Here is a 144,179-nt window from a genome sequence, read left to right as displayed (position 1 = left end):
TCCAACAAAGATGCATACAGATTGAAAGTGAAAGGCTGGAAAAAGTTATACCATGCCAACAGAAATGAAAAAAGAGCGGGCGTAGCCATCTTAATATCAGACAACATAAACTTTACCACAAAAACTGTTAAGAGAGACAAAGAGAGACACTACATAATGATTAAGGGATCAATTCAACAGGAAGATATAACGATTATCAATGTATATACACCTAACTACAGGGCACCAGTTTATCTAAAAGATTTCTTTTTGTTTGTTTGTTTGTTTGTTTGTTTGTTTTGGACAGGCAGAGTGGACAGTGATAGAGAGAGAGACAGAGAGAAAGGTCTTCCTTTGCCGTTGCTTCACCCTCCAAGGGCCGCTGCGGCCGGTGCGCTGCGGCCAGTGCCCTGCGGCCGGCGCACCGCGCTGATCCGATGACAGGAGCCAGGTGCTTCTCCTGGTCTCCCATGGGGTGCAGGGCCCAAGTACTTGGGCCATCCTCCACTGCACTCCTGGGCCACAGCAGAGAGCTGGCCTGGAGGAGGGGCAACCGGGACAGAATCCAGGGCCCGACCGGGACTAGAACCGGGTGTGCGGGGCCGCAAGGCGGAGGATTAGCCTATTGAGCTGCGGCACTGGCCAATAAATGCAACAGCAGCCGTCCCTGCTAAAAGATTTCTTAAGGGACTTAAAGGGAGACTAAGACCCCAATACAATAGTACTGGGGGACTCACTAGGCTAATCCTCCGCCTTGCGGCGCCGGCACACCGGGTTCTAGTCCCGGTCGGGGTGTCGGATTCTGTCCCTGTTGCCCCTCTTCCAGGCCTGCTCTCTGTTGTGGCCAGGGAGTGCAGTGGAGGACGGCCCAGGTGCTTGGGCCCTGCACCCCATGGGAGACCAGGAAAACCACCTGGCTCCTGGCTCTTGCCATCGGATCAGCGCTCTCTGCCGGCCACAGTGCGCCGGCCGTGGCGGCCATTGGAGGGTGAACCAACGGCAAAGGAAGACCTTTCTCTCTGTCTCTCTCACTGTCCACTCTGCCTGTGAAAAATAAAAAATAAATAAATAAATAAATAAAATTTACATTCTTCTCAGCAGTACATGGAACCTTCTCTAGGATTGACCACATACTAGGCCATAAAGCAAGTCTCAGCAAATTCAAAAGAATTTGAATCATACCATGCAGCTTCTCAGACCATAAAGGAATGAAGTTGGAAATTAGCAACTCAGGAATCACTAGAGCATATGCAAAGAACAACATGCTCCTGAATGAACAATGGGTCATAGAAGAAATCAAAAGAGAAATCAAAAATTTTCTGGAAGTAAATGAGGATAACAGCACAACATACCAAAACTTATGGGACGCAGCAAAAGCAGTGTTAAGAGGAAAGTTTATATCAATAGGTGCCTACATCAAGAAATTGGAAAGGCACCAAATAGATGAGCTTTCAATTCACCTCAAGGATCTAGAAAACCTACAGCAAACCAGACCCAAATCTAGTAGGAGAAGAGAAATAATTAAAATCAGAGAAGAAATCAACAGGATTGAATCCAAAAAAACATTCCAAAAAATCAGCCAAACGAGAAGCTGGTTTTTTGAAAAAATAAACAAAATTGACACCCCATTGGCCCAACTAACTAAAAAAGAAGAGAAAAGACCCAAATCAATAAAATCAGAGATGAAAAGGGAAACATAATAACAGACACCACAGAAATAAAAAGAATCATCAGAAATTACTACAAGGACTTGTATGCCAGCAAACAGGGAAACCTATCAGAAATGGATAGATTCCAGGACACATGCAACCTACCTAAATTGAACCAGAAAGACATAGAAAACCAAAAGAGACCCATAACTGAGGCAGAAATTTTAAACAGTAATAAAGGCCCTCCCAACAAAGAAAAGCCCAGGACCAGATGGATTCACTGCTGAATTCTACCAGACGTTTAAAGAAGAACTAACTCCAATTCTTCTCAAACTATTCAGAACAATCGAAGAAGAGGGAGTCCTCCCAAATTCTTTCTATGAAGCCAGCATCACCTTAATTCCTAAGCCAGAAAAAGATGCAGCACTGAAAGAGAATTACAGACCAATATCCCTGATGAACATAGATGCAAAAATCCTCAATAAAATTCTCGCCAATAGAATGCAACAACACATCAGAAAGATCATCCACCCAGACCAAGTGGGATTTATCCCTGGTATGCAGGGATGGTTTAATGTGTGCAAAACAATCAATATGATACACCACATTAACACACTGCAGAAGAAAAACCATATGATTATCTCAATAGACGCCGAGAAAGCATTTGATAAAATACAACACCCGTTCATGATGAAAACTCTAAGCAAACTGGGTTTGGAAGGAACTTTCCTCAATACAATCAAAGCAAGCTATGAAAAACCCACGGCCAACATCCTATTGAATGGGGAAAAGTTGGAAGCATTTCCACTGAGATCTGGTACTAGACAGGGATGCCCACTCTCACCACTGCTATTCAAGATAGTTCTGGAAGTTCTAGCCAGAGATATTAGGCAAGAAAAGGAAATTAAAGGAATACAAATTGGGAAGGAAGTACTCAAGCTATCACTCTTTGCAGATGATATGATTCTTTATTTAGGGGACCCAAAGAACTCTACTAAGAGACTATTGCAACTCATAGAAGAGTTTGGCAAAGTATCAGGGTATAAAATCAATGCACAAAAATCAACAGCCTTTGCATATACAGGCAATGCTATGACTGAGGAAGAACTTCTAAGATCAATCCCATTCACAATAGCTATAAAAACAATCAAATACCTTGGAATAAACTTAACCAAGGACGTTAAGGATCTCTACAATGAAAATTACAAAACCTTAAAGGAAGAAATAGAAGAGGATACCAAAAAATGGAAAAATCTTCCATGCTCATGGATTGGAAGAATCAATATCATCAAAATGTCCATTCCCCCATAAGCGATTTATAGATTCAATGCAATCCCAATCAAGATACCAAAGACCTTCTTCTCAGATCTAGAAAATATGATGCTGAAATTTATGTGGAGACAAAGGAGACCTCGAATAGCTAAAGCAATCTTGTACAACAAAAACAAAGCCGGAGGCATCACAATACCAGATTTCAGGACATACTACAGGGCAGCTGTAATCAAAACAGCATGGTACTGGTACAGAAACAGATGGATAGGCCAGTGGAACAGAATTGAAGCACCAGAAATCAATCCAACCATCTACAGCCAACTCATATTTGATCAAGGGTCCAAAACCAATCCCTGGAGTAAGGACAGTCTATTCAATAAATGGTGCTGGGAAAACTGGATTTCCACATGCAGAATCATGAAGCAAGACCCCTACCTTTCACCTTACACAAAAATCCACTCAACATGGATTAAAGACTTAAATCTATGACCTGACACCATCAAATTATTAGAGAGCATTGGAAAAACCCTGCAAGATATAGGTACCGGCAATGACTTCTTGGAAAACACCCCAGAAGCACAGGCAGTCAAACCAAAATTAACATTTGGGATTGCATCAAATTGAGAAGTTTCTGTACTGCAAAAGAAACAGCCAGGAAAGTGAAGAGACAACCGACAGAATGGGAAAATATATTTGCAAACTGTGCAACTGATAAAGGGTTGATAACCAGAATCTACAAAGAAATCAAGAAACTCCACAAGATCAAAACAAACAGCCCACTTAAGAGATGGGCCAAGGACCTCAATAGACATTTTTCAAAAGAGGAAATACAAATGGCCAACAGACACATGAAAAAATGTTCAAGAGCACTAGCAATTAGGGAAATGCAAATCAAAACCACAATGAGGTTCCACCTCACCCCGGTTAGAATGGCTCACATGCAGAAATCTACCAACAACAGATGCTGGAGAGGATGTGGGGAAAAAGGGACACTAACCCACTGTTGGTGGGAATGCAAACTGGTTAAGCCACTGTGGAAGTCAGTCTGGAGATTCCTCAGAAACCTGAATATAACCCTACCATTCAACACAGCCATCCCACTCCTTGGAATTTACCCAAAGGAATTTAAATTGGCAAACAAACAAGCTGTCTGCACCTTAATGTTTATTGCAGCTCAAATCTCAATAGCTAAGACCTGGAACCAACCCAGATGCCCATCAACAGTAGTCTGGATAAAGAAATTATGGGACATGTACTCTATGGAATACTATACAGCAGCCAAAAACAACGAAACCCAGTCATTTGCAACAAGATGGAGGAATTTGGAAAACATCATGCTGAGGGAATTAAGCCAGTCCCAAAGGGACAAATATCATATGTTCTCCCTGATTGGCGACAACTAACTGAGCACCAAAGGGGAAACTTGTTGAAGTGAAATGGACACTATGAGAAACAGTGACTTGATCAGCTCTTGTCCTGACGGTTGATGTACCATGTAATACTTTATCCATTTTAGTATTTTTTTTTTGTTCTAGTACGATTGGTTGTACTCTGTAATTAACACACAATTATTCTTAGGTGTTTAAATTTTAACTGAAAAGTGATCCCTGTTAGGAATTTGGAAAACATTATGTTGAGTGAAATAAGCCAATCCCAAAGGGACAAATACCACTTGTTCTCCTTGATAGGTGACAACTAACTGAGCACCAAAAAGGAAACCTGTTAAAGTGAAATGAACACTATGAGAAACGGTGACTTGATCAGCCCTCACTTTGACCATGGCCTTGTCTAAATATGATCAGAGTCAGTGAACTCAGGGGGCTTCCATAGCCTTGGCAGCTCATGACAAGAGCCTAGGGTGATTACTGAGGCCATAAACAAGAGTGTCAATTTGTTAAGTCAACAACAGGAGTCACTGTGCACTTACTCCTCATGTGGGATCTTTGTCCTTAGTGTGCTGTACATTGAGATTTAATGCTATAACTAGTACTCAAACAGTATTTTTCACTTTATATTTCTGTGTGGGAGCAAACTGTTGAAATCTTTACTTAATGTATGCTAAACTGATCTTCTGTATATAAAGAGAATCGAAAATGAATCATGATGTGAATCGAAGGGGAGAGGGAGTGGGAGAGGGGAGGGTTGTGGGTGGGAGGGACGTTATGGGGGGGAGCCATTGTAATCCATATTCTGTACTTTGGAAATTTATATTCATTAAATAAAAGTTTAAAAAAAGAATAAAGGATAGATGAAATATCATGTTTCACTTGTCTGGTAAGCAAAAGTCAAGATTATTAACAGGAAATTGGCAGTCTCATATACAGCTGGTGTGAGTATGTCAGTAAGTTTGTATCAAGTTTTTAAATTTATGTATCCCTTCGAGAGAACAATCCAACATGGGAAGTGAGATATACAGCAGACCCATAAAATGGCAGATGTCCTAAACAGCAGTCTGGCCTCAGAATCAGCCCTTTAGGCATGTGGATCTGGCTGAGGTGCCCATGAGAGTATTTCAGGCATGGAAAGCCAAGACACTGTGGCAAATATAAAAAATGACCTAAATGAAAGATCGCTGCGAATGTGATCCCAGTGGAAAGAACAGATCATCAAAGAAGGAGGTACCTTTCTCTGAAGGGAGGAGAGAACGCCCACTTTGACTACGACCTTGTCTAAATATAATCAGAGTTGGTGAACTGAAAAGGCTTCCATAGTCTTGGCAACTCATGACAAGAGCCTAGGGGGATTACTGATGCCAAAAACAAGAGTGTCAATTTGTTAAGTCAACAACAGGAGTCACTGTGCACTTACTCTTCATGTAGGATCTCTGTCCTTAAAGTGCTGTACATTGAGATTTAATGCTATAACTAGTACTCAAACAGTATTTTTCACTTTGTGTTTCTGTGTGGGTGCAAACTGTTGAAATCTTTACTTAATATATGCTAAACTGATCTTCTGTATATAAAGAGAATTGAAAATGAATCATGATGTGAATGGAAGGGGAGAGGGAGCAGGAAAGGGGAGGGTTGCAGGTGGGAGGGAAGTTATGGGGGGCGGGGTTGGCATTGTAATCCATAAGCTGTACATTGGAAATTTATATTCATTAAATAAAAGTTAAAAAAAGAAAATTCAAAAAAAAAAATAAATCCTTTAAAAAAAAAAAACAGGATCTGATGATTCCACTGCTGGATTTTATAAAATTTTTAAAGAACTAATATGACACATTCTCAAGGCAAGGACACAACAAAGCCAAAGAAAAATATGGGCCAAAATTTCAGATAACTACAGATTCAAAATTCCAAACATAAATGCTAGTAAATTGAACTCAACAACACGTCAAGAAGATCATTCTCCATGATCAGGTGGTATTTTTCTAGGGATGAAAGGATGTATTAATTACCATAATTCAATAAATTTGAAACAGCACATTAACAGAATGAAGAACACAAGCCATTTGAATGTACCCCGAGATAGCATTTGCGAACATTCCAAAATCGTCCACAATGACAACTTTCAACAAATTAGAGCTAGAAGGCATATCTCTCAAGATACTAAAGGGTATATGTAACAAATGTGTAAGCCTTGAAATCCTTTCTTGCAAACCCGGGAAGAAAAGCATGCCCATTGTCACCAAGTATGTTCAATACAGTACTGGTAGTCTTAGGCAGTGCAATTCGGCAACACAAAGTTATAAAGGGCATTAAATTAGAAAGTAAGTAGTTAAATTAATGTGGGTGAGAGAAGATATTATCTTAAATACAGAAAACTCTATATATAAAGTTTTCACCAATAATCTGTTCTAACTAGTAACTACTCTCAGAAAATTTTCTGGATAAAAGTTGGACTACAAAATAAATAACACTTCTATACACTGACAGCAATCTAAATAAAATGGAAATTATAAAATGAAATCATTTGCAAAAGCTTCCCAAAATTAAGTAGGAATAAAATAACCATGTATGTGAAAGGCTGGTAGACTGAAAACTATTAAACATTGATGAAGACACCAAACAGGGAACGGTGTTCTATGTTAATGGGTTGGAAGAAATGCTAGTGTTTGTGTCTGCTTGCTACCTGACAGAGACTGTTTTGTGTTTCCATCAGTAATTCCACAAACAGGGTAATTTATAAAGAAAATGGGTTGATTTTTAATTTGGACTTTGGAGACTACTGAATTCTTTTTCTAGCAAGCACCACATAGCTGATAGCATCACATGTTGGAAGAACTCATATGGTGAGGGAGAAATCAGGGGAGTGAACTAAGAAAGGAGACTGAACCAAGAAAGCAGGCTTCGCTTTAATAACAACCTTTTATTTTGAAAACTAACCAAATCCGATGAGACATAATCCACTTCTGTAAAACAGGCATTAATCCAGACAAAGGTGGTGCCCACAAGCTCTAATTATCTCCCTTAAAGGTGACACTACCTTTATCCAATTATCTGGGGGAATTAAGCCTCAACATGATCTTTGTTGGAGATAAATTACATTCAAACCACAGCAAGACTCAAATAATTGTATAAAATCAATGTAATCCCTATAAAAATTTAAACACAATTTTTGCAGCAATAGAAATAAGTGTGCAAATCCAAGTGGAATCACAAAAGTCCCAAAGACACAAAGCAGTCTTTAGAAAAAGTGCAAAACTGGAGGCACCACAAACAATGACTTTGAAATCTACTACCAAACTATGGTTATAAAAACAACATTGTGCTAGCATACAGATAAATACATCACCCAGTGGAAGGAAATAGGGAATCCAGAAATATATCCACTGATTTTCGGCAGCACTGTAAATATCACAGAACATGGAACTACAAGATGTTGGGAAAATTGTGGATCCACGTGCTATACAATGACATCACAATCTATTCTCACATGAAATGCAAAAATCAACTCAAAACCAGTGATAAACTTAAATGTCACACAGGAAACTCTAAAGCTACTGTGATCAAACATAGGGGGAATGCTCCACAACATTGCACTCTAGCGATTTCTATGATAGGAATCCAATACACCAAAAACAAAGGCGAACATTGACAAAAGGGATAATACCGAACAAAACTGATTTGTCATAAAAGAGAAACCATTAGCAGAGTGAACACAATCAGAGACTGACAGGTAAATACACAAATGTTACATCTCATAATGCTAAATATCCAAAATATAAAAGTAACTCCAGGGGCCGGCTCAGTGACATAGTAGGTTAGGCCTCTGCCTGCAGACTTGGAGTCCTATATAGGCATCGGTTCATTTCCCGGCTATTCCTCTTCTGATCCAGCTCTCTGTCTATGCCGTAGGACAGCACTGGAAGACGGCCCATGTGCTTGGGCCCTGGCACCCATGAGGGAGACCGGGAAGAAGCTCCTGGCTCCTGGCTTTGGATTGGCCCAGCTCTGGCCATTGCGGCTATATGGGGAGTCACCCAGTGAATGGAAGACCTCTCTCTCTGTCTCTCCCTTTCTGTGTCTGTAACTCTGCCTCTTGAATAACTAAATAAATCTAAAAGAAATTAACTGGAGAGACTCTAAAGCAAGAAAACAAGCAAAAAAATAATTATTTAAAGGGTGAAGGATTTGACTATGACCGTGTCTAAACAAGATAAGAGTCGGAGAACTCAAGGGGCTTCCATAGCCTTGGAAACTCATGACTAGTGCATAGGGAGATTACTGATGCCATTAACAGGAGTGTCAATTGGTAAAGTCAACAACAGGAGTCACTGTGCACTTACTCCTCATGTAGGATCTCTGTCCTTAATGTGCTGTACACTGAGGCTTAATGCTATAACGAGTACTCAAACAGTATATTTCACTTTGTGTTTCTATGGGGGTGCAAACTATTGAAATCTTTACTTAATGTACACTAAACTGATCTTCTGTAAAAAAAAAAAAAGAAATTATCAATTCCCAACTTGACTCTCACTGGGATTAAACATGACAATAGGTCTGATCTGATTTCATCATCATTTAAAAAAAATCATCTATTATTTTTCACTTTATGTTTCTGTGTGGGAGCAAACTGTTGAAATCCTTACTTAAGGTATACTAAGCTGATCTTCTGTATATTAAGATAATCGAAAATGAATCTTGATGTGAATGGAAGGGGAGAGGGAGTGGGAAAGGGGAGGGTTGTGGGTGGGAGGGACGGTATGGGGGGGAAGCCATTGTAACCCATGAGTCGTACTTTGGAAATTTATATTCATTAAATAAAAGATAAAAAAAAATTAAAAAAAAATAAAGGGTGAAGGATTTGAAAAGGCATTTCCCGGAAGAACGAATGATGAATTTTGAACATCAGTCAGTGGAACCCAAACCACAATGAGATATCGCCTCAAATCTGTTCCTGTGACAATGATCAAAAGACAAGAAATAACAAATTTTGGTGAGCTTATGAAGAAAAGATACCTTTTCTTTCCATTTTCAGAAAAGGTTAAATATAAAAATCCATCCAATTTTGGCAGTCATGTAGATTGATGCAGCATCGTTGGAAAACAGTATGCACACTCCTCAAAATACTTACACTATTACTAACCACATAATCTTACAACCACACTGCCAGGTATATATTCAAGGGAAATGAAACGACTATGTCCAAGAGCTTGGTATCTGTACCTGTGTTTATTTCAGCATGTTTATAATAGTCAACACAGAGAAACAACCTAAGTGTCCATCAGTAGTTGAATGAATATGGAATGTGTGTGTGTGTGTGTGTGTGTATACTAACCAGGCAAATAAAGACAAACTCCTGTCATTTGCGGAAACATGCGTGGACCTGAAAAACATCATGTTAAGGGACATAAGCCAGGCACAGGAAGACAAGAACCACATAATCTCAATCATATGGGGAAACTAAAGAAGTTGATCTCATGAGCTTAGATTGCAGAGTGTTAGATACCACAGGAATTGAGGGTCCAGGGAGACAGAAGTATGGGGAGATGTTTATCACTGAGTATATAATATCTAGAATAGAAACATCTATAGAGACATAAAATAGGTAAGTGATTTTCTAGGGCTTGGATGGTGGATGTTGGACGTGGTGGGAGTCTGGGGGTGTGGGAAATGGGGAATCACTACTAATGCTAATGGAATTTCCATTCTTACATTGCTTGTGATGATGATTTCACAAGTGTGAATACACTAAGAATATTGGATTGTACAGTTTAAATGGGTGAATTGCATATGTGAATTCATCTCAATCAACAATAAATAACCAAACGACTTGGAGGTGTGAGAAGGGACCCTTGTGCACTTTTGGTGTGAAATCAAATTAGCACTGCCATTTTGGAAAGCGTTATGGAAGTTATGCTGACCAGTAAACATAGAATTTACATATGGGCCAGAAATCCTGCTTGTGGGTTTGTATCCAAAAGAATTGAAACATGTACGCTGAGGAGATATCTGCACCTCCATGTTCATTTCAACATTATTCAGAAGAGCCAAAATACGGAGGTAAACTAAGAATCTATGAACTGATGAATGGATAAACAAAAGCTACTATGCGTATCAAATGGAATACTGTACAGCCTTGAAAGCAAGGACATTTTGGAGCTACCATTGTGACACAGTGGTTTAAGCTATCACATGCAATGTGGGCATCTCATATGGGCACCAGCCAGTGCCCTGGCTGCTTTCGGATCAAACTCTCTGCTAGTGGCCTGAAACAAGCAACAGAAGATAGCTGAAGTGCTCTGACCACTTTCACCCTCATGAGGAGACCTGGATGAAGCTTCTGGATCCAGGCTTGGGCCTGACCCAGGCCTGGCCCAGGCCTGGCCTTTGGAGCCATCTGGGAATGTAAGCCGTGGGTGGAAGATTCTCTCTCTCTCTCTCTCTCTCTCTCTGCCCTCTCTTCCTTTCAAATAAGTAAATGAATCTCTAGAAAAACAAAGATATTTTGTCATTCGCCACAGTGGGAATGGAATTGGAGGACACAATCTAAATGAAACAAGCCAATGAAAAGAATGACTCATGTTGTATGACCACACCTACATGTGAAATATTTTAAAAGCAGATCTCACAGAATCAAGGATTAGAAATTTGGTTATCTGAGAATGGTGAATGCGGGAGATAGGTGAAGAAAGGAGATGCATTGATCAAAGGGTACAATTTTTTAGTGATTCGCTGCTGAATGCTGATCATAGTTAATGAAAATGTATAGTTCAAAATTGGTAGAAGAATAAATTTTTCACATCCCCCTCATCTGTAGAAATTATAAGTTCATGATATGATGGATATTTTATCAGTTTTATTGACCCTCTCTACAACATAATGCCCACATAAAAGCATCACATTTTACCCCATAAATAAATACAAGTACTGTTTGTCAATTAAGATTCAATCAATTTCCTAGCAACTTTTTTTAAAGATTTATTTATTTGAAAGCCAGAGTTATAGAGAGGCAGAGAGGAGAGAGAGAGAGAGAGAGAGACAGACAGACAGACAGACAGACAGAGGGGTCTTCCATCTGCTGGTTCACTCTCCAAATGGCCACAGTGGCTGGAGCTGGGCCAATCCAAAGCCAGGAGCCTAGAGCTTCTTTCAGGTCTTCCACGTGGGCGCAAAGGCCAAGCACTTGGGCTATCTTCTACTTCTTTCCCAGGCTATAGCAGAGAGCTGGATCAGAAGTGAAGCAGCTGGGACCAAACCAGTGCCCATATGGGAGGTCAGCACTGCAGGCAGCAGCTTACCTGCTATGCCACAGTGCCGACCCCCAAGGAACGTTTTAAAATTTGCCTCCTCGTATGGCAGAAAGTATTTAACACTTGTCGGGGTTTGAGTTATTTCACTTTAGCAGGATATTGTCCAGTGCCATCCATTTTATGGGAATTATAGGAATCTTATTTTTTAAAATGGTTGAATAGATTCCCATTATGTCTATATCAAACTTTTTTTCTTTTTGTAAATTTTAAAGGTTTTTTATTAATATACAGAGGACAGATTTCTTGTGTTTCATAGATACAATTCTAAGAAGATAACCATGCTTCACTACTTCTCTGAATTCCCCTCCTTCCTTTGTTTTTTTTTTCCTTTAATTTTTTTCAAGAATCTACTTTCAACATCATTTATAATCACAGATTTTTAATGTGCATCCAGTTTAAGCCCGTGTCTTAGGTATTATGAAGAGAGTAGCAATAAACAAGGAAGTATAGATATTGTTTTGATATCCTGCAGTCATTTGTGTTGCATATATATTCAGAAGTGTGGTAGGTCAATTTGGATTTTGCGGGAAATACTCATAGTGTTCTCCATGACGGCTGTAATAATTTTCCTTCCCAACAAGAATGTATAGGGGTTTCCTTTACTTTATGTCCTTGCCAGTATTTGTCATTTTTTTCTAGTTGCAGTGAAATGGTATCTTATTTCTCAGTTGGCTAATGACATTGATCGCTATTTCAATAAATTTGTTAGTCAGTTGAATTTCTTCTTTTGATTAGGGCCTCTTCATATCATTTATCCATTTTTATTGGCATATTTCTGTTTGTTATTTTGTTTTCTATTGAGTTTTCCGAATTCTTTATATATTCAAAGTTGGAGTGAGTAGAAGGAGGTTGAATAATTGGAAGTATGTGGTGACTATAGTTCAAAATACCCTATTTTCTGAGCAGATAGATGAGAGGAGCCAAAAGTCCCCAAGCATAGAGCAAAGGTGAGGAGGTACTGATGACTTTGATTTGATTACTACACATTATACATACCTGTTCAAATGTCAAAATATATCCCATGAATATCTTCAAATGTTGTATTAACACGATTGTCAATATATTTCAAATGATTAAGGAGATGGAAATGTTAACTAACCTGACTTGTTCACCACCCATTGAGTACGCATATTCACTTGTTACATTGTACTACGCACACATGTACAGCTAATATAATTAAAATTAACAAAATATAAATGGCAAAATTAAAATAAAATCAAAAATTAAATGGGCAAAGGACCTGAACAGATGTTTCTCAAAAGAAGATTCACAGATGCCAAACTAGCATAGGAAAAATAATACTGAACACCCAAAATCATCTGGGAAATGCTAACTAAACCACAGTGAGACACCACCTCACAAGGGTTAGACTGTATTTTGTAAAACAGATAGAAAATAAGAGGAGTTGGCAAGGATGTGGAGAAAGAGACCCCTTGTGTATTATTGGTGGATATAAAAATTAATAACAGTCATGTGATCCAGCAATCTCACTATTGGGCATAGATGGAATGGGAATTCATTTGATATGTCAAAGAAACATGTGCACTCCCATGTGCATTTCAGCATTATTCACTATAGCCAATAAACAAAATCAAACTCAGTGCCCATCAATGGATGAATGGAAAAAGAAAAAGTGGGGCACACACACACAGACAGACACACACACAAACATACTGGAGTACTATTCAGCCTTTCAAAAATAAAGTGAAATGAAAATAGATCTTTGTAAAAATTTACATTGGGGATAGGAGAGGGAGGAGGAAGACAGGTGGAAGCATGAGTGGAAGGGAGGATAACGTGGGAAATATCACTATGTTCTTGAATCTGTATATAGAAAATACACGAAATTTGTATGTATATCTTAAATAAAATTTTAAAAGGACAAAAAAAGACAGAAATGCAGTTACTGTGAATATCAGGATGAACATGAAGACCATTAGCTAAGTGAAATAATCCAGAAAGATATATGCAAACAATACATGGGTCTTATAGGAGAAAACTGAATAAGTGGATCTCACACAAAAGTGTATTGGAATGGTTTTTACAGGTGTGTATGTATGTGTGTGTGTGCATGTGTGTGTATCTGTGTATGTGTGTGTGTTGTGGAGATATTGGTCAAAATATATAAAAATTCAATTAAAAAGGAGGTATAAGTCAAAGACATGCATTGTATAACTAATAACTACAGTTAATAATAGTGTAGTATAGTCTAGAAATTTGCTGAGAGTAGATTTTAAATACTTTCACTCCCCAAATGATAAACGGATGAAGTAATGCATATGTTAGCCAGATTAAGATGTTCCACAATGCATATACAAAACATCATGATATATACACATATATACATATATGAACATATATGATTTTTATTTTTCAATTAAACTGTTAAAGTAAATATCTAACATTAGAATAAATGATATAAAATTGTTACTGTGGAAATCAGATCTCTCCCTCTAGGATTTTCTCATTGCTCTTGCTCCTCATATAGTTTTAGTTTTTGCGTTGATTTCTTAAACTAGTTAAGTATAGTCTTTATTTTTTTCCGCATGTGTCGACTGAAATCTCTCCTAGGTTATCTAGCAGGATAGGGATTTCACAATTTGCCTGGAACAATTCAGTCTCCCAGTCTGCCCAGTAGCGTGTATGTGTTGAGATATTCCTTCCACCCTTAGCCAGTGTGGGCAACACTGACTTAGCCTCTGATTCTACGTTGCACAGGAGTTCATGGTCAGCCTGAATAGAAAGTGTAAAGTCTTCTCAGGTCTTTCCTCAGCGTGGAAACAGCCCTATGCGTGCACTGGGCCTTCCAGATTCCCAGGAATACATAGGAGCTTATCAGAGCCCCTGTGGACACTTCAATTCCTAGACGTCCCGTTTAGTCTTTTGGCTACTCCATTGTTTTCCCAACTGTTTATGCCGCTACAGGAGGGTGCATTCATAAAGATTACCTCTCATGGTTTTCTAACATCACCTAGTCAAATAAAGACAACCTTGTAAATTGGATCTCTCCGGGGACCACCAGAAAGATCAAGTGTTAATAATTCTCATGGAATTGTTTCTGACAGAACTCCAACGTTTTTCTGTGCCATCCAGTGGCTACCAGGCTGCTAGCTTTCTCTGTGATTGCAGGTTGTTGGTTTTCAAGGCTATTACGAAGTTGGTGGAAGAATATAAACAGGGAAAATTAAAACACCAGAAAATTTTATCTTCTTACAAATTTCAGTCATTTTTCTTAAATAAAAGTTCCTTAGACTGCTCCAAGGATTTGATTGTTTTCCAGAGTAATGAAAATGTTCATGCTGACAATTAATTGCCAATTTTTTATGACTTTTAACGAAGCGGCGATTTCCCACGGATTGTTACTTCTCCCTCTTCTGTGATGTCATCATTGATGGAAGAGTAAGGATTCAGCAAGAAAACAAGGGGAATGGAAATTATTCTAAATACGGTGAGATACTTTTGAAAGGAAAAATTGGTGTCCAGGAAAACCGGAGGGAGGTGTAATATTATGCGAATTAAAAGACAAGTACGTCACAATGCTGAATTGAGGAGGCTACATTAAACATCAGACTTATTCCACACTCTTCTTTCTGCGAACTTCCCGCTATATCGTCCTGGTATTGTACCTCTTCATAGATTTCTTTTGTAAGAGACACCAGCTAACAGTCCTGTGTTTTTGGTGCACGTGAGGGTTGAGAGTTAAGTGAAAAGAGAATTTCTCCTCTTGGACATGGTGTCAGCTGCACATTCTAAAACAAATGGTAACTTTTGCAACTCAAAAATTATGATGATGATGCTGATGATGATGCTGATGATGACATCAGCAGTTATTTTTGCCATAATGAAATAGTTGTTAAAACTTTATGAGTATTTCCTGTTTTCCACAGACTGTTTAGTATTTTGGACTCCATGCATCTTTTTTATCTCTTTATTTTTTAACTTTTATTTAATGAATGTAAGTTTCCAGAGTACAGCTTATGGATTACAATGGCTTCCTCCCATAACTTCCCTCCCACCTGCAGCCCTCGCCTCTCCCGCTCCCTCTCCCCTTCCAGTCACATCAAGAATCATTTTCAATTCTCTTTATATACAGAAGATCAGTTTAGCATATCTTAAGTAAAGATTTCAACAGTTTGCACCCACACAGAAACACAAAGTGAAAAATACTGTTTGAGTACTAGTTATAGCATTAAATCACAATGTACAGCACAATAAGGATAGAGATCCTACATGAGGAGTAAGTGCACAGTGACTCCTGTTGTTGACTTAACAAATAGATACTCTTGTTTTTGGCATCAGTAGTCACCCTAGGCTCTTGTCATGAGTTGCCAAGGCTATGGAAGCCTTTTGAGTTCGCTGACTCTGATCATATTTAGACAAGGTCATAGTCAAAGTGGAAGTTCTCTCCTCCCTTCAGAGAAAGGTACCTCCTTCTTTGATGATCTGTTCTTTCCACTGGGATCACATTCGCAGCAATCTTTCATTTAGGTCATTTTTTTCCCCCAGAGTGTCTTGGCTTTCCATGCCTGAAATACTCTCATGGGCTTTTCAGCCGGATCTGAATGCCTTAAGGGCTGATTTTGAGGCCAGAGTGCTGTTTAGGACATCCGCCGTTTTATGGCACTCCATGCATCTTTACAAGGAAGCTAGGAAGTAGGTACAGTTATTAACACAATTTGAAATTAGGTAAAACTGTGTGTATCCATTCACTGTGAATTCCAAAAGAACATATTCAATATTGGTCACTCAAATACCACACATTGTAGTTGCTGTCAGTGATGGGATTTTTTCCTGAAAGAGTGAAAATTATTAGGTAATCTGTTGATGGAAATTTAAATACAATTTCCCATTATTTCCATAATCATTCCGTATATAATATAGGAATGTCAAGCCATAAGAAAACCGTAAAATAGATAGTTTGACTTTATTTGTAACATGCAGTACGGTTCTACCTTTAGACTATTTTATATGGCTTTTTCACCCCCGTGAATGCTGATAGATTACCTGACAATAATGTGATCTGGGACAACCTCTCGTGCATGAGGGTGTCCTGCATATCCTTGACCTTGGCCCGTCAAATGCCTCTAATGCCTACCGCCACTGATTCTTTTGACATCCAACATTGCTCAGCTGAATTCTCAAAGCATACCACAGGGATTGGAAATATCCTCCTATTGAGAATTATCGCCCCAGATTGTGTTGTTCACAATCACTAAAATTTCTCAATCAACACAGGTTCAAGTATTACAGTCTGCCAATAGATAGTTCTTGTCACCAGCCAGTTCCCAGAGGCACCCTGATCCTGTGAGATTTACCACTCCCTTGGGACCTATTTATTCAGTGACTTGACACATTTTACACTGACTCCAGACATTCTCATACCCTCACGTTGCTCCTGCCCACTTCAAAGTTTGAGATCAATTATTACAATAACTTTCCTCTTTGCTTATACCTCAAATATATTCTTGCTCTCTGTGTTTCTCTCATCCTCCCTTTATCTCCCTTCATCCTTCCCCAGCCATTATATTGCTCTAGCCATACCTACTTCAATGGGGAAGTACATAACCATGATGAATGATTACATCTTAAATCCATGATCATGAGCCTCAGGGGGGTCTTTAAAGTGTCAATGATACTACATTTCCCTAGTCCAGTTATTTTTAAACCTGGCTACATATTCAAATGATCCACATATACCTCTTAGAAAATCTAATGTAGCTGGTTTGTGTTGGTGCTCTCATTTGCTAAATGATAAGAGTTCTCCAGATGATTTTAAAGTGAAATTATAGTTAAGAACCTGTGTCCCAGCCCATTCATTCTCCCATGCCCTTAAATGTCTACACCTTGTCTCCCTCCCCCTCATACTTCCTTCATCTTCCCTCCAATCCTTATTCGCAGATTGTATAACACTAATAGCATAGAGACAATTAGGAGGGAATGTTCACAGGTAAGCACTGCCGTCTGATCCAACCTACGTGCATCTGAGCTCATAAAACTCTGAGTTTCCTGCTGTTTTCAGATCAGCTCTGAGGGTCCTACCTGAAGCCATTCCACACCACTCAGGCACCTGATCCCATACACACCTAACAATTATCCAATGGAATTGCTCCAGATTTTCTCCTTCCCCTCTCTTATATCATTATTTCCTCCCCCCCAACACTTCTAGTTTTATTACTCTAACATTTATTTATTTATTTGAAAGGCAGAGCTACAAATGAGGGATGGGGGAAGCGAAAAGATGAGATGAGGAGAGGAGAGGAGAGGAGAAGGGAGGAGAGGAGAGGAGAGTGTTAGGGGATGGGAAAGGGAAGGGGAAGGATCCGATTTTCTGGTGTACTCCTTAAATAGTGGTAACAGCCAGGGCTGATCTAGGACGAAGCCAGATGCCTGGAACTCCATTCCAGTCTTCCACATAGGTGACAGAGGCCTAAGTATATGAACTACCCTCAGCTGCCTTCCCAGGCACATCATCAGGGAGCTGGATCAGAAGTGGAGCAGCCAGGACTCGAACTAACAACCCTAGGGAAAGCTGGCATCGCAGATGACGGCTTAACTGGTGGTGCCCCTGGGCAGGCCCCCATTCTCACTACTAAAAGATATGTTGTACTTTCTCCTACTTTCTCCGCTTCTACCCTCCCTGCACCGTGTGTCTCCTTTTGTGGCAGATACCTTCAAACACTAGTCTATATGCACAGCCTCCAAATCCTTCCCCTCATTCTCACTGAAACACATTCCATTTATACTCTCTCCCTAATACGCCATTGAAACCACTTGTATCAAGTTGTTCGATTAACTGCAGGTTGCTAAATACAAAGGCTATTTTCCTCCTCCTGCTTGACTCCCTCAGCTGCATTTAAGGCAACAGATTACTCATTCGTCTTTGAAACTTTATCTTCATTTGTATTCTAGGAAATTGCCTTTTCCTGATATTCCTCCCACCCTCCTGACTATTCCCTCTCAGATTTTTCTGATCCTCTCTCTCTTTGAAATTTAAAACATGGTGGACTCCAAGCTGCACATTTGGACCTCTCCAATTCTATATCCACCCTCATGCCTTTTCAGAGCTCATTCTATATGGTGACTTTGAACACCATCTGGAGCAGGGACTCTGCATAGTGCCAAAGTTCTGGCCAGACCCTGCTATCTGAGTAAAAAGGCAAATGCTCATAATGTGAAACAAACAAGCCAACACCGTTGCCTTTTGTCCTTTCCCACATTCCTGCTCCAGTTAAGGCACTGACACCTGCCACTACAACACATTATTACATTATACTATATAGTTTTGAATTTTCCTGCATGGCTTTAATTTTATGGGTCCTAACTTTACTTTGCTACATTGCAATATAGCTGGCGTTTTGTTCTAGGATTTTCTTACCACAATCTCATGATTTGTAAGAAACTCATGCTACTATTGATGTGTTTAGCATAGTAGTTTTCAAAGCACAGTTCATTCCTGAGCCAAAAGCATTGGCATCACCTGGGGAATTGTTAGGAGCTTAAATGTGCAGTTCCCATCCATCCAAACTCATGAATCAGAAATTGTAAAACATCACAACCTCTTTCAACATAGCCCTCCCAGGTATTATTAATGTATGCACAATTGGCAAACTTCTGCTGATGTCTATAGCTTTCAAATGATCTCAGAAACAAAACAGTATCTACTGGTTTCTATGCTTGAATGTTGAAAGTGTAGTGCTTGTATAATTCTTATTATATCTGTCACATCCCATCCTTTCTTTAAATGTTTTTGATTGTTATCCTTTCAGGCCAAGGTACCTATTTTCAACTTGTTAAATTACTCCTACAGCATGCTTTCCCTGCCCTAATCCTATATACATCATGTTATTTAACACTTGGCTCACTCCGTAATATCAGTATTGCTGAGAATGCATGTCTGGGTGTATATTTTTAAACAGCTTAATTCACTCCATTTTTCTTGTATAAAACCTATGCTGTAGCCACAACTGGAGCCTGGGTTCTCTGCACACACTCTGGTAGGTTTCTTTACCTCGAAATCCTGTTAGGGAGGCCTGGTTTATACAGTCTCTTTCCACAGTTCTGGCGTCAGATAGCTGTAGGGATTGAGATGACATCAAAGGTGACCTTGGTAAAGTTGCCCATAGTGGCAGTGTAACCCCTGGTTGAGGTGTAGCTGTCATCAAAGGTAGCAGGGACGGGGTCTTTACAATTCCAGTGCCTCTTGGAGTGAGGATGAGGCACCCCAGCACAGAGCCACAGCTATGCAGTCACCTTTCAAGGCCGGTGTGAGGTTTTCTGATCTTGTTTCTCCAATAGGCTTTCTCAATAGGCACAATGGAGAGTTCGGTCAAGGTACTGGATCCTCAGACGGCGGTGGCTACTTCCTTGGAGCACCTCACACTCAGGCCACCATGACCATTGCAGTCCAGATGGTGACACATGCCTGGAACGTGATCCACTGACCAGTTTGCCTCTGCTTCTTACTGGCAAAATCTTCAAAGCCTCAGCCTCCAGAGATGCCCCAAGTTAACACGTCAATGATTCATGTCAATTCATGTGATTCATGTCAATGATCTTCCTGTCCTTGATCAGGTGGCATCATGCTCAGCCAAAATAGTTCATTTTCATCACTGGTTCACACTAAGGTAAAAGTTTCCAACTTAAATAGGTCCTAGGCCTTTGAAAGGAAAAAGGCCCCTACCAAATCTGAAGCTTGCTTAGCATGCGCAATGGCAGTACCAGTAAAAGTTAGGAAAGAAACCCCATTATTCTCATAGCATCATAGAGTCATGAGATGCTCCAAAGATGTATCTGATGTGATGTTTGTCACCCCTTTTATCCCTTGCTGAATGAGAGGCTTAAGTTAGGTCTCTCAGTTTGGCTAATTGTGCTAATTTGACTTCATGAAAGTCATTGGATACTATAAGGCTTGGGAGTTAATAAATACATAACAGGTTTGAGAATATCCTTGTCCCATCTGAAGGTCTGACTTGCCTGCACAAAACTCCTATGTCCAGCTCTTGTAAAAAGGAAATGAAAGTGAGCCAGGAAAAGTTCTCTCAACTCCCGTTTCCACAATCATGAGTTTATGTGCTGGATAAGGCTGTTGGAACAAAGTACCACAGAATGGATGGCATAAACAACAGAAATGTGTCTGCTAGTGGATGGGAATGCTAGAAGTTCAACATCAAATGGTCAGCAGGGTGGATTTCCTCTGAGGGTTGTGAAGGGATGGCCTGTTGTCACTTGCAGAAGACTGGCTTCTCCCTGTGCCTTCACATCATCTCCTTTATGTATGCATCTGTCTCCAGATTTACTCTTCTTGTAATGACATTGGCCACGCTGCACTAGAGATTGTCCTAATGACTTCAGTTTAGACATATTACTTCTGTAAAGACAACATCTCCAGTTGCAGTCACATTCAAAGGTACTGAGGGCTTAGGCTCCAAACCATGGTTTTTGGAGTTGGGAGAATAATTAGACTGATAATAATGAGGTTCTCCCTCCTTGAAAGAGTGGGTATGGCAGTCAGAATAGGGATATGACAACGTTGACCCAATATTCTCTAGGGAAATTAGCTGTAACTCATAGAAATTGAGTCTGGCAGTGGATGGATGTTGTATGTTTTCAGGGAGGCGGGATGCCATCAACCAGAAAGGTCAACCACATACTAAGTCACAATTTCCTACTTTGCAGCTGTGACTATTTACCTTAAGCAAATGGGATATGGCAAATCTACTGGGTCAAGAGAGACACACTCTGAAGGAGGAGGCAAGATGGCGGAATAGGAAGGGAGCACACTGATAGTCTGGGGAGAGATAGTTTAATAAAAGTGGAGATACTGCAGGTTCAAGGAAGAGTAGGGGAGGAAACAGCAGAAGAAACTCTTCCGGAATGCGTGATTCACAGTGGACCTGAGTGGAGAGCGTGGGAGCCCACAGTTCGGGACACCAGCGGCAGACTCTACACACCAGCGCTGGAACGCGAGGTGAGCCGAACCTCAATAGCCCGAGACACCGGCAGGCAAGCGGAGAGAGGAGACTAGAGGGAATGACCCCCGGGAGGGAAAGGTACACCAGGCTAACTGGAAGAGAGAGAGAGAAAAAAAAAGGTCACTGGTACGGACACGGGTTTCTCTCTCTCCGCTCACCTCTAAAGGGCGAGCAAGACAAAGAGCAGGCGCCATCTTGGACATACGTCATAAGCAGAGCGACCTCAGGTCTGCACTGGCCCTGAGCCTAGCAGAAAAACCTGACTCTGGGAGGGGAGAATTAACAGGAGATTAGGACCTAGTAAATTTGTGGTGTTACTGAACTGAGACTGTGAAAAAAGAGACGGTGGGGGAGAGAACTCACGGAATTCACGTGAGCACTCTCCAGAGATGCTACAATTCCGTAACTTTGGCAACCCATTGCGAGACTGAAGGAGAATTTGAGTCCACTCTGAGGGCAGAACAGATTCCCTGTGTGGTCCTTGGGAAAGAGCTTCCAATCTCTGGCTCCTGTGGGTATATCATTTGCCTGCTAACTACCTCCAACTTCGTTCAGCTGTGCGGAATTACTTCCCTTTTGAATCAAAAAAAAAAAGAAAGAAAGAGAGAGAGAGAGATTTACCACGCCTAACCTGGGAGTGTCTCCTTTAGCACACCAAACAGAGCTCTCAGTCCACACCCATCTCAAGCCCAAAGGCTCCATCAAAAACAGATAGTCCACTTAATCTAGAGTCATAGTATAACAAGAAAAAGCACCACAGTGAAGAAACCAAATATCTCCAATATTCCAAATAACAAACGCAAAAACCGAGGTAATAAAAATAAGGAAGTCACCATGACGCCCTCAAATGAAAAAGACACCCCAATTCAAGATTATGAAGATGATGACATAGAAGAAATGCAAGAAGCAGATCTCAAAAAATTGATAAGAACATTAAGAAGTTCTCAAAAACAAATTCTGGAACTACACAAATCCTTAATGGACAAGATAGAAAATCTCTCTCGTGAAAATGAAATATTAAGGAGGAATCAAAATGAAACGAAACAACTAGTACAACAGGAAACTGTGATAGTGACTGAAGTGAAGAATTCAATAGATCAAATGAAAAACACAATAGAGAGCCTTACAAACAGAATGGGTGAAGCAGAAGAGAGAATATCGGAATTAGAAGACAGAGAACAGGAAAGGATACAGTCAGACCAAAGAAAAGAAGAGGAAATTAGAAATCTAAAACATATTGTCAGGAATCTTCAGGATACTATTAAAAAACCCAACATTCGGGTTCTAGGAGTTCCTGAAGGCATGGAGAGGGAGAAAGGATTAGAAGGCCTTTTTAGTGAGATATTAGCAGAAAATTTCCCAGGTTTGGAGAAGGACAGAGACATCCTAGTACAGGAAGCTCACAGAACCCCTAATGAACACGACCAAAAGAGATCCTCACCACGACACGTTGTAATTAAACTCTCCACAGTGAAACATAAAGAAAAGATCCTAAAATGTGCAAGAGAGAAACGTCAGATTACTCTCAGAGGATCTCCAATCAGACTCACAGCTGACTTCTCATCAGAAACCCTACAAGCTAGGAGGGAATGGCGAGATATAGCCCAGGTACTAAGAGAGAACAACTGCCAGCCCAGAATATTATACCCTGCAAAGCTCTCATTTGTGAATGAAGGTGAAATAAAGACTTTTCATAGCAAACAGAAATTGAAAGAATTTGTTGGCACTCGTCCAGCCCTGCAACAGATGCTTAAAGATGTGTTACACACAGAAACACAGAAACACGGTCATCAATATGAAAGAAGATAAAGAAAGGAAACCTCACAGCAAAAGATCACAGGGAATTCAAAGCATAGATTATAACTTATCTTTGGCAAATGGCAGGGCAAAGTTACCACTTTTCATTAGTCACATTGAACGTTAATGGCCTGAACTGTCCAGTTAAAAGACACCGATTGGCTGATTGGGTTAAGGAACAAAACCCATCTATTTGCTGCTTACAAGAAACGCATCTTTCCAACAAAGATCCATACAGACTGAACGTGAAAGGCTGGAAAAAGATATACCATGCCAACAGAAATGAAAAAAGAGCGGGCGTAGCCATCTTAATATCGGACAACATAAACTTTACCACAAACACCGTTAAGAGTGACAAAGAGGGACACTATATAATGATTAAGGGATCAATACAACAAGAAGATATAACAATTTTCAATGTATATGCACCTAACTACAGGGCACCAGTTTATCTAAAAGATTTGTTAACAGACTTAAAGGGAGACTTAGACCCCAATACACTAGTACTGGGGGACTTCAGTACTCCACTCTCAGAAATAGACAGATCAACAGGACAGAAGATCAACAAGGATACAGTAGATTTAAACGAAACTATAGGTCAAATGGATCTAACAGATATTTACAGAACTTTCAGTCCTACAGCTAAGATTTTACATTCTTCTCAGCAGTACATGGAACCTTCTCTAGGATTGACCACATACTAGGCCATAAAGCAAGTCTCAGCAAATTCAAAAGAATTAGAATCATACCATGCAGCTTCTCAGACCATAAAGGAATGAAGTTGGAAATTAGCAACTCAGGAATCACTAGAGCATACACAAACACATGGAGATTGAACAACATGCTCCTGAATGAACAATGGGTCATAGAAGAAATCAAAAGAGAAATCAAAAATTTTCTGGAAGTAAATGAGGATAACAGCACAACATACCAAAACTTATGGGACGCAGCAAAAGCAGTGTTAAGAGGAAAGTTTATATCAATAGGTGCCTACATCAAGAAATTGGAAAGGCACCAAATAGATGAGCTTTCAATTCACCTCAAGGATCTACAAAACCTACAGCAAACCAGACCCAAATCTAGTAGGAGAAGAGAAATAATTAAAATCAGAGAAGAAATCAACAGGATTGAATCCAAAAAAACATTCCAAAAAATCAGCCAAACGAGGAGCTGGTTTTTTGAAAAAATAAACAAAATTGACACCCCATTGGCCCAACTAACTAAAAAAAGAAAAGACCCAAATCAATAAAATCAGAGATGAAAAAGGAAATGTAACAACAGACACCGCAGAAATAAAAAGAATCATCAGAAATTATTACAAGGACTTGTATGCCAGCAAACAGGGAAACCTATCAGAAATGGATAGATTCCAGGACACATGCAACCTACCTAAATTGAACCAGGAAGACATAGAAAACCTAAACAGACCCATAACTGAGACAGAAATTGAAACAGTAATAAAGGCCCTCCCAACAAAGAAAAGCCCAGGACCAGATGGATTCACTGCTCAATTCTACCAGACATTTAAAGAAGAACTGACTCCAATTCTTCTCAAACGATTCAGAACAATCGAAAAAGAGGGAATCCTCCCAAATTCTTTCTATGAAGCCAGCATCACCTTAATTCCTAAGCCGGAAAAAGATGCAAGACTGAAAGAGAATTACAGACCAATATCCCTGATGAACATAGATGCAAAAATCCTCAATAAAATTCTCGCCAATAGAATGCAACAACACATCAGAAAGATCATCCACCCAGACCAAGTGGGATTTATCCCTGGTATGCAGGGATGGTTTAATGTGTGCAAAACAATCAATGTGATACACCACATTAACAGACTGCAGAAGAAAAACCATATGATTATCTCAATAGATGCCGAGAAAGCATTTGATAAAATACAACACCCGTTCATGATGAAAAATCTAAGCAAACTGGGTATTGAAGGAATATTCCTCAATACAATCAAAGCAATCTATGAAAAACCCACAGCCAACATCCTATTGAGTGGGGAAAAGTTGGAAGCATTTCCACTGAGATCTGGTACTAGACAGGGATGCCCACTCTCACCACTGCTATTCAATATAGTTCTGGAAGTTCTAGCCAGAGCTATTAGGCAAGAAAAAGAAATTAAAGGGATACAAATTGGGAAGGAAGAACTCAAACTATCCCTCTTTGCAGATGATATGATTCTTTATTTAGGGGACCCAAAGAACTCTACTAAGAGACTATTGGAACTCATAGAAGAATTTGGCAAAGTAGCAGGGTATAAAATCAGTGCACAAAAATCAACAGCCTTTGTATACGCAGACAACGCCATGGCTGAGGAAGAACTTCTAAGATAAATCCCATTCACAATAGCTACAAAAACAATCAAATACCTTGGAATAAACTTAACCAAGGACGTTAAAGATCTCTACGATGAAAATTACAAAAACTTAAAGAAAGAAATAGAAGAGGATACCAAGAAATGGAAAAATCTTCCATGCTCATGGATTGGAAGAATCAATATCATCAAAATGTCCATTCTCCCAAAAGCAATTTAGACATTCAATGCAATACCAATCAAGATACCAAAGACCTTCTTCTCAGATCTAGAAAAAATGGTGCTGAAATTTATATGGAGACACAAGAGACCTCGAATAGCTAAAGCAATATTGTACAACAAAAACAAAGCCGGAGGCATCACAATACCAGATTTCAGGACATACTACAGGGCAGTTGTAATCAAAACAGCATGGTACTGGTACAGAAACAGATGGATAGACCAATGGAACAGAATAGAAACACCAGAAATCAACCCAACCATCTACAGCCAACTTATATTTGATCAAGTATCTAAAACCAATTCCTGGAGCAAGGACAGTCTATTCAATAAATGGTGCTGGGAAAACTGGATTTCCACGTGCAGAAGCATGAAGCAAGACGCCTACCTTACATCTTACACAAAAATCCACTCAATGTTGATTAAAGACCTAAATCTATGACCTGACACCATCAAGTTATTAGAGAACATTGGAGAAACCCTTCAAGATATTGGCACAGGCAAAGAATTTCTGGAAAAGACCCGGGAGGCACAGGCAGTCAAAGCCAAAATCAACTATTGGGATTGCATCAAATTGAGAAGTTTCTGTACTGCAAAAGAAACAGTCAGGAGAGTGAAGAGACAACCGACAGAATGGGAAAAAATATTTGCAAACTATGCAACAGATAAAGGGTTAATAACCAGAATCTACAAAGAGATCAAGAAACTCCACAAAAAACAAAAAAAACAACCACTTAAGAGATGGGCCAAGGACCTCAATAGACATTTTTCAAAAGAGGAAATCCAAATGGCCAACAGGCACATGAAAAAATGTTCAAGGTCACTAGCAATCAGGGAAATGCAAATCAAAACCACAATGAGGTTTCACCTCACCCCGGTTAGAATGGCTCACATACAGAAATCTAACAACAACAGATGCTGGCGAGGATGTGGGGAAAAAGGGACACTAACCCAGTGTTAGTGGAAATGCAAACTGGTCAAGCCACTATGGAAGTCAGTCTGGAGATTCCTCAGAAACCTGAATATAACCCTACCGTTCGACCCAGCCATCCCACTCCTTGGAATTTACCCAAAGGAAATGAAATTGGCAAACAAAAAAGCTGTCTGCACCCTAATGTTTATTGCAGCACAATTCACAATAGCCAAGACCTGGAACCTAACTAAATGCCCATCAACGGTAGACTTGATAAAGAAATTATGGGATATGTACTCTTTAGAATACTATACCGTGGGTAAGAAACAACGAAATCCAGTCATTTGCAACAAAATGGAGGAATCTGGAACACATCATGCTGAGTGAAATAAGCCAGTCCCAAAGGGACAAATACCATATGTTCTCCCTGATCAGTGACAACTGACTGAATGCAAAAAAGGAAACCTGTTCAAGTGAAATGGACACTATGAGAAACAGTGAATTGATCAGCATAGCCCTGACTATTAATAAACAACTTAATACATTATCTCTCTCAGTATTTTTTTTGTCTGTTCTACTTAATATGACTGGTTTAATTCTGTAATTATCACACAGTTATTCTTAAGTGTTGAAATTTAACTGAAATGTGATCCCTGTTAATCATAAGAGTGGGGATAAGAGAGGGAAGAGATGCACAATTTGGGACATGCTCAAGCTGACTTGCCCCAAATGGTAGAGTTAGAAACATACCAGGGGACTCCAGTTTAATCCCATCAAGGTGGCATGTCCCAATGCCATCTCACTAGTCCAAGTGATCTATTTCAGTTCGCAATTGATCATAATGAAAGGACTAAGAGTCAAAGGGAGCACATAAACAAGTCTAGTACCTGCTAATACTAACTGATAGAATAAATAAAGGGGAGAGTGATCCAACATGGGAAGCGAGATACTCAGCAGACTCATAGAATTGCGGATGTCCTAAACAGCACTCTGGCCTCAGAATCAGCCCTAAAGGCATTCGGATCTGGCTGAAAAGCCCATGGGAGTATTTCAGGCATGGAAAGCCAAGACACTCTGGCAAAAAACAAAAAAAAACAAACAAACAAACAAAAAACACCTAAATGAAAGATCTCTGTGAGTGAGATCCCAGTGAAAAGAACAGGTCTTCAAAGAAGGAGGTATCTTTCTCTGAAGGGAGGAGAGAACCTCCACTTTGAATATGACCTTGTCTAAACAAGATAAGAGTCGGAGAACTCAAGGGGCTTCCATAGCCTTGGAAACTCATGACTGGTGCATAGGGAGATTACTGATGCCGTAAACAGGAGTGTCAATTTGTAAAGTCAACAACAGGAGTCACTGTGCACTTACTTCTTATGTAGGATCTCTGTCCTTAATGTGCTGTATATTGAGGCTTAATGCTATAATGAGTACTCAAATAGTATATTTCACTTTGTGTTTCTAGGGGGTGCATACTGTTGAAATCTTTACTTAATGTATACCAAACTGATCTTCTGTTAAAAAAAAGAAGAAATTAGCAATTCCCAACTTGACTCTCGCTGGAATTAAATATGACAATAGGTCTGATCTGATTTCATCATCATTTAAAAAATCATCTATTATTTTTCACTTTATGTTTCTGTGTGGGAGCAAACTGTTGAAATCTTTACTTAATGTATGCTAAACTGATCTTCTGTATATAAAGAGAATTGAAAATGAATCCTCATGTGAATGGAAGGGGAGAGGGGATGGGAAAGGGGAGGGTTGCGGGTGGGAGGGAATTTATGGGGGGGGAAATCCATTGTAATCCACAAGCTGTACTTTGGAAATTTATATTCATTAAATAAAAGTTTAAAAAATGAAAAAAAGAGAGACACACTGTAATACTTAGTGCTTTTGTAATTTTCATTACATTTCTGGACTATAATTCCAAGAACTTGTCTGGTGCCTCCATGTTTAAAAGAACCAGAAAAGTAAAAATCGCATGAGCAATTATAGTTCTGGAGACCCAATGATTTGGGCAAGAGCCAATTCTTTAGTGGGCTCCCAAACACAGAAGTTCATCTTTGATGAAGAAGAGGGCTAGTCCAGAAAAGAATTATCCACCACTTGGTATAGTTGATAAGTGCTAGGAATCCTGTGAGTTGTATTCATCATAAAGTTGAGAGGGATGTTGACTGTTTTTTCATGTTCCCTATATCATGAGAGGGGATCTGCCTACCTGGGATGCGTCATTCCCCAGATAACAAATATACAAAAAAATGCAACAAAACACAACTCAATTAGGAAAAGTTGTATTTCCTCCTTAGGTTTATCTCCATTCACAGCAAAAGATTTAGGGATACAAGAATGAGTGAAACAAAGAAGCACTGTGCTTTTACCTAGGAAGTCTGTTACAATGTATCATAGTCCCTCCAGGGCTTCTCATTTCCGAGGATGATGGGATAATTTAGGCATCGGAATCATGAGGTCAGTATTGACTTCTAAGCATTCTGCATTTTTGCGTTCCCCACATCTGTAGATAAGATGGCTCATAAAACATCAGACACTGTAAATAATAGATTAGAAAATTGAGGTCATTCTAAGGGACAAGTAAGCTGTGGACACAAGAGTGTAACGTATTCAAAGAAAACTGAGAAACCCGCCAAAATAGTGCACCATGTCCTCAGAAATTGTCTGATCAAGAAAACATCTTCTGGAACCGGTGCTGTGGCGTAGCAAGTAAAGCTGCAAGTGGGCATCCAATATAGACATCGGTTCACGTCCCAGCTGCTTCACTTCTGATCCAGCCCCCTGCTGATGGCCTAGGAGAAAGCAGCAGAGGATGGCTCAAGTGCTTGGACCGCTGCCACCCACAGAGGAGACCCGGAAAAGGGTCTTGATTCTTGGTTGCAGCCTGGCACATCTTGGCAATTGTGGCCATCTGCAGAGTGAGCCAGCAATTGGAAGATCCCCTCTCCCTCTCCCTCTCCCTCTCCCTCTCCCTCTCCCTCTCCCTCTCCCTCTCCCTCTCCCTCTCCCTCTCCCTCTCCCTCTCCCTGTTTTTGGTAAGCCTGTTTTTCAAAGGAGGAAAAAAAATCATTTTAAAAAACAATATATCTTCGGAGTGTGCCTCAAGCAAATAATGGTTTATCATTTGAGCCGATATGGTTCCAATGGTTCCCTCATAACAGATAAGAAAGTGATGGAAGGAGTGAGGAGAAAGGGTTTTTGATAATGTGAGAGTCTCAGAGAAACAGACAGATGGAGGAAGACAGTGAGCTAGGGAAAGTATAAGAGATGGATAGAGAGATACAGTAATATGGAGAAAGAGAGATTGAGAGATAAAAATAATGAAGGAGGGCTGGAAGAAAAGGGATAGAGAAATGGAGTGGAGACAGGGAGCAAGGGAGCAAGGGAAAGGAGAGATGGAGAGGGAAAGGGAGAGGGAATGGGAGAGAGGGAGAGAGAGAGAGAGGGAGAGAGAGAGAGAGAGATGCTTTTGATGTTTCTGTTTGTTATTACTAAGAAAAAATGTGATCAATCCTGGGAAGAATTCATGATAGAGAGGAAGGTACAGTAACAGATGAAATTCCAGGTTGATTACACATTTATTAATAGGGTTATTTCACCTTACTAATTCACAGTCAACTAGGAAGCCTGGGAAAAAGTCTTCCTCAGAGAAGAATCGAGCTGTTTCTGATTGTGTAGCCTAATATGCAGCTGGCTCCTGGGCAAAGCAGAAAATTGGGGTCTTGGTGTCCTAATCCTCTGTAATAATCTGCAAGTGTCCCCGCCTATCAGCACAGGTATTTGTGGAGGATCTTTTGTTCATGTCAAGCTGTTTCATTTGTAGGCCATAATTAATGATACCTGGTATTCTCTTTGCTCATCCTGCTGTCTTCAAAATATTGGGCAGTGTTTTCACTCAAGGATGAGTACTGGCTACTGGGTTATTTTATTCTCCCGAATAGCATGAGATTTCATGCTTAAAGCCATTAAACCAGGTAACTAACAAAAACAGTGGTCATATTACTGTGATGGAGTTAGTATTTAGGCCCAACTCTGTGTTTTGCTTACAAGTGTTTTTGTAAACTGTTCCTTAAAGTTTGAGACACAGTCACTACAGCCTTGTAAATAGGATTGGATTATCATCTGGTCAGTGTGAATGGAAAATCTTCAAGGGACATTACTCTTTAAAATGCATTTTTGGGGGCCGGCATTGTGGCATAGCAGTTAAGCCACTACCTGTGATCCTAGCATCCCTTATGGGCGGCATTTCATATCTCGGCTGCTGCATTTCCAATCCAGGTTCCTGCTAATGTGCCCATGAAAGTAGTGGAGGATGGCCCAAATGCTTGGACCCTTGTACTCATGTGGGAGTCCCAGAAGAGGCTCCTGGCTCCTGGCTCCTGGCTTTTTCCTGGTCCAGCCCCAGTTGCTGCAGACATTTAGGGAGTGAACCAATGAATGGAAGATTCTCTCTCTCTCTCTCTCTCTCTCTCTCTCTCTCTCTCTCTTTCTCTCTTTCTCTCTTTCTCTCATGCTGTCCTTCAAGTAAATGAATAAGTATGTCTGTCTGTCTATCTATCTATCTATCTATCTATCTATCTATCATCTCTACCTCTATATCTATTCCTACTTCTTGGGTTTTAGCATATTTGTGGGATATATCCTTTCCAATGGGTTGAGCTACACACTCACCTAAGGTAGTCCATTTGACCCTGTCAAATTATGTGTAATCTTCTGGCCACTCTCACCATTGTTATACAATATAGTCCTGGAAGTTTTAGACAGAGCCATGAGGAAAGAAAAAGAAATCAACCTGGAAAGGAGGAAGTCAAATTATTCCTGTTTTCAGATGACAAGTTTCTCTATAAAGGGGAACCAAAAGACTCCACTAAGAGACTATTGAAACTCATAAGAGAGTTTGGTATAGTTGCAAGATACAAAATTCACACACAAAACTCAATAGCCTTTGTATACACTGACAACACGTGGCTGAGAAAGAACTTGTAAGTTCAGTCACTTATACAATAACTAAAAAAAAAAAATGCTTTGAAAAAAATTTAACCAAGGGGGCGAAAGATCTCTATGATGAAAATTACAAACCATTAAAGCAGGAAGTAGAGGATGACACAAAAGATGGGAAAATCTTCAATGTTCCTGGATTGGAAGAATTAGTATTATCAAAATGTCCATACTACTGAAAGGCATTTACAGATTCTATGGGATGGGAAACAAAATACCCACAAAGTTCTTCTCAGATCTAGACAAAACTATCCTGTAATTCGTATGGAAACACAAGACACCCCAAAGAACTAAAGCAACCACAATCAACATAAACAAATGTGTATTTATCACAATACCAGGTTTCAAGACATGATACAGGGAGTTACAATCAAGCAGCCTGGACACAGTACGGGCACAAAAATAGACATGTAGTCTAATGGAACAGAAAAGAAACTCCTGAAATCAATCCATGCATCTACAAACAACTAAACTTTGACAAAGCAGCTACAATCGATCCCTTGAGTAAGGCAATCTTTTCAAATATGGTGCTGGCAAAATTGAATCACCACATAGAGAAGTAAGAAACAAGTCCCCTACCTAATGACTTATAGAAAAAACAACCCAACACAGATCAAAGGTCAAAATATATGACCTATCAACATCACATCGATAGAGGAGAACATTGGGGAAGCACAGCAAGACATTGGCATAGGCAAAGACTTCTCATAAAGGCCACATAAGTATGGGAAATCAAAGGAAAAATGGAAAATGAGATTGCATCAAGCTAGGAAGCTTCTGCACTGCAAATGAAACACTCAGCAATGTGAAGAGGAGACCGACAGAATGGGGGGGGATATTTATAAACTATGAAACTGGTAAAGGATGAATATCCAGAATCTACAGAGAGCTCAAGAAATCAAAAACAACAAAACAAACACTCTAGTTAGGAAATGGGCAAAGGGCTTGAGCAGGCATTTTTCCAAAGAGGAATTCCAAATGGCCAACAGACATATGAAAAAATGCTCTGGATCACTAAACACCAGGGAAACATAAATCAAAACCACAGTGAGGTTACACCTCACCCCAGTTAGAATGGCTCCCATACAGAAATCAACAAACAAAATAATGCTGGTGATGATGTGGGGAAAAAGGTACCCTAGACCCACTGTTGGTGGGAGTGTAACCTGGCACAGACATTCTGGAATACAGGATGGAGATACCTCATTCACATCAAAGTAGATATACCACATGGCCCAGCAACCCCGCTCCTGGGAATTTTCCCAAACAAATTGAAATCAGCACCCAAAAGTGTTGTCTCAACTCTCATGTTCACTGTAGCTCAATGCACAACAGATAAGATATAGAATCAACCCAGATGTCCATAAACTGATGACTTCATGAAGAACTTGTGGTAGATATATAGACCAGCATAAAAAAGCATGAAATGCTGTCTTCTGCCACAAAATGAGTGCAACTGAAAACTATTTTACTTCCTGAATTAAACCAGACCCAAAAAGACAAATACTATGGTTTCCCTGACCTGTGGTAACTAATAGATTACTGAAAAGTATAATGTATAGGTGCAAAATTGACATTTTGAGAACTGATTTCTGTTTACAGCCCTTGTCTCTACTGTAGAGGACCAGTGAATTTTTCTTCTTAGTATTTATTTCATTCTTTATTTAGTGAAGGGTTAATCTTGCTTTGTTAAAAATAACCTGAAAGCATATAATGGTAAAAATATAAAGAAAGAATAAGTAAAACGGAGGAGGGAGGATGGATTTTTTGCCAGAGGGACGGTAGTGTGAGAAGTATCACTATCAACTAAATTTGAATATATAAAAAACATTACATTTGTTCACTTCAAAAATTAAAAAAAAAAGAATTCAATTTGACAAATAAAATATCCAGTGGAAATTCTCAGCAACAGATTTGGTGAGGCAGACTAAAGAATTACCAAGTGAGAGCACAAATCATTGGAAATATCTCAGTAAGACTTGCTCCCCCTGCCTCCCCCCAAAAAGAAGAAATTAGAAAAAACTGAATAGAATTCATGTGATACTGCCAATTGAATCAACATATAAGTTTAGTAATTCCTGAAAGTATTTGAAGAGAGAATGGATTAAAAGGCTAATTCAATGAAGTAATAACAGCAAATGTCCTAAAATTGGACAAAAAAAATGGACATCCACATACAGGAGGCATATAGAACTCCTAATCCACAAGACCAGAAATGATCCTCACCGTGACACATTGTAGTCAAACTTTCAGAGGATCTCCAAATAGACTGACAGCTGATTTCTCATCAAAAACCCTACAGACTATGAGAGAATGGAGAGACATAGCCCAAGTCATAAAGGAGAAAACTTGTCAGCCCAGAACACTGCACCTTGCATAGCTCTCATTTATGAATAAAAGTGAAATAAAGATCTTCCACAACAAGCAGAAATTGTAAGACTGCATCACTACTTGTCCAGCCTTACTAATGAAGCTTTGGGATGTGTTACACACAGAAACACAGAAAGATAGTCATCATTATGAAGGAATGTGAAGGCTGAATATCTCCTAGTAAAAGTACTAAGGAAACCTAAAATAAACCATAGGAATATTTACAGGAAAATGGCAGGGCCAATTCATTATTTATCAATGGTATCCTTGAATGCAAATGGCCTACATGCTCCAATTAAAAGATACAAACTGCTTTAAATGTATTAAAAGGACAAGATCCATCTAATGCTGCCTATAAGAAAAACACGTCTCCAACAAAGATACACACAGACTAAAAGTTAAAGGATGGAAAAAGATATTCCATACTAACATAAAGCAAAAACAGCAGGTGTAGTCATCCTAATATCAGCCAAAATAGACTTTAACACAAAAAGTGTTAACAGAGACAAAGGATGGCATTATATAACAATTAAGGGATCAATTCAACAGGGAGATGTGACTATAATATATGTATATGCTCCTGATGCCAGGGTGCTGGCCTATGTAAAACAAATGTTACTGGATCTAAAGGAAGACACAGGCTCCAATAAAATAGTAATGGGGGACTTTAACACCTCACTTTCATCAATGGTCAGATCAACCAGACAGAAAACCAACAAAGAAACAGCAGGACCTATCCCTACTATGGACCAAATGGACCTGACATCTACAGAACATCTCATCCCACAGTTGACAAATACTTTCTTTTCATCAGGGCATGGAAATCCCCCTAGTATAGACCATAAAGCAGGTTTCAGTAAATTAAAAAAAAAATCAAAATCACACCCTGTGTCTTTTTTGACCACAAAGGAAAGACGTTTTGGACTGACAACCCAGGAAAACCTAGAAAACAAGCAGATGCATGGAGAATGAGCAACGCATCCCTGAATGAACAGAGAGAGGGTGATAGGGGTGATAGAAGAAATCAAAGGGAGATTAAAAAAAACTCTGTGAAATGGATGAGGCTAACAATACAACACAGGAAAAACGTATGGGATACAGCAAAAACAGTGGTAAGGCAGCAGTTTATAGCCATTAGTGTCTACATCAGGCAACTGGAAAGGCATCACATAAATGAGCTTTCAATGCATCTCAAGGACCCCGAAAAACAACAAATGAAACCCAACAATAGAAGGAGGAAAGAAACAATTAAAAATAAAGGAAACTGAAACAAAACAGAAAGCAAATAAGCAATACAAAACTTCAGAGAAATGAAGAGGTGTTGTTTGAAAAAAAAATAAACAAAACTGATTCGCCATTGGCCCAACTAAGCAGGAAAAGAAGAAGAAGACACAAATCAATAAAATCAGAGAAGGAATAGGAGAAGGGACAACAGATACCACAAAAGCAAAAAGAACAATCAGGAATTACTACACAGAGCTCTATGTAAAAAAAAAAAAAATTGGGAAATCCAGAAAGAATGGATAGATTACTGAATCATACAACCCAACAAAACAGAGGCATGAAGACCTTGAGAACCTAAACAGAACAATAACCAAGATGGAGATTCAATCAGTAATGAAGACCCTCCAAGCAAAGAAAATCCCAGGAACGGATGGCTTCTCTGCTGAATTGCACCAGACTTTTGAAGAACTGGTTCGAATTCGTCTCCAAGTATTCAGAACAATTGACAGGGAAGGAATGCTCCCGAAATCTTCCAGGAAGCCAGCATCATCTTAACGCCACAACCAGATCAAATATAAAGCAAAGAAATAGAAGTATAGACAAGTATCACTGATGAATGAACACAGCTGCAAATATCACCAGATTACTAGCTGATAAAATCCAACAACACATTCAGAAAGATCGTTCACCTGGACCAAGTGGGATTTATTCCTGGATGGTTCAACGAGAGCAAATCCAGAAATGTGATTTATCACATAAACAAATTGAAGAATAAAAACCATGTGATTATCTCAATGGATGCAAGAGAAAGCATTTTATAAAACACAAAAATCTTTCCTGATAAAAACTTTAAGCAAATTGTGTATAGAAGGAGCATTCCTCAACACAAGCCAGGTAATATATAAGAGAAATAATGGGGATTGACATAGAGAGGGAGTTACCAGGAAATGTTTACTGACGGGTACTGGATAATAGTTAGATAAGAGGAAGAAGTTCTGGGGTTCTGTTGCACAATAGGTAAAGATAGGCAATGTTAATTTGCTATATTTTTCTTTATTGTAAAAACACCTATAAGATAAATAAATGGCCTCATATGTTGAAAATCATAAAAATTGCAACAAGAAAACTGTTAGAACTAATAAATGAATTTGAATTTGTTAAAGTCTCAGACTACAAGTCGACATACAAAAATCAACAGTGTTTCTAAGCACTAACCATTAGCCACCCAAGTACTAGATCATTAAAACAATGACATTTGAAATATCTACAATAAAATAAAATTTTTGGAAAATCACTGTACCACATACATAAAGGATTTCTAAATCTAAAATACAAAACTCTGATGCTGAAGCAAAAAAATAAAAAATAAAACCAGAATCATGCACAAATAAATGGCAAGAAACCCTGTGTTCATGGATTGTAAGCATTTACCTAGTTAAATCATCCATGCTACTCAAATCCATCTACATATCCAATGGAACCCCTATCATAATACCAATGATACTGTTCACAGAACTAGAAAAGAAATCCTAAGTTTCATAGCGAACCAACAAAAGATCTTCAAGAGTCAAGGGTATCTTGAATTAAAAGAACAAAGCTGAAGGCATTATATTGCCAAATTTCAAAAGAATACTACAAAGCCATAGTAAAAATCAGTATGAAAATCCCAGAAAAACTAACAAACAAACAAACAATAACAACAACAAAAACTGATGCACAGACCATTGGGACAGAATAGAGATCCCGGAAGTAAATCCACTCATTTACCTCCAAGTGATTTTTGGACAAAGGTGCCAGGAAATCATGATGGAAAGGATGTTCTCTTCCATAAGCGGTGTTATGAAAATTCTATGTCCACCCAGAGAGGATTAAAAATCAATCCTTATGTCATACCATAAAAAAGTCAGCCCCAAACACATTGAAGACTTAAAAAAAAATACACACAACTATGTCTACACTGAAATTACAAGCAAAGAAACATATAACCGAACCAAAAACTAAGGAAAAATTTTCATGATACAGGTCTGGGAAATGATATTTTGTAATATGATTCCAAAAGCCCGGGCAACAAAAGCAAAACCTAGGCAAATGGGATTCCATCATATGAAAATGCTTCTGCACAGTAAGGGAAACAATCAACAGAGTGAAAAGGCGAGGCACAGAATGGGAGAAAATATTTGCAAACTCTACAACTGGGTAAGGAATTAATATTTTCAGCACAAACACAAGAAAAGAAATATTCTGGTTTCCCAAAGGGCAAGTCACTTGAATAAACATTTCAAAAAATAAAACACATAAATGGCCAGCAGGTATATCAAAAGTATGTGCAGCGTTACTAATCTTCAAGGAAGTGCAAATTAAAACCCAAATGGAAAACCATTTTACAACTACTAAAATGGCTGTAATCAGAAAGATCCCCAGCCCACACACACACACACACACACACACACACACACAAACAATGAAAACGATGTGGCAAAAAGCGATGTGGTAAAAAGTGCGCCCTATTGGTGGCAATTAGCATAGACATAGAGAGAGTAACATGGAACTTCCTCAAAAAATCTAGAAAAAGAACTATGAAAGGATCCAGGAATCCCGCTAGGGGGAATATATCCAAAAGAAATGAAATCAGTAAGTTAAGGAGATATCTGCACTCCCACTTTTTTTATAGCACTGTTCACAACAGCCTAGATATGGAATTGACCAAAGTATTCAACAAGGCAGGAACATATAAAGAAAATATGGTGGGGCTGGTAATGTGGCATAGCAGGTAAGGCTACTGCTTGCAGTGCCAGCATCCCCTATGTGTGCTGGTTCGAGTCTCAGTGCTCCACTTCAGAGCCAGCTCTCTGCTATGTCCCGGGAAAGCAGTAGAAGATGGCTTAAGTCCTTGGGCCCCTGCACCAGCGTGGGAGACCTGAAAGAAGCTCCTGACTCTTGGCTTCAGATTGGTGCAGCTCCAGCCATTGCAGCATTCTGAGGAGCGAACCAGCAGATGGATGATCTCTCTCTCTGTCTCTCTGTCTCTCCCCTCCCCACCCTCTGGCTTTGTGTAACTCTGCCTTTCAAATAAATAAATCTTTTATAAAAGAAAATATGGTTAATATACACAAAGGGAATATTACCCAAACACAAAAGGAAAGGGATCCTTCCATGTGGCTGTATGTGTAGGACAATAACAAAAAAAGTGAAATAAGCCAGACACAAAAAGAATACAGCATGATCTCACTCTGATGTTGAATATATATCTATATCTATCTATCTATCTATCTATCTATCTATCTATATAAAGGTTTATCTCAGAGAACCAATGAGTAGAAAGGTTCTGGCAAGGGACTGAGGCATGGTAGTGTGGGGGTGGCTGTGGCTGTTGTGATGTTGGTCTGAAGACGCAAAAATTTAGGTTAAGCGGATAATGTTCAAGAGATCTATTGACTATCATAGTTAAACACAATGTATTGTGCTTTTTAAAACGTGAGCATGAGTGTTAAGTGTTCTCACTACAAAACACTGGGTAAGATAATGCATGGGTTAATTAGCTAGATTTTATTTATTGCAGTGTATATATGATTACACTTCAAAATATCATGTTGTATGTGATATAGGCACACAACTTAATCAGTCAGTTTTTAAGAAACAAGAATAAATTTTTTGTGTCTCCATGTGCCTACTTCTCAAAACCTTTAGCAAATGGGAGCACGGAGAAGGAGAAAGGATGTTTTTAAGTAGCATCCTCAAATTCCATCGGGGCTACTCAGGATGGGAGTTTAAAGTCTGTACATCTCCCAACTGGATTTCTTAGAACCACTTTTCTTCCATGAGGTTAATTGGACAAGAACAAACTTTCCAAACAAATTAGAATAAAAGTAATTTTATAACAGTGTCACCCTTCCTGGCAGGCATAATAATCTTACAATTTATGAAGCAAAGCAAAACGTTTAGCTCATCTTTCCTTTGTTATAAATGAAGGCCAAATACATCCTGGACAACTGCCCTAGTGGATATGTCCTTGCCCCTTATAACACACCAATGCTCCAATCACTGTGATAAAAATGGTTGAGCAACATTTAACTATAAAAAACTTGATCAAGGTGGGCTACTCAGAATTTCACAATATCCCACATTCTTCATTCAGTTTCTACTTAGCATACAAGCTGTTGGGACTGGATGGTTTGGAATCAATACCTGACGTTATTAGAGAAACTCTACTGCTCCGTATTTGGTGGGCTCATAATCTCTGGGTGTTCTATCTTCACATTCTGAACTCCTTCTGATCAATCTCCCTCCCATAAGGCAGCAAGCGATAGAGGCAAGCAAGCAGACAGAGACAGGCAGCCAGAGAGACCCAGAATCGCCTTCTGCCTTGGTTTCTATGTGCCTCTGCCTGCCTCTTTTTTATATATTTGTCTCCATCACTTGCTCTCTTTTTCTCTCGTCTGTCTCTCTTTCTGTGTGACTTGCCATATGTCTCCCTTGCATTTTGTCTTTCTGTCTGATTCTCCCTTACTATTTGCTTCTGTGGCTGACTGTCTCTACCTGACAGTCTCTGACATTCTATTCATCTCGGTCTCTGTCCTTTTCTGTTTCTGTCTGTGTCTTTTCTGCCTCTGTATTGAATCCATTCATGGGATTGTGGCTATGGCTCTCTTTCACTCTTCATCTGCCATTAGTCTGTCTCCTTCTGACCCTTCCTGACTGTCTGACTTTTTCTGTCTGTCTTGTTTCCTCCCTTATCTATCTCTGCCCTGTCCATTTCTGTCTGCCTCTTTGCCCCCATCTTCTTGCTTCTGGCCTCAATTTTGCTGCTGTCAGCCACAGCTACTTCTGCCTTCTCTGTCCATCTGTTCAGACCCTCATCCTCAGTTAGGTTTGCTGGTAGGTGTTCCCACACTGAACACCTAAATGTGACTCTCTCCTAGGGATCTAACTCCAGCCCTCTTCTCTTCCTCCATTCTCCCTAGGTGATACCATCCTATCTGGTGACTTAAATACTGTCACAATGCTCATCACTACTAAATTACTATCTCCCACTCACTTTTTCCCTGAGGAATTTTTAAGTATCTCTTCAACATTTCCATGTTGATTTCTACTAGGCATCACGGAATTGTCAAATGCAAAACTGAAGTCTTGATTTTCCTCGAAATGTGCTCTGTCTCAAAACCTCTCTTATCTCATTAAGTGTTACAGCCACTCACCTCATACCTGATCCTTGATCTTATCATGCTGGCTCTATCCTCAGATTATGTCTTGCATAAAATGAGATTTTTCTTCCTTACATGGAAGATGTGTAGAGTTTTCCAGTGCAAGGCAGGTCATGAGGCCTCCCTGTAGTCACAAGGGACTCAGGCGCCAGTCATTCTGAAGGTACGTGACTTCAAGTCTCAGGGTCTCTCCATGGTTTGTTGCAGCTGCTAGAACTCCAGCCATGATACCAATGCCATAGGCCTGGAGAAAATGGAAAGGCAGTAGGAAAAATAGGGACTAATTTCAGTTACCTAAATTCTACTTAGGCTGCATTCCCAGGATCACTCTATCACCTTTGGGTGTAATATTTTGTCCCAGCCAGCAAAGTATCTGGCAAAAATTGAGCATTTTAATGCTAAATAGGGATTGAGTATTCGACCTTTGGCAAGGGGAAGTGGCAGTGTCTGCTCTATCCAGCAACCTTCTGCTGTTCACAAAGCAGGTGTGGTAATTACCGCAAAGTCCAAGTTGTTTCCTATCACGTACTGACTTCAAATCCCATAGTGGCTTCTCTTTATACTATGAATAAAATTCAGTCTTCGAAATTGGCTTACAAAGCTTTCAGCCATCAGATCCCTGTCTATCTCCAGGACCTCAACTCCTTTTTGTTCACTCTCCCTTTTGTTCACTAGGGAGCTGCCACACAAGACTTTTGTTCAGTTCAGAAAACATTCCCCCTTCACACCCTTATGACATACATACATGATAAATGATTATTACAGCAGGCTTCCCTGCTGCCCTGCATCTCATTTTGAACTAAGCTCAAATGCCACAGGTCTCTGAAAATTTTACTACAATAACTAGTCACTGCCAATCACATTGCCCATTTGTGATTGTCCATTTGTGTGAAAGTGTCTCTAGTGTTTATATTTATAAAGATTTATTTATTTGTGTGATTTTCAGTGCTATACACACACACACAGAGAGAGAGAGAGAGAATGAGAGAGAGAGAGAGAGAATCTTCCATCCACTGGATCACTCCCCTAATGGCCACAATGGCCGGGGCTGGGCCAGGCTAAACCGGGATCCTGGAGCTTCATTCAGGTCTCCCGTGTGGATGCCAGGGGCCCAAACACTTGGGCCACCTTCCAGTGGTTTTCCCAGGCCATTATCAGGGAGCTAGATTTGAAGTGGAGCAGCTGGGCTATGAACTGGTTCCCATATGTTATGCCAGCATCACAGGCGGCACCTTTTCCCACAAAGCCACGGTGCTAGTCTGTGACTAGGTTTTAGTATATCCCCCTACCGGAATGTAAATTCCTGGGGGGCAGGAACTTGGTCTCCCTCTTTTACCCCTATACCTCTACTTCCCAACACAGGATCTGAGGCACACAGATTAGGTGCTCAGCAAGTGTTGGACAAATATATGACTGAATGCACTAATGTACACACAACGCAGGGCCCATTTGCAACAGGAAAGCCAGTAGGGGAAGAATTTTTTTTTATAACCTCTAAAATTCTTAGCTTTATTCCTTTCGCAGAGGGAGTGGGAAAGGGGAGGGTTGCGGGTGGGAGGGACGTTATGGGGGGGAAGCCATTGTAATCCATAAGCTGTACTTTGGAAATTTATATTCATTAAATAAAAGTTTAAAAAAAAGAAAGCTAGTAAAGGAAGAATTTTTTTATAACCTCTAAAATTTTTAGCTTTATTCCTTTCACAGAAGCATGAATTTCAAGTGGCAAGCATTTATAACACGCACTGGGGACATCTCCCTGCTATCCAGTTAAAATTTCCCTACCGATTATGTCCCAGTATTTTTCCCAAGTCAGCTTAACTGTGACGAGCTGGAGTGTGCACATCTTCACCAAGCTTGATTTTAGAGAGACCAAGCAACCAACTGGGTGAATTGAGAACCCATCTAATTTGGGGTCGTATCGAGATTTCTCCAAATATATTCTTACAGAATGTGGAGCTTGCAATTGTAGTTTGCTCAAGGTTTTCAAGGAAATGATCAAGAGTAACAAGATTGTCTTTAATTTGTTAATCCAAACAAACTGAGTGACAGAAGCCTCCTCAGTATAGTAGCCAGAAAAAGAAGTTTCGTTTTGCCTCATGGATTTGTTCCCTAGTATGCACCACAAGCTTAATCACGTCCAATTGTGACTGCAGGGAGCAAGGCATCTTGGAAGGACATTGTACCCATAGCATGCCAACCTCATAAAGCACATCAAAGCATTATTGCTGCTAGGTGACAGGCTCAGAACAAGTCTTTAAGTTTGGCTAGCTCTGCTGACTTGACTTCAGGAAGTAGCTGGCATTCTCTACGTTCTTGGGAAACAGTAACTGAAAATATGCTTGTCTGCCTCGAGATGTGACGTGCCTATCGAGACTTCTATGTCTGTCCTAGAAAAAGTTTTCCTGAAGATGAGAGTGAGGCAGAAGAAGATCTCAGATTAACGGTGGTTCACCGTGAGGCTCTCTGTCCTCTAAATTAGCGGGTAAGTTAGCTGGAGCAAGGGAATGACACCTACAGACTGTGATGTATACAGGCTAGAAGCGACAACTCGCAGACAGTGAGTAAGGAAGTGAGAAATGCCGGGTGCACTTGATGAGCCCTAGTGAGGCTCAAGAGTTGAACCAAGATTAACTCAGAAGTTCTTTCCACTAACTGTATGGTTGCACTCATTTCTCAGAGGCAAGGGGATATAGCTTTAACTACTGGGTGGAGAGAGACTGCAATACCCTATGGACCTCTTTTTCTGGGTTTCTGAAATGTGCCATTGTGGAGACCAAGGTCACAGGAGTCTGAATCATCGCCCCTTTCCTGAACTCTGACAGACTCCCCCTGCAGAGTCTGCCTTCAAAATTCTCTGCAGCTTTGTGAAGTGCATGAAACAAAACATCATTTGATCAGTGCTTTCCACAGGTAGATCATCCCATAGAGTATCCCATCTACATCTGTAAGAGTATGCCATTTATTTCTCCTGTCTATGCTCTGAGAGCTATTGTTTGCTTGTTTTTTGAGACAGATGGGCTAGAGGGGAAGGAGGACTTGTCTGAAATCACACAAGTGGTGAGCAAGTGGGGCTTCTGAACTCTAAACCCAGTCTGAATAGTTCTTATGTGCTCCTTGCCACTGCTTATTATACAGTGCCCCTCATAAGATAACCAGTTGATGGTGGCGTCCCCTGCTCCTGAGCTTTGCCAATCAATGTCTGTCGCTGATTCCGCTACTAGAACTGAAGATGCATCAAATATGATACCTTAAAATGCTGTTTACCTTTAATAATGAAATGCAATTAAATCATAATTTAATTTATAGATGAAAATGTATTTTGATAAGCACTTAAATATTTTAAAGTATTTTGTGCACTTCTATTTCTGGCACAAGGTAGAGTAGGCAGACTTATCTTGATTCCTCCCAGCTAAAATCCACTATGTGTGAATATGTATATATATGCATATGTACATACATACACATATGTATACATACATATATATGTTTGTATGTATGTATACACACACCAACACACACACAGGTTGCAAGACTCTAAAAAGAATTCCAACCAGTATGGGACATTGGGCCCTGTGAAGCAACAGCATAGTAAGTTCACAGGATTTGCTTTTTGCATCATATGTCCACTACTGGAATGTGGAAAAATCAGTAATGTGGAAATGTCAATGGGCACACATGAGGAGAGATCCTCCAAAATCCTTCTCTTTAGCTTGAGAACCGTGGAAGAGCCATCCTAGTAAAAACAGAAACTTTTTAGATAACACCTGCCAACCACCATGGGAGGAGTGGAGACAGCAGCCACACACCTACCCTCAACCCCCGACAACAAATACAGGGGGAAGAGCCCAGAGTTTTTCCCTCACATAGTTGCCACGACTATGCCCCGACCTGGCTTCCCTGATGGGATGATGTCAAGCAAAGCTGTGTTGGAAGCCAATCCATTCACTCACTCACTCAGAGCAAAAATGAGATGACCCTCACCCTTCCTTGCTGGGATGGTGTCAGAAGAGTTCTAGTAGAATGATGACTCATACCACTGCTGTGGTAGGCAAAACTATGGCTTTGTATTGCCCGTGTCCTAATCCCCAGAACCTCTGAATACGTTATGTTGTATGGTAAAATGTAATTAAGATGGGAGATGAAGTTAAAGTTACTAATTATTTGACTTTACCATAGAAAGACTTTCCTGGATTATTTGGGTGGGTCCAACACAGTCACACGAACTATCAAAGGCATTAGAGGAGAGCAGAAGATTGGGTTAAAGTGATGTGATGCAAGGAGGATGTGACCCACCATGGTTGGATGTGAATTTGGAGAAAGGCAGCTATGAAGGAAGGACTGTGGCAGCCTCTAGAAGCTGGGAATAGCCCTCAACACACAGTCAGCAAGTCCTGCTGCTGCAAGGAATTTAATGCTGCCAACAACCCAAATGAATAGGAAATGGACTCTTCCTAGAACCTCCAGAAAGAATTGAAGCCTACCGACACTTCAGTTTTAGTTTGGAGAGACCCATATGAAATTCCTGACCTGCAAAACCAGGAGATGACAAATGTGTACTTTAAGAAGCAACAGGAAATATGTACACCCGACCATAAAAAGAGAATGAAACCTTAGCATTTTGCAACAAAGTGGATGGGAATGGAGGCCCTTATGCTTAGTGAAAAAAAAGCCAGCCACAGAAAGACAAATACGACATGTTTGCTCTCATGTGTAGATGTCAATATATGTATCTAAATCTATAGAGTAAAAAAAATAAGATGTGGAGGCCATGTTATTAGGTATACACATATTTGTTAAAATTATTTTCACTGATTTATACTTCTTACATAATAAGATAACCTCCTTTCCTCATCTTATGATGTTAATATTTCTCCCCCTGCTTTCTATGTGTCTCTGTCACCCCCAGTGCATATTTATTTCTTAAGCTTTTCAAATCTTTTGTCAGAATGGGTTTCTTGCATATACTAGATATTTGTGTTTTCTGTGTGACCCATTCTGAAAACAGCTTTGTCTCAATAGTTATTTACATTTATTTAAAAAGGGAAAACAAACACAGTTAGCCAGGAGTAGCAGGCTCCCGACCCTACATAAGTTTTTGTGGTGCAGGCCATGTGGGGAGCAGTGTGAGGCACCCCTACCCTCTAGCATGGAGGACAGAACGAAAGGATAAAACATTCCACCAGTACTGAGGGGAAAAAAAGTGTCACCCCCAGAGGCCGCAAGTGGTGGAAATATCTTTCAGGGGTGAAGTATAAGTGAATACATTGTCAGGTGAAGGACAGTAGAGAATGTGGTGCCAAGAGATCTGCTTTGAACACAGCTAAAGAAGTTCCTCAAACAGAAAGCAAATGACAAAAGAAAGAATCTGTGAGCACCAGAAAGGCAAAGAGAACAATAAAAAGGAGTAAAAATGTGTGGAAATATGATAGCATTTACTTCCCCTCTTGAGTTTTCTAAACTCTGTTTGATGTTTGCAGCAAAAACTAGCGTTTTGCCTGTGGCTTTCAATGTCACAAAATTATTTGACAAAACAATTATTTTCCAAACGTTTTTGTATTAAGTATTACAAATATATTCTCAATATGTTGAGAGTACTTGCCAGGTATTAACAGTTAGGCAATCCTGTTTTGCAGATATGGAACCTGAGGCCTTAAGCCCCTAGAGTGAATGTGCACATGTTGAGCATTTTCAGGTGTGGAGTTAGGAGTGGACAATGGTTGCTAAGCAAGGACATTAGTTAAATGACTAAAGAATTTCTTGGAAGAAGGCAGAACATGAATGGAGAAGTGGATATTTTAGTAATATCTATATCTATATCATCATATCTATCTATACCTATATCCATACCTAAACCTATACCTATACCTATACCTATACCTATATCTATATCTATATCTATATCTATATCTATATCTATATCTATATCTACATCTATATCCTTTCTCCACTATCTGTGCCCCTGGGATCACTGGAGACCATTTCTGCTCCTCTAAGAAATGATTGGTTACAGGAAGACAGGCAGCATGGGCTTAGTGATGGCAGATGACATAATGATCCATGAAAGGCATAAAGCATGGTTTTTCCTTTTCTGAGAAAGGTCCATCAAGGATAGATTATCTGCAGTTGTGTGACACTGGCTGTTTTGAGTGGAAAAAAGGCAAAATTGAGTCATGGAATAATAAAAAATGTTCACCTTTTAGTAGTTGATTTTCTTGTGTTAAAGAATGTGACTCAGGCCTCGCAAATTCAACTGTTCACGTCTAAGAGGACGCATGTGGCTACAGTTTAGGTATATACATTTGAAAATTACGTAGAGTGGGAGAAAGACCCTGAAATTTGCAGCCAAAGGGTCTTCGATTTACATCCTCACCCAGAAATCAGTTGCTTAGCCATGTCATAATGGACATGTTACTTTACCACTGGTTCTCACTGTTCTCCTTTCAGATGGGGATACAAGAATGCATACCTGCCACGATATTTGTGTGGGTCAAATGAAAGAAAAATGTGCCCAAAGTACTTAGATTATTGATGCTGTTCAGTAAATGATAACTCCCTGCTCTACTGCAAACCTTCCACCCTGAGGTGAAACAAAAAGCTTTAAGTCCTTCCTTGCAGCAATGTTCATTAACTTGTATTGCAATATTAAGTTTTGCCCTAAGAGTCACTGAGTTGGGGTAGATCAACGTCTGGATAAGTATTTATTCACGGTATCACAATTGACATGTAGACTTTTCAGAGCATGTTAAAATGACTTGACAAATAGAAATGGGGTATAGGGGCTGGCATTATAGTACAGTGTCTTGAGCTACCACTTGCAACACGAGCAACCCATTTGAGAGTTGCAGTTCTAGCTACACAATTTTCTGATACAGCTCCCTGCTAATGCATCTGAGCAGGCATCAGAAAATTTACCAAGTACTTGGGCATCCTGCCACCCAGGTAGGAGACCTGGATGGAGTTCCTGGATCCTGGTTTCAGTTTGCCCCAGAATTGGCAGCTGTGGCCATTTGGGGAGTGAACAAGGGATGGATTCTCCTTCTCTCTCTCTCTCTCTCTCTCTCTACATATATATATATATATATATGACATGTTTATACATGTGTGTGTGCACAAAGTGCAACTTTCTCTCAAATTCTGTCATTGTTGCTTTCAAATATATAATACATAAATCTCAAAAAAAAGCTCTTCCAAATAACTAGAGAGAATGTGTTAATAAAGAACACTCAATCTGATCAATAGAAATTCAATCAATCAATCCAGTAAGAGAAAATAAAAAAAAACAGGAAGAGAGAAAACTTGTGAAGCTGGCAGAAAAAAATCACAATAAAAAGGGAGCAGGAAGAAGATGACAGAAACAACTGTAAAGATAGAGGTTAGTGGGAAACACTCAGTATGGATCCATATGCTCTTTGAGTGAGCATCATTTGAAGGGTCAACAATAAGTGGTTGTGGGCATACTTTTTATGCTTTCAATTCTTAAATGATAAAGAAGGAACTCAGAGTGCACAGACGATATCTCTGATTGCTGTGTATAATTAACTATGAAGCCTCAAAATATACATATATCAAAATTCACCAAAATTGGTAAGTCCACAAAGTGGGAACAGATGGTTAAGAAAGCTATACGTATTAGCAATGGCTAAGGAAGCTTTGAAGAACACCATCAAATCAAATCATGATTCAGTGCACTCTTATCAAATATTAGGTCTAACAGCTAGGACATATTTATTCCTTGGAAACACAGCTAGAACATATGGAGAAATAGATCATATGCTAGACCGCAAATACATGTCAGCAAATATCAAAGAGTTGTTAAGATGCGAATGATACTCTGTGAACACAGTGTAACTGAGTCAGAAAATAATAATCCAAGGAAAAACTTAATTATGCAACTTGAAACAATTGATAAATATGACCAGCAAGTGATGCATTGAAATTATTAATCATAACAGAAATTGGAAATATTGAAACCAAAGAATTATGAAATTATCACCTATAAAATCATATGTGATACAACATGTAGTACTTTGAGGAACATTTATAATACCAGATGCTTCTATCGGTAAATGAGACTACAAATTTATGAGCTAAAAAACAAAAATACCAAATAAGAATAATAGACTATGTGCATGGAAATGAAACGGACAAATATTTATCCAAAATTATATAAGGATAACATAGAAATCTTTAAAGAAGATCAAGCACATCAAATGCTTGTTTTTAGGAGGTACAAATAAAACCAATAAATTCCCTACAATGGGGTCAAGAGAAAACACAAATTAAAGCTGTTAGGGCTAAGAAAAGGAGCCATCACTACAGACATAATATATAATTTTAAAGGAGCATAGCATTATGTACAACTTGAAAATGTGTAGTGAAACAAGTTATTTTCTAAACCTTCTAAAATTACATCAGATGGAAGCAGCCTTACCATCGCTGTGACATAAATTTAATGCATTATGAATATGAAATTATAAAAGTAAAATTAGGAAAGCATGTGGGAACTCTTCCGTGGCCCTAGGTATTACCAGTGGTTTCAATGTATATAAAGTTGACCTCATCTGGAACTCGCAGGACACGTGTGTATCAGGTCACCCCACTATTTAGGAAGCCCTCCCATTTAGGAATTTCATGGCCAATTTGGAATCCTATCCTTTTGCAAACTGATATCACTATAATTACTTTTTTTTTTTTTTGACAGGCAGAGTGGACAGTGAGAGAGAGAGAGACAGAGAGAAAGGTCTTCCTTTGCCGTTGGTTCACCCTCCAATGGCCGCCGTGGCCGGCGCGCTGCTGCCGGCGCACCGCGCTGATCCGATGGCAGGAGCCAGGAGCCAGGTGCTTTTCCTGGTCTCCCATGGGGTGCAGGGCCCAAGCACCTGGGCCATCCTCCACTGCACTCCCTGGCCACAGCAGAGGGCTGGCCTGGAAGAGGGGCAACCGGGACAGAATCCGGCGCCCCGACCGGGACTAGAACCCGGTGTGCCGGCGCCGCTAGGCGGAGGATTAGCCTAGTGAGCCGCGGCGCCGGCCTGATATCACTATAATTACTTTAAAGGACTTGTATGATGTTGCAGATTTTTCACACAGATAGGAGCTACATTTCCAAAACACTCACCTAAGCAGTCTTTATGTGATCTGTGACCTGGAGATCTGGCCTTCTGAAATAGGCATCAGAATAAACTGCTCTTGAGCCTAGGTGAAAAAGATCTTGCCAGGTACTGTCAACAACTAGCATCCATGAAACTTGGCGGTGTTGGTTCTTGAATTCATATTTCTCAGCATATCCTCCTGTCTACTGTATACCCACTCCATCTGGACAACATACAGCTGAAGATTCTCAGCAATCTTCCATGAAATGCTGACTTCAGAAGTGGGGAGAGGCCGGCACTCTGCGTAGCGGGTAAAACCGCTGCCTGCAATGCCGGCATCCCATATGGGTGCCGGTTCGAAAACCGGCTGCTGCAGTTCCGATCCAGCCCCCTGCTATGGCCTGGGAAAGCAGTAGAGCATGACCCAAGTCCTTGGGCCCCTGCACCCACGTAGGAGACCTGGAAAAAGCTCCTGGCTCCTGGCTTCGGATCAGTGCAGCTCTGGCTGTTGCAGCCATCCTGGGAGTGAACCAACGGATGGAAGAACAAACTCTCTCTCTCTCTCTCTGCCTCTCCTTCTCTCTCTGTGTAACTGTGACTTTCGAGTAAAATAAATAAATCTTTAAAAAAAGAAGTGGGGATATTCCTTCAAAGATGATAGGATAAGATTGATTTTCTGATACTTCAACACTTTTTCTTCATCCTTACTAGACCACTAACATAATGCGAGAAAAAGGAGCCATGAGCCATGAGTTCTGATACAGTCGATATTTTTGCAGTAGAATATCTTATTATGCAAAATCTGAAAACATAATTTGAAGTAAGTAGTATTCCAAAAACACCAAAATTAAATCAAGTAGAATTATCTCAATCATTACACGCCCTATTGTGATGCCTTCCAGAACACAAATACATTCACCCTTATCTTCACCCTGTTATCACTTACCCCTGTATGATCTGCTTCTGTTGCTTAAGGGGAAACAAATGCTGAATATGACCAGCTCCACCTAACCCCATTGACATCAGAGTAAAAGAAAAAAGCTGCTGTTGCTCTAAGGAACCCTGAAAGTGATTTTATTTTTGAAGGTTCTTTCTGAAATGTATGTTTCCTTACATATTAATCCCACCCTTCAGAATTATAAGCATCGAATCTTGTTCTCACAGAGACAGAAGACTCCTGCTGAGGTCATTGTAATCCTATCAGTAGGGCATAATCAATCAGGAGTAGCCACTGATGTTGGGGCCATTCTTGCACTAATACTCACTTTGTTTATTGTATTCGTTTTGTTCAAGACAGTCAGCCTGCTTTACAAAAGTGAAGAGTGGTATGTATCTTGAGGAACACAAAATTGGCTTTCTCTGGTTGAGGTGAATGATCCACATATATTCCCAGTACAGAAGGTGTCACACTGGGGTACTACTTCACATGTAGCAACTTACATAAATATCTTATACAAGCATTCATCTATCACATGATAATGTGTACTGTGTGTTCATGGTGATTTTTTGGGACTTCCAGACATTTGAAACTAAGTATGCCCTGCATCCCTTCTTTCCCTGGGCATGGGAAGAAATAGCCGGAAGCACTCAAAGAGATTTATTTCAGAAATTTCAGAGAAGAATAACTGACTATCTTTGACTCTAACAAAAGTCACATGGCTCTAAAAACAGAGCCAACTGGCTTCATTAATGAGACAAAGAATTCACACCACAGCAAAAGGAGCAGGAGAGACTAATCCATGTTCAATCACAGACTATAGCTTCTAAATAAACTTTTGATCAGCAAAATTAGAGGAACAATTAAAAGTTAGATAACCAAATATATTTTTGTGGTCCAATATCGTTGACCAAAAGGCTACAGTAACAAATGAAAAGAAAACTATTGGCATCTAGGAACTGGCCTGGTACTCACAGTTAGGTCTCAGTCATGGCAAATGCTGTCCTCGCACTCACAACAAGAATATATTATGCTCGCATTGGACATTAAAACACACACACACACACACACATACACACACACGTGCAAAGAGAGAGAGAGTGAGAGGGAGAATATCAACTTTAGACAACCTCATCGGAGATCATGATAAAGTGAGAGAAGATAAATGCCACTTCATATTATTTTCAAGCATAAGCAAAAGCCAGATTTCAGCACCATCTACAATATATGTTTCTCCTACCTAATAACAAAGACTGCCAGTTTGGTGTTTATTTTCAACAATTAGTTTCTTGAGTTTTACCGTTTACAGCTTTAATATCACTCTATTATGCCCAAGAGTTCTACTGAGCTACTTGATTATAGGGTAACCCTCTTTTTTCTGAATGCATTTAATGCACGTCAAAACAATGCTTCCTTTTTGTGCTATCATTTTTAAATTTTTATTAACGATGATTGTATGCATTTGTGGGTTAGAGAGTGACATTTTAATACATGGATACTGTGTTTAATGTTCAATTCATCAGTCATTGATGTTTCCTATTTTTAATATTGCCTTGGTTTGTGTTTAACTAATTGGCAGATATCACCAATGCAGTACATTATGTGTATGTGATGAATACTTCTCAGAGAATCGTTCAGAACTTGGATGAACTTTCCAAGATTGTTTTCACTCTTTGCAGCGTATCATATTATCCTTCCTCTAGGCCTTAAACCAACTTCAATAGTTGGATTTTGTGACAATATGCAGTGAAGCAAACCCGTGGGTTCTAACCTGAGGAAGTAATCATAATATTGATGTGAAAGTCTAAATCAAATGTTGTCTTGCACTGTTAGAATAAATCATCCACAAATATAATTTCTATTATCAACTTGCCATTTGCTGTCTAAATACAAGGTGAATTTCACTTCTCTAGTAGAAAAAAAGCTATGTTAAAAATGTCTTGAACTAACAAATATACCTCCAGCCATGTTGTATTTTGACTTGCCATAAGACATGAAGTAGCAGGATTTGTGCACCGAGACAAGACACCAAGGCCCCTTATCAGGAAGTGGTCTTTTATTATCCTGGCGGAAGTCCCAGGTGAAATTTCTTATCCAAAATCCTGAGCCCCGAACAAAGAAGGATTTTCTCTTATATATGGTTTTAATTCTTTTTCTCCCTTATATGGTTACCTGCATATATTTGATTGGATATCCTAAGGTTATATGGCAGCCACAGGACTGATACAATACTGCACATGTGAGGGTAGTTACTGAAGATGGTTTTTAAAAACACACACTGAGCCCTAAGCTTTCTGGCAAGGGTTGACATCATTGCTCTTTACTGACAAGCGGAACCTGAAATGGTTACATGTAGGCAGATAGGAACTACAGTTGAAGCATTCATAGGCAAGCAGATAAGAACTACATTTCATTCCCAGGACAGATTCCTCCCTTTTTCTGCTTCTGAGCTCTGGAAGGCCTCTATCACAACTTTAATCATGTCAGAAACAAGTTTAATTAAAAGACAAAGGCCTCTGCCACATTCCCCTCTTTCATGCTCAGAACCCTTTTGTGTCGGAGATTATCATCCTGATCCAAGCATTTCTACAGCATTATGACATGTGCAGCTGGGGTTTTATTTTTGACCTGGGTCTTTATGAAGCTATAGAGAGTTTATATAAACAAGGGCACAAGACAAGGAAAAGTCAGGCAAGACTCTACCAGTATCATCACAGCACTTATGAGAGATTTGAATCCACTAAATTTTTTTAAAGATTTATTTATTTATTTGAAAGAGTTACACAGAGAGAGGAGAAGCCGAGAGAGAGAGAGAGAGAGAGAGAGAGAGAGAGAGAGAGACAGAGAGAGGTCTTCCATCCGTTGGTTCACTCCCCAATTGGCCACAACTGCTGGAGCTGCACCGATCCAAAGCCAGGAGCCAGGAGCTTCCTCCAGGTCTCCCATGCCGGTGAAGGGACCCAAGGACTTGGGCCATCCTCTACTGCTTTCCTAGGCCACAGCAGAGAGCTGGATCAGAAGTGCAGCAGCCGGGTCTCGAACCACTGCCCACATGGGATACCAGTGCTAGGGTGTTGACACGCTGTGCCACAGTGCCAGCCCCTGAATCCACTAAAATTTTAAAACCATCCTCCAAACAAGTCTCTGGAGTTTCAACCTTTCTAGGTCTCGACAGGAATATGGGTGGCCTTTGTATTTGATCATTAATTTTTTTATGATCTTGTCTTCACTATCTATTTATATACAACAGGTGTTTAGATTAAAATTTTGAAACCAATATAAAGAGGCAACACAAGAAAGGATCACTCCATTTATTTTATCAGGCAGCTGATTCCTCAAGCTTAAGCTGTGAGTAAATCAGTCAGCTTTCAGAGTAACTGAAGCAAGGCTTTTGTCTCCCAGAGTTCCTATGCAGCCATTATCCCTGGTGATCTCTTTAGGGCTGGCTCGCCAGTTTCAGATGGTCAGCTTGCACGGTGTTGTTGGATTTGAGCCGTTCTCTAGTTTAGGCTGCCAGTCTTACTTGGCTTTGGTGGATCCAGGGAGCTATCTCATCGACCTTAACCATAATAGGGGTGGACAAAGAAACAGTCTCTTATTTAGTAAGGTTTATTTTTTATCTGTTTGAATGTCTTTTTTTACAATAGTGCCCCCCCATGCCCTTTGTCACTTTGTAAGTCTGGAGTAAACAGATCTAACTAGCAAATTAAATACAACAGGATCTAAAACAAAAAGACTGAATCATTCTTAGAGTGCCCAAGAAATGTATTATCTAAACCAGGAGGAAGTTTTCCCATTGAGAGTGTCATGTAGGCCTGACCAGGTTTATGTGAGGCCCAGACCTAACTATCTCTTTACACGGGATACTGGAAGAGACATCATAACAAAGGTGTGAACTGCTTTAGTGAGGGCACCCTGTTGATTTATTACCTACCCGGCCTGGGAGAAGAGCTGGCTTACAGGAGGTTAGTATAGAACAGGCAGCATCTATAAAAGGAAGATCACAGTCCTGCTTCTATTGAGCCTTCCCCTCAACAGCATTGTTTATCTTGGAAGCTGGATGGAATAAAGGACTTTTTCAGCTTGGGGGCCAGCAGGGTCTGTGGTTCTGACCTGGGAGCCCTTTGGTCCCAGGGCAGTTCCACTTTCCCAGCTCTTGACAGAATTTTGTGGAGGCTGACTTTTGTCAGGACGTCTGTTTGCCCAGTCTGCTGGCTTTCCATATCGCAACCTGTTGCCATTTGGGGTGGACTAGCTGCATTGGGTCTTTGTGATGGCAAGACACTGTGTAAAGCAGCTATTAGTTGGCTTGCTGCTTATCTTTACATTGCTCCTGTTGCCTAACTCATTTTTCTTGGTCTCTGCTAAAGTAGACCACAGAGGCATACTCTAGGATTGTCAGTCAACGGAGTGTTCAGTTCTGTCCTTCATCTTTGCTAGCCTGAGCTGGAAGTGCGCAGTCACAGGCATGTTCAGACAGAAGGTTTGTTTGTGTGTGTGTGTGTGTGTGTGTGTGTGTGAGATAGAGAGAGACAGAGAGAGACAGACAGAGAGAGAGAGAACAACTTTAAATCAGCCTTTATAGGGAGCAGTGAGCACTGCATTATATACCTTTACCTGTATTAGTATTAGATCAATATTGTACTTTGTGATTGCAAATGCCTATCACAAGTGCATTTGCTTGACCAGAAAACCCAAACCCAAACATGTCAATGATTTAAAATTTTGTTTAGATTTTTCTGTGGACAAATTTAGAACATTCTATTTTTTAAGAGATTTAAGTCACCTGTAATGTGTGCTAATTTAACAGTTTTATATGAGTGTTTTTAATCTACAAGCCAATCAAAATAGGTTTTTAATAATTTTTAGATAGACATGCAACCTACACACACATATTTGTAACATATGTTGTAAGACTGAACAATGAAGCAGTTTTAGTAAAAGTTTATTTAGCTGTTTTAAAAATTTCCATTTATCAATTGGAATTACCTTTAGTTTTTTTAGTAATCTAAATTAACCATAGCCTTTTAGTTGGAACCTGTAGTTTATTGTTAAACTTTGGTATTTATCTGTTTATAGAGATGTCCAAAAGTACTGAATACAATAGAAACCATGGAAGAAATTGGGGGGGGGACCTAGAAGAAGAAATATTTAAACACAGAACTGACGATATTTTAATTTTTATGAGCAGTCTGGTTTTGTTTTGGAGGTTTGAAACCTCTTATTAAGAGAATACAATTAGGCTGGCACCACGGCTCAATAGGCTAATCCTCCGCCTGCGGCGCTGGCACACCAGGTTCTAGTCCTGGTTGGGGCACCGGATTCTGTCCCGGTTGCTCCTCTTCCAGTCCAGCTCTCTGCTGTGGCCCGGGAGTGCAGTGGAGAATGGCCCAAGTGCTTGGGCCCTGCACCCGCATGGGAGGCCAGGAGAAGCACCTGGCTTCTGGCTTCGGATCAGCGTGGTACGCCAGCCGCAGTGGCCATTGGGGGGGTGAACCAATGGAAAAGGAAGACCTTTCTCCCTGTCTCTCTCTCTCACTGTCCACTCTGCCTGTCAAACAAAAAGAGAATATAATTGACAAGAGGCACCTGCTTACTCCACATAGTATTTCAGAAGGCACCTGTAGGATTTTATAAAACATTTATCTCTATCTCTTTTAGGACTTTGGGCCTTTTTATTAAGATAACCTTAATAAAGGTTAACAATCTTTATGACTGATAACAACGTAACAAGGTCATTAGACTTTTGTAACATTGGACATGTATATCACTACATTTTGTACTAGCACAACTTAAAGTTTAGTACCATTTCACATCTTGACAGTCTTTTTAATATAATCTAAAAAGCCTAATTAGTTGGTGTCTCTACAAGATGAGTGCCAAGGGCCCAAATGGAAATATCAAAGTCCAAAGAATTTGGGACACTGAGTTTTTGAACCTTAGGGATGTCAAGGCTTAACATATCTGATAGAAACATGATCCCTTAACATCGTGACATAATATCAATCAGATTTAATCATTGTTATAAAGTTATCACTCAAATACTTTAAAATAAGTACATATTTGAACAAACCATGACTCTTTTAAAACTCAGCTGTTTTTAAACAATTAGAGCCTATGAGACAGAGAACACAAAGATTATCTCAGTAGAATACAAAAAGACTATTTTAAAATACCTACTAACACATATGTATTTCAAAAACCTCATTGCTTTAACAGAGGATCACATTTTAATTTTATGTCAATCAAAGAAAAATAAATTGGTAGCTTCTGTATCCGAAGAAGTATTTCTTGTATAAACTTCTATGACTTTCTCACACTTTTGCAACTTGCTTAAACCTTTTTTATCTTTTCATTTTTAGTCTAGAGTAAACTAGCCATTAGGACATAGTAATTCTTATAAGCCATGTCTTCTTTATTATTATTATTATTATTATTATTAATGTTAAGATTATTTTTTTAAAAATCTCTGTCTCAACCTTTTTCACTAAGAAACACATCTTTATCCTTGTGATCTTTTTTTCCGCCTGCTGAAATTCTTGATTTACATTGAACTAACCATTTAAAAATCTCTTAAGACAACATTTTTAAAATAAAAGAACATACCGAATTTCAACCTTAGTTACTTCTAAACAATCTTGAATTATTTTTACTTACAGTTTATGAAAACTTATTTGTCAACAAATCCAAAGTTCTTTTTATAGAATATAAGGTGTTAAGAGTATTGAAGTTTACATTTAGACACATTTATCTCATTTACCTTTACCCAATTTACATTTAGCAATTAGACACAGATGAATAAAGATGCTGATATTATCTCATACCCTGTCTTAATTAAGGTTATATTACATTTGTATGGAATTTTTATTTATTTTTTATAAATCAACTCTACCTGGAAATCACTGATATTAACCCGAGATCTATTAAATGGACATATTTTATTTAGTCTCAGGAAGACAGGCAGTGCTGCTATAAAAAAACAACCCTTTTGTTTACGGCAGTGTATTTTATATTTATATTATTCAGTTACAGCTGTACCAAATTACTGCAAGAGTCATTCCCCTGGCATTTTTATGTGTGAGGTTATTACGAGCATGCCTCTTTAGATTTTAGAATGCATTTGAGCCTAATTTTTCACCTAACAAGCACCTTAGGCTGACACCTAGTCAACATTCAGATACCTGGGACCATCTCTAAAACAAACATATGTTCAGGCAGCTGCAAGACAGGCCCCCCCAAGTGTGACTGTGGGCTAATGGCCAGTGTGCCACATGGGTGAGAAGCCCACTGGAAATTGTTAACTTACATTTGAAAGATTTCTAAGTATCACTGCCCCAGGCTGAGACAGGTGACCTTCCTCCTCCATTCGCAGCGAAGGTATGGTGTTAACACACCGCAAACCAAAGAGAGGAGAGTATAATGTTTAAACTGCCTCTTTTTTTTTTTTTAAAGAAACTACAGCCAGAGCGGAGGGTAGTGGGGTTTCAAGCCTTTGCACAAACACAACAGAAGCTTGGTTTTATAACCTGATGATGGATTTTAGGTCATGAAAAAAATGATGTTAATTTCATTCCATGTTTATTATTTTGACAGTTTTATGGGTCCAACGAGAAGTCCCAAGGTCAGAGAGTCATTTGAGTCAAGATAGTTCCTTTACTATTTTAGGGGTAATTTAGCTTAATTTACACTCAGTAAACTCTTTGTCTCAGTGGAAAGGGAGGAGAGGAAGCAGAAACAACAGGAAGAACCAGACTCCATTCCTTTGAAGTCTCAGTCTGAATACAGACTGTGCACTCAGATCTCAGCTTTTGGAGCTGTCTCCCTGGCCTGCCAAGGGTATTTTTTTTCCCATTAAACCATGTAACCCTGTTTACCACAGTTCTCGGTCTTACATCAGAACTCTTTTTTTGCACAGAGCCAAGAACCTATTTTACCTGGCCTGTCAGGAATGTTTTTTTTTTTTTCATTTACCACTGCATTATGACTTACATCAGAATTCTTTATCTGCACAGAGACAAGAACCTGTTTCACCATCTCTGCTAACAATACCATGTCGCCAAGGCTCTTTGGCCTTGGGCTTCTAGCTCTGTAAGAGCAACCCGACCCCATGCAGGAGGCCATGGCAACCAATGAAGAGAGCATCTGTGAAAACTCAGCACCAAGACAGACCAGCACTCTGAAGAAGGCCCAAGCAGAAAGACTCTGCCTCCTCCAGCTTCCTGCACCTGCCCCTCCACCTGCCACTGCACGCCATGTCTCTGACGTCAGGACTCTCACTGGAAGTGGCTGATGGGATTTTTCTTTATGGATCCCATGAGCCTGCTCTGCTCATGCCCTGCAACTCCCAGGGCCCTGGCCCCAGTGTGGCTCTCAGACCACCCACGATCCGTGTAGCTCCTTGCCAAACTTTGATCTGCTGCTCAGAGCTGCAAGTCCTGGGGGAGGTCACCAGCCCAATAGCCAGTACCTGAGAGTTTCAGTTTGATCTCAGCGCTCCGCTCTGCCATCATATGAGATTACTAGGGCAACTCTGGGAGTTGAGTGGGCTCCACTTCTGCCATCCGTGGCAGGTCCTCCAAATCAATTGAACCTGGGTTTTCACCTGTTCCCATGGGCGGTGCTCCTGAGACTAGTTCCTGTGCCCACAGGGTTCCGTTGTGCTTCCAGGGTTGGGACCCCTGCATGCTGGTGGGGAGCTTCCGCCCATAGAGCAAGTGGTCTACTGGCACCAAGGGAGTTCACTCTACCACCGACACCAGGGGCCCCATGCCCCTGAAGACAAAGGAGGTGGAAAAACCCCCCGTCTGATCCAGGAGGAGCCCCAGAAAAATGTAGTGGGATTCGTGTATGGAGACAAGACACCAAGGCCTCTTAACAAGAAGTAGTCTTTGATTTTGCCAGCATAAGGCCCAGGTGGAAATTCTTATCCAAATTTTTGAGCCCCGAACAAAGAAGGGTTTTCTCTTATATATGGTTTTAGCCTCTTTGTCTCTTGTGCATGGTTACCTGTATATATTTGATTGGATTTTCTAATGTTACATGGCAACCACAGGACTCATAAAATATTGCACATGCAAAGGTAGTTACTGAAGCTAGGAAGCCTTGGAGCCTGAGGCAGATGATGCAAGCCTTTCAAATGAGTTAACCTGAATAAAGAGGAGAGCCTGTAAGCCCAAGTAGCTGAGCAGACAAGGAATGCCTTGGGAGTCACATTAATAACTGAATTGACGATGGCATTGAAACCTTGCATTTTGTTTCGGTCCAATTATTTCAGTGTCTTTCTTACAGAGCCCAAACCAAAATTTAAGCTTAACCCCATGGGTTCAGTTACATACTTACAGAGTGTGTACCTCTCACTGTCTTAACTCAGAAGGAAGCTTTCATTTCAAATTATGTGAGCAAAAATCGGGGGATGTCCTGAAGACCCTATGGAAGCACGCTTCCACTTGTTTTACTTTTCTTCATAAGAGATGATTTTCACTTTCTAGAACACTCTTGCATACTTTGTCAGAACCCAGTGTCATTTTTGTGCTGTTTATAAATAGACACTTTCCACAATAACATACTTTATGCTTGTCTGTTGCCTGTTCCCATCTCACCTACACCCTACTGACACCTCTGTGTCTTTCATAGGCCACCGTTTACTTAAGATTCCTTACATCTTTGGAAAGTGAGCCTCAGGACTGCTGCCCTCCATTTTCTTCCAGGCTACTGAAGCTGTCTCATGGAGAACACTGGGAGGCAACATAACAGAAGGTGGTCGATGTACTGAATTTTTTTTTTAAGTTTATCTTTTTTTTTTTTTTACAGGCAGAGTGGATAGTGAGAGAGAGAGAGACAGAGAGAAAGGTCTTCCTTTTTGCCGTTGGTTCACCCCCCCAATGGCCGCTGCGGCCGGCGCACTGCGCTGATCCGATGGCAGGAGCCAGGTACTTATCCTGGTCTCCCATGGGGTGCAGGGCCCAAGCACTTGGGCCATCCTCCACTGCACTCCCTGGCCACAGCAGAGAGCTGGCCTAGAAGAGGGGCAACCGGGACAGAATCCGGTGCCCCAACCGGGATTAGAACCCGGTGTGCCGGCGCCGCAAGGCAGAGGATTAGCCTAGTGAGCCACGGCGCCGGCCCGATGTACTGAATTGTAATCACGTTGTAGTCCTGCCTTCCTAAGTTAGGCAGAGACAGAGGCATTCTATTACAGACAATCAAACAGAGCCAGGGACAGAAATAGCCAAAGACTACAAAGCTCATTGACAGTCGGTCAGATAGACAGAGATGACACAACGCATAGTGTCAGACATGCAAACAAAAAGATGGGCATAAAAGGGTAGACAGAGCCACACAAAAGAGAAAGGGAAAGACAGACAGGCACAGAAAGAGAAGGGCAGAGCCAGTGAGACAGTTACTGACACAGACAGGATTACATACACATAGAAGTCTATGATACATACACATAGAAGTCCAGAAAGAGAATGGCAGGTACACATCGAGACAAAAATGACAGAGAGACGGGCACAAATGAGCAGAGAGAAAGCATGCACCTGGGCAAGAGAAAAAGGACAGCTTCAGAGAGAACAATAGAGTGAGGTTGACAGACAGAGAGCGAGAGCCAGAGCGAGAGAGAGAGACAGGGATGGAGGCGGAGACAGAGGCAGAGACAGAGACAGAGATGGAGCCAAACAGACACAGATTAAGAGAGACAGCCAGGAAGAAAACAGTGAAAAAAGATTGATAAAGAGACAGAGATAGACAAAGACAGACAAAGGTAGAGATAAAGACATATAGAAAGGCAGAAAAGGATACAGAAAGAGGAAGACAGATAATAGAGACAAGAAGAGATAGTGAGTATCAGAGACAACAAGTCAAACACGTAGATAGGAAAAGACAGAGAGAACTCCTCCCCTTCTCTTGTTAAGGCTCGCATTGGGTACTACAGAGGTACATCTCCTTTGGGATGGCAAGGGCTTTGGCATTTAGTCTGTTGTCATGTAGCTTGACAGTTTTGTGTAGCTTTACCACAACTCTACATCTTGTTCTGCTTCCCCATTTCTCCACCAAGAGGCTGTGAAACAATGTAAATGTTAATGTGGGAGGCTTCCTCCCTCAGCTTCAGCAGTCAAAACAAAACAGCCTTAAAATGAAAACATAGACTGACATTGGGTAAACGGCCCAAGCTGGAAAATGGCAACAACCAGGATTTGCGAGAATTTAGATGAGTTGTAGTTCAGGGGTGGCTGCTTGGCATAGTGGTTAAGATGCTGCTTGGGATGTCTGCTTCCCACATTGCAGTGCCTGGGTTCTAGTGCTGGCCCTGCTCCAGATTCCAGATTCCTACTAATGTGCACCCTGGGAGGCAGCAGGTGATGGCTCAAGCAGTTAAGTTCTTGCTATCCACGTGTGAGGCACACATTCAGTCCCTGGCTCCTGGCTTCCCCTTGGACCAACCACTGGTGCCACAGGCATTTGAGGAGTGAACCAGGGGATGGGATATGCTGTGTCTCTCTCAGGCTCTTTCAAATAAATTAAATAAGCAAAGATGCTTTAAGTGAGTTTATTTCAGCTGTCAACATTTTACATTATAAAACTCCTTTCGACGATAAACAGCAAAAACCAACTGAAAGATGTCAAATTAGTCGCATTGCAAAACAGAAGCAGAACTCTCAATGTACATTTCTACCTCAGTAGTCTCTGAATTTCCAAAGGGAGAATACCCACTTTTTTCTTTTTTTGATTAAACAGCATCCTGGCATTCAGCTCAGGAACAAGTGATTTGAAATTTCTTAGAAAGTTCATGTAAAGGAATTAAATCTTCGAAACCCAAGTATTTTGACCATTATATTGAATCATTCCTTCCTCTTTCCCAAACATAAATAATTGAAAAAAACAAAATGACATTTGTTGTTTGTAGTGGGTTAGTTAGAGAAATTACAAGGTTAGTACAGTGAAGTGGGTGGCTGTGGAGGCACAGGGGAGTTTGCAAAATTAAGGAAAGCCATCAAAGTGTACAGCAGTGGCATCCTCAAGAGTCATTTCGTACCACTACAATGAAATTATTACTCCAACCTTATCGTGCAGGTTTGGGTTGGCAAAGCCTGTCAAATTTCCTTAAGGAGGAAAATGCAACATATACAGGGTGAAATGTACTGCCTTCACTGGCTGACAAAGTATAAAGTTTAACTGGGATGAGGAATACAAACCCACACAGGAAAATCCTGGTTTTAACTATGTAAAGCTATATAAAAAAAATCTATGGATTAAAACAATTTATTTGCTCATCCCGAATAAGTTTTTTTTTCACTCTTTCCACATACGTATTACTACTTTTGTGGATGCCAAAACAGTGTTCGAGGTTTCACATTCTTTAACCTCAGAAATCACTCAATTGAAATGAAAACAAGTAGGGATTTTGGGAGGAAGTGAGGTGGTGGCAGTTCACAAATTAGCAGTAATCAGGGCCTAGCGTTGTGGGGTAACAAGGAAAGCCACTGCCTGCAATGCCAGCATCACATATGGGTGCCTGTTTGTGTCCTGGTTAATCCACTCCGATCCACCTCCCTGCTAATGCAACTGGCAAAGCAGCAGATGATGGCTCAAGTGTTTGGCCCCTGCCACCCAAGTGGGAGACCCGGATGAAGCTTAGGGCTCCTGACTTTTTTCTGGCCAAGTCCTGGGCATTGCACCCATCTGGCAAGTGAACCAATGAATGGAAGATCTCTCTCTCTCTTTCTCTCTCTCTCTCTCCCTCCCTCTTTCTCTCTCTCTCTCTCTTCGTCCCTCCCTCCCTCTCCCCTCTCCAGCTCTCCCTCATTTTCTCTCTCTCTCTGTAATTCTTTCAAAATAAATAGATAAACCTTTGAAAAATATTAACAGCAACCAGATAGCAACCTATCCAAGTTACAATTAGCACTGTCTCTCCTTTTTGGACAAAAGTATCTACTATATCTACTTTAACCCTTGTGGATTACCAGCTTGGAATTCTCATCCCTTGATGTCTTTTCCAGGTGCCAAGGAATTCCCATTGTTGTCAAGAATCACTCCATTCCAGAGGATAGGTTACCAGTACTGCTCTTAAGCAGGAGGTAGTCGTCCCAAATACAATTCAAACTAAAAACATGTCTGCTGGGTAAATGTCATCAGCTTGCCTGAATTGCATTTCTGGGTGCGTATGCAATACCTGACTGTATGCCACAGACAAAAAATATATTTAGCAATGGAATAGCCCCAGAGCATCAAACTGTTTCTTCCCACCTCACTCTCAATAGAGGTTGCTGAAACTTTGAAATGTCAATATCGCGTAAAATTCTAGGTGAAATCAGACTTTTAAAATAATTCGTAAACATATGAAAATGAAAACCCAGTAAATTAAGAACTTCACTCAGTGGTAAGATATTGTGAAGGGGGAAAACAACTTGGTGATATCAGGGGCAATGGTGATAATAATTGGACTGGGCAACTCTAAATACATAAATTCAAAGAAAATTCAAAATAGTCTCTCAACGTTGAATTAAGCATTCTAAAGGAAATGCATGTTATAAAATATTTTGACTCACATAGTTGATTAGGTAGGCTCACAGTGACTCTCTAAAGTTCCTTGGTCTTGGTTGTCTCAGAAAAGATGTGGGGACTGATGTATGGTAACCTAGGAGGATAGGTTTCCACAGTAACAGCTCGACTGAGTTCTCTGGGTGTTTGCTGGGCTTTGAAATGTGCTATGGACAGCCTCAAACTTATGGGTTGTACTTTAGCAAAGCCTCTGACATAGTTGATCACCCACAACAGACCAGTTAGATCAGTCTACAGAGGCAGCTGGCATCTGGAGAACATCATTCACCCCTGTTCCTATGGAAGAGTTAGTTGCTCAGCTCTCTAGGCTTGTGCAGGGGTCTTCACTCTGAGCAGTGCTTCTCTCTCTGGGGAGGTACAAGAAGTTACAGGCCACATATATAGGGAAAACCACATCTTGGTTCTCCAGGTTTACTACCTCTAGCTCTTCATCCTTTCCAAGGGAAAGCATCTGGAATCCTGTGTCTTTCCTGAAAGTGGCTCTGCCAGCTCTGTCCAAGGAGGCCAGGCGGAGGCGGAATGCAACTTTTCTCTGCCAGAGTAAGCTGATACCAAGGCCACAGGACTTATTCAGTGCACTGCGCCGCAAAATGATGCGCCTGTTGGCATAGCACACCACCAGGTCCCAGCCAAAATTGAAGCCAGCCCACCTCCAGCTATGCTGCTCATCCTTGAGAAGCTGTCCCCCACACCGCATGCTGTTCCCCTGGAGGTCTGACACATAGATATCTGTGCGTCCCAGATCCCTTGTCTGTTCAGCCCGGAGGAGTGCAAGCCATTGCTCTTTGTACACCGGGGTTAACCACGAGGCAGGGATCAGAGCATCCTGGTCGATGACACGAGCAGCAGGCAGGTCACAAATTATGTAGGCGAGCCGCAGCTGCTGGAATGCTGGCACAAAGGCTCTACCCTGCTCGCTTTCCAGGAAAGGGACGCCTTCTGCCTCCCTCTTGTACCTGGCAAAGCACGAGTCCGCGTCAGGCAGCAGTGCTTTTCGGGAGCCTTTCCATGTGGGCTGCAGATGCAGAAACATCCACTTTTTCAGTGTGATGTACACATCCATTTCCACTTCCATCACCAAGAGCTCTGAGGAGGTGATGAGTTCCTTCATGAGATCCAGGCTGATTTCTCGCAGTAGCTCCTCCGTACAATGTGTCATCAGGTTGTCCAGCAGCCACTGGAAGCACATGGCCCTGATGATCTGGAGCCCATAGCTGTCCGCAGCATATAAGTAGCTGCACACGGTCTGGGCACTCACCCTCTCCTTCATGACCTCCTCACACTGCTGAATTAGCTCATCCAGCTGCAGCATGCTGGCCGTGGCCAGCATGGCGACAACTCGGCTGGGAGGGATGGTAACTACATTGCGATATAAAGAGCCCAAGGCCTCATGCAGGGCTTCACTATCAATGTTCTCGTCAGGCATCTGTAGCTCTATCGTATCCATGTTTGTCTCCCGCCAGGCACCACTGAACATGCTCCCAAAGTACCCTGACTGGCAAAGGTAGACTCTGTGCAAGTTCCATTCCTCCCCCAATGCCCGGATCTGTACGTCACTGTCTTCACCCCTCAGGAAGAGTGCCTCATAAACGGACAAGGATTTGTCTTTGGCACGCTTCCCAGGCAGGGTTTTTGTCAGTGGCCCGCCAGGACTGGCCCTCCGCTTGCGGCCGCCATGACTGGTAGTGGGTCTGTTCTCTTCACGCCCTTCCTCTCTCTCCACTACCACTTCCGCCTCCCCAGACGCCGCCTCCTGTTCCCTAGCGGCACCCGGTTCCTCTGGAGCACGAACTCCCTGGCGCCTCAGAAACCGACTGCTCAGGGCTCCCATGGTCTGTACCTCAAGGGCGCGGAAGGTGTACCTCTTTATCAGGCGAACCTTCCACAGAGAGAAGCTCTGCCCCGAGTGCTGCTGGGAACAAAAAACGTCTCTTCAGACGTCGTTATGCACGTTAAGCGAAGCCACATGGGGCTCCACCTTTACCCTTGTGGTACAATTGCGACCCCTACCTGGGAGGACAGTTAGGTGCACCTTTCTCTCTAACTGTGCTGCTCAGGAAATTATGACATTTTTGCTTGAATTTCTTCCATTACAGCGACTGATAAAAGCATCACATCCCAATGTAAAACATTTTGAGGCATTATATAATTGTCTTCTATACATCCTCATTTCCCTTATTAACTGCTCAGACTATTTCATCGCTGGTATCAGTGAGGGAGTTTTACCTGGTAAACACGTTTATTTTTGCCTCAGTTTTGATTTTTAATTTTTTTCTTTATAATAAGGTTTGAGGTTGTAGTACCGTTTTTAACTATGTTATGTAGAAATCTATTGCTTTGGGCCTCAAGCTTGCATACTCATGCTCGCAAACCTTTATCTTTAGGGAATATCTTAAATCTCCAGAATATCTGGTAGCCTTAAGTTTTTTTTTTTCCTTTCCTTCTATTTGTACTTCTCAAATATTTACCCGCAGCATTTTTTTCTTGCTTACATCTTTCCATTCCTCAAAATTCAGGATCTCTCTCAAAAATCTTTCCTCACATATGCCAAAAAACTGCAGTTTTTAACGTTATTTTCATTATCATCATTAGATACTGAATGGCAGAAGCAAGGGTTATCTCCTACTTCAATCTGGATTACTAAAATCAGATACATCTATGGAATGCCTCGTCAGAGGGCCAGAATCAAGTATTTAAGAACTATTTTAAAAGTCTGATTTCACCTAGAATTTTACGCGATATTGACATTTCAAAGTTTCAGCAACCTCTATTGAGAGTGAGGTGGGAAGAAACAGTTTGATGCTCTGGGGCTATTCCATTGCTAAATATATTTTTTGTCTGTGGCATACAGTCAGGTATTGCATACGCACCCAGAAATGCAATTCAGGCAAGCTGATGACATTTACCCAGCAGACATGTTTTTAGTTTGAATTGTATTTGGGACGACTACCTCCTGCTTAAGAGCAGTACTGGTAACCTATCCTCTGGAATGGAGTGATTCTTGACAACAATGGGAATTCCTTGGCACCTGGAAAAGACATCAAGGGATGAGAATTCCAAGCTGGTAATCCACAAGGGTTAAAGTAGATATAGTAGATACTTTTGTCCAAAAAGGAGAGACAGTGCTAATTGTAACTTGGATAGGTTGCTATCTGGTTGCTGTTAATATTTTTCAAAGGTTTATCTATTTATTTTGAAAGAATTACAGAGAGAGAGAGAAAATGAGGGAGAGCTGGAGAGGGGAGAGGGAGGGAGGGACGAAGAGAGAGAGAGAGAGAAAGAGGGAGGGAGAGAGAGAGAGAGAAAGAGAGAGAGAGATCTTCCATTCATTGGTTCACTTGCCAGATGGGTGCAATGCCCAGGACTTGGCCAGAAAAAAGTCAGGAGCCCTAAGCTTCATCCGGGTCTCCCACTTGGGTGGCAGGGGCCAAACACTTGAGCCATCATCTGCTGCTTTGCCAGTTGCATTAGCAGGGAGGTGGATCGGAGTGGATTAACCAGGACACAAACAGGCACCCATATGTGATGCTGGCATTGCAGGCAGTGGCTTTCCTTGTTACCCCACAACGCTAGGCCCTGATTACTGCTAATTTGTGAACTGCCACCACCTCACTTCCTCCCAAAATCCCTACTTGTTTTCATTTCAATTGAGTGATTTCTGAGGTTAAAGAATGTGAAACCTCGAACACTGTTTTGGCATCCACAAAAGTAGTAATACGTATGTGGAAAGAGTGAAAAAAAAACTTATTCGGGATGAGCAAATAAATTGTTTTAATCCATAGATTTTTTTTATATAGCTTTACATAGTTAAAACCAGGATTTTCCTGTGTGGGTTTGTATTCCTCATCCCAGTTAAACTTTATACTTTGTCAGCCAGTGAAGGCAGTACATTTCACCCTGTATATGTTGCATTTTCCTCCTTAAGGAAATTTGACAGGCTTTGCCAACCCAAACCTGCACGATAAGGTTGGAGTAATAATTTCATTGTAGTGGTACGAAATGACTCTTGAGGATGCCACTGCTGTACACTTTGATGGCTTTCCTTAATTTTGCAAACTCCCCTGTGCCTCCACAGCCACCCACTTCACTGTACTAACCTTGTAATTTCTCTAACTAACCCACTACAAACAACAAATGTCATTTTGTTTTTTTCAATTATTTATGTTTGGGAAAGAGGAAGGAATGATTCAATATAATGGTCAAAATACTTGGGTTTCGAAGATTTAATTCCTTTACATGAACTTTCTAAGAAATTTCAAATCACTTGTTCCTGAGCTGAATGCCAGGATGCTGTTTAATCAAAAAAAGAAAAAAGTGGGTATTCTCCCTTTGGAAATTCAGAGACTACTGAGGTAGAAATGTACATTGAGAGTTCTGCTTCTGTTTTGCAATGCGACTAATTTGACATCTTTCAGTTGGTTTTTGCTGTTTATCGTCGAAAGGAGTTTTATAATGTAAAATGTTGACAGCTGAAATAAACTCACTTAAAGCATCTTTGCTTATTTAATTTATTTGAAAGAGCCTGAGAGAGACACAGCATATCCCATCCCCTGGTTCACTCCTCAAATGCCTGTGGCACCAGTGGTTGGTCCAAGGGGAAGCCAGGAGCCAGGGACTGAATGTGTGCCTCACACGTGGATAGCAAGAACTTAACTGCTTGAGCCATCACCTGCTGCCTCCCAGGGTGCACATTAGTAGGAATCTGGAATCTGGAGCAGGGCCAGCACTAGAACCCAGGCACTGCAATGTGGGAAGCAGACATCCCAAGCAGCATCTTAACCACTATGCCAAGCAGCCACCCCTGAACTACAACTCATCTAAATTCTCGCAAATCCTGGTTGTTGCCATTTTCCAGCTTGGGCCGTTTACCCAATGTCAGTCTATGTTTTCATTTTAAGGCTGTTTTGTTTTGACTGCTGAAGCTGAGGGAGGAAGCCTCCCACATTAACATTTACATTGTTTCACAGCCTCTTGGTGGAGAAATGGGGAAGCAGAACAAGATGTAGAGTTGTGGTAAAGCTACACAAAACTGTCAAGCTACATGACAACAGACTAAATGCCAAAGCCCTTGCCATCCCAAAGGAGATGTACCTCTGTAGTACCCAATGCGAGCCTTAACAAGAGAAGGGGAGGAGTTCTCTCTGTCTTTTCCTATCTACGTGTTTGACTTGTTGTCTCTGATACTCACTATCTCTTCTTGTCTCTATTATCTGTCTTCCTCTTTCTGTATCCTTTTCTGCCTTTCTATATGTCTTTATCTCTACCTTTGTCTGTCTTTGTCTATCTCTGTCTCTTTATCAATCTTTTTTCACTGTTTTCTTCCTGGCTGTCTCTCTTAATCTGTGTCTGTTTGGCTCCATCTCTGTCTCTGTCTCTGCCTCTGTCTCCGCCTCCATCCCTGTCTCTCTCTCTCGCTCTGGCTCTCGCTCTCTGTCTGTCAACCTCACTCTATTGTTCTCTCTGAAGCTGTCCTTTTTCTCTTGCCCAGGTGCATGCTTTCTCTCTGCTCATTTGTGCCCGTCTCTCTGTCATTTTTGTCTCGATGTGTACCTGCCATTCTCTTTCTGGACTTCTATGTGTATGTATCATAGACTTCTATGTGTATGTAATCCTGTCTGTGTCAGTAACTGTCTCACTGGCTCTGCCCTTCTCTTTCTGTGCCTGTCTGTCTTTCCCTTTCTCTTTTGTGTGGCTCTGTCTACCCTTTTATGCCCATCTTTTTGTTTGCATGTCTGACACTATGCGTTGTGTCATCTCTGTCTATCTGACCGACTGTCAATGAGCTTTGTAGTCTTTGGCTATTTCTGTCCCTGGCTCTGTTTGATTGTCTGTAATAGAATGCCTCTGTCTCTGCCTAACTTAGGAAGGCAGGACTACAACGTGATTACAATTCAGTACATCGGGCCGGCGCCGTGGCTCACTAGGCTAATCCTCTGCCTTGCGGCGCCGGCACACCGGGTTCTAATCCCGGTTGGGGCACCGGATTCTGTCCCGGTTGCCCCTCTTCTAGGCCAGCTCTCTGCTGTGGCCAGGGAGTGCAGTGGAGGATGGCCCAAGTGCTTGGGCCCTGCACCCCATGGGAGACCAGGATAAGTACCTGGCTCCTGCCATCGGATCAGCGCAGTGCGCCGGCCGCAGCGGCCATTGGGGGGGTGAACCAACGGCAAAAAGGAAGACCTTTCTCTCTGTCTCTCTCTCTCTCACTATCCACTCTGCCTGTAAAAAAAAAAAAAAGATAAACTTAAAAAAAAAATTCAGTACATCGACCACCTTCTGTTATGTTGCCTCCCAGTGTTCTCCATGAGACAGCTTCAGTAGCCTGGAAGAAAATGGAGGGCAGCAGTCCTGAGGCTCACTTTCCAAAGATGTAAGGAATCTTAAGTAAACGGTGGCCTATGAAAGACACAGAGGTGTCAGTAGGGTGTAGGTGAGATGGGAACAGGCAACAGACAAGCATGAAGTATGTTATTGTGGAAAGTGTCTATTTATAAACAGCACAAAAATGACACTGGGTTCTGACAAAGTATGCAAGAGTGTTCTAGAAAGTGAAAATCATCTCTTATGAAGAAAAGTAAAACAAGTGGAAGCGTGCTTCCATAGGGTCTTCAGGACATCCCCCGATTTTTGCTCACATAATTTGAAATGAAAGCTTCCTTCTGAGTTAAGACAGTGAGAGGTACACACTCTGTAAGTATGTAACTGAACCCATGGGGTTAAGCTTAAATTTTGGTTTGGGCTCTGTAAGAAAGACACTGAAATAATTGGACCGAAACAAAATGCAAGGTTTCAATGCCATCGTCAATTCAGTTATTAATGTGACTCCCAAGGCATTCCTTGTCTGCTCAGCTACTTGGGCTTACAGGCTCTCCTCTTTATTCAGGTTAACTCATTTGAAAGGCTTGCATCATCTGCCTCAGGCTCCAAGGCTTCCTAGCTTCAGTAACTACCTTTGCATGTGCAATATTTTATGAGTCCTGTGGTTGCCATGTAACATTAGAAAATCCAATCAAATATATACAGGTAACCATGCACAAGAGACAAAGAGGCTAAAACCATATATAAGAGAAAACCCTTCTTTGTTCGGGGCTCAAAAATTTGGATAAGAATTTCCACCTGGGCCTTATGCTGGCAAAATCAAAGACTACTTCTTGTTAAGAGGCCTTGGTGTCTTGTCTCCATACACGAATCCCACTACATTTTTCTGGGGCTCCTCCTGGATCAGACGGGGGGTTTTTCCACCTCCTTTGTCTTCAGGGGCATGGGGCCCCTGGTGTCGGTGGTAGAGTGAACTCCCTTGGTGCCAGTAGACCACTTGCTCTATGGGCGGAAGCTCCCCACCAGCATGCAGGGGTCCCAACCCTGGAAGCACAACGGAACCCTGTGGGCACAGGAACTAGTCTCAGGAGCACCGCCCATGGGAACAGGTGAAAACCCAGGTTCAATTGATTTGGAGGACCTGCCACGGATGGCAGAAGTGGAGCCCACTCAACTCCCAGAGTTGCCCTAGTAATCTCATATGATGGCAGAGCGGAGCGCTGAGATCAAACTGAAACTCTCAGGTACTGGCTATTGGGCTGGTGACCTCCCCCAGGACTTGCAGCTCTGAGCAGCAGATCAAAGTTTGGCAAGGAGCTACACGGATCGTGGGTGGTCTGAGAGCCACACTGGGGCCAGGGCCCTGGGAGTTGCAGGGCATGAGCAGAGCAGGCTCATGGGATCCATAAAGAAAAATCCCATCAGCCACTTCCAGTGAGAGTCCTGACGTCAGAGACATGGCGTGCAGTGGCAGGTGGAGGGGCAGGTGCAGGAAGCTGGAGGAGGCAGAGTCTTTCTGCTTGGGCCTTCTTCAGAGTGCTGGTCTGTCTTGGTGCTGAGTTTTCACAGATGCTCTCTTCATTGGTTGCCATGGCCTCCTGCATGGGGTCGGGTTGCTCTTACAGAGCTAGAAGCCCAAGGCCAAAGAGCCTTGGCGACATGGTATTGTTAGCAGAGATGGTGAAACAGGTTCTTGTCTCTGTGCAGATAAAGAATTCTGATGTAAGTCATAATGCAGTGGTAAATGAAAAAAAAAAAAAAACATTCCTGACAGGCCAGGTAAAATAGGTTCTTGGCTCTGTGCAAAAAAAGAGTTCTGATGTAAGACCGAGAACTGTGGTAAACAGGGTTACATGGTTTAATGGGAAAAAAAATACCCTTGGCAGGCCAGGGAGACAGCTCCAAAAGCTGAGATCTGAGTGCACAGTCTGTATTCAGACTGAGACTTCAAAGGAATGGAGTCTGGTTCTTCCTGTTGTTTCTGCTTCCTCTCCTCCCTTTCCACTGAGACAAAGAGTTTACTGAGTGTAAATTAAGCTAAATTACCCCTAAAATAGTAAAGGAACTATCTTGACTCAAATGACTCTCTGACCTTGGGACTTCTCGTTGGACCCATAAAACTGTCAAAATAATAAACATGGAATGAAATTAACATCATTTTTTTCATGACCTAAAATCCATCATCAGGTTATAAAACCAAGCTTCTGTTGTGTTTGTGCAAAGGCTTGAAACCCCACTACCCTCCGCTCTGGCTGTAGTTTCTTTAAAAAAAAAAAAAGAGGCAGTTTAAACATTATACTCTCCTCTCTTTGGTTTGCGGTGTGTTAACACCATACCTTCGCTGCGAATGGAGGAGGAAGGTCACCTGTCTCAGCCTGGGGCAGTGATACTTAGAAATCTTTCAAATGTAAGTTAACAATTTCCAGTGGGCTTCTCACCCATGTGGCACACTGGCCATTAGCCCACAGTCACACTTGGGGGGGCCTGTCTTGCAGCTGCCTGAACATATGTTTGTTTTAGAGATGGTCCCAGGTATCTGAATGTTGACTAGGTGTCAGCCTAAGGTGCTTGTTAGGTGAAAAATTAGGCTCAAATGCATTCTAAAATCTAAAGAGGCATGCTCGTAATAACCTCACACATAAAAATGCCAGGGGAATGACTCTTGCAGTAATTTGGTACAGCTGTAACTGAATAATATAAATATAAAATACACTGCCGTAAACAAAAGGGTTGTTTTTTTATAGCAGCACTGCCTGTCTTCCTGAGACTAAATAAAATATGTCCATTTAATAGATCTCGGGTTAATATCAGTGATTTCCAGGTAGAGTTGATTTATAAAAAATAAATAAAAATTCCATACAAATGTAATATAACCTTAATTAAGACAGGGTATGAGATAATATCAGCATCTTTATTCATCTGTGTCTAATTGCTAAATGTAAATTGGGTAAAGGTAAATGAGATAAATGTGTCTAAATGTAAACTTCAATACTCTTAACACCTTATATTCTATAAAAAGAACTTTGGATTTGTTGACAAATAAGTTTTCATAAACTGTAAGTAAAAATAATTCAAGATTGTTTAGAAGTAACTAAGGTTGAAATTCGGTATGTTCTTTTATTTTAAAAATGTTGTCTTAAGAGATTTTTAAATGGTTAGTTCAATGTAAATCAAGAATTTCAGCAGGCGGAAAAAAAGATCACAAGGATAAAGATGTGTTTCTTAGTGAAAAAGGTTGAGACAGAGATTTTTAAAAAAATAATCTTAACATTAATAATAATAATAATAATAATAATAAAGAAGACATGGCTTATAAGAATTACTATGTCCTAATGGCTAGTTTACTCTAGACTAAAAATGAAAAGATAAAAAAGGTTTAAGCAAGTTGCAAAAGTGTGAGAAAGTCATAGAAGTTTATACAAGAAATACTTCTTCGGATACAGAAGCTACCAATTTATTTTTCTTTGATTGACATAAAATTAAAATGTGATCCTCTGTTAAAGCAATGAGGTTTTTGAAATACATATGTGTTAGTAGGTATTTTAAAATAGTCTTTTTGTATTCTACTGAGATAATCTTTGTGTTCTCTGTCTCATAGGCTCTAATTGTTTAAAAACAGCTGAGTTTTAAAAGAGTCATGGTTTGTTCAAATATGTACTTATTTTAAAGTATTTGAGTGATAACTTTATAACAATGATTAAATCTGATTGATATTATGTCACGATGTTAAGGGATCATGTTTCTATCAGATATGTTAAGCCTTGACATCCCTAAGGTTCAAAAACTCAGTGTCCCAAATTCTTTGGACTTTGATATTTCCATTTGGGCCCTTGGCACTCATCTTGTAGAGACACCAACTAATTAGGCTTTTTAGATTATATTAAAAAGACTGTCAAGATGTGAAATGGTACTAAACTTTAAGTTGTGCTAGTACAAAATGTAGTGATATACATGTCCAATGTTACAAAAGTCTAATGACCTTGTTACGTTGTTATCAGTCATAAAGATTGTTAACCTTTATTAAGGTTATCTTAATAAAAAGGCCCAAAGTCCTAAAAGAGATAGAGATAAATGTTTTATAAAATCCTACAGGTGCCTTCTGAAATACTATGTGGAGTAAGCAGGTGCCTCTTGTCAATTATATTCTCTTTTTGTTTGACAGGCAGAGTGGACAGTGAGAGAGAGAGACAGGGAGAAAGGTCTTCCTTTTCCATTGGTTCACCCCCCCAATGGCCACTGCGGCTGGCGTACCACGCTGATCCGAAGCCAGAAGCCAGGTGCTTCTCCTGGCCTCCCATGCGGGTGCAGGGCCCAAGCACTTGGGCCATTCTCCACTGCACTCCCGGGCCACAGCAGAGAGCTGGACTGGAAGAGGAGCAACCGGGACAGAATCCGGTGCCCCAACCAGGACTAGAACCTGGTGTGCCAGCGCCGCAGGCGGAGGATTAGCCTATTGAGCCGTGGTGCCAGCCTAATTGTATTCTCTTAATAAGAGGTTTCAAACCTCCAAAACAAAACCAGACTGCTCATAAAAATTAAAATATCGTCAGTTCTGTGTTTAAATATTTCTTCTTCTAGGTCCCCCCCCCAATTTCTTCCATGGTTTCTATTGTATTCAGTACTTTTGGACATCTCTATAAACAGATAAATACCAAAGTTTAACAATAAACTACAGGTTCCAACTAAAAGGCTATGGTTAATTTAGATTACTAAAAAAACTAAAGGTAATTCCAATTGATAAATGGAAATTTTTAAAACAGCTAAATAAACTTTTACTAAAACTGCTTCATTGTTCAGTCTTACAACATATGTTACAAATATGTGTGTGTAGGTTGCATGTCTATCTAAAAATTATTAAAAACCTATTTTGATTGGCTTGTAGATTAAAAACACTCATATAAAACTGTTAAATTAGCACACATTACAGGTGACTTAAATCTCTTAAAAAATAGAATGTTCTAAATTTGTCCACAGAAAAATCTAAACAAAATTTTAAATCATTGACATGTTTGGGTTTGGGTTTTCTGGTCAAGCAAATGCACTTGTGATAGGCATTTGCAATCACAAAGTACAATATTGATCTAATACTAATACAGGTAAAGGTATATAATGCAGTGCTCACTGCTCCCTATAAAGGCTGATTTAAAGTTGTTCTCTCTCTCTCTGTCTGTCTCTCTCTGTCTCTCTCTATCTCACACACACACACACACACACACACACACAAACAAACCTTCTGTCTGAACATGCCTGTGACTGCGCACTTCCAGCTCAGGCTAGCAAAGATGAAGGACAGAACTGAACACTCCGTTGACTGACAATCCTAGAGTATGCCTCTGTGGTCTACTTTAGCAGAGACCAAGAAAAATGAGTTAGGCAACAGGAGCAATGTAAAGATAAGCAGCAAGCCAACTAATAGCTGCTTTACACAGTGTCTTGCCATCACAAAGACCCAATGCAGCTAGTCCACCCCAAATGGCAACAGGTTGCGATATGGAAAGCCAGCAGACTGGGCAAACAGACGTCCTGACAAAAGTCAGCCTCCACAAAATTCTGTCAAGAGCTGGGAAAGTGGAACTGCCCTGGGACCAAAGGGCTCCCAGGTCAGAACCACAGACCCTGCTGGCCCCCAAGCTGAAAAAGTCCTTTATTCCATCCAGCTTCCAAGATAAACAATGCTGTTGAGGGGAAGGCTCAATAGAAGCAGGACTGTGATCTTCCTTTTATAGATGCTGCCTGTTCTATACTAACCTCCTGTAAGCCAGCTCTTCTCCCAGGCCGGGTAGGTAATAAATCAACAGGGTGCCCTCACTAAAGCAGTTCACACCTTTGTTATGATGTCTCTTCCAGTATCCCGTGTAAAGAGATAGTTAGGTCTGGGCCTCACATAAACCTGGTCAGGCCTACATGACACTCTCAATGGGAAAACTTCCTCCTGGTTTAGATAATACATTTCTTGGGCACTCTAAGAATGATTCAGTCTTTTTGTTTTAGATCCTGTTGTATTTAATTTGCTAGTTAGATCTGTTTACTCCAGACTTACAAAGTGACAAAGGGCATGGGGGGGCACTATTGTAAAAAAAGACATTCAAACAGATAAAAAATAAACCTTACTAAATAAGAGACTGTTTCTTTGTCCACCCCTATTATGGTTAAGGTCGATGAGATAGCTCCCTGGATCCACCAAAGCCAAGTAAGACTGGCAGCCTAAACTAGAGAACGGCTCAAATCCAACAACACCGTGCAAGCTGACCATCTGAAACTGGCGAGCCAGCCCTAAAGAGATCACCAGGGATAATGGCTGCATAGGAACTCTGGGAGACAAAAGCCTTGCTTCAGTTACTCTGAAAGCTGACTGATTTACTCACAGCTTAAGCTTGAGGAATCAGCTGCCTGATAAAATAAATGGAGTGATCCTTTCTTGTGTTGCCTCTTTATATTGGTTTCAAAATTTTAATCTAAACACCTGTTGTATATAAATAGATAGTGAAGACAAGATCATAAAAAAATTAATGATCAAATACAAAGGCCACCCATATTCCTGTCGAGACCTAGAAAGGTTGAAACTCCAGAGACTTGTTTGGAGGATGGTTTTAAAATTTTAGTGGATTCAGGGGCTGGCACTGTGGCACAGCGTGTCAACACCCTAGCACTGGTATCCCATGTGGGCAGTGGTTCGAGACCCGGCTGCTGCACTTCTGATCCAGCTCTCTGCTGTGGCCTAGGAAAGCAGTAGAGGATGGCCCAAGTCCTTGGGTCCCTTCACCGGCATGGGAGACCTGGAGGAAGCTCCTGGCTCCTGGCTTTGGATCGGTGCAGCTCCAGCAGTTGTGGCCAATTGGGGAGTGAACCAACGGATGGAAGACCTCTCTCTGTCTCTCTCTCTCTCTCTCTCTCTCTCTCTCTCTCTCTCGGCTTCTCCTCTCTCTGTGTAACTCTTTCAAATAAATAAATAAATCTTTAAAAAAATTTAGTGGATTCAAATCTCTCATAAGTGCTGTGATGATACTGGTAGAGTCTTGCCTGACTTTTCCTTGTCTTGTGCCCTTGTTTATATAAACTCTCTATAGCTTCATAAAGACCCAGGTCAAAAATAAAACCCCAGCTGCACATGTCATAATGCTGTAGAAATGCTTGGATCAGGATGATAATCTCCGACACAAAAGGGTTCTGAGCATGAAAGAGGGGAATGTGGCAGAGGCCTTTGTCTTTTAATTAAACTTGTTTCTGACATGATTAAAGTTGTGATAGAGGCCTTCCAGAGCTCAGAAGCAGAAAAAGGGAGGAATCTGTCCTGGGAATGAAATGTAGTTCTTATCTGCTTGCCTATGAATGCTTCAACTGTAGTTCCTATCTGCCTACATGTAACCATTTCAGGTTCCGCTTGTCAGTAAAGAGCAATGATGTCAACCCTTGCCAGAAAGCTTAGGGCTCAGTGTGTGTTTTTAAAAACCATCTTCAGTAACTACCCTCACATGTGCAGTATTGTATCAGTCCTGTGGCTGCCATATAACCTTAGGATATCCAATCAAATATATGCAGGTAACCATATAAGGGAGAAAAAGAATTAAAACCATATATAAGAGAAAATCCTTCTTTGTTCGGGGCTCAGGATTTTGGATAAGAAATTTCACCTGGGACTTCCGCCAGGATAATAAAAGACCACTTCCTGATAAGGGGCCTTGGTGTCTTGTCTCGGTGCACAAATCCTGCTACTTCATGTCTTATGGCAAGTCAAAATACAACATGGCTGGAGGTATATTTGTTAGTTCAAGACATTTTTAACATAGCTTTTTTTCTACTAGAGAAGTGAAATTCACCTTGTATTTAGACAGCAAATGGCAAGTTGATAATAGAAATTATATTTGTGGATGATTTATTCTAACAGTGCAAGACAACATTTGATTTAGACTTTCACATCAATATTATGATTACTTCCTCAGGTTAGAACCCACGGGTTTGCTTCACTGCATATTGTCACAAAATCCAACTATTGAAGTTGGTTTAAGGCCTAGAGGAAGGATAATATGATACGCTGCAAAGAGTGAAAACAATCTTGGAAAGTTCATCCAAGTTCTGAACGATTCTCTGAGAAGTATTCATCACATACACATAATGTACTGCATTGGTGATATCTGCCAATTAGTTAAACACAAACCAAGGCAATATTAAAAATAGGAAACATCAATGACTGATGAATTGAACATTAAACACAGTATCCATGTATTAAAATGTCACTCTCTAACCCACAAATGCATACAATCATCGTTAATAAAAATTTAAAAATGATAGCACAAAAAGGAAGCATTGTTTTGACGTGCATTAAATGCATTCAGAAAAAAGAGGGTTACCCTATAATCAAGTAGCTCAGTAGAACTCTTGGGCATAATAGAGTGATATTAAAGCTGTAAACGGTAAAACTCAAGAAACTAATTGTTGAAAATAAACACCAAACTGGCAGTCTTTGTTATTAGGTAGGAGAAACATATATTGTAGATGGTGCTGAAATCTGGCTTTTGCTTATGCTTGAAAATAATATGAAGTGGCATTTATCTTCTCTCACTTTATCATGATCTCCGATGAGGTTGTCTAAAGTTGATATTCTCCCTCTCACTCTCTCTCTCTTTGCACGTGTGTGTGTATGTGTGTGTGTGTGTGTGTGTTTTAATGTCCAATGCGAGCATAATATATTCTTGTTGTGAGTGCGAGGACAGCATTTGCCATGACTGAGACCTAACTGTGAGTACCAGGCCAGTTCCTAGATGCCAATAGTTTTCTTTTCATTTGTTACTGTAGCCTTTTGGTCAACGATATTGGACCACAAAAATATATTTGGTTATCTAACTTTTAATTGTTCCTCTAATTTTGCTGATCAAAAGTTTATTTAGAAGCTATAGTCTGTGATTGAACATGGATTAGTCTCTCCTGCTCCTTTTGCTGTGGTGTGAATTCTTTGTCTCATTAATGAAGCCAGTTGGCTCTGTTTTTAGAGCCATGTGACTTTTGTTAGAGTCAAAGATAGTCAGTTATTCTTCTCTGAAATTTCTGAAATAAATCTCTTTGAGTGCTTCCGGCTATTTCTTCCCATGCCCAGGGAAAGAAGGGATGCAGGGCATACTTAGTTTCAAATGTCTGGAAGTCCCAAAAAATCACCATGAACACACAGTACACATTATCATGTGATAGATGAATGCTTGTATAAGATATTTATGTAAGTTGCTACATGTGAAGTAGTACCCCAGTGTGACACCTTCTGTACTGGGAATATATGTGGATCATTCACCTCAACCAGAGAAAGCCAATTTTGTGTTCCTCAAGATACATACCACTCTTCACTTTTGTAAAGCAGGCTGACTGTCTTGAACAAAACGAATACAATAAACAAAGTGAGTATTAGTGCAAGAATGGCCCCAACATCAGTGGCTACTCCTGATTGATTATGCCCTACTGATAGGATTACAATGACCTCAGCAGGAGTCTTCTGTCTCTGTGAGAACAAGATTCGATGCTTATAATTCTGAAGGGTGGGATTAATATGTAAGGAAACATACATTTCAGAAAGAACCTTCAAAAATAAAATCACTTTCAGGGTTCCTTAGAGCAACAGCAGCTTTTTTCTTTTACTCTGATGTCAATGGGGTTAGGTGGAGCTGGTCATATTCAGCATTTGTTTCCCCTTAAGCAACAGAAGCAGATCATACAGGGGTAAGTGATAACAGGGTGAAGATAAGGGTGAATGTATTTGTGTTCTGGAAGGCATCACAATAGGGCGTGTAATGATTGAGATAATTCTACTTGATTTAATTTTGGTGTTTTTGGAATACTACTTACTTCAAATTATGTTTTCAGATTTTGCATAATAAGATATTCTACTGCAAAAATATCGACTGTATCAGAACTCATGGCTCATGGCTCCTTTTTCTCGCATTATGTTAGTGGTCTAGTAAGGATGAAGAAAAAGTGTTGAAGTATCAGAAAATCAATCTTATCCTATCATCTTTGAAGGAATATCCCCACTTCTTTTTTTAAAGATTTATTTATTTTACTCGAAAGTCACAGTTACACAGAGAGAAAAGGAGAGGCAGAGAGAGAGAGAGAGAGTTTGTTCTTCCATCCGTTGGTTCACTCCCAGGATGGCTGCAACAGCCAGAGCTGCACTGATCCGAAGCCAGGAGCCAGGAGCTTTTTCCAGGTCTCCTACGTGGGTGCAGGGGCCCAAGGACTTGGGTCATGCTCTACTGCTTTCCCAGGCCATAGCAGGGGGCTGGATCGGAACTGCAGCAGCCGGTTTTCGAACCGGCACCCATATGGGATGCCGGCATTGCAGGCAGCGGTTTTACCCGCTACGCAGAGTGCCGGCCTCTCCCCACTTCTGAAGTCAGCATTTCATGGAAGATTGCTGAGAATCTTCAGCTGTATGTTGTCCAGATGGAGTGGGTATACAGTAGACAGGAGGATATGCTGAGAAATATGAATTCAAGAACCAACACCGCCAAGTTTCATGGATGCTAGTTGTTGACAGTACCTGGCAAGATCTTTTTCACCTAGGCTCAAGAGCAGTTTATTCTGATGCCTATTTCAGAAGGCCAGATCTCCAGGTCACAGATCACATAAAGACTGCTTAGGTGAGTGTTTTGGAAATGTAGCTCCTATCTGTGTGAAAAATCTGCAACATCATACAAGTCCTTTAAAGTAATTATAGTGATATCAGGCCGGCGCCGCGGCTCACTAGGCTAATCCTCCGCCTAGCGGCGCCGGCACACCGGGTTCTAGTCCCGGTCGGGGCGCCGGATTCTGTCCCGGTTGCCCCTCTTCCAGGCCAGCCCTCTGCTGTGGCCAGGGAGTGCAGTGGAGGATGGCCCAGGTGCTTGGGCCCTGCACCCCATGGGAGACCAGGAAAAGCACCTGGCTCCTGGCTCCTGCCATCGGATCAGCGCGGTGCGCCGGCAGCAGCGCGCCGGCCGCGGCGGCCATTGGAGGGTGAACCAACGGCAAAGGAAGACCTTTCTCTCTGTCTCTCTCTCTCTCACTGTCCACTCTGCCTGTCAAAAAAAAAAAAAAAGTAATTATAGTGATATCAGTTTGCAAAAGGATAGGATTCCAAATTGGCCATGAAATTCCTAAATGGGAGGGCTTCCTAAATAGTGGGGTGACCTGATACACACGTGTCCTGCGAGTTCCAGATGAGGTCAACTTTATATACATTGAAACCACTGGTAATACCTAGGGCCACGGAAGAGTTCCCACATGCTTTCCTAATTTTACTTTTATAATTTCATATTCATAATGCATTAAATTTATGTCACAGCGATGGTAAGGCTGCTTCCATCTGATGTAATTTTAGAAGGTTTAGAAAATAACTTGTTTCACTACACATTTTCAAGTTGTACATAATGCTATGCTCCTTTAAAATTATATATTATGTCTGTAGTGATGGCTCCTTTTCTTAGCCCTAACAGCTTTAATTTGTGTTTTCTCTTGACCCCATTGTAGGGAATTTATTGGTTTTATTTGTACCTCCTAAAAACAAGCATTTGATGTGCTTGATCTTCTTTAAAGATTTCTATGTTATCCTTATATAATTTTGGATAAATATTTGTCCGTTTCATTTCCATGCACATAGTCTATTATTCTTATTTGGTATTTTTGTTTTTTAGCTCATAAATTTGTAGTCTCATTTACCGATAGAAGCATCTGGTATTATAAATGTTCCTCAAAGTACTACATGTTGTATCACATATGATTTTATAGGTGATAATTTCATAATTCTTTGGTTTCAATATTTCCAATTTCTGTTATGATTAATAATTTCAATGCATCACTTGCTGGTCATATTTATCAATTGTTTCAAGTTGCATAATTAAGTTTTTCCTTGGATTATTATTTTCTGACTCAGTTACACTGTGTTCACAGAGTATCATTCGCATCTTAACAACTCTTTGATATTTGCTGACATGTATTTGCGGTCTAGCATATGATCTATTTCTCCATATGTTCTAGCTGTGTTTCCAAGGAATAAATATGTCCTAGCTGTTAGACCTAATATTTGATAAGAGTGCACTGAATCATGATTTGATTTGATGGTGTTCTTCAAAGCTTCCTTAGCCATTGCTAATACGTATAGCTTTCTTAACCATCTGTTCCCACTTTGTGGACTTACCAATTTTGGTGAATTTTGATATATGTATATTTTGAGGCTTCATAGTTAATTATACACAGCAATCAGAGATATCGTCTGTGCACTCTGAGTTCCTTCTTTATCATTTAAGAATTGAAAGCATAAAAAGTATGCCCACAACCACTTATTGTTGACCCTTCAAATGATGCTCACTCAAAGAGCATATGGATCCATACTGAGTGTTTCCCACTAACCTCTATCTTTACAGTTGTTTCTGTCATCTTCTTCCTGCTCCCTTTTTATTGTGATTTTTTTCTGCCAGCTTCACAAGTTTTCTCTCTTCCTGTTTTTTTTTATTTTCTCTTACTGGATTGATTGATTGAATTTCTATTGATCAGATTGAGTGTTCTTTATTAACACATTCTCTCTAGTTATTTGGAAGAGCTTTTTTTTGAGATTTATGTATTATATATTTGAAAGCAACAATGACAGAATTTGAGAGAAAGTTGCACTTTGTGCACACACACATGTATAAACATGTCATATATATATATATATATATATGTAGAGAGAGAGAGAGAGAGAGAGAGAAGGAGAATCCATCCCTTGTTCACTCCCCAAATGGCCACAGCTGCCAATTCTGGGGCAAACTGAAACCAGGATCCAGGAACTCCATCCAGGTCTCCTACCTGGGTGGCAGGATGCCCAAGTACTTGGTAAATTTTCTGATGCCTGCTCAGATGCATTAGCAGGGAGCTGTATCAGAAAATTGTGTAGCTAGAACTGCAACTCTCAAATGGGTTGCTCGTGTTGCAAGTGGTAGCTCAAGACACTGTACTATAATGCCAGCCCCTATACCCCATTTCTATTTGTCAAGTCATTTTAACATGCTCTGAAAAGTCTACATGTCAATTGTGATACCGTGAATAAATACTTATCCAGACGTTGATCTACCCCAACTCAGTGACTCTTAGGGCAAAACTTAATATTGCAATACAAGTTAATGAACATTGCTGCAAGGAAGGACTTAAAGCTTTTTGTTTCACCTCAGGGTGGAAGGTTTGCAGTAGAGCAGGGAGTTATCATTTACTGAACAGCATCAATAATCTAAGTACTTTGGGCACATTTTTCTTTCATTTGACCCACACAAATATCGTGGCAGGTATGCATTCTTGTATCCCCATCTGAAAGGAGAACAGTGAGAACCAGTGGTAAAGTAACATGTCCATTATGACATGGCTAAGCAACTGATTTCTGGGTGAGGATGTAAATCGAAGACCCTTTGGCTGCAAATTTCAGGGTCTTTCTCCCACTCTACGTAATTTTCAAATGTATATACCTAAACTGTAGCCACATGCGTCCTCTTAGACGTGAACAGTTGAATTTGCGAGGCCTGAGTCACATTCTTTAACACAAGAAAATCAACTACTAAAAGGTGAACATTTTTTATTATTCCATGACTCAATTTTGCCTTTTTTCCACTCAAAACAGCCAGTGTCACACAACTGCAGATAATCTATCCTTGATGGACCTTTCTCAGAAAAGGAAAAACCATGCTTTATGCCTTTCATGGATCATTATGTCATCTGCCATCACTAAGCCCATGCTGCCTGTCTTCCTGTAACCAATCATTTCTTAGAGGAGCAGAAATGGTCTCCAGTGATCCCAGGGGCACAGATAGTGGAGAAAGGATATAGATGTAGATATAGATATAGATATAGATATAGATATAGATATAGATATAGGTATAGGTATAGGTATAGGTATAGGTATAGGTTTAGGTATGGATATAGGTATAGATAGATATGATGATATAGATATAGATATTACTAAAATATCCACTTCTCCATTCATGTTCTGCCTTCTTCCAAGAAATTCTTTAGTCATTTAACTAATGTCCTTGCTTAGCAACCATTGTCCACTCCTAACTCCACACCTGAAAATGCTCAACATGTGCACATTCACTCTAGGGGCTTAAGGCCTCAGGTTCCATATCTGCAAAACAGGATTGCCTAACTGTTAATACCTGGCAAGTACTCTCAACATATTGAGAATATATTTGTAATACTTAATACAAAAACGTTTGGAAAATAATTGTTTTGTCAAATAATTTTGTGACATTGAAAGCCACAGGCAAAACGCTAGTTTTTGCTGCAAACATCAAACAGAGTTTAGAAAACTCAAGAGGGGAAGTAAATGCTATCATATTTCCACACATTTTTACTCCTTTTTATTGTTCTCTTTGCCTTTCTGGTGCTCACAGATTCTTTCTTTTGTCATTTGCTTTCTGTTTGAGGAACTTCTTTAGCTGTGTTCAAAGCAGATCTCTTGGCACCACATTCTCTACTGTCCTTCACCTGACAATGTATTCACTTATACTTCACCCCTGAAAGATATTTCCACCACTTGCGGCCTCTGGGGGTGACACTTTTTTTCCCCTCAGTACTGGTGGAATGTTTTATCCTTTCGTTCTGTCCTCCATGCTAGAGGGTAGGGGTGCCTCACACTGCTCCCCACATGGCCTGCACCACAAAAACTTATGTAGGGTCGGGAGCCTGCTACTCCTGGCTAACTGTGTTTGTTTTCCCTTTTTAAATAAATGTAAATAACTATTGAGACAAAGCTGTTTTCAGAATGGGTCACACAGAAAACACAAATATCTAGTATATGCAAGAAACCCATTCTGACAAAAGATTTGAAAAGCTTAAGAAATAAATATGCACTGGGGGTGACAGAGACACATAGAAAGCAGGGGGAGAAATATTAACATCATAAGATGAGGAAAGGAGGTTATCTTATTATGTAAGAAGTATAAATCAGTGAAAATAATTTTAACAAATATGTGTATACCTAATAACATGGCCTCCACATCTTATTTTTTTTACTCTATAGATTTAGATACATATATTGACATCTACACATGAGAGCAAACATGTCGTATTTGTCTTTCTGTGGCTGGCTTTTTTTTCACTAAGCATAAGGGCCTCCATTCCCATCCACTTTGTTGCAAAATGCTAAGGTTTCATTCTCTTTTTATGGTCGGGTGTACATATTTCCTGTTGCTTCTTAAAGTACACATTTGTCATCTCCTGGTTTTGCAGGTCAGGAATTTCATATGGGTCTCTCCAAACTAAAACTGAAGTGTCGGTAGGCTTCAATTCTTTCTGGAGGTTCTAGGAAGAGTCCATTTCCTATTCATTTGGGTTGTTGGCAGCATTAAATTCCTTGCAGCAGCAGGACTTGCTGACTGTGTGTTGAGGGCTATTCCCAGCTTCTAGAGGCTGCCACAGTCCTTCCTTCATAGCTGCCTTTCTCCAAATTCACATCCAACCATGGTGGGTCACATCCTCCTTGCATCACATCACTTTAACCCAATCTTCTGCTCTCCTCTAATGCCTTTGATAGTTCGTGTGACTGTGTTGGACCCACCCAAATAATCCAGGAAAGTCTTTCTATGGTAAAGTCAAATAATTAGTAACTTTAACTTCATCTCCCATCTTAATTACATTTTACCATACAACATAACGTATTCAGAGGTTCTGGGGATTAGGACACGGGCAATACAAAGCCATAGTTTTGCCTACCACAGCAGTGGTATGAGTCATCATTCTACTAGAACTCTTCTGACACCATCCCAGCAAGGAAGGGTGAGGGTCATCTCATTTTTGCTCTGAGTGAGTGAGTGAATGGATTGGCTTCCAACACAGCTTTGCTTGACATCATCCCATCAGGGAAGCCAGGTCGGGGCATAGTCGTGGCAACTATGTGAGGGAAAAACTCTGGGCTCTTCCCCCTGTATTTGTTGTCGGGGGTTGAGGGTAGGTGTGTGGCTGCTGTCTCCACTCCTCCCATGGTGGTTGGCAGGTGTTATCTAAAAAGTTTCTGTTTTTACTAGGATGGCTCTTCCACGGTTCTCAAGCTAAAGAGAAGGATTTTGGAGGATCTCTCCTCATGTGTGCCCATTGACATTTCCACATTACTGATTTTTCCACATTCCAGTAGTGGACATATGATGCAAAAAGCAAATCCTGTGAACTTACTATGCTGTTGCTTCACAGGGCCCAATGTCCCATACTGGTTGGAATTCTTTTTAGAGTCTTGCAACCTGTGTGTGTGTTGGTGTGTGTATACATACATACAAACATATATATGTATGTATACATATGTGTATGTATGTACATATGCATATATATACATATTCACACATAGTGGATTTTAGCTGGGAGGAATCAAGATAAGTCTGCCTACTCTACCTTGTGCCAGAAATAGAAGTGCACAAAATACTTTAAAATATTTAAGTGCTTATCAAAATACATTTTCATCTATAAATTAAATTATGATTTAATTGCATTTCATTATTAAAGGTAAACAGCATTTTAAGGTATCATATTTGATGCATCTTCAGTTCTAGTAGCGGAATCAGCGACAGACATTGATTGGCAAAGCTCAGGAGCAGGGGACGCCACCATCAACTGGTTATCTTATGAGGGGCACTGTATAATAAGCAGTGGCAAGGAGCACATAAGAACTATTCAGACTGGGTTTAGAGTTCAGAAGCCCCACTTGCTCACCACTTGTGTGATTTCAGACAAGTCCTCCTTCCCCTCTAGCCCATCTGTCTCAAAAAACAAGCAAACAATAGCTCTCAGAGCATAGACAGGAGAAATAAATGGCATACTCTTACAGATGTAGATGGGATACTCTATGGGATGATCTACCTGTGGAAAGCACTGATCAAATGATGTTTTGTTTCATGCACTTCACAAAGCTGCAGAGAATTTTGAAGGCAGACTCTGCAGGGGGAGTCTGTCAGAGTTCAGGAAAGGGGCGATGATTCAGACTCCTGTGACCTTGGTCTCCACAATGGCACATTTCAGAAACCCAGAAAAAGAGGTCCATAGGGTATTGCAGTCTCTCTCCACCCAGTAGTTAAAGCTATATCCCCTTGCCTCTGAGAAATGAGTGCAACCATACAGTTAGTGGAAAGAACTTCTGAGTTAATCTTGGTTCAACTCTTGAGCCTCACTAGGGCTCATCAAGTGCACCCGGCATTTCTCACTTCCTTACTCACTGTCTGCGAGTTGTCGCTTCTAGCCTGTATACATCACAGTCTGTAGGTGTCATTCCCTTGCTCCAGCTAACTTACCCGCTAATTTAGAGGACAGAGAGCCTCACGGTGAACCACCGTTAATCTGAGATCTTCTTCTGCCTCACTCTCATCTTCAGGAAAACTTTTTCTAGGACAGACATAGAAGTCTCGATAGGCACGTCACATCTCGAGGCAGACAAGCATATTTTCAGTTACTGTTTCCCAAGAACGTAGAGAATGCCAGCTACTTCCTGAAGTCAAGTCAGCAGAGCTAGCCAAACTTAAAGACTTGTTCTGAGCCTGTCACCTAGCAGCAATAATGCTTTGATGTGCTTTATGAGGTTGGCATGCTATGGGTACAATGTCCTTCCAAGATGCCTTGCTCCCTGCAGTCACAATTGGACGTGATTAAGCTTGTGGTGCATACTAGGGAACAAATCCATGAGGCAAAACGAAACTTCTTTTTCTGGCTACTATACTGAGGAGGCTTCTGTCACTCAGTTTGTTTGGATTAACAAATTAAAGACAATCTTGTTACTCTTGATCATTTCCTTGAAAACCTTGAGCAAACTACAATTGCAAGCTCCACATTCTGTAAGAATATATTTGGAGAAATCTCGATACGACCCCAAATTAGATGGGTTCTCAATTCACCCAGTTGGTTGCTTGGTCTCTCTAAAATCAAGCTTGGTGAAGATGTGCACACTCCAGCTCGTCACAGTTAAGCTGACTTGGGAAAAATACTGGGACATAATCGGTAGGGAAATTTTAACTGGATAGCAGGGAGATGTCCCCAGTGCGTGTTATAAATGCTTGCCACTTGAAATTCATGCTTCTGTGAAAGGAATAAAGCTAAAAATTTTAGAGGTTATAAAAAAATTCTTCCTTTACTAGCTTTCTTTTTTTTAAACTTTTATTTAATGAATATAAATTTCCAAAGTACAGCTTATGGATTACAATGGCTTCCCCCCCATAACGTCCCTCCCACCCGCAACCCTCCCCTTTCCCACTCCCTCTGCGAAAGGAATAAAGCTAAGAATTTTAGAGGTTATAAAAAAAAATTCTTCCCCTACTGGCTTTCCTGTTGCAAATGGGCCCTGCGTTGTGTGTACATTAGTGCATTCAGTCATATATTTGTCCAACACTTGCTGAGCACCTAATCTGTGTGCCTCAGATCCTGTGTTGGGAAGTAGAGGTATAGGGGTAAAAGAGGGAGACCAAGTTCCTGCCCCCCAGGAATTTACATTCCGGTAGGGGGATATACTAAAACCTAGTCACAGACTAGCACCGTGGCTTTGTGGGAAAAGGTGCCGCCTGTGATGCTGGCATAACATATGGGAACCAGTTCATAGCCCAGCTGCTCCACTTCAAATCTAGCTCCCTGATAATGGCCTGGGAAAACCACTGGAAGGTGGCCCAAGTGTTTGGGCCCCTGGCATCCACACGGGAGACCTGAATGAAGCTCCAGGATCCCGGTTTAGCCTGGCCCAGCCCCGGCCATTGTGGCCATTAGGGGAGTGATCCAGTGGATGGAAGATTCTCTCTCTCTCTCTCTCATTCTCTCTCTCTCTCTCTCTCTCTCTGTGTGTGTATAGCACTGAAAATCACACAAATAAATAAATCTTTATAAATATAAACACTAGAGACACTTTCACACAAATGGACAATCACAAATGGGCAATGTGATTGGCAGTGACTAGTTATTGTAGTAAAATTTTCAGAGACCTGTGGCATTTGAGCTTAGTTCAAAATGAGATGCAGGGCAGCAGGGAAGCCTGCTGTAATAATCATTTATCATGTATGTATGTCATAAGGGTGTGAAGGGGGAATGTTTTCTGAACTGAACAAAAGTCTTGTGTGGCAGCTCCCTAGTGAACAAAAGGGAGAGTGAACAAAAAGGAGTTGAGGTCCTGGAGATAGACAGGGATCTGATGGCTGAAAGCTTTGTAAGCCAATTTCGAAGACTGAATTTTATTCATAGTATAAAGAGAAGCCACTATGGGATTTGAAGTCAGTACGTGATAGGAAACAACTTGGACTTTGTGGTAATTACCACACCTGCTTTGTGAACAGCAGAAGGTTGCTGGATAGAGCAGACACTGCCACTTCCCCTTGCCAAAGGTCGAATACTCAATCCCTATTTAGCATTAAAATGCTCAATTTTTGCCAGATACTTTGCTGGCTGGGACAAAATATTACACCCAAAGGTGATAGAGTGATCCTGGGAATGCAGCCTAAGTAGAATTTAGGTAACTGAAATTAGTCCCTATTTTTCCTACTGCCTTTCCATTTTCTCCAGGCCTATGGCATTGGTATCATGGCTGGAGTTCTAGCAGCTGCAACAAACCATGGAGAGACCCTGAGACTTGAAGTCACGTACCTTCAGAATGACTGGCGCCTGAGTCCCTTGTGACTACAGGGAGGCCTCATGACCTGCCTTGCACTGGAAAACTCTACACATCTTCCATGTAAGGAAGAAAAATCTCATTTTATGCAAGACATAATCTGAGGATAGAGCCAGCATGATAAGATCAAGGATCAGGTATGAGGTGAGTGGCTGTAACACTTAATGAGATAAGAGAGGTTTTGAGACAGAGCACATTTCGAGGAAAATCAAGACTTCAGTTTTGCATTTGACAATTCCGTGATGCCTAGTAGAAATCAACATGGAAATGTTGAAGAGATACTTAAAAATTCCTCAGGGAAAAAGTGAGTGGGAGATAGTAATTTAGTAGTGATGAGCATTGTGACAGTATTTAAGTCACCAGATAGGATGGTATCACCTAGGGAGAATGGAGGAAGAGAAGAGGGCTGGAGTTAGATCCCTAGGAGAGAGTCACATTTAGGTGTTCAGTGTGGGAACACCTACCAGCAAACCTAACTGAGGATGAGGGTCTGAACAGATGGACAGAGAAGGCAGAAGTAGCTGTGGCTGACAGCAGCAAAATTGAGGCCAGAAGCAAGAAGATGGGGGCAAAGAGGCAGACAGAAATGGACAGGGCAGAGATAGATAAGGGAGGAAACAAGACAGACAGAAAAAGTCAGACAGTCAGGAAGGGTCAGAAGGAGACAGACTAATGGCAGATGAAGAGTGAAAGAGAGCCATAGCCACAATCCCATGAATGGATTCAATACAGAGGCAGAAAAGACACAGACAGAAACAGAAAAGGACAGAGACCGAGATGAATAGAATGTCAGAGACTGTCAGGTAGAGACAGTCAGCCACAGAAGCAAATAGTAAGGGAGAATCAGACAGAAAGACAAAATGCAAGGGAGACATATGGCAAGTCACACAGAAAGAGAGACAGACGAGAGAAAAAGAGAGCAAGTGATGGAGACAAATATATAAAAAAGAGGCAGGCAGAGGCACATAGAAACCAAGGCAGAAGGCGATTCTGGGTCTCTCTGGCTGCCTGTCTCTGTCTGCTTGCTTGCCTCTATCGCTTGCTGCCTTATGGGAGGGAGATTGATCAGAAGGAGTTCAGAATGTGAAGATAGAACACCCAGAGATTATGAGCCCACCAAATACGGAGCAGTAGAGTTTCTCTAATAACGTCAGGTATTGATTCCAAACCATCCAGTCCCAACAGCTTGTATGCTAAGTAGAAACTGAATGAAGAATGTGGGATATTGTGAAATTCTGAGTAGCCCACCTTGATCAAGTTTTTTATAGTTAAATGTTGCTCAACCATTTTTATCACAGTGATTGGAGCATTGGTGTGTTATAAGGGGCAAGGACATATCCACTAGGGCAGTTGTCCAGGATGTATTTGGCCTTCATTTATAACAAAGGAAAGATGAGCTAAACGTTTTGCTTTGCTTCATAAATTGTAAGATTATTATGCCTGCCAGGAAGGGTGACACTGTTATAAAATTACTTTTATTCTAATTTGTTTGGAAAGTTTGTTCTTGTCCAATTAACCTCATGGAAGAAAAGTGGTTCTAAGAAATCCAGTTGGGAGATGTACAGACTTTAAACTCCCATCCTGAGTAGCCCCGATGGAATTTGAGGATGCTACTTAAAAACATCCTTTCTCCTTCTCCGTGCTCCCATTTGCTAAAGGTTTTGAGAAGTAGGCACATGGAGACACAAAAAATTTATTCTTGTTTCTTAAAAACTGACTGATTAAGTTGTGTGCCTATATCACATACAACATGATATTTTGAAGTGTAATCATATATACACTGCAATAAATAAAATCTAGCTAATTAACCCATGCATTATCTTACCCAGTGTTTTGTAGTGAGAACACTTAACACTCATGCTCACGTTTTAAAAAGCACAATACATTGTGTTTAACTATGATAGTCAATAGATCTCTTGAACATTATCCGCTTAACCTAAATTTTTGCGTCTTCAGACCAACATCACAACAGCCACAGCCACCCCCACACTACCATGCCTCAGTCCCTTGCCAGAACCTTTCTACTCATTGGTTCTCTGAGATAAACCTTATATATAGATAGATAGATAGATAGATAGATAGATAGATATAGATATATATTCAACATCAGAGTGAGATCATGCTGTATTCTTTTTGTGTCTGGCTTATTTCACTTTTTTTGTTATTGTCCTACACATACAGCCACATGGAAGGATCCCTTTCCTTTTGTGTTTGGGTAATATTCCCTTTGTGTATATTAACCATATTTTCTTTTATAAAAGATTTATTTATTTGAAAGGCAGAGTTACACAAAGCCAGAGGGTGGGGAGGGGAGAGACAGAGAGACAGAGAGAGAGATCATCCATCTGCTGGTTCGCTCCTCAGAATGCTGCAATGGCTGGAGCTGCACCAATCTGAAGCCAAGAGTCAGGAGCTTCTTTCAGGTCTCCCACGCTGGTGCAGGGGCCCAAGGACTTAAGCCATCTTCTACTGCTTTCCCGGGACATAGCAGAGAGCTGGCTCTGAAGTGGAGCACTGAGACTCGAACCAGCACACATAGGGGATGCTGGCACTGCAAGCAGTAGCCTTACCTGCTATGCCACATTACCAGCCCCACCATATTTTCTTTATATGTTCCTGCCTTGTTGAATACTTTGGTCAATTCCATATCTAGGCTGTTGTGAACAGTGCTATAAAAAAAGTGGGAGTGCAGATATCTCCTTAACTTACTGATTTCATTTCTTTTGGATATATTCCCCCTAGCGGGATTCCTGGATCCTTTCATAGTTCTTTTTCTAGATTTTTTGAGGAAGTTCCATGTTACTCTCTCTATGTCTATGCTAATTGCCACCAATAGGGCGCACTTTTTACCACATCGCTTTTTGCCACATCGTTTTCATTGTTTGTGTGTGTGTGTGTGTGTGTGTGTGTGTGTGTGTGGGCTGGGGATCTTTCTGATTACAGCCATTTTAGTAGTTGTAAAATGGTTTTCCATTTGGGTTTTAATTTGCACTTCCTTGAAGATTAGTAACGCTGCACATACTTTTGATATACCTGCTGGCCATTTATGTGTTTTATTTTTTGAAATGTTTATTCAAGTGACTTGCCCTTTGGGAAACCAGAATATTTCTTTTCTTGTGTTTGTGCTGAAAATATTAATTCCTTACCCAGTTGTAGAGTTTGCAAATATTTTCTCCCATTCTGTGCCTCGCCTTTTCACTCTGTTGATTGTTTCCCTTACTGTGCAGAAGCATTTTCATATGATGGAATCCCATTTGCCTAGGTTTTGCTTTTGTTGCCCGGGCTTTTGGAATCATATTACAAAATATCATTTCCCAGACCTGTATCATGAAAATTTTTCCTTAGTTTTTGGTTCGGTTATATGTTTCTTTGCTTGTAATTTCAGTGTAGACATAGTTGTGTGTATTTTTTTTTAAGTCTTCAATGTGTTTGGGGCTGACTTTTTTATGGTATGACATAAGGATTGATTTTTAATCCTCTCTGGGTGGACATAGAATTTTCATAACACCGCTTATGGAAGAGAACATCCTTTCCATCATGATTTCCTGGCACCTTTGTCCAAAAATCACTTGGAGGTAAATGAGTGGATTTACTTCCGGGATCTCTATTCTGTCCCAATGGTCTGTGCATCAGTTTTTGTTGTTGTTATTGTTTGTTTGTTTGTTAGTTTTTCTGGGATTTTCATACTGATTTTTACTATGGCTTTGTAGTATTCTTTTGAAATTTGGCAATATAATGCCTTCAGCTTTGTTCTTTTAATTCAAGATACCCTTGACTCTTGAAGATCTTTTGTTGGTTCGCTATGAAACTTAGGATTTCTTTTCTAGTTCTGTGAACAGTATCATTGGTATTATGATAGGGGTTCCATTGGATATGTAGATGGATTTGAGTAGCATGGATGATTTAACTAGGTAAATGCTTACAATCCATGAACACAGGGTTTCTTGCCATTTATTTGTGCATGATTCTGGTTTTATTTTTTATTTTTTTGCTTCAGCATCAGAGTTTTGTATTTTAGATTTAGAAATCCTTTATGTATGTGGTACAGTGATTTTCCAAAAATTTTATTTTATTGTAGATATTTCAAATGTCATTGTTTTAATGATCTAGTACTTGGGTGGCTAATGGTTAGTGCTTAGAAACACTGTTGATTTTTGTATGTCGACTTGTAGTCTGAGACTTTAACAAATTCAAATTCATTTATTAGTTCTAACAGTTTTCTTGTTGCAATTTTTATGATTTTCAACATATGAGGCCATTTATTTATCTTATAGGTGTTTTTACAATAAAGAAAAATATAGCAAATTAACATTGCCTATCTTTACCTATTGTGCAACAGAACCCCAGAACTTCTTCCTCTTATCTAACTATTATCCAGTACCCGTCAGTAAACATTTCCTGGTAACTCCCTCTCTATGTCAATCCCCATTATTTCTCTTATATATTACCTGGCTTGTGTTGAGGAATGCTCCTTCTATACACAATTTGCTTAAAGTTTTTATCAGGAAAGATTTTTGTGTTTTATAAAATGCTTTCTCTTGCATCCATTGAGATAATCACATGGTTTTTATTCTTCAATTTGTTTATGTGATAAATCACATTTCTGGATTTGCTCTCGTTGAACCATCCAGGAATAAATCCCACTTGGTCCAGGTGAACGATCTTTCTGAATGTGTTGTTGGATTTTATCAGCTAGTAATCTGGTGATATTTGCAGCTGTGTTCATTCATCAGTGATACTTGTCTATACTTCTATTTCTTTGCTTTATATTTGATCTGGTTGTGGCGTTAAGATGATGCTGGCTTCCTGGAAGATTTCGGGAGCATTCCTTCCCTGTCAATTGTTCTGAATACTTGGAGACGAATTCGAACCAGTTCTTCAAAAGTCTGGTGCAATTCAGCAGAGAAGCCATCCGTTCCTGGGATTTTCTTTGCTTGGAGGGTCTTCATTACTGATTGAATCTCCATCTTGGTTATTGTTCTGTTTAGGTTCTCAAGGTCTTCATGCCTCTGTTTTGTTGGGTTGTATGATTCAGTAATCTATCCATTCTTTCTGGATTTCCCAATTTTTTTTTTTTTTACATAGAGCTCTGTGTAGTAATTCCTGATTGTTCTTTTTGCTTTTGTGGTATCTGTTGTCCCTTCTCCTATTCCTTCTCTGATTTTATTGATTTGTGTCTTCTTCTTCTTTTCCTGCTTAGTTGGGCCAATGGCGAATCAGTTTTGTTTATTTTTTTTTCAAACAACACCTCTTCATTTCTCTGAAGTTTTGTATTGCTTATTTGCTTTCTGTTTTGTTTCAGTTTCCTTTATTTTTAATTGTTTCTTTCCTCCTTCTATTGTTGGGTTTCATTTGTTGTTTTTCGGGGTCCTTGAGATGCATTGAAAGCTCATTTATGTGATGCCTTTCCAGTTGCCTGATGTAGACACTAATGGCTATAAACTGCTGCCTTACCACTGTTTTTGCTGTATCCCATACGTTTTTCCTGTGTTGTATTGTTAGCCTCATCCATTTCACAGAGTTTTTTTGAATCTCCCTTTGATTTCTTCTATCACCCCTATCACCCTCTCTCTGTTCATTCAGGGATGCGTTGCTCATTCTCCATGCATCTGCTTGTTTTCTAGGTTTTCCTGGGTTGTCAGTCCAAAACGTCTTTCCTTTGTGGTCAAAAAAGACACAGGGTGTGATTTTGATTTTTTTTTTAATTTACTGAAACCTGCTTTATGGTCTATACTAGGGGGATTTCCATGCCCTGATGAAAAGAAAGTATTTGTCAACTGTGGGATGAGATGTTCTGTAGATGTCAGGTCCATTTGGTCCATAGTAGGGATAGGTCCTGCTGTTTCTTTGTTGGTTTTCTGTCTGGTTGATCTGACCATTGATGAAAGTGAGGTGTTAAAGTCCCCCATTACTATTTTATTGGAGCCTGTGTCTTCCTTTAGATCCAGTAACATTTGTTTTACATAGGCCAGCACCCTGGCATCAGGAGCATATACATATATTATAGTCACATCTCCCTGTTGAATTGATCCCTTAATTGTTATATAATGCCATCCTTTGTCTCTGTTAACACTTTTTGTGTTAAAGTCTATTTTGGCTGATATTAGGATGACTACACCTGCTGTTTTTGCTTTATGTTAGTATGGAATATCTTTTTCCATCCTTTAACTTTTAGTCTGTGTGTATCTTTGTTGGAGACGTGTTTTTCTTATAGGCAGCATTAGATGGATCTTGTCCTTTTAATACATTTAAAGCAGTTTGTATCTTTTAATTGGAGCATGTAGGCCATTTGCATTCAAGGATACCATTGATAAATAATGAATTGGCCCTGCCATTTTCCTGTAAATATTCCTATGGTTTATTTTAGGTTTCCTTAGTACTTTTACTAGGAGATATTCAGCCTTCACATTCCTTCATAATGATGACTATCTTTCTGTGTTTCTGTGTGTAACACATCCCAAAGCTTCATTAGTAAGGCTGGACAAGTAGTGATGCAGTCTTACAATTTCTGCTTGTTGTGGAAGATCTTTATTTCACTTTTATTCATAAATGAGAGCTATGCAAGGTGCAGTGTTCTGGGCTGACAAGTTTTCTCCTTTATGACTTGGGCTATGTCTCTCCATTCTCTCATAGTCTGTAGGGTTTTTGATGAGAAATCAGCTGTCAGTCTATTTGGAGATCCTCTGAAAGTTTGACTACAATGTGTCACGGTGAGGATCATTTCTGGTCTTGTGGATTAGGAGTTCTATATGCCTCCTGTATGTGGATGTCCATTTTTTTTGTCCAATTTTAGGACATTTGCTGTTATTACTTCATTGAATTAGCCTTTTAATCCATTCTCTCTTCAAATACTTTCAGGAATTACTAAACTTATATGTTGATTCAATTGGCAGTATCACATGAATTCTATTCAGTTTTTTCTAATTTCTTCTTTTTGGGGGGAGGCAGGGGGAGCAAGTCTTACTGAGATATTTCCAATGATTTGTGCTCTCACTTGGTAATTCTTTAGTCTGCCTCACCAAATCTGTTGCTGAGAATTTCCACTGGATATTTTATTTGTCAAATTGAATTCTTTTTTTTTTAATTTTTGAAGTGAACAAATGTAATGTTTTTTATATATTCAAATTTAGTTGATAGTGATACTTCTCACACTACCGTCCCTCTGGCAAAAAATCCATCCTCCCTCCTCCGTTTTACTTATTCTTTCTTTATATTTTTACCATTATATGCTTTCAGGTTATTTTTAACAAAGCAAGATTAACCCTTCACTAAATAAAGAATGAAATAAATACTAAGAAGAAAAATTCACTGGTCCTCTACAGTAGAGACAAGGGCTGTAAACAGAAATCAGTTCTCAAAATGTCAATTTTGCACCTATACATTATACTTTTCAGTAATCTATTAGTTACCACAGGTCAGGGAAACCATAGTATTTGTCTTTTTGGGTCTGGTTTAATTCAGGAAGTAAAATAGTTTTCAGTTGCACTCATTTTGTGGCAGAAGACAGCATTTCATGCTTTTTTATGCTGGTCTATATATCTACCACAAGTTCTTCATGAAGTCATCAGTTTATGGACATCTGGGTTGATTCTATATCTTATCTGTTGTGCATTGAGCTACAGTGAACATGAGAGTTGAGACAACACTTTTGGGTGCTGATTTCAATTTGTTTGGGAAAATTCCCAGGAGCGGGGTTGCTGGGCCATGTGGTATATCTACTTTGATGTGAATGAGGTATCTCCATCCTGTATTCCAGAATGTCTGTGCCAGGTTACACTCCCACCAACAGTGGGTCTAGGGTACCTTTTTCCCCACATCATCACCAGCATTATTTTGTTTGTTGATTTCTGTATGGGAGCCATTCTAACTGGGGTGAGGTGTAACCTCACTGTGGTTTTGATTTATGTTTCCCTGGTGTTTAGTGATCCAGAGCATTTTTTCATATGTCTGTTGGCCATTTGGAATTCCTCTTTGGAAAAATGCCTGCTCAAGCCCTTTGCCCATTTCCTAACTAGAGTGTTTGTTTTGTTGTTTTTGATTTCTTGAGCTCTCTGTAGATTCTGGATATTCATCCTTTACCAGTTTCATAGTTTATAAATATCCCCCCCCATTCTGTCGGTCTCCTCTTCACATTGCTGAGTGTTTCATTTGCAGTGCAGAAGCTTCCTAGCTTGATGCAATCTCATTTTCCATTTTTCCTTTGATTTCCCATACTTATGTGGCCTTTATGAGAAGTCTTTGCCTATGCCAATGTCTTGCTGTGCTTCCCCAATGTTCTCCTCTATCGATGTGATGTTGATAGGTCATATATTTTGACCTTTGATCTGTGTTGGGTTGTTTTTTCTATAAGTCATTAGGTAGGGGACTTGTTTCTTACTTCTCTATGTGGTGATTCAATTTTGCCAGCACCATATTTGAAAAGATTGCCTTACTCAAGGGATCGATTGTAGCTGCTTTGTCAAAGTTTAGTTGTTTGTAGATGCATGGATTGATTTCAGGAGTTTCTTTTCTGTTCCATTAGACTACATGTCTATTTTTGTGCCCGTACTGTGTCCAGGCTGCTTGATTGTAACTCCCTGTATCATGTCTTGAAACCTGGTATTGTGATAAATACACATTTGTTTATGTTGATTGTGGTTGCTTTAGTTCTTTGGGGTGTCTTGTGTTTCCATACGAATTACAGGATAGTTTTGTCTAGATCTGAGAAGAACTTTGTGGGTATTTTGTTTCCCATCCCATAGAATCTGTAAATGCCTTTCAGTAGTATGGACATTTTGATAATACTAATTCTTCCAATCCAGGAACATTGAAGATTTTCCCATCTTTTGTGTCATCCTCTACTTCCTGCTTTAATGGTTTGTAATTTTCATCATAGAGATCTTTCGCCCCCTTGGTTAAATTTTTTTCAAAGCATTTTTTTTTTTAGTTATTGTATAAGTGACTGAACTTACAAGTTCTTTCTCAGCCACGTGTTGTCAGTGTATACAAAGGCTATTGAGTTTTGTGTGTGAATTTTGTATCTTGCAACTATACCAAACTCTCTTATGAGTTTCAATAGTCTCTTAGTGGAGTCTTTTGGTTCCCCTTTATAGAGAAACTTGTCATCTGAAAACAGGAATAATTTGACTTCCTCCTTTCCAGGTTGATTTCTTTTTCTTTCCTCATGGCTCTGTCTAAAACTTCCAGGACTATATTGTATAACAATGGTGAGAGTGGCCAGAAGATTACACATAATTTGACAGGGTCAAATGGACTACCTTAGGTGAGTGTGTAGCTCAACCCATTGGAAAGGATATATCCCACAAATATGCTAAAACCCAAGAAGTAGGAATAGATATAGAGGTAGAGATGATAGATAGATAGATAGATAGATAGACAGACAGACAGACATACTTATTCATTTACTTGAAGGACAGCATGAGAGAAAGAGAGAAAGAGAGAAAGAGAGAAAGAGAGAGAGAGAGAGAGAGAGAGAGAGAGAGAGAGAGAATCTTCCATTCATTGGTTCACTCCCTAAATGTCTGCAGCAACTGGGGCTGGACCAGGAAAAAGCCAGGAGCCAGGAGCCAGGAGCCTCTTCTGGGACTCCCACATGAGTACAAGGGTCCAAGCATTTGGGCCATCCTCCACTACTTTCATGGGCACATTAGCAGGAACCTGGATTGGAAATGCAGCAGCCGAGATATGAAATGCCGCCCATAAGGGATGCTAGGATCACAGGTAGTGGCTTAACTGCTATGCCACAATGCCGGCCCCCAAAAATGCATTTTAAAGAGTAATGTCCCTTGAAGATTTTCCATTCACACTGACCAGATGATAATCCAATCCTATTTACAAGGCTGTAGTGACTGTGTCTCAAACTTTAAGGAACAGTTTACAAAAACACTTGTAAGCAAAACACAGAGTTGGGCCTAAATACTAACTCCATCACAGTAATATGACCACTGTTTTTGTTAGTTACCTGGTTTAATGGCTTTAAGCATGAAATCTCATGCTATTCGGGAGAATAAAATAACCCAGTAGCCAGTACTCATCCTTGAGTGAAAACACTGCCCAATATTTTGAAGACAGCAGGATGAGCAAAGAGAATACCAGGTATCATTAATTATGGCCTACAAATGAAACAGCTTGACATGAACAAAAGATCCTCCACAAATACCTGTGCTGATAGGCGGGGACACTTGCAGATTATTACAGAGGATTAGGACACCAAGACCCCAATTTTCTGCTTTGCCCAGGAGCCAGCTGCATATTAGGCTACACAATCAGAAACAGCTCGATTCTTCTCTGAGGAAGACTTTTTCCCAGGCTTCCTAGTTGACTGTGAATTAGTAAGGTGAAATAACCCTATTAATAAATGTGTAATCAACCTGGAATTTCAGCTGTTACTGTACCTTCCTCTCTATCATGAATTCTTCCCAGGATTGATCACATTTTTTCTTAGTAATAACAAACAGAAACATCAAAAGCATCTCTCTCTCTCTCTCTCCCTCTCTCTCTCTCTCCCTCTCTCCCATTCCCTCTCCCTTTCCCTCTCCATCTCTCCTTTCCCTTGCTCCCTTGCTCCCTGTCTCCACTCCATTTCTCTATCCCTTTTCTTCCAGCCCTCCTTCATTATTTTTATCTCTCAATCTCTCTTTCTCCATATTACTGTATCTCTCTATCCATCTCTTATACTTTCCCTAGCTCACTGTCTTCCTCCATCTGTCTGTTTCTCTGAGACTCTCACATTATCAAAAACCCTTTCTCCTCACTCCTTCCATCACTTTCTTATCTGTTATGAGGGAACCATTGGAACCATATCGGCTCAAATGATAAACCATTATTTGCTTGAGGCACACTCCGAAGATATATTGTTTTTTAAAATGATTTTTTTCCTCCTTTGAAAAACAGGCTTACCAAAAACAGGGAGAGGGAGAGGGAGAGGGAGAGGGAGAGGGAGAGGGAGAGGGAGAGGGAGAGGGAGAGGGAGAGGGAGAGGGAGAGGGAGAGGGAGAGGGAGAGGGAGAGGGAGAGGGAGAGGGAGAGGGGATCTTCCAATTGCTGGCTCACTCTGCAGATGGCCACAATTGCCAAGATGTGCCAGGCTGCAACCAAGAATCAAGACCCTTTTCCGGGTCTCCTCTGTGGGTGGCAGCGGTCCAAGCACTTGAGCCATCCTCTGCTGCTTTCTCCTAGGCCATCAGCAGGGGGCTGGATCAGAAGTGAAGCAGCTGGGACGTGAACCGATGTCTATATTGGATGCCCACTTGCAGCTTTACTTGCTACGCCACAGCACCGGTTCCAGAAGATGTTTTCTTGATCAGACAATTTCTGAGGACATGGTGCACTATTTTGGCGGGTTTCTCAGTTTTCTTTGAATACGTTACACTCTTGTGTCCACAGCTTACTTGTCCCTTAGAATGACCTCAATTTTCTAATCTATTATTTACAGTGTCTGATGTTTTATGAGCCATCTCATCTACAGATGTGGGGAACGCAAAAATGCAGAATGCTTAGAAGTCAATACTGACCTCATGATTCCGATGCCTAAATTATCCCATCATCCTCGGAAATGAGAAGCCCTGGAGGGACTATGATACATTGTAACAGACTTCCTAGGTAAAAGCACAGTGCTTCTTTGTTTCACTCATTCTTGTATCCCTAAATCTTTTGCTGTGAATGGAGATAAACCTAAGGAGGAAATACAACTTTTCCTAATTGAGTTGTGTTTTGTTGCATTTTTTTGTATATTTGTTATCTGGGGAATGACGCATCCCAGGTAGGCAGATCCCCTCTCATGATATAGGGAACATGAAAAAACAGTCAACATCCCTCTCAACTTTATGATGAATACAACTCACAGGATTCCTAGCACTTATCAACTATACCAAGTGGTGGATAATTCTTTTCTGGACTAGCCCTCTTCTTCATCAAAGATGAACTTCTGTGTTTGGGAGCCCACTAAAGAATTGGCTCTTGCCCAAATCATTGGGTCTCCAGAACTATAATTGCTCATGCGATTTTTACTTTTCTGGTTCTTTTAAACATGGAGGCACCAGACAAGTTCTTGGAATTATAGTCCAGAAATGTAATGAAAATTACAAAAGCACTAAGTATTACAGTGTGTCTCTCTTTTTTTCATTTTTTAAACTTTTATTTAATGAATATAAATTTCCAAAGTACAGCTTGTGGATTACAATGGATTTCCCCCCCCATAAATTCCCTCCCACCCGCAACCCTCCCCTTTCCCATCCCCTCTCCCCTTCCATTCACATGAGGATTCATTTTCAATTCTCTTTATATACAGAAGATCAGTTTAGCATACATTAAGTAAAGATTTCAACAGTTTGCTCCCACACAGAAACATAAAGTGAAAAATAATAGATGATTTTTTAAATGATGATGAAATCAGATCAGACCTATTGTCATATTTAATTCCAGCGAGAGTCAAGTTGGGAATTGCTAATTTCTTCTTTTTTTTAACAGAAGATCAGTTTGGTATACATTAAGTAAAGATTTCAACAGTATGCACCCCCTAGAAACACAAAGTGAAATATACTATTTGAGTACTCATTATAGCATTAAGCCTCAATATACAGCACATTAAGGACAGAGATCCTACATAAGAAGTAAGTGCACAGTGACTCCTGTTGTTGACTTTACAAATTGACACTCCTGTTTACGGCATCAGTAATCTCCCTATGCACCAGTCATGAGTTTCCAAGGCTATGGAAGCCCCTTGAGTTCTCCGACTCTTATCTTGTTTAGACAAGGTCATATTCAAAGTGGAGGTTCTCTCCTCCCTTCAGAGAAAGATACCTCCTTCTTTGAAGACCTGTTCTTTTCACTGGGATCTCACTCACAGAGATCTTTCATTTAGGTGTTTTTTGTTTGTTTGTTTGTTTTTTTTGTTTTTTGCCAGAGTGTCTTGGCTTTCCATGCCTGAAATACTCCCATGGGCTTTTCAGCCAGATCCGAATGCCTTTAGGGCTGATTCTGAGGCCAGAGTGCTGTTTAGGACATCCGCAATTCTATGAGTCTGCTGAGTATCTCGCTTCCCATGTTGGATCACTCTCCCCTTTATTTATTCTATCAGTTAGTATTAGCAGGTACTAGACTTGTTTATGTGCTCCCTTTGACTCTTAGTCCTTTCATTATGATCAATTGCGAACTGAAATAGATCACTTGGACTAGTGAGATGGCATTGGGACATGCCACCTTGATGGGATTAAACTGGAGTCCCCTGGTATGTTTCTAACTCTACCATTTGGGGCAAGTCAGCTTGAGCATGTCCCAAATTGTGCATCTCTTCCCTCTCTTATCCCCACTCTTATGATTAACAGGGATCACATTTCAGTTAAATTTCAACACTTAAGAATAACTGTGTGATAATTACAGAATTAAACCAGTCATATTAAGTAGAACAGACAAAAAAAAATACTGAGAGAGATAATGTATTAAGTTGTTTATTAATAGTCAGGGCTATGCTGATCAATTCACTGTTTCTCATAGTGTCCATTTCACTTGAACAGGTTTCCTTTTTTGCATTCAGTCAGTTGTCACTGATCAGGGAGAACATATGGTATTTGTCCCTTTGGGACTGGCTTATTTCACTCAGCATGATGTGTTCCAGATTCCTCCATTTTGTTGCAAATGACTGGATTTCGTTGTTTCTTACCCACGGTATAGTATTCTAAAGAGTACATATCCCATAATTTCTTTATCAAGTCTACCGTTGATGGGCATTTAGTTAGGTTCCAGGTCTTGGCTATTGTGAATTGTGCTGCAATAAACATTAGGGTGCAGACAGCTTTTTTGTTTGCCAATTTCATTTCCTTTGGGTAAATTCCAAGGAGTGGGATGGCTGGGTCGAACGGTAGGGTTATATTCAGGTTTCTGAGGAATCTCCAGACTGACTTCCATAGTGGCTTGACCAGTTTGCATTTCCACTAACACTGGGTTAGTGTCCCTTTTTCCCCACATCCTCGCCAGCATCTGTTGTTGTTAGATTTCTGTATGTGAGCCATTCTAACCGGGGTGAGGTGAAACCTCATTGTGGTTTTGATTTGCATTTCCCTGATTGCTAGTGACCTTGAACAATTTTTCATGTGCTTGTTGGCCATTTGGATTTCCTCTTTTGAAAAATGTCTATTGAGGTCCTTGGCCCATCTCTTAAGTGGTTGTTTTTTTTTGTTTTTGTGGAGTTTCTTGATCTCTTTGTAGATTCTGGTTATTAACCCTTTATCTGTTGCATAGTTTGCAAATATTTTTTCCCATTCTGTCGGTTGTCTCTTCACTCTCCTGACTGTTTCTTTTGCAGTACAGAAACTTCTCAATTTGATGCAATCCCAATAGTTGATTTTGGCTTTGACTGCCTGTGCCTCCCGGGTCTTTTCCAGAAATTCTTTGCCTGTGCCAATATCTTGAAGGGTTTCTCCAATGTTCTCTAATAACTTGATGGTGTCAGGTCATAGATTTAGGTCTTTAATCAACATTGAGTGGATTTTTGTGTAAGATGTAAGGTAGGCGTCTTGCTTCATGCTTCTGCACGTGGAAATCCAGTTTTCCCAGCACCATTTATTGAATAGACTGTCCTTGCTCCAGGAATTGGTTTTAGATCCTTGATCAAATATAAGTTGGCTGTAGATGGTTGGGTTGATTTCTGGTGTTTCTATTCTGTTCCATTGGTCTATCCATCTGTTTCTGTACCAGTACCATGCTGTTTTGATTACAACTGCCCTGTAGTATGTCCTGAAATCTGGTATTGTGATGCCTCCGTCTTTGTTTTTGTTGTACAATATTGCTTTAGCTATTCGAGGTCTCTTGTGTCTCCATATAAATTTCAGCACCATTTTTTCTAGATCTGAGAAGAAGGTCTTTGGTATCTTGATTGGTATTGCATTGAATGTCTAAATTGCTTTTGGGAGAATGGACATTTTGATGATATTGATTCTTCCAATCCATGAGCATGGAAGATTTTTCCATTTCTTGGTATCCTCTTCTATTTCTTTCTTTAAGTTTTTGTAATTTTCATCGTAGAGATCTTTAACGTCCTTGGTTAAGTTTATTCCAAGGTATTTGATTGTTTTTGTAGCTATTGTGAATGGGATTTATCTTAGAAGTTCTTCCTCAGCCATGGCGTTGTCTGCGTATACAAAGGCTGTTGATTTTTGTGCACTGATTTTATACCCTGCTACTTTGCCAAATTCTTCTATGAGTTCCAATAGTCTCTTAGTAGAGTTCTTTGGGTCCCCTAAATAAAGAATCATATCATCTGCAAAGAGGGATAGTTTGAGTTCTTCCTTCCCAATTTGTATCCCTTTAATTTCTTTTTCTTGCCTAATAGCTCTGGCTAGAACTTCCAGAACTATATTGAATAGCAGTGGTGAGAGTGGGCATCCCTGTCTAGTACCAGATCTCAGTGGAAATGCTTCCAACTTTTCCCCACTCAATAGGATGTTGGCTGTGGGTTTTTCATAGATTGCTTTGATTGTATTGAGGAATATTCCTTCAATACCCAGTTTGCTTAGATTTTTCATCATGAACGGGTGTTGTATTTTATCAAATGCTTTCTCGGCATCTATTGAGATAATCATATGGTTTTTCTTCTGCAGTCTGTTAATGTGGTGTATCACATTGATTGTTTTGCACACATTAAACCATCCCTGCATACCAGGGATAAATCCCACTTGGTCTGGGTGGATGATCTTTCTGATGTGTTGTTGCATTCTATTGGCGAGAATTTTATTGAGGATTTTTGCATCTATGTTCATCAGGGATATTGGTCTGTAATTCTCTTTCAGTCTTGCATCTTTTTCCGGCTTAGGAATTAAGGTGATGCTGGCTTCATAGAAAGAATTTGGGAGGATTCCCTCTTTTTCGATTGTTCTGAATCGTTTGAGAAGAATTGGAGTCAGTTCTTCTTTAAATGTCTGGTAGAATTGAGCAGTGAATCCATCTGGTCCTGGGCTTTTCTTTGTTGGGAGGGCCTTTATTACTGTTTCAATTTCTGTCTCAGTTATGGGTCTGTTTAGGTTTTCTATGTCTTCCTGGTTCAATTTAGGTAGGTTGCATGTGTCCAGGAATCTATCCATTTCTGATAGGTTTCCCTGTTTGCTGGCATACAAGTCCTTGTAATAATTTCTGATGATTCTTTTTATTTCTGCGGTGTCTGTTGTTACATTTCCTTTTTCATCTCTGATTTTATTGATTTGGGTCTTTTCTTTTTTTAGTTAGTTGGGCCAATGGGGTGTCAATTTTGTTTATTTTTTCAAAAAACCAGCTCCTCGTTTGGCTGATTTTTTGGAATGTTTTTTTGGATTCAATCCTGTTGATTTCTTCTCTGATTTTAATTATTTCTCTTCTCCTACTAGATTTGGGTCTGGTTTGCTGTAGGTTTTGTAGATCCTTGAGGTGAATTGAAAGCTCATCTATTTGGTGCCTTTCCAATTTCTTGATGTAGGCACCTATTGATATAAACTTTCCTCTTAACACCGCTTCTGCTGCGTCCCATAAGTTTTGGTATGTTGTGCTGTTATCCTCATTTACTTCCAGAAAATTTTTGATTTCTCTTTTGATTTCTTCTATGACCCATTGTTCATTCAGGAGCATGTTGTTCAATCTCCATGTGTTTGTGTATGCTCTAGTGATTCCTGAGTTGCTAATTTCCAACTTCATTCCTTTATGGTCTGAGAAGCTGCATGGTATGATTCTAATTCTTTTGAATTTGCTGAGACTTGCTTTATGGCCTAGTATGTGGTCAATCCTAGAGAAGGTTCCATGTACTGCTGAGAAGAATGTAAAATCTTAGCTGTAGGACTGAAAGTTCTGTAAATATCTGTTAGATCCATTTGACCTATAGTTTCGTTTAAATCTACTGTATCCTTGTTGATCTTCTGTCCTGTTGATCTGTCTATTTCTGAGAGTGGAGTACTGAAGTCCCCCAGTACTAGTGTATTGGGGTCTAAGTCTCCCTTTAAGTCTGTTAACAAATCTTTTAGATAAACTGGTGCCCTGTAGTTAGGTGCATATACATTGAAAATTGTTATATCTTCTTGTTGTATTGATCCCTTAATCATTATATAGTGTCCCTCTTTGTCACTCTTAACGGTGTTTGTGGTAAAGTTTATGTTGTCCGATATTAAGATGGCTACGCCCGCTCTTTTTTCATTTCTGTTGGCATGGTATATCTTTTTCCAGCCTTTCACTTTCAGTCTGTATGGATCTTTGTTGGAAAGATGCGTTTCTTGTAAGCAGCAAATAGATGGGTTTTGTTCCTTAACCCAATCAGCCAATCGGTGTCTTTTAACTGGACAGTTCAGGCCATTAACGTTCAATGTGACTAATGAAAAGTGGTAACTTTGCCCTGCCATTTGCCAAAGATAAGTTATAATCTATGCTTTGAATTCCCTGTGATCTTTTGCTGTGAGGTTTCCTTTCTTTATCTTCTTTCATATTGATGACCGTGTTTCTGTGTTTCTGTGTGTAACACATCTTTAAGCATCTGTTGCAGGGCTGGACGAGTGCCGACAAATTCTTTCAATTTCTGTTTGCTATGAAAAGTCTTTATTTCACCTTCATTCACAAATGAGAGCTTTGCAGGGTATAATATTCTGGGCTGGCAGTTGTTCTCTCTTAGTACCTGGGCTATATCTCGCCATTCCCTCCTAGCTTGTAGGGTTTCTGATGAGAAGTCAGCTGTGAGTCTGATTGGAGATCCTCTGAGAGTAATCTGACGTTTCTCTCTTGCACATTTTAGGATCTTTTCTTTATGTTTCACTGTGGAGAGTTTAATTACAACGTGTCGTGGTGAGGATCTCTTTTGGTCGTGTTCATTAGGGGTTCTGTGAGCTTCCTGTACTAGGATGTCTCTGTCCTTCTCCAAACCTGGGAAATTTTCTGCTAATATCTCACTAAAAAGGCCTTCTAATCCTTTCTCCCTCTCCATGCCTTCAGGAACTCCTAGAACCCGAATGTTGGGTTTTTTAATAGTATCCTGAAGATTCCTGACAATATGTTTTAGATTTCTAATTTCCTCTTCTTTTCTTTGGTCTGACTGTATCCTTTCCTGTTCTCTGTCTTCTAATTCCGATATTCTCTCTTCTGCTTCACCCATTCTGTTTGTAAGGCTCTCTATTGTGTTTTTCATTTGATCTATTGAATTCTTCACTTCAGTCACTATCACAGTTTCCTGTTGTACTAGTTGTTTCGTTTCATTTTGATTCCTCCTTAATATTTCATTTTCACGAGAGAGATTTTCTATCTTGTCCATTAAGGATTTGTGTAGTTCCAGAATTTGTTTTTGAGAACTTCTTAATGTTCTTATCAATTTTTTGAGATCTGCTTCTTGCATTTCTTCTATGTCATCATCTTCATAATCTTGAATTGGGGTGTCTTTTTCATTTGAGGGCGTCATGGTGACTTCCTTATTTTTATTACCTCGGTTTTTGCGTTTGTTATTTGGAATATTGGAGATATTTGGTTTCTTCACTGTGGTGCTTTTTCTTGTTATACTATGACTCTAGATTAAGTGGACTATCTGTTTTTGATGGAGCCTTTGGGCTTGAGATGGGTGTGGACTGAGAGCTCTGTTTGGTGTGCTAAAGGAGACACTCCCAGGTTAGGCGTGGTAAATCTCTCTCTCTCTCTTTCTTTCTTTTTTTTTTTGATTCAAAAGGGAAGTAATTCCGCACAGCTGAACGAAGTTGGAGGTAGTTAGCAGGCAAATGATATACCCACAGGAGCCAGAGATTGGAAGCTCTTTCCCAAGGACCACACAGGGAATCTGTTCTGCCCTCAGAGTGGACTCAAATTCTCCTTCAGTCTCGCAATGGGTTGCCAAAGTTACGGAATTGTAGCATCTCTGGAGAGTGCTCACGTGAATTCCGTGAGTTCTCTCCCCCACCGTCTCTTTTTTCACAGTCTCAGTTCAGTAACACCACAAATTTACTAGGTCCTAATCTCCTGTTAATTCTCCCCTCCCAGAGTCAGGTTTTTCTGCTAGGCTCAGGGCCAGTGCAGACCTGAGGTCGCTCTGCTTATGACGTATGTCCAAGATGGCGCCTGCTCTTTGTCTTGCTCGCCCTTTAGAGGTGAGCGGAGAGAGAGAAACCCGTGTCCGTACCAGTGACCTTTTTTTTTCTCTCTCTCTCTTCCAGTTAGCCTGGTGTACCTTTCCCTCCCGGGGGTCATTCCCTCTAGTCTCCTCTCTCCGCTTGCCTGCCGGTGTCTCGGGCTATTGAGGTTCGGCTCACCTCGCGTTCCAGCGCTGGTGTGTAGAGTCTGCCGCTGGTGTCCCGAACTGTGGGCTCCCACGCTCTCCACTCAGGTCCACTGTGAATCACGCATTCCGGAAGAGTTTCTTCTGCTGTTTCCTCCCCTACTCTTCCTTGAACCTGCAGTATCTCCACTTTTATTAAACTATCTCTCCCCAGACTATCAGTGTGCTCCCTTCCTATTCCGCCATCTTGCCTCCTCCTTCAGAGTGTGTCTCTCTTGACCCAGTAGATTTGCCATATCCCATTTGCTTAAGGTAAATAGTCACAGCTGCAAAGTAGGAAATTGTGACTTAGTATGTGGTTGACCTTTCTGGTTGATGGCATCCCGCCTCCCTGAAAACATACAACATCCATCCACTGCCAGACTCAATTTCTATGAGTTACAGCTAATTTCCCTAGAGAATATTGGGTCAACGTTGTCATATCCCTATTCTGACTGCCATACCCACTCTTTCAAGGAGGGAGAACCTCATTATTATCAGTCTAATTATTCTCCCAACTCCAAAAACCATGGTTTGGAGCCTAAGCCCTCAGTACCTTTGAATGTGACTGCAACTGGAGATGTTGTCTTTACAGAAGTAATATGTCTAAACTGAAGTCATTAGGACAATCTCTAGTGCAGCGTGGCCAATGTCATTACAAGAAGAGTAAATCTGGAGACAGATGCATACATAAAGGAGATGATGTGAAGGCACAGGGAGAAGCCAGTCTTCTGCAAGTGACAACAGGCCATCCCTTCACAACCCTCAGAGGAAATCCACCCTGCTGACCATTTGATGTTGAACTTCTAGCATTCCCATCCACTAGCAGACACATTTCTGTTGTTTATGCCATCCATTCTGTGGTACTTTGTTCCAACAGCCTTATCCAGCACATAAACTCATGATTGTGGAAACGGGAGTTGAGAGAACTTTTCCTGGCTCACTTTCATTTCCTTTTTACAAGAGCTGGACATAGGAGTTTTGTGCAGGCAAGTCAGACCTTCAGATGGGACAAGGATATTCTCAAACCTGTTATGTATTTATTAACTCCCAAGCCTTATAGTATCCAATGACTTTCATGAAGTCAAATTAGCACAATTAGCCAAACTGAGAGACCTAACTTAAGCCTCTCATTCAGCAAGGGATAAAAGGGGTGACAAACATCACATCAGATACATCTTTGGAGCATCTCATGACTCTATGATGCTATGAGAATAATGGGGTTTCTTTCCTAACTTTTACTGGTACTGCCATTGCGCATGCTAAGCAAGCTTCAGATTTGGTAGGGGCCTTTTTCCTTTCAAAGGCCTAGGACCTATTTAAGTTGGAAACTTTTACCTTAGTGTGAACCAGTGATGAAAATGAACTATTTTGGCTGAGCATGATGCCACCTGATCAAGGACAGGAAGATCATTGACATGAATCACATGAATTGACATGAATCATTGACGTGTTAACTTGGGGCATCTCTGGAGGCTGAGGCTTTGAAGATTTTGCCAGTAAGAAGCAGAGGCAAACTGGTCAGTGGATCACGTTCCAGGCATGTGTCACCATCTGGACTGCAATGGTCATGGTGGCCTGAGTGTGAGGTGCTCCAAGGAAGTAGCCACCGCCGTCTGAGGATCCAGTACCTTGACCGAACTCTCCATTGTGCCTATTGAGAAAGCCTATTGGAGAAACAAGATCAGAAAACCTCACACCGGCCTTGAAAGGTGACTGCATAGCTGTGGCTCTGTGCTGGGGTGCCTCATCCTCACTCCAAGAGGCACTGGAATTGTAAAGACCCCGTCCCTGCTACCTTTGATGACAGCTACACCTCAACCAGGGGTTACACTGCCACTATGGGCAACTTTACCAAGGTCACCTTTGATGTCATCTCAATCCCTACAGCTATCTGACGCCAGAACTGTGGAAAGAGACTGTATAAACCAGGCCTCCCTAACAGGATTTCGAGGTAAAGAAACCTACCAGAGTGTGTGCAGAGAACCCAGGCTCCAGTTGTGGCTACAGCATAGGTTTTATACAAGAAAAATGGAGTGAATTAAGCTGTTTAAAAATATACACCCAGACATGCATTCTCAGCAATACTGATATTACGGAGTGAGCCAAGTGTTAAATAACATGATGTATATAGGATTAGGGCAGGGAAAGCATGCTGTAGGAGTAATTTAACAAGTTGAAAATAGGTACCTTGGCCTGAAAGGATAACAATCAAAAACATTTAAAGAAAGGATGGGATGTGACAGATATAATAAGAATTATACAAGCACTACACTTTCAACATTCAAGCATAGAAACCAGTAGATACTGTTTTGTTTCTGAGATCATTTGAAAGCTATAGACATCAGCAGAAGTTTGCCAATTGTGCATACATTAATAATACCTGGGAGGGCTATGTTGAAAGAGGTTGTGATGTTTTACAATTTCTGATTCATGAGTTTGGATGGATGGGAACTGCACATTTAAGCTCCTAACAATTCCCCAGGTGATGCCAATGCTTTTGGCTCAGGAATGAACTGTGCTTTGAAAACTACTATGCTAAACACATCAATAGTAGCATGAGTTTCTTACAAATCATGAGATTGTGGTAAGAAAATCCTAGAACAAAACGCCAGCTATATTGCAATGTAGCAAAGTAAAGTTAGGACCCATAAAATTAAAGCCATGCAGGAAAATTCAAAACTATATAGTATAATGTAATAATGTGTTGTAGTGGCAGGTGTCAGTGCCTTAACTGGAGCAGGAATGTGGGAAAGGACAAAAGGCAACGGTGTTGGCTTGTTTGTTTCACATTATGAGCATTTGCCTTTTTACTCAGATAGCAGGGTCTGGCCAGAACTTTGGCACTATGCAGAGTCCCTGCTCCAGATGGTGTTCAAAGTCACCATATAGAATGAGCTCTGAAAAGGCATGAGGGTGGATATAGAATTGGAGAGGTCCAAATGTGCAGCTTGGAGTCCACCATGTTTTAAATTTCAAAGAGAGAGAGGATCAGAAAAATCTGAGAGGGAATAGTCAGGAGGGTGGGAGGAATATCAGGAAAAGGCAATTTCCTAGAATACAAATGAAGATAAAGTTTCAAAGACGAATGAGTAATCTGTTGCCTTAAATGCAGCTGAGGGAGTCAAGCAGGAGGAGGAAAATAGCCTTTGTATTTAGCAACCTGCAGTTAATCGAACAACTTGATACAAGTGGTTTCAATGGCGTATTAGGGAGAGAGTATAAATGGAATGTGTTTCAGTGAGAATGAGGGGAAGGATTTGGAGGCTGTGCATATAGACTAGTGTTTGAAGGTATCTGCCACAAAAGGAGACACACGGTGCAGGGAGGGTAGAAGCGGAGAAAGTAGGAGAAAGTACAACATATCTTTTAGTAGTGAGAATGGGGGCCTGCCCAGGGGCACCACCAGTTAAGCCGTCATCTGCGATGCCAGCTTTCCCTAGGGTTGTTAGTTCGAGTCCTGGCTGCTCCACTTCTGATCCAGCTCCCTGATGATGTGCCTGGGAAGGCAGCTGAGGGTAGTTCATATACTTAGGCCTCTGTCACCTATGTGGAAGACTGGAATGGAGTTCCAGGCATCTGGCTTCGTCCTAGATCAGCCCTGGCTGTTACCACTATTTAAGGAGTACACCAGAAAATCGGATCCTTCCCCTTCCCTTTCCCATCCCCTAACACTCTCCTCTCCTCTCCTCCCTTCTCCTCTCCTCTCCTCTCCTCATCTCATCTTTTCGCTTCCCCCATCCCTCATTTGTAGCTCTGCCTTTCAAATAAATAAATAAATGTTAGAGTAATAAAACTAGAAGTGTTGGGGGGGAGGAAATAATGATATAAGAGAGGGGAAGGAGAAAATCTGGAGCAATTCCATTGGATAATTGTTAGGTGTGTATGGGATCAGGTGCCTGAGTGGTGTGGAATGGCTTCAGGTAGGACCCTCAGAGCTGATCTGAAAACAGCAGGAAACTCAGAGTTTTATGAGCTCAGATGCACGTAGGTTGGATCAGACGGCAGTGCTTACCTGTGAACATTCCCTCCTAATTGTCTCTATGCTATTAGTGTTATACAATCTGCGAATAAGGATTGGAGGGAAGATGAAGGAAGTATGAGGGGGAGGGAGACAAGGTGTAGACATTTAAGGGCATGGGAGAATGAATGGGCTGGGACACAGGTTCTTAACTATAATTTCACTTTAAAATCATCTGGAGAACTCTTATCATTTAGCAAATGAGAGCACCAACACAAACCAGCTACATTAGATTTTCTAAGAGGTATATGTGGATCATTTGAATATGTAGCCAGGTTTAAAAATAACTGGACTAGGGAAATGTAGTATCATTGACACTTTAAAGACCCCCCTGAGGCTCATGATCATGGATTTAAGATGTAATCATTCATCATGGTTATGTACTTCCCCATTGAAGTAGGTATGGCTAGAGCAATATAATGGCTGGGGAAGGATGAAGGGAGATAAAGGGAGGATGAGAGAAACACAGAGAGCAAGAATATATTTGAGGTATAAGCAAAGAGGAAAGTTATTGTAATAATTGATCTCAAACTTTGAAGTGGGCAGGAGCAACGTGAGGGTATGAGAATGTCTGGAGTCAGTGTAAAATGTGTCAAGTCACTGAATAAATAGGTCCCAAGGGAGTGGTAAATCTCACAGGATCAGGGTGCCTCTGGGAACTGGCTGGTGACAAGAACTATCTATTGGCAGACTGTAATACTTGAACCTGTGTTGATTGAGAAATTTTAGTGATTGTGAACAACACAATCTGGGGCGATAATTCTCAATAGGAGGATATTTCCAATCCCTGTGGTATGCTTTGAGAATTCAGCTGAGCAATGTTGGATGTCAAAAGAATCAGTGGCGGTAGGCATTAGAGGCATTTGACGGGCCAAGGTCAAGGATATGCAGGACACCCTCATGCACGAGAGGTTGTCCCAGATCACATTATTGTCAGGTAATCTATCAGCATTCACGGGGGTGAAAAAGCCATATAAAATAGTCTAAAGGTAGAACCGTACTGCATGTTACAAATAAAGTCAAACTATCTATTTTACGGTTTTCTTATGGCTTGACATTCCTATATTATATACGGAATGATTATGGAAATAATGGGAAATTGTATTTAAATTTCCATCAACAGATTACCTAATAATTTTCACTCTTTCAGGAAAAAATCCCATCACTGACAGCAACTACAATGTGTGGTATTTGAGTGACCAATATTGAATATGTTCTTTTGGAATTCACAGTGAATGGATACACACAGTTTTACCTAATTTCAAATTGTGTTAATAACTGTACCTACTTCCTAGCTTCCTTGTAAAGATGCATGGAGTGCCATAAAACGGCGGATGTCCTAAACAGCACTCTGGCCTCAAAATCAGCCCTTAAGGCATTCAGATCCGGCTGAAAAGCCCATGAGAGTATTTCAGGCATGGAAAGCCAAGACACTCTGGGGGAAAAAAATGACCTAAATGAAAGATTGCTGCGAATGTGATCCCAGTGGAAAGAACAGATCATCAAAGAAGGAGGTACCTTTCTCTGAAGGGAGGAGAGAACTTCCACTTTGACTATGACCTTGTCTAAATATGATCAGAGTCAGCGAACTCAAAAGGCTTCCATAGCCTTGGCAACTCATGACAAGAGCCTAGGGTGACTACTGATGCCAAAAACAAGAGTATCTATTTGTTAAGTCAACAACAGGAGTCACTGTGCACTTACTCCTCATGTAGGATCTCTATCCTTATTGTGCTGTACATTGTGATTTAATGCTATAACTAGTACTCAAACAGTATTTTTCACTTTGTGTTTCTGTGTGGGTGCAAACTGTTGAAATCTTTACTTAAGATATGCTAAACTGATCTTCTGTATATAAAGAGAATTGAAAATGATTCTTGATGTGACTGGAAGGGGAGAGGGAGCGGGAGAGGCGAGGGCTGCAGGTGGGAGGGAAGTTATGGGAGGAAGCCATTGTAATCCATAAGCTGTACTCTGGAAACTTACATTCATTAAATAAAAGTTAAAAAATAAAGAGATAAAAAAGATGCATGGAGTCCAAAATACTAAACAGTCTGTGGAAAACAGGAAATACTCATAAAGTTTTAACAACTATTTCATTATGGCAAAAATAACTGCTGATGTCATCATCAGCATCATCATCAGCATCATCATCATAATTTTTGAGTTGCAAAAGTTACCATTTGTTTTAGAATGTGCAGCTGACACCATGTCCAAGAGGAGAAATTCTCTTTTCACTTAACTCTCAACCCTCACGTGCACCAAAAACACAGGACTGTTAGCTGGTGTCTCTTACAAAAGAAATCTATGAAGAGGTACAATACCAGGACGATATAGCGGGAAGTTCGCAGAAAGAAGAGTGTGGAATAAGTCTGATGTTTAATGTAGCCTCCTCAATTCAGCATTGTGACGTACTTGTCTTTTAATTCGCATAATATTACACCTCCCTCCGGTTTTCCTGGACACCAATTTTTCCTTTCAAAAGTATCTCACCGTATTTAGAATAATTTCCATTCCCCTTGTTTTCTTGCTGAATCCTTACTCTTCCATCAATGATGACATCACAGAAGAGGGAGAAGTAACAATCCGTGGGAAATCGCCGCTTCGTTAAAAGTCATAAAAAATTGGCAATTAATTGTCAGCATGAACATTTTCATTACTCTGGAAAACAATCAAATCCTTGGAGCAGTCTAAGGAACTTTTATTTAAGAAAAATGACTGAAATTTGTAAGAAGATAAAATTTTCTGGTGTTTTAATTTTCCCTGTTTATATTCTTCCACCAACTTCGTAATAGCCTTGAAAACCAACAACCTGCAATCACAGAGAAAGCTAGCAGCCTGGTAGCCACTGGATGGCACAGAAAAACGTTGGAGTTCTGTCAGAAACAATTCCATGAGAATTATTAACACTTGATCTTTCTGGTGGTCCCCGGAGAGATCCAATTTACAAGGTTGTCTTTATTTGACTAGGTGATGTTAGAAAACCATGAGAGGTAATCTTTATGAATGCACCCTCCTGTAGCGGCATAAACAGTTGGGAAAACAATGGAGTAGCCAAAAGACTAAACGGGACGTCTAGGAATTGAAGTGTCCACAGGGGCTCTGATAAGCTCCTATGTATTCCTGGGAATCTGGAAGGCCCAGTGCACGCATAGGGCTGTTTCCACGCTGAGGAAAGACCTGAGAAGACTTTACACTTTCTATTCAGGCTGACCATGAACTCCTGTGCAACGTAGAATCAGAGGCTAAGTCAGTGTTGCCCACACTGGCTAAGGGTGGAAGGAATATCTCAACACATACACGCTACTGGGCAGACTGGGAGACTGAATTGTTCCAGGCAAATTGTGAAATCCCTATCCTGCTAGATAACCTAGGAGAGATTTCAGTCGACACATGCGGAAAAAAATAAAGACTATACTTAACTAGTTTAAGAAATCAACGCAAAAACTAAAACTATATGAGGAGCAAGAGCAATGAGAAAATCCTAGAGGGAGAGATCTGATTTCCACAGTAACAATTTTATATCATTTATTCTAATGTTAGATATTTACTTTAACAGTTTAATTGAAAAATAAAAATCATATATGTTCATATATGTATATATGTGTATATATCATGATGTTTTGTATATGCATTGTGGAACATCTTAATCTGGCTAACATATGCATTACTTCATCCGTTTATCATTTGGGGAGTGAAAGTATTTAAAATCTACTCTCAGCAAATTTCTAGACTATACTACACTATTATTAACTGTAGTTATTAGTTATACAATGCATGTCTTTGACTTATACCTCCTTTTTAATTGAATTTTTATATATTTTGACCAATATCTCCACAACACACACACATACACAGATACACACACATGCACACACACACATACATACACACCTGTAAAAACCATTCCAATACACTTTTGTGTGAGATCCACTTATTCAGTTTTCTCCTATAAGACCCATGTATTGTTTGCATATATCTTTCTGGATTATTTCACTTAGCTAATGGTCTTCATGTTCATCCTGATATTCACAGTAACTGCATTTCTGTCTTTTTTTGTCCTTTTAAAATTTTATTTAAGATATACATACAAATTTCGTGTATTTTCTATATACAGATTCAAGAACATAGTGATATTTCCCACGTTATCCTCCCTTCCACTCATGCTTCCACCTGTCTTCCTCCTCCCTCTCCTATCCCCAATGTAAATTTTTACAAAGATCTATTTTCATTTCACTTTATTTTTGAAAGGCTGAATAGTACTCCAGTATGTTTGTGTGTGTGTCTGTCTGTGTGTGTGTGCCCCACTTTTTCTTTTTCCATTCATCCATTGATGGGCACTGAGTTTGATTTTGTTTATTGGCTATAGTGAATAATGCTGAAATGCACATGGGAGTGCACATGTTTCTTTGACATATCAAATGAATTCCCATTCCATCTATGCCCAATAGTGAGATTGCTGGATCACATGACTGTTATTAATTTTTATATCCACCAATAATACACAAGGGGTCTCTTTCTCCACATCCTTGCCAACTCCTCTTATTTTCTATCTGTTTTACAAAATACAGTCTAACCCTTGTGAGGTGGTGTCTCACTGTGGTTTAGTTAGCATTTCCCAGATGATTTTGGGTGTTCAGTATTATTTTTCCTATGCTAGTTTGGCATCTGTGAATCTTCTTTTGAGAAACATCTGTTCAGGTCCTTTGCCCATTTAATTTTTGATTTTATTTTAATTTTGCCATTTATATTTTGTTAATTTTAATTATATTAGCTGTACATGTGTGCGTAGTACAATGTAACAAGTGAATATGCGTACTCAATGGGTGGTGAACAAGTCAGGTTAGTTAACATTTCCATCTCCTTAATCATTTGAAATATATTGACAATCGTGTTAATACAACATTTGAAGATATTCATGGGATATATTTTGACATTTGAACAGGTATGTATAATGTGTAGTAATCAAATCAAAGTCATCAGTACCTCCTCACCTTTGCTCTATGCTTGGGGACTTTTGGCTCCTCTCATCTATCTGCTCAGAAAATAGGGTATTTTGAACTATAGTCACCACATACTTCCAATTATTCAACCTCCTTCTACTCACTCCAACTTTGAATATATAAAGAATTCGGAAAACTCAATAGAAAACAAAATAACAAACAGAAATATGCCAATAAAAATGGATAAATGATATGAAGAGGCCCTAATCAAAAGAAGAAATTCAACTGACTAACAAATTTATTGAAATAGCGATCAATGTCATTAGCCAACTGAGAAATAAGATACCATTTCACTGCAACTAGAAAAAAATGACAAATACTGGCAAGGACATAAAGTAAAGGAAACCCCTATACATTCTTGTTGGGAAGGAAAATTATTACAGCCGTCATGGAGAACACTATGAGTATTTCCCGCAAAATCCAAATTGACCTACCACACTTCTGAATATATATGCAACACAAATGACTGCAGGATATCAAAACAATATCTATACTTCCTTGTTTATTGCTACTCTCTTCATAATACCTAAGACACGGGCTTAAACTGGATGCACATTAAAAATCTGTGATTATAAATGATGTTGAAAGTAGATTCTTGAAAAAAATTAAAGGAAAAAAAAAACAAAGGAAGGAGGGGAATTCAGAGAAGTAGTGAAGCATGGTTATCTTCTTAGAATTGTATCTATGAAACACAAGAAATCTGTCCTCTGTATATTAATAAAAAACCTTTAAAATTTACAAAAAGAAAAAAAGTTTGATATAGACATAATGGGAATCTATTCAACCATTTTAAAAAATAAGATTCCTATAATTCCCATAAAATGGATGGCACTGGACAATATCCTGCTAAAGTGAAATAACTCAAACCCCGACAAGTGTTAAATACTTTCTGCCATACGAGGAGGCAAATTTTAAAACGTTCCTTGGGGGTCGGCACTGTGGCATAGCAGGTAAGCTGCTGCCTGCAGTGCTGACCTCCCATATGGGCACTGGTTTGGTCCCAGCTGCTTCACTTCTGATCCAGCTCTCTGCTATAGCCTGGGAAAGAAGTAGAAGATAGCCCAAGTGCTTGGCCTTTGCGCCCACGTGGAAGACCTGAAAGAAGCTCTAGGCTCCTGGCTTTGGATTGGCCCAGCTCCAGCCACTGTGGCCATTTGGAGAGTGAACCAGCAGATGGAAGACCCCTCTGTCTGTCTGTCTGTCTGTCTGTCTCTCTCTCTCTCTCTCTCTCCTCTCTGCCTCTCTATAACTCTGGCTTTCAAATAAATAAATCTTTAAAAAAAGTTGCTAGGAAATTGATTGAATCTTAATTGACAAACAGTACTTGTATTTATTTATGGGGTAAAATGTGATGCTTTTATGTGGGCATTATGTTGTAGAGAGGGTCAATAAAACTGATAAAATATCCATCATATCATGAACTTATAATTTCTACAGATGAGGGGGATGTGAAAAATTTATTCTTCTACCAATTTTGAACTATACATTTTCATTAACTATGATCAGCATTCAGCAGCGAATCACTAAAAAATTGTACCCTTTGATCAATGCATCTCCTTTCTTCACCTATCTCCCGCATTCACCATTCTCAGATAACCAAATTTCTAATCCTTGATTCTGTGAGATCTGCTTTTAAAATATTTCACATGTAGGTGTGGTCATACAACATGAGTCATTCTTTTCATTGGCTTGTTTCATTTAGATTGTGTCCTTCAATTCCATTCCCACTGTGGCGAATGACAAAATATCTTTGTTTTTCTAGAGATTCATTTACTTATTTGAAAGGAAGAGAGGGCAGAGAGAGAGAGAGAGAGAGAGAGAGAGAATCTTCCACCCACGGCTTACATTCCCAGATGGCTCCAAAGGCCAGGCCTGGGCCAGGCCTGGGTCAGGCCCAAGCCTGGATCCAGAAGCTTCATCCAGGTCTCCTCATGAGGGTGAAAGTGGTCAGAGCACTTCAGCTATCTTCTGTTGCTTGTTTCAGGCCACTAGCAGAGAGTTTGATCCGAAAGCAGCCAGGGCACTGGCTGGTGCCCATATGAGATGCCCACATTGCATGTGATAGCTTAAACCACTGTGTCACAATGGTAGCTCCAAAATGTCCTTGCTTTCAAGGCTGTACAGTATTCCATTTGATACGCATAGTAGCTTTTGTTTATCCATTCATCAGTTCATAGATTCTTAGTTTACCTCCGTATTTTGGCTCTTCTGAATAATGTTGAAATGAACATGGAGGTGCAGATATCTCCTCAGCGTACATGTTTCAATTCTTTTGGATACAAACCCACAAGCAGGATTTCTGGCCCATATGTAAATTCTATGTTTACTGGTCAGCATAACTTCCATAACGCTTTCCAAAATGGCAGTGCTAATTTGATTTCACACCAAAAGTGCACAAGGGTCCCTTCTCACACCTCCAAGTCGTTTGGTTATTTATTGTTGATTGAGATGAATTCACATATGCAATTCACCCATTTAAATTGTACAATCCAATATTCTTAGTGTATTCACACTTGTGAAATCATCATCACAAGCAATGTAAGAATGGAAATTCCATTAGCATTAGTAGTGATTCCCCATTTCCCACACCCCCAGACTCCCACCACGTCCAACATCCACCATCCAAGCCCTAGAAAATCACTTACCTATTTTATGTCTCTATAGATGTTTCTATTCTAGATATTATATACTCAGTGATAAACATCTCCCCATACTTCTGTCTCCCTGGACCCTCAATTCCTGTGGTATCTAACACTCTGCAATCTAAGCTCATGAGATCAACTTCTTTAGTTTCCCCATATGATTGAGATTATGTGGTTCTTGTCTTCCTGTGCCTGGCTTATGTCCCTTAACATGATGTTTTTCAGGTCCACACATGTTTCCGCAAATGACAGGAGTTTGTCTTTATTTGCCTGGTTAGTATACACACACACACACACACACACACACATTCCATATTCATTCAACTACTGATGGACACTTAGGTTGTTTCTCTGTGTTGACTATTATAAACATGCTGAAATAAACACAGGTACAGATACCAAGCTCTTGGACATAGTCGTTTCATTTCCCTTGAATATATACCTGGCAGTGTGGTTGTAAGATTATGTGGTTAGTAATAGTGTAAGTATTTTGAGGAGTGTGCATACTGTTTTCCAACGATGCTGCATCAATCTACATGACTGCCAAAATTGGATGGATTTTTATATTTAACCTTTTCTGAAAATGGAAAGAAAAGGTATCTTTTCTTCATAAGCTCACCAAAATTTGTTATTTCTTGTCTTTTGATCATTGTCACAGGAACAGATTTGAGGCGATATCTCATTGTGGTTTGGGTTCCACTGACTGATGTTCAAAATTCATCATTCGTTCTTCCGGGAAATGCCTTTTCAAATCCTTCACCCTTTATTTTTTTTTAATTTTTTTTTATCTTTTATTTAATGAATATAAATTTCCAAAGTACGACTCATGGGTTACAATGGCTTCCCCCCCATACCGTCCCTCCCACCCACAACCCTCCCCTTTCCCACTCCCTCTCCCCTTCCATTCACATCAAGATTCATTTTCGATTATCTTAATATACAGAAGATCAGCTTAGTATACCTTAAGTAAGGATTTCAACAGTTTGCTCCCACACAGAAACATAAAGTGAAAAATAATAGATGATTTTTTTTAAATGATGATGAAATCAGATCAGACCTATTGTCATGTTTAATCCCAGTGAGAGTCAAGTTGGGAATTGATAATTTCTTTTTTTTTTTTACAGAAGATCAGTTTAGTGTACATTAAGTAAAGATTTCAATAGTTTGCACTCCCATAGAAACACAAAGTGAAATATACTGTTTGAGTACTCGTTATAGCATTAAGCCTCAGTGTACAGCACATTAAGGACAGAGATCCTACATGAGGAGTAAGTGCACAGTGACTCCTGTTGTTGACTTTACCAATTGACACTCCTGTTAATGGCATCAGTAATCTCCCTATGCACCAGTCATGAGTTTCCAAGGCTATGGAAGCCCCTTGAGTTCTCCGACTCTTATCTTGTTTAGACACGGTCATAGTCAAATCCTTCACCCTTTAAATAATTATTTTTTTGCTTGTTTTCTTGCTTTAGAGTCTCTCCAGTTAATTTCTTTTAGATTTATTTAGTTATTCAAGAGGCAGAGTTACAGACACAGAAAGGGAGAGACAGAGAGAGAGGTCTTCCATTCACTGGGTGACTCCCCATATAGCCGCAATGGCCAGAGCTGGGCCAATCCAAAGCCAGGAGCCAGGAGCTTCTTCCCGGTCTCCCTCATGGGTGCCAGGGCCCAAGCACATGGGCCGTCTTCCAGTGCTGTCCTACGGCATAGACAGAGAGCTGGATCAGAAGAGGAATAGCCGGGAAATGAACCGATGCCTATATAGGACTCCAAGTCTGCAGGCAGAGGCCTAACCTACTATGTCACTGAGCCGGCCCCTGGAGTTACTTTTATATTTTGGATATTTAGCATTATGAGATGTAACATTTGTGTATTTACCTGTCAGTCTCTGATTGTGTTCACTCTGCTAATGGTTTCTCTTTTATGACAAATCAGTTTTGTTCGGTATTATCCCTTTTGTCAATGTTCGCCTTTGTTTTTGGTGTATTGGATTCCTATCATAGAAATCGCTAGAGTGCAATGTTGTGGAGCATTCCCCCTATGTTTGATCACAGTAGCTTTAGAGTTTCCTGTGTGACATTTAAGTTTATCACTGGTTTTGAGTTGATTTTTGCATTTCATGTGAGAATAGATTGTGATGTCATTGTATAGCACGTGGATCCACAATTTTCCCAACATCTTGTAGTTCCATGTTCTGTGATATTTACAGTGCTGCCGAAAATCAGTGGATATATTTCTGGATTCCCTATTTCCTTCCACTGGGTGATGTATTTATCTGTATGCTAGCACAATGTTGTTTTTATAACCATAGTTTGGTAGTAGATTTCAAAGTCATTGTTTGTGGTGCCTCCAGTTTTGCACTTTTTCTAAAGACTGCTTTGTGTCTTTGGGACTTTTGTGATTCCACTTGGATTTGCACACTTATTTCTATTGCTGCAAAAATTGTGTTTAAATTTTTATAGGGATTACATTGATTTTATACAATTATTTGAGTCTTGCTGTGGTTTGAATGTAATTTATCTCCAACAAAGATCATGTTGAGGCTTAATTCCCCCAGATAATTGGATAAAGGTAGTGTCACCTTTAAGGGAGATAATTAGAGCTTGTGGGCACCACCTTTGTCTGGATTAATGCCTGTTTTACAGAAGTGGATTATGTCTCATCGGATTTGGTTAGTTTTCAAAATAAAAGGTTGTTATTAAAGCGAAGCCTGCTTTCTTGGTTCAGTCTCCTTTCTTAGTTCACTCCCCTGATTTCTCCCTCACCATATGAGTTCTTCCAACATGTGATGCTATCAGCTATGTGGTGCTTGCTAGAAAAAGAATTCAGTAGTCTCCAAAGTCCAAATTAAAAATCAACCCATTTTCTTTATAAATTACCCTGTTTGTGGAATTACTGATGGAAACACAAAACAGTCTCTGTCAGGTAGCAAGCAGACACAAACACTAGCATTTCTTCCAACCCATTAACATAGAACACCGTTCCCTGTTTGGTGTCTTCATCAATGTTTAATAGTTTTCAGTCTACCAGCCTTTCACATGCATGGTTATTTTATTCCTACTTAATTTTGGGAAGCTTTTGCAAATGATTTCATTTTATAATTTCCATTTTATTTAGATTGCTGTCAGTGTATAGAAGTGTTATTTATTTTGTAGTCCAACTTTTATCCAGAAAATTTTCTGAGAGTAGTTACTAGTTAGAACAGATTATTGGTGAAAACTTTATATATAGAGTTTTCTGTATTTAAGATAATATCTTCTCTCACCCACATTAATTTAACTACTTACTTTCTAATTTAATGCCCTTTATAACTTTGTGTTGCCGAATTGCACTGCCTAAGACTACCAGTACTGTATTGAACATACTTGGTGACAATGGGCATGCTTTTCTTCCCGGGTTTGCAAGAAAGGATTTCAAGGCTTACACATTTGTTACATATACCCTTTAGTATCTTGAGAGATATGCCTTCTAGCTCTAATTTGTTGAAAGTTGTCATTGTGGACGATTTTGGAATGTTCGCAAATGCTATCTCGGGGTACATTCAAATGGCTTGTGTTCTTCATTCTGTTAATGTGCTGTTTCAAATTTATTGAATTATGGTAATTAATACATCCTTTCATCCCTAGAAAAATACCACCTGATCATGGAGAATGATCTTCTTGACGTGTTGTTGAGTTCAATTTACTAGCATTTATGTTTGGAATTTTGAATCTGTAGTTATCTGAAATTTTGGCCCATATTTTTCTTTGGCTTTGTTGTGTCCTTGCCTTGAGAATGTGTCATATTAGTTCTTTAAAAATTTTATAAAATCCAGCAGTGGAATCATCAGATCCTGTTTTTTTTTTTAAAGGATTTATTTTTTTTTTTGAATTTTCTTTTTTTAACTTTTATTTAATGAATATAAATTTCCAATGTACAGCTTATGGATTACAATGCCAACCCCGCCCCCCATAACTTCCCTCCCACCTGCAACCCTCCCCTTTCCTGCTCCCTCTCCCCTTCCATTCACATCATGATTCATTTTCAATTCTCTTTATATACAGAAGATCAGTTTAGCATATATTAAGTAAAGATTTCAACAGTTTGCACCCACACAGAAACACAAAGTGAAAAATACTGTTTGAGTACTAGTTATAGCATTAAATCTCAATGTACAGCACTTTAAGGACAGAGATCCTACATGAAGAGTAAGTGCACAGTGACTCCTGTTGTTGACTTAACAAATTGACACTCTTGTTTTTGGCATCAGTAATCCCCCTAGGCTCTTGTCATGAGTTGCCAAGACTATGGAAGCCTTTTCAGTTCACCAACTCTGATTATATTTAGACAAGGTCGTAGTCAAAGTGGGCGTTCTCTCCTCCCTTCAGAGAAAGGTACCTCCTTCTTTGATGATCTGTTCTTTCCACTGGGATCACATTCGCAGCGATCTTTCATTTAGGTCATTTTTTATATTTGCCACAGTGTCTTGGCTTTCCATGCCTGAAATACTCTCATGGGCACCTCAGCCAGATCCACATGCCTAAAGGGCTGATTCTGAGGCCAGACTGCTGTTTAGGACATCTGCCATTTTATGGGTCTGCTGTATATCTCACTTCCCATGTTGGATTGTTCTCTCGAAGGGATACATAAATTTAAAAACTTGATACAAACTTACTGACATACTCACACCAGCTGTATATGAGACTGCCAATTTCCTGTTAATAATCTTGACTTTTGCTTACCAGACAAGTGAAACATGATATTTCATCTATCCTTTATTCTTTTTTTAAACTTTTATTTAATGAATATAAATTTCCAAAGTACAGAATATGGATTACAATGGCTCCCCCCCATAACGTCCCTCCCACCCACAACCCTCCCCTCTCCCACTCCCTCTCCCCTTCGATTCACATCATGATTCATTTTCGATTCTCTTTATATACAGAAGATCAGTTTAGCATACATTAAGTAAAGATTTCAACAGTTTGCTCCCACACAGAAATATAAAGTGAAAAATACTGTTTGAGTACTAGTTATAGCATTAAATCTCAATGTACAGCACACTAAGGACAAAGATCCCACATGAGGAGTAAGTGCACAGTGACTCCTGTTGTTGACTTAACAAATTGACACTCTTGTTTATGGCCTCAGTAATCACCCTAGGCTCTTGTCATGAGCTGCCAAGGCTATGGAAGCCCCCTGAGTTCACTGACTCTGATCATATTTAGACAAGGCCATGGTCAAAGTGAGGGCTGATCAAGTCACCGTTTCTCATAGTGTTCATTTCACTTTAACAGGTTTCCTTTTTGGTGCTCAGTTAGTTGTCACCTATCAAGGAGAACAAGTGGTATTTGTCCCTTTGGGATTGGCTTATTTCACTCAACATAATGTTTTCCAAATTCCTAACAGGGATCACTTTTCAGTTAAAATTTAAACACCTAAGAATAATTGTGTGTTAATTACAGAGTACAACCAATCGTACTAGAACAAAAAAAAATACTAAAATGGATAAAGTATTACATGGTACATCAACCGTCAGGACAAGAGCTGATCAAGTCACTGTTTCTCATAGTGTCCATTTCACTTCAACAAGTTTCCCCTTTGGTGCTCAGTTAGTTGTCGCCAATCAGGGAGAACATATGATATTTGTCCCTTTGGGACTGGCTTAATTCCCTCAGCATGATGTTTTCCAAATTCCTCCATCTTGTTGCAAATGACTGGGTTTCGTTGTTTTTGGCTGCTGTATAGTATTCCATAGAGTACATGTCCCATAATTTCTTTATCCAGACTACTGTTGATGGGCATCTGGGTTGGTTCCAGGTCTTAGCTATTGAGATTTGAGCTGCAATAAACATTAAGGTGCAGACAGCTTGTTTGTTTGCCAATTTAAATTCCTTTGGGTAAATTCCAAGGAGTGGGATGGCTGTGTTGAATGGTAGGGTTATATTCAGGTTTCTGAGGAATCTCCAGACTGACTTCCACAGTGGCTTAACCAGTTTGCATTCCCACCAACAGTGGGTTAGTGTCCCTTTTTCCCCACATCCTCTCCAGCATCTGTTGTTGGTAGATTTCTGCATGTGAGCCATTCTAACCGGGGTGAGGTGGAACCTCATTGTGGTTTTGATTTGCATTTCCCTAATTGCTAGTGCTCTTGAACATTTTTTCATGTGTCTGTTGGCCATTTGTATTTCCTCTTTTGAAAAATGTCTATTGAGGTCCTTGGCCCATCTCTTAAGTGGGCTGTTTGTTTTGATCTTGTGGAGTTTCTTGATTTCTTTGTAGATTCTGGTTATCAACCCTTTATCAGTTGCACAGTTTGCAAATATATTTTCCCATTCTGTCGGTTGTCTCTTCACTTTCCTGGCTGTTTCTTTTGCAGTACAGAAACTTCTCAATTTGATGCAATCCCAAATGTTAATTTTGGTTTGACTGCCTGTGCTTCTGGGGTGTTTTCCAAGAAGTCATTGCCGGTACCTATATCTTGCAGGGTTTTTCCAATGCTCTCTAATAATTTGATGGTGTCAGGTCATAGATTTAAGTCTTTAATCCATGTTGAGTGGATTTTTGTGTAAGGTGAAAGGTAGGGGTCTTGCTTCATGATTCTGCATGTGGAAATCCAGTTTTCCCAGCACCATTTATTGAATAGACTGTCCTTACTCCAGGGATTGGTTTTGGACCCTTGATCAAATATGAGTTGGCTGTAGATGGTTGGATTGATTTCTGGTGCTTCAATTCTGTTCCACTGGCCTATCCATCTGTTTCTGTACCAGTACCATGCTGTTTTGATTACAGCTGCCCTGTAGTATGTCCTGAAATCTGGTATTGTGATGCCTCCGGCTTTGTTTTTGTTGTACAAGATTGCTTTAGCTATTCGAGGTCTCCTTTGTCTCCACATAAATTTCAGCATCATATTTTCTAGATCTGAGAAGAAGGTCTTTGGTATCTTGATTGGGATTGCATTGAATCTATAAATCGCTTATGGGGGAATGGACATTTTTATGATATTGATTCTTCCAATCCATGAGCATGGAAGATTTTTCCATTTTTTGGTATCCTCTTCTATTTCTTCCTTTAAGGTTTTGTAATTTTCATTGTAGAGATCCTTAACGTCCTTGGTTAAGTTTATTCCAAGGTATTTGATTGTTTTTATAGCTATTGTGAATGGGATTGATCTTAGAAGTTCTTCCTCAGTCATAGCATTGCCTGTATATGCAAAGGCTGTTGATTTTTGTGCATTGATTTTATACCCTGATACTTTGCCAAACTCTTCTATGAGTTGCAATAGTCTCTTAGTAGAGTTCTTTGGGTCCCCTAAATAAAGAATCATATCATCTGCAAAGAGTGATAGCTTGAGTACTTCCTTCCCAATTTGTATTCCTTTAATTTCCTTTTCTTGCCTAATATCTCTGGCTAGAACTTCCAGAACTATCTTGAATAGCAGTGGTGAGAGTGGGCATCCCTGTCTAGTACCAGATCTCAGTGGAAATGCTTCCAACTTTTCCCCATTCAATAGGATGTTGGCCGTGGGTTTTTCATAGCTTGCTTTGATTGTATTGAGGAAAGTTCCTTCCAAACCCAGTTTGCTTAGAGTTTTCATCATGAACGGGTGTTGTATTTTATCAAATGCTTTCTCGGCGTCTATTGAGATAATCATATGGTTTTTCTTCTGCAGTGTGTTAATGTGGTGTATCACATTGATTGTTTTGCACACATTAAACCATCCCTGCATACCAGGGATAAATCCCACTTGGTCTGGGTGGATGATCTTTCTGATGTGTTGTTGCATTCTATTGGCGAGAATTTTATTGAGGATTTTTGCATCTATGTTCATCAGGGATATTGGTCTGTAATTCTCTTTCAGTGCTGCATCTTTTTCTGGCTTAGGAATTAAGGTGATGCTGGCTTCATAGAAAGAATTTGGGAGGACTCCCTCTTCTTCGATTGTTCTGAATAGTTTGAGAAGAATTGGAGTTAGTTCTTCTTTAAACGTCTGGTAGAATTCAGCAGTGAATCCATCTGGTCCTGGGCTTTTCTTTGTTGGGAGGGCCTTTATTACTGTTTAAAATTTCTGCCTCAGTTATGGGTCTCTTTTGGTTTTCTATGTCTTTCTGGTTCAATTTAGGTAGGTTGCATGTGTCCTGGAATCTATCCATTTCTGATAGGTTTCCCTGTTTGCTGGCATACAAGTCCTTGTAGTAATTTCTGATGATTCTTTTTATTTCTGTGGTGTCTGTTATTATGTTTCCCTTTTCATCTCTGATTTTATTGATTTGGGTCTTTTCTCTTCTTTTTTAGTTAGTTGGGCCAATGGGGTGTCAATTTTGTTTATTTTTTCAAAAAACCAGCTTCTCGTTTGGCTGATTTTTTGGAATGTTTTTTTGGATTCAATCCTGTTGATTTCTTCTCTGATTTTAATTATTTCTCTTCTCCTACTAGATTTGGGTCTGGTTTGCTGTAGGTTTTCTAGATCCTTGAGGTGAATTGAAAGCTCATCTATTTGGTGCCTTTCCAATTTCTTGATGTAGGCACCTATTGATATAAACTTTCCTCTGAACACTGCTTTTGCTGCGTCCCATAAGTTTTGGTATGTTGTGCTGTTATCCTCATTTACTTCCAGAAAATTTTTGATTTCTCTTTTGATTTCTTCTATGACCCATTGTTCATTCAGGAGCATGTTGTTCTTTGCATATGCTCTAGTGATTCCTGAGTTGCTAATTTCCAACTTCATTCCTTTATGGTCTGAGAAGCTGCATGGTATGATTCAAATTCTTTTGAATTTGCTGAGACTTGCTTTATGGCCTAGTATGTGGTCAATCCTAGAGAAGGTTCCATGTACTGCTGAGAAGAATGTAAATTTTATTTATTTATTTATTTATTTTTTATTTTTCACAGGCAGAGTGGACAGTGAGAGAGACAGAGAGAAAGGTCTTCCTTTGCCGTTGGTTCACCCTCCAATGGCCGCCGCGGCCGGCGCACTGTGGCCGGCAGAGAGCGCTGATCCGATGGCAAGAGCCAGGAGCCAGGTGGTTTTCCTGGTCTCCCATGGGGTGCAGGGCCCAAGCACCTGGGCCGTCCTCCACTGCACTCCCTGGCCACAACAGAGAGCAGGCCTGGAAGAGGGGCAACAGGGACAGAATCCGACACCCCGACCGGGACTAGAACCCGGTGTGCCGGCGCCGCAAGGCGGAGGATTAGCCTAGTGAGTCCCCCAGTACTATTGTATTGGGGTCTTAGTCTCCCTTTAAGTCCCTTAAGAAATCTTTTAGCAGGGACGGCTGCTGTTGCATTTATTGGCCAGTGCCGCAGCTCAATAGGCTAATCCTCCGCCTTGCGGCCCCGCACACCCGGTTCTAGTCCCGGTCGGGCCCTGGATTCTGTCCCGGTTGCCCCTCCTCCAGGCCAGCTCTCTGCTGTGGCCCAGGAGTGCAGTGGAGGATGGCCCAAGTACTTGGGCCCTGCACCCCATGGGAGACCAGGAGAAGCACCTGGCTCCTGTCATCGGATCAGCGCGGTGCGCTGGCCGCAGGGCACTGGCCGCAGCGCACCGGCCGCAGCGGCCCTTGGAGGGTGAAGCAACGGCAAAGGAAGACCTTTCTCTCTGTCTCTCTCTCTATCACTGTCCACTCTGCCTGTCCAAAACAAACAAACAAACAAACAAACAAACAAAAAGAAATCTTTTAGATAAACTGGTGCCCTGTAGTTAGGTGTATATACATTGATAATCGTTATATCTTCCTGTTGAATTGATCCCTTAATCATTATGTAGTGTCTCTCTTTGTCTCTCTTAACAGTTTTTGTGGTAAAGTTTATGTTGTCTGATATTAAGATGGCTACGCCCGCTCTTTTTTCATTTCTGTTGGCATGGTATAACTTTTTCCAGCCTTTCACTTTCAATCTGTATGCATCTTTGTTGGAAAGGTGTGTTTCTTTTTTTTAACTTTTATTTAATGAATATAAATTTCCAAAGTATAAAATATGGATTATAATGGCTTCCCCCCATAACGTCCCTCCCACCTGCAACCCTCCCCTTATCCACTCCCTCTCCCCTTCCATTCACATCATGATTCATTTTCGATTCTCTTTATATACAGAAGATCAGTTTAGCATACATTAAGTAAAGATTTCAACAGTTTGCTCCCACACAGAAACATAAAGTGAAAAATACTGTTTGAGTACTAGATATAGCATTAAATCTCAATGTATAGCACACTAAGGACAAAGATCCTACATGAGGAGTAAGTGCACAGTGACTCCTGTTGTTGACTTAACAAATTGACACTCTTGTTTTTGGCATCAGTAATCACCCTAGGCTCTTGTCATGAGCTGCCAAGACTATGGAAGCCCCCTGAGTTCACTGACTCTGATCATATTTAGACAAGGCCATGGCCAATGTGGAAGTTCTCTCCTCCCTTCAGAGAAAGGTACCTCCTTCTTTGATGACCCATTGTTTCCGCTGGGATCTCACTCGCGGAGATCTTTCATTTAGGTTTTTTTTTTCCCCCAGAGTGTCTTGGCTTTCCATGCCTGAAATACTCTCATGGGCATTTCAGCCGGATCCACATGCCTTTAGGGCTGATTCTGAGACCAGAGTGCTGTTTAGGACATCTGCCATTCTATGGGTCTGCTGTGTATCTCACTTCCCATGTTGGATCACTCTCTCCCTTTTTGATTCTATCAGCTAGTATTTGCAGACACTATTCTTGCTTATGTGATCCCTTTGGTTCTCAGTCCTATCATTATGATCAATTGTGAACAGAAATTGATCACTGGGACTAGTGAGATGGCATTGGTACATGCCACCTTGATGGGATTGAATTCGAATCCCCTCGTATGTTTCTAACTCTACCGTTTGAGGTAAGTCAGCTTGAGCATGTCCCGAATTGCACATCTCTTCCCTCTCTTATTCTCACTCTTATATTTAACAGCGATCACTTTTCAGTTAATTTTCAGAACTTAAGAAGAATTGTATAGTGATTACAATATTCAACCAAAATTATTAATTAGAACAAACAAAAAAAATACTAAGAGGGATAACATATTAATCTGCTCATCAACAGTCAGGGTGAGGGCTGATCAAGTCACCGTTTCTCATAGTGTTCATTTCACTTTAACAGGTTTCCTTTTTGGTGCTCAGTTAGTTGTATTTCTTCTAAGCAGCAAATAGATGGGTTTTGTTCCTTAAGCCAATCAGCAATCGGTGTCTTTTAACTGGACAGTTCAGGCCACTAATTTTCAATGTGACTAATGATAAGTGGTAACTTTGCCCTGCCATTTGCCAAAGATAAGTTATAATCTATGCTTTGAATTCCCTGTGATCTTTTGCTGTGAGGTTTCCTTCCTTTACATTCTTTCATATTCATGACCGTGTTTCTGTGTTTCTGTGTGTAACACATCTTTAAGCATCTTTTGCATGGCTGGACGAGTGGCAACAAATTCTTTCAATTTCTGTTTGCTATGAAAAGTCTTTATTTCACCTTCATTCACAAATGAGAGCTTTGCAGGATATAATATTCTGGGCTGGCAGTTGTTCTCTCTTAGTACCTGGGCTATATCTCGCCATTCCCTCCTAGCTTTTCTGATGAGAAATCAGCTGTGAATCTGATTGGAGATCCTCTGAGAGTAATCTGACGTTTCTCTCTTGCACGTTTTAGGATCTTTTCTTTATGTTTCACTGTGGAGAGTTTAATTACAACGTGTCGTGGTGAGGATCTCTTTTGGTCGTGTTTATTAGGGGTTCTGTGAGCTTCCTGTACTAGGATGTCTCTGTCCTTCTCCAAACCTGGGAAATTTTCTGCTAATATCTCACTAAAAAGGCCTTCTAATCCTTTCTCCCTCTCCATGACTTTAGGAACTCCTAGAACTCGAATGTTGGGTTTTTTAATAGTATCCTGAAGATTCCCGACAATATGTTTTAGATTTCTAATTTCCTCTTCTTTTCTTTGGTTTGATTGTATATTTTCCTGTGCTCTGTCTTCTAAGTCTGATATTCTCTCTTCTGGTTCACCCATTCTGTATTTAAGGCTCTCAAATGTGTTTGTCATTTAATCTATTGAATTCTTCATTTCATTATGATTTCTCATCACTCTCACAGTTTCCTGTTCTACTAGTTGTTTCATTTCATTTTGAGTCCTCCTTAATATTTCATTTTCACGAGAGAGATTTTCTATCTTGTCCATTAAGGATTTGTGTAGTTCCAGAATTTGTTTTTGAGAACTTCTTAATGTTCTTATCAATTTTTTGAGATCTGCTTCTTGCATTCCTTCTATCTCATCATCTTCATAATCTTGAATTGGGGTGTCTTTTTCATTTGGGGGAGTCAAAGTGACTTCCTTATTTTTATTACCTCGGTTTTTGCGTTTGTTATTTGGCATATTGGAGATATTTGGTTTCTTCACTGTGGTGCTTTTCTTGTTATACTATGACTCTAGATTAAGTGGACTGTCTGTTTTTGATGGAGCCTTAGAGGCTTGAGATGGGTGTGGCCTGAGAGCTCTGTTTGGTGTGCCAAAGGTGACACTCCCAGGTTAGGCATGGTAGATCTCTCTCTCTCTCTCTCTCTCTTTCTTTTTTTGATTCAAAAGGGAAGTAATTCCGCACAGCTGAACGAAGTTGGAGGTAGTTAGCAGGCAAATGATATACCCACAGGAGCCAGAGATTGGAAGCTCTTTCCCAAGGACCACTCAGGGAATCTGTTCTGCCCTCAGAGTGGGCTCAAATTCTCCTTCAGTCTCCCACTGGGTTGCCAAAGTTACGGAATTGTAGTGTCTCTGTAGAGTACTCACGTGAATTCCGTGAGTTCTCTCCCCCACCGTCTCTTTTTTCACAGTCTCAGTTCAGTAGCACCACAAATTCACTAGGTCCTCATCTCCTGTTAATTCACCCCACCCAGAGTCAGGTATTTCTGCTAGGCTCAGGGCCGGTGCAGACCTGAGGTCTCTGTGCTTATGACGTATGTCTAAGATGGCGCCTGCTCTTTGTCTTGCTCGCCCTTGAGAGGTGAGCGGAGAGAGAGAAACCCGTGTCTGTACCAGTCACCTTTTTTTCTCTCTCTCTCTCTCTTTAGTTAGCCTGGTGAACTTTTCCCCCCGGGGTCCTTCCCTCTAGTCTCCTCTTTCTGCTTGCCTGCTGGTGTCTTGGGCTATTGAGGTTCGGCTCACCTCGTGTTCCAGCGCTGGTGTGTAGAGTCTGCCGCTGGTGTCCCGAACCGTGGGCTCCCACGCTCTCCACGGAGGTCCACTGTGAATCACTCATTCCGGAAGAGTTTCTTCTGCTGTTTCTTCCCCTACTCTTCCTTGAACCTGCAGTATCTCCACTTTTATTAAACTGTCTCTCCCCGGACTATCAGTGTGCTCCCTTCCTATTTCGCCATCTTGCCTGCCACTCCAGATCCTGGCTTTATCAATCTATCTATGTATCTACTTATCTATCATTTATCTATCTATCTATTTATCTTTTTGGCTGGGAGACTTTTACAGCAGACTCAATTTCCTTATTCATTATTGATTACTTTAAATCTTTCTATTTCTTTGCAATTCAATCATGATATGTTGTGCTTTTCCATAAACTGATCTAATTTTCTGATGTACAGCTGTTCTCAGTTTGTGATCATTGAGATTTCTGTGTCATCTTGGTAATGTCTCTCTTTTCATCTAATTGGTTGTGTCTTTTTTTCTTTCTTCTTTTCTTTCTTATTCTAACTAATGTCATGTCAATTTGGTTTATCTTTTCAAAAATGTGACACTTCATTAAGTGAACAGTTTTTTATTTGTTTGCTCATCTCTCATTTAATTCTGCTCTGGATTTCTTTATAAACTATTTTATGACTTAAAATATTTTACTTAAGGTACGAGATAGAGAGAGAGAGAGAGAGAGAGAGAGAGAGATCACCCATCTGTTGGTTCACTCCCCAAAATTTGAACTTAAGTCAAAAGCTGTGAACTCAATCCAGGACTGTCACATGGGTGAGGCATTACCGTTGGCTCCCAGGGTCTGTATTTGTTTTTGAGCTGTATTCAGGAGACATATCAAACCTAGGTATGTAGTGGTGTGATGCTGTCATCTTACGTGGCATCTTAAGCACTAGGTCGAATACTCACCCAGCTTTTTCAGAGTTTAGATTAACTTGATTTAATTTTTGTGAGCATTGCCGAGAAATACTTCAACACATATAGTCAGCATAAACCAATCAAGCCAGGCAACCAGGATTTTTAGATCCCTTGTGTTTTGAGAATAGCAGCTTCTCTCATCAAGTTTTTGAACAGTGTTTAATGCATTATTGAAACTATACTTGCCCCTACTATAGTGTGCAGCATTACAACTTGTTATGTCAATATCACTGTGTTTTGCTACTGGTTATCCAGTCTCCTTCTATCTCCCTCCTCCTACTCATGCCAGCCTGTAGTGACCCATGTGGTAAGTTCAGAACAACTATTTTCTACTTTCTGCATTTGAAGGAATATACATGGTATTTCTTTCTCTGCCTGCTTTATTTCATTAACGTAACTATCTCCAATTCCATTTATTTAAGGAATACAAACTTCATGGTTTTCATAAATAAAAGATTATGAATATAGTGATTCTTCCCAATGTACCCTCACTCCCACCCCTCTTCCTCCTCCCTATCCTATCCCCATTGTAGTTTTTTACTAACATCTATTTTCAATTAACTTTATACACACATGATCAACTCTGTACTAAGTGAAGAGTTCAACAAAATCTATGAAAAATAAAACTGTTCCTCAACAGTTGAGACAGGGGTTCTTCAAAGTCAATGCATCTTGAAGTGTTAATTTCACTTCTATAGATTACCTTTTAGATTGCTCTGTTAGTTGTCACAGGTCATGGAGAACATATGGCATTTGTCCTTTGGGGAATGGGCTTATTCCACTAAGTATGATGTTTGCCAATTTCATCCATTTTGTTGAAAACGACAGGATTTCCTGTTTTTAATCACTGTGTAGTATTCCATGGTGTATGTATCCCATAATTTCTTTATCCAACCTTCAGTTGCAAATGACCTGATATCATTCCTTCTTATGGGTGAATGATATCCTATTGTGTACATATGCCACATTTTCTTTATCTATTCATCTGTCAATGGGCACCTAGCTTGATTTTTTTATTTTGGGTATTGCCATCTATGCTGCAATAATCGTGGGATACGGATAAGTTTTCATATGGTGAGTTCAGTTCCTTCAGACATATGAACAGAATGTGATATCTATCTGGGTCAAGTGCTAGATCCATGTTTTACACTTTTTAAAATGAAATTTGATACTCTTCTCCATAATGGCTGTACTAGCTTGCATCCTCCTCCTACAGTGTACAAGAGTCTGTTTTTCTCCAGACCCTCACCAAAATTTTATTTTTTGGCCTTTTTAATCGTTGTAACCATCCATCCTGGAGTAAGATGATACTTCATTGTAGTTTTCTTTCACATTTCCGTAATGGCTATGAAGTTGAGCATTTTTTTTCACGTATTTATTGGAAATCAGCATTTCATCTGTTGAGAAATGTCTATTCAGGTCTTTTTCTAATTCTCAATTGGTTTGTTTATTTCTTTGTTGTTGAGTTGATTTATTCCTTATGTATTCTAGATATTAATATTTTGACAAATGGAAAAATTTCATTTTCAAATATTTTATTTATAAAAAGGAAACAAACATCATGTGTTCATATATGCATTTTTAAGAGGGTAATGATACATTCACCACCTTACATTCCCTATGTCTCTCACTCCCATCCTCCTTCCTTCATTTATTATTTTTCTTTTAGTTTTTACAGTGACATAACTTCAATTTTCTTTATTATCACAGCTTAACCCTACACTAAGTATAGAATTCAACATGTAGTAAAAAGAAAAGCCCTGTTCCTTAAGAGTATAGACAAGGGCTATAAACAATAATCAAATCTCAAAATGTCAGTTTCATTCATATATAACATTTTATTTGTACTGCCTATATTAGTTACCACAAATCAGGGAAAATATATGATATTTGGCTTTTGGAAGCTGAAGTATTTCGCTATGCATAGTGATCTCCAGTTGCATCTATTTTGTTGCAAATGACTAGATTCCTTTTTATGCCGTGGTGGTATCCCATCATGCATATAAATAATAATTTCTTTATCTGGTGATCAGTGTGATCAGTTGATGGATATCTGGATTGATTCCATAGCTTAGCTGTTGGGAGTTGAGCTGCTATAAACAGAGTGGATACAGATAGCTCTTTTAAGTGATGATTTCATTTCGGTTAGGGTGAATTCCCAGCAGTAGGATGGTTGGGACATACGGTAGATCTATTTTCAGATTTCTGAGGAATCTCCACACTGCCTTCCACAGTGGTTTTAATGAATCACCATTCCCACCAACAGTGCATTAGGGTACCGTTCCCCCCAACTTCACCAGCACTTGTCATTTTGTCATTCATGGCTGAAACCCCATATAATTGGTGTGGTGTGAACCTCATTGTAGTTTTTGTTTGTATTTCCCTGATGGCTAGTGATCCTTAGCATCTTTTCCTGTGTCTGTTGGCCATTTCTATGTAGTCATTGGCAAAACACCTGTATATACTAAGCCCATTATTTTTTTTATTCCTTTAAGTAGAACAAATTTCATGTAGTTTATGTGTACATATTTACACATCCGAGATTTCTAGGCAGAAAGCTTCAGAAACCCAAGAAAACATGATATTTGTTTTTCTAAACATGCCATTGGATCCACTGGCCGAAGAGAAAGATTGTGCTTTACTCAAAAACGGCCTTGATAGTGAGTTTTTGGTTAAATTTCACCCGAATTCCACAACACTTTGTACGGATATGCCTGGATAAAAGCAGAAATATCCGGTGTGTTGTGGCTATCTCAATCCCAGATCTTGCTACAGCCTCTGTGTTTGTTTGTGTTTTCTTGCTTTATCTGCGGACTTGACAGTTTTGAATGCATTTTAGCATGTAACTTTTGATTTCTGCTGGCAAACGCTAATTGGTTCCACATGGAGTCAATTCCTCCACACATTCGAGTTTTCTATGCAGAAAGCTTCAGAAACCCAAGAAAACATGCTATTTGTGTTTGTAAACATGACATTGCATCCTCTTGCTGAACACAAGGATTGTGCTTTTCTCCAAAACAACTTTGACGGTGATTTTTTGGTTAAATTTCACCCGAATTCCACAACACTTTGTCCAGATATGCCTGGATGAAAGCAGAAATATCCGGTGTGTTGTGGCTATCTCAATCCCAGATCTTGCTACACCTCTGTGTTTGCTTGTGTTTTCTGGGCTTTATCTACGGACTTTATCCTGCTGAATGCATTTTAGCATGCAACTTTTTGTTTTCTGCTGCCAAACGCTAATTGGTTCCACATGGAGTCAATTCCTCCACACTTTTGAGCTTTCTAGGCAGAGAGCTTCAGAAACCCGAGAAAACATGCTATTGGTCTTGTAAGCATGACATTGGATCCACTTGCCAAACAGAAAGATTGTGCTTTTCTCCAAAACCACTTTGATGGTGATTTTTTGACTAAATTTCACGCGAATTCCACAACATTTTGTCCAGATATGCCTGGATTTAAGCAGAAATATCCGGTGTGTTGTGGCTATCTCAATCTCAGAACTTGCTACAGCCTCTGTGTTTTTTGTGTTTTCTGGGCTTTATATATGGTCTTTATCCTTTGGAATGCATTTTAGCATGCAACTTTTTGTTTTCTGCCTGCAAACGCTAATTGGTTCCACATGGAGTCAATTCCTCCACACCTTCGAGCTTTCTAGGCAGAGAGCTTCAGCAACCCGAGAAAACATGCTATTTATGTTTGTAAACATGACATTGCATCCACTTGCCGAATAGGATTGTGCTTTTCTGCAAAACCACTTTGATGGTGATTTTTTGGTTAAATTTCACCCGAATTCCACAACACTTTTTCCGGATATTCCTGGATGAAAGCAGAAATATCCGGTGTGTTGTGGCTATCTCAATCCCAGATCTTGCTACAGCCTCTGTGTTTGTTTGTGTTTTCTGGGCTTTGTCTACGGACTTTATCCGTTTGAATTCATTTTAACATGTAACTTTTTGTTTTTTGGCGGCACACGCTAATTGGTTTCACATTGAGTGAATTCCTCCACACATTCAAGTGTTCTAGGCAGAATGCTTCAGAAACCTGACAAAACATGCTATTTGTGTTTGTACACATGACATTGGATACACTGGCTGAACAGAAAGATTGTGCTTTTATCCAAAAGCATTTTGACGGTGATTTTATGGTTAAATTTCACCTGAATTCCACAACATTTTGTCCGGATATGCCTGGATGAAAGCAGAAATATCCGGTGTGTTGTGGATATCTCAATACCAGATCTTGCTACAGCCTCTGTGTTCGTGTTTTCTGGGCTTTATCTACGAACTTGACGGTTTTGAATGCATTTAGCGTGTAACATTTTGTTTTCTGCCTGAAAATGCTAATTGGTTCCTCATGGAGCCAAATCCTCCACACATTCGAGTTTTCCAGGCAGGAAGCTTCAGAAACCCAAGAAATCATGCTATTTCTGTTTGTAAACATGACATTGGATCCACTGGATGAACAGAAGGGTTGTGCTTTTCTCCAAAAGCATTCTGATGGTGATTTTTTAGTTAAATTTCACCTGAATTCCACAACACTTTGTCCGGATATTCCTGGATGAAAGCAGAAATACCCGGTGTGTTGTGGCTATCTCAATCCTAGATCTTGCTACAGCCTCTGTTTTTGTTTGTGTTTTCTGGGCTTTATCTACACAATTGACGGTGTTGAATGCATTTTAGTGTATTACTTTTTGTTTTCTGCCTACAAACGCTAAGTGGTTCCACATGGAGTAAAATCCTCCACACAACCGAGTTTTCTAGGCAGAAAGCTTCAGAAACCCAAGAAAACATGCTATTTGTAAACATGACATCAGATGCTGTGGCCGAAAAGAAATATTGTGCTTTTCTCCAAAACCATTCCAACGGTGATTTTTTGGTTAAACTTCACCCGAATTCCACAACACTTTGTCCGCATATTCCTGGATGAAAGCAGAAATATCCAGAGTGTTGTGGCTATCTCAATCCCAGATCTTGCTACAGCATCTGTGTTTGTTTGTGTTTTCGGGGCTTTATCAACGGACTTGATGGTTTTGAATGCATTTTAGCATGTTACTTTTTGTTTTCTGCTCGCAAACGTTAATTTGTTCAACATGGAGTCAAATCCTCCACACATTCGAGTTTTCTAGGCAGACAGCTTCAGAAACCCGAGAAAACATAAAATTTCCGTTTGTAAACATGAAATCAGATGCACTGGACGAACAGAAGGATTGTGCTTTTCTGCAAAACCACTTTGTCGGTGATTTTTTGCTTAAATTTCACCCGAATTCCACAACACTTTTTCCGGATATTCCTGGATGAAAGCAGAAATATCCGGTGTGTTGTGGCTATCTCAATCCCAGATCTTGCTACAGCCTCTGTGTTTGTTTGGGTTTTCTGGCCTTTATCTATGAACTTTATCCTTTTGAATGCATTTTAGCATGTAACTTTGTGTTTTCTGCTGCCAAACGCTAATGGGTTTCACATGCAGTCAATTCCTCCACACATTGGAGTTTTCTAGGCAGGAAGCTTCAGAAACTCGAGAAAACATGCTATTTCTGTTTGTTACTATGACATTGGATCCACTTGGCGAACAGAAAGATTGAGCTTTTCTCCAAAACCACTTTTCCGTGGATTTTTCGGTTAAATTTCACCCGAATTCCACACCACTTTGTCTGGATATGCCTGGATGAAAGCAGAAATATCCAGTGTGTTGCGCCTATCTCAATCCCAGAACTTGCTGCAGTCTCAGTGTTTGTTTGTGTTCTCTGGCCTTTATCTATGGACTTTATCTTTTTGAATGCATTTTAGCATGTAACTTTTTGTTTTCTGCCAGCAAACGCTAATTGGATCCACATGGATTTATATCATCAACGCATTCGAGTTTACTAGGTAGAGAGCTTCAGAAACCCGAGAAAACATGCTATTTCTGTCTGTAAACATGACATTGGATCCACTTGCTGAACAGAAACATTGTGCTTTTCTCCAAATCCACTTTGAGGTTGATTTTTTGGTTAAATTTCACCTGAATTCCACAACACTTTTTCCGGATATGCCTAGATGAAAGCAGAAATATCCGGTGTGTTGTGGCTATCTCAATCCCAGATCTCTTTTTTTTTTAACTTTTATTTAATGCATATAAATTTCCAAAGTACGATTTATGGATTACAATGGCTTCCCCCCCATACCATCCCTCCCACCCACAACCCTCCCCTTTCCCACTCCCTCTCCCCTTCCATTCACATCAAGATTCATTTTTGATTATCTTAATATACAGAAGATCAGCTTAGTATACATCAAGTATGGATTTCAACAGTTTGCTCCCACACAGAAACATAAAGTGAAAAATAATAGATGATTTTTTTAAATGATGATGAAATCAGAGCAGACCTATTGTCATGTTTAATCCCAGTGAGAGTCAAGTTGGGAATTGATAATTTCTTTTTTTTTTTTTTTACAGAGGATCAGTTTAGTATGCATTAAGTAAGGATTTCAACAGTTTGCACCCCCATAGAAACACAAAGTGAAATATATTGTTTGAGTACTCGTTATAGCATTAAATCTCAATGTACAGCACATTAAGGATAGAGATCCTACATGAGGAGTAAGTGCACAGTGACTCCTGTTGTTTACTTTACCAATTGACACTCCTGTCTATGGCATCCGTAATCTCCCTCTGCTCCAGTCATGAGTTTCCAAGGCTATGGAGGCCCTCTGAGTTCTCCGACTCTTATCTTGTTTAGACAAGGTCATAGTCAAAGTGGAGGTTCTCTCCTCCCTTCAGAGAAAGGTACCTCCTTCTTTGATGACCTGTTCTTTCCACTGGGATCTCACTCGCAGAGATCTTTTGCCAGAGTGTCTTGGCTTTCCATGCCTGAAATACTCTCATGAGCTCTTCAGCCAGCTCCGAATGCCTTTAGGGCTGATTCTGAGGCCAGAGTTCTATTTAGGACATCTGCCATTGTATGAGTCTGCTGAGTATCTCACTTCCCATGTTGGATCACTCTCCCCTTTATTTACTCCATCGGTTAGCGTTAGCAGGTACTAGACTTGTCTATGTGCTCCCTTTGACTCCCAGTCCCTCCATCATGACCAACTGTGAACTGAAACTGATCACCTGGAACAGTGAGATGGCATTGGTACATGCCACCTCGATGGGATTGAATTGGAATCCCATGGTATGCTACCAACTCCACCACTTGGGGCAAGTCAGCCTGAGCATGTCCCAAATTATACATCTCTTCCCTCTCCCATTCCCACCACCATGTTCAACAGGGATCACATTTCAGTTAATTTTCAACACTTAAGAATAACTGTGCATCAATTACAGATCTAAACCAGTCATATTAAGTAGAACAGATAAAAAAACTACTAAGAGGGATAATGTATTAAGTTGTTCATTAACAGTCAGGGCTATGCTGATCAAGCCACCGTTTCCCATAGTGTCCACCTCACTCCAACAGGTTTCCCTCTTGGTGTTCAGTCAGTCGTCACCGATCAGGGAGAACATATGGTATTTGTCCCTTTGGGACTGGCTTATTTCACTCAGCATGATGTGTTCCAGATTCCTCCATTTTGTTGCAAATGACTGGATTTCGTTGTTTCTTACTGCGGTATAGTATTCTATAGAGTACATATCCCATAATTTCTTTATCAAGTCTACCGTTGATGGGCATTTAGGTTGGTTCCAGGTCTTAGCTATTGTGAATTGAGCTGCAATAAACATTAGGGTGCAGACCTCTTTTTTGTTTGCCAATTTAAATTCCTTTGGGTAAATTCCAAGGAGTGGGATGGCTGGGTCGAACGGTAGGGTTATCTTCAGGTTTCTGAGGAATCTCCAGACTGACTTCCATAGTGGCTTGACCAGTTTGCATTCCCACCAACAGTGGGTTAGTGTCCCTTTTTCCCCACATCCTCGCCAGCATCTGTTGTTGGTAGATTTCTGCATGTGAGCCATTCTAACCGGGGTGAGGTGAAACCTCATTGTGGTTTTGATTTGCATTTCCCTGATTGCTAATGACCTTGAACATTTTTTCATGTGCCTGTTGGCCATTTGGAATTCCTCTTTTGAAAAATGTCTATTGAGGTCCTTGGCCCATCTCTTAAGTGGGTTGTTGGTTTTGTTTTTGTGGAGTTTCTTGATCTCTTTGTAGATTCTGGTTATTAACCCTTTATCTGTTGCATAGTTTTCAAATATTTTTTCCCATTCTGTCGATTGTCTCTTCACTCTCCTGACTGTTTCTTTTGCAGTACAGAAACTTCTCAATTTGATGCAATCCCAATAGTTGATTTTGGCTTTGACTGCCTGTGCCTCCCAGGTCTTTTCCAGAAATTCTTTGCCTGTGCCAATATCTTGAAGGGTTTCTCCAATGTTCTCTAGTAACTTGATGGTGTCAGGTCGTAGATTTAGGTCTTTAATCCATGTTGAGTGGATTTTTGTGTAAGGTGTAAGGTGTAAGGTGATTCTGCACGTGGAAATCCAATTTTCCCAGCACCATTTATTGAATAGACTGTCCTTGCTCCAGGAATTAGTTTTAGATCCTTGATCAAATATAAGTTGGCTGTAGATGTTTGGGTTGATTTCTGGTGTTTCAATTCTGTTCCATTGGTCTATCCATCTGTTTCTGTACCAGTACCATGCTGTTTTGATTACAACTGCCCTGTAGTATGTCCTGAAATCTGGTATTGTGATGCCTCCGGCTTTGTTTTTGTTGTACAAGATTGCTTTAGCTATTCGAGGTCTCTTGTGCCTCCATATGAATTTCAGCACCATTTTTTCCAGATCTGAGAAGAAAGTCTTCGGTATCTTGATTGGTATTGCATTGAATGTATAAATTGCTTTTGGGAGAATGGACATTTTGATGATATTGATTTTTCCAATCCATGAGCATGGAAGATTTTTCCATTTCTTGGTATCCTCTTCTATTTCTTTCTTTAAGGTTTTGTAATTTTCATCGTAGAGATCTTTAACGTCCTTGGTTAAGTTTATTCCAAGGTATTTGATTGTTTTTGTAGCTATTGTGAATGGGATTGATCTTAGAAGTTCTTCCTCAGCCATGGCGTTGTCTGTGTCTACAA

The 144,179-nt window shown here is 40.2% G+C and overlaps 1 protein-coding gene across 1 annotated transcript; it reads right to left on the bottom strand.

Moving 5' to 3' along the window:
• Window positions 1-40,750: 40,750 nt before the first annotated feature.
• Window positions 40,751-133,389, bottom strand: LOC100358200 (germ cell-less protein-like 1). The gene is made up of 4 exons (XM_070066672.1): window positions 133,362-133,389; window positions 110,925-111,040; window positions 64,628-66,121; window positions 40,751-40,864 (listed from the first exon to the last, which is right to left on the bottom strand). Exons 1-4 carry the CDS (start codon window positions 133,387-133,389, stop codon window positions 40,751-40,753), a joined length of 1,752 nt encoding a protein of 583 aa, XP_069922773.1.
• Between the last annotated feature and the right edge of the window lie 10,790 nt (window positions 133,390-144,179).

Source organism: Oryctolagus cuniculus, chromosome X (genome assembly GCF_964237555.1).
Source record: "Oryctolagus cuniculus chromosome X, mOryCun1.1, whole genome shotgun sequence".
Lineage (NCBI taxonomy): Eukaryota > Metazoa > Chordata > Mammalia > Lagomorpha > Leporidae > Oryctolagus > Oryctolagus cuniculus.
The sequence above is the reverse complement of the archived record's forward strand: the minus strand, read 5'-3'. Positions and strand labels throughout refer to the sequence as shown.

Excerpts from the sequence above, each read along its gene's own strand:
- LOC100358200 (XM_070066672.1), bottom strand. The coding sequence starts at position 133,389 with ATGCCAAATAACAAACGCAAAAACCGAG. Across the intron at positions 66,122-110,924 it reads TGACCATTGCAGTCCAGATG|CAGCACTCGGGGCAGAGCTT; the intron begins GTGACACATGCC and ends TTTTGTTCCCAG. Across the intron at positions 40,865-64,627 it reads GAAAGGATGAAGAGCTAGAG|GCCTATGGCATTGGTATCAT; the intron begins GTAGTAAACCTG and ends CATTTTCTCCAG.